Genomic DNA, 133,739 nt, shown 5'->3' with positions numbered 1-133,739 from the left:
ACTTCATAACCCGTTTGGCCCAGCGCATCCACCCATTACGTTTTAACCAAAACTTAAAGCCTCAAAAACTTAAAAGACCAACGCACAGCCGCTTTCTCACCAAGCCGTACCAACTTTCCTCCTCCCGCAGCCCCGGCCCTGCGCGTACCCTCCTCGCTGCCTGCGGCATCCCTCAGCATCCCGCCGGTCTCGCTTCTCGTTCGCCTTTCATTTCTTTTCCCTGTAGGTGGAGAGCCGTGACTCAGTGGTGAATCTTGGTTTCAGGAGATCGCATAATGCTTCCCCGTTCAGTTTCAATGAACTAGAACAAACAGTGGGGAATTTCCCTCCTCCTCCATCATGGAACACCGTGGACGGTGCTGAATCCTGACTTTGGGAAGACTAACCTACCCCCAGAGCTCAGTGCTACATCAAGATTTAGGAATTATATGTGCAGAATGCTGAAAACCTTCATGCGAACAGAAAATGGAACTCTGTATTTTCCTTGGGAAGTGTGCCTTGCAGGATGCCAAGTGAAAGAGAAACCTTTCAGCCTTATTCGTCACTGAAGCATGGCCATTGGAAGTGACATTGAGCAGGAGTTTGTCAGAACAGAGCAAAATGTCTGGCAATGAGAGACAAACATCTAAGGTTGATGTTTTCATTGTAGGACTGTGCTGTGCTGGTGAACTTCAGATTTGGCTGGTTGGTTTTCCCCAACTTTTTTGATATGGAAAGTGAGGGACAGCTGCTCCTTAATAACACCTCCATGTTATTAGTCCTGCCATGTGCAATCATAGAATGGCGTGGATTGAAAAGGACCACAGTGTTCATCTTGTTTCAACCCCTTGCTATGTGCGGGGTCATCAACCAGCAGACCAGGCTGCCCAGAGCCACATCCAGCCTGGCCTTGAATGCCTCCAGGGATGGGGGCAATGCAATGGCCAGTGTGGTGAGCGGGCTGAGCTCCCAGAGTGTGAGAGACCTTTGATCTCCTCCTGAGAAACTCAGCACCAGCACAGGGCACATCCACCCCACATTCCTGTCACCTGCACTGCTGTCTGCTGGCAATGGGAAAAGTCAGAGTGGTTCCAATTGGTGGCCAGATGCTCAGAACACCTCAGAATGTTCCCTGGGCAGAGCTCTGCTCCTCCCGTGCCTGCCCTGGGGATGCTGCAGACTGCCCATCCCAAGGAGTGCTCGTGCTGCTGTGCCTGAAATGATGGAGCAGTACAGAACGAGTGAAGCCCTCACTGCACCTCCAGCCTCACAGCAGCCGATCTCCTTGCACAGCCAGGCCTGCCCTGCAGCCATCCCAGCCTCTGCTCAGCAGGGACAGGGAGGTGATCATCCCTCTCTACTCTGCTCTTGTGAGGATCATCTGCAGTGCTGTGTCCAGGTCTGGAGCCCCCAGCACAAGAAAGACAGAGAGCTGTTGGAGAGGGTCCAGAGGAGCCACAAAGATGATCAGGGGGCTGCAGCACCTCCCTACAAGGACAGGCTGAGGGAGCTGGGCTTGTTCAGCCTGGAGAAAAGAAGGCTGTGGGGTGACCTCATTGCAGCCTGCAGTACCTAAAGGGAGCCTACAAACAGGAGGGGAATCAACTCTTGGAAAGGGGAGATAACAGCAGGACAAGGGGAAATGGTTTGAAGTTGAGGGAGGGAAGATTGAGGTTGGATGTCAGGGGGAAGTTCTTTCCTATGAGAGCAGTGAGGTGCTGGAACAGCTGCCCAGAGAGGCTGTGATGCCCCGTCCATCCCTGGAGGTGTTCAAGGCCAGGTTGGATGGGGCCCTGGGCAGCCTGGGCTGCTATGAAATGTGGAGGTTGGTGGCCCTGCATGGCACAGGGGGGTTGGAGCTTCGTGATCTTTGAGGTCCCTTCCAACCTTGGCCGTTCTGGGATTCTGTGAAGGGCGCTGCAGCTGCCAGGCACATAACACAGAGCTGTGCAGGGCTTTTCCCTGAGTTCCTCCTGGGCACTGCTGCAGCATGTGGCAGCTTGTTGTGCTGGGGAGCTGACAGGAGCCGTCTCTTTTTCCACGCTGTCGGTGGGGAAACTCTGCAGTGTTTCAGTCGTATGGGCGATGCTGTGCGGATGTGTAATCAGATATTCCCCTTTGCAACTCATCACCGAAATTGCTCATTCTGATGTGACATTTCTTAGCAGGTATCACCCTATGAAGCATTGATCGGAACCCTTCAAGGAGCCGAATAGAACCTGGCTCTTTATTACAGTGACCTGCATCTGTTTTTTGAGGCGTGCAGAGAAACTCCTTAGGTTGACAAACTGTCCTTCACAAAGTGATGCCCTGCTGGCCATGGAGCAGCAGCTGTGTCTGTAGTCTGCGGAGTGCATGCTTTGGGCTGCAAGAGTGTCTGCAGGGCAGTGTTCATACCAGGAGCGATGGTATTTCATTTCAATACCAAAATCACATCAGTACTTGTATTAACCTGATTCCATGCCCTGATATGAGCAGCAGCACCAGGCAGACTTTGTAGCTCAGGTCTCTTTCAGTCCTCTGTTCCTGGCTAGAAAAGCTTGTAGTCATCGAAACAACAAGGAGCCATTTTCTGTCCTGGGAACAGATCACTAAGTTCCCATAAGGCAAAACACAATTATGCAATGAGGCAGCATACTGTCCCAGGCATGCACAGTCTTGTTATGCACTCTCAGTGCTCACATTCCAACATGCAGCCGCTCACAGAAGCACTGCACAAAATGGTGCAGAACCCTTCAATGCGCTGCAGAGCCACGCAGAATCCTCCAGTGCAATGCAGGAGCATGCAGAGCCCCCCAGCTCGTTTCCCAGCAGAAGCAGCTATGCTTCTTGCAGGTTCTTTGACCCAGATAGGGCCGTGCCCTCACCAGGTATCAGGTGAAATGAATCAAGGAATGTCAATTGAGGAAAAGGCTTCATGCGGTAAATGGAATGGGGAATAGAACAGATGAAACACCACAGTAACAGTCGGTTGGCAGAGGTGCTTTCCAGCAGCTCTGGCTGAATGGTGAGATCCTATAAGTTCAGGTGTCACACTGCACCATTGCCAATGAGGTGTCTCAGAGGGGTGAAACTTGTCCACAGCATTTGTAAAAGGAAGAATTAATCTTAGTAATCCCATTGCATTCTAGGTGCAGAGAAGGACAAACACGATTCCTCCAAATTAGCAAGCCCAAATAGTTGACTTTAATTGAAGGAGAAGAGCTTTACCCTTCCCAACAATTGCCCTGGTCTTCCCCACCCATTGCTATTACTGCTGAGCAGCTTTTGTCCTCTTCGTGTTTAAGATCCTGAAGTGAATGCATCATTCACTGCCTGGGCATCCTCACACACTGAAAATTACTGACACCCACAGCTGTGCTCTACTTCTGCAGATCTGCATGCACACACACAGGCATCTCCCCATGCACACGTTCTGCTATTGGCAGCTCATTGACAGCTGGAAGCAGATTAAGAGGAAGCCCCACTGCAGACACAAAATACTCCCACAGCAGCAAATTTTAGACTGACTGTTGACCTCTCTTTTTCCATATTAGAAACTCTTCTTCCCAAGCCAATCTGCTTCCAAAAAAGAACAGCTTAAATCCTGGTGGTCTTTAATATTACTGTAATGGGGAGTCTACTGTTTCCTATTAACACTACTCCAATCCTCTTAAAAGGAGAATCCTATCTAGCTATCAGCCTGGCTCAGGCACATTTTTAGCTACAGGTCATTTCTTTCCAGCTGACACAGATAAGTGGTCGGTTTCAAAACACCTGGGATGATGAAGATCAGGGCTGGAAGCCCCAGCAGGAATAGGGAACAGTGGTGGGAAGGGGGCTTTTGGCAGCATTTGGCTGTGACCAGCCCCATACCAGGCTTCTACAGAGCAAGAGGAGGTCAGTATTATAGCTAGACATGGCAAGCAGAAGTACTTCAACTGCAAAACGCACAAAAGAGGAATAAAGAGGCCTCAGGTTTTAAAAATACACATTTCTATATAGAAAGGAAATAGAAGACATGTTGCTGTTCATTGAAAACGTCCATCATGTAGAGCAATAGCAACACTTGCCTCCACGTATTCAATTCTTTTGCACTTTGTGTAGAGTTCAGCTTGTAGTAGGCATTCAATTAATTTTATAAGTCAGTGGTCCCATTAACATTAGCAGCTTCCCTCATGTGAGTGGAGTTGTATGTATTTTATCAGGCTTTGCTCTTAATGTTTCTCATTCACTTGCCTTATTTCACTGAAAAGTTGGAGCACTCCCTGCAAACAGGTGGAGTGCTTCCATTAGAAAAGAAAACTAATGAGGGAGCTTATTATCCTTCTTTTTAATGAAAAGCATAATGAAGTGAACACAGCTTGTGGGCAATGTGCAAAAGGAAGCTCAGTTCCCAAAGGTGTTGATGTGCAGGAGGACCCCGAGCCTCTGCAGTCTGGTTCTAAATAGGGCACAGCCCAGAACATCTGAAGGTCTCTGTGGCTCATGGGTGGGAATCTCCTAATGATCTTAGTTATTTTTATACGTGTCTGCTGCCACATGCTGCTCTGCCCCAGTGCAGAGAACAGCTCTGTGAGCACCCAGTGAGCGCACGGGGAGCTGGGCACAGCCTGGGGAAGGAGAAATTAAAGGCAGCAGCAACACAAAGTCACGATATTCACATCGAATAGAGGCACGGAACAGCCAGGAAAAGAAAAAGCAACTGAAGGCTTTATAAAGGAGCGCACAAGCAAAGGAATTTGGATTTTCTCTTCTCTTACGGAGCAAAATGGGACAGCAGTTTACCAACGCTGAAGGGGAACAGACAGAGATTGACGTTGCTGAGCTGCAGGAATGGTATAAGAAATTTGTGGTTGAATGTCCCAGCGGAACTCTCTTCATGCATGAATTCAAGAGGTTCTTCGGCGTCCAGGATAACCACGAAGCAGCAGAGTACATCGAAAACATGTTCAGAGCTTTTGATAAGAATGGGGTAAGCAGCAAGGAGTTCTTATGCTGGTTTGTCAGTGATCGGCACCTTTCCTTTCCTCCTGCAAGATGCAGGTCTTCTGGTGCAGCTCCCACCCATGTCATGGTGCTCTATTGGGACAGAAGGGGCATGCAAGGTACTGCAGTGTTCTGCATGGGCTGGGATGGCCTCGCAAATCTGCATACTGACTAAAGGCAGAACACCCTGATTGGAGTGTTTGTAGATGGATTGAAAGGTTTAAGTTGTAGGCAGTCGTATTTGTGACAATATTACCGAAAGGACATCCAATTATCAAAGGCTGAGTGGGAAAAAATCTGTTATGCCAGGGGGGTGACAGTGACTTGATATGCAGTAAAAGAAGCTTGTGTACATCTATGCAGGTGGCATGTAACAAAACATTGATTGCAGTTGCTCAGAAGCAAAGGGACGTCGTCCAATTCAGACCTCCTGGTATGGATTCCCTTTGCTGTAGGGAAAACAAGGCACCCTTTCCTGGGGTGCTTTCCCCAGGGCTCCTGGGCAAGCAAGCTTGCTGGTTTAGTTGCATTTTATACATTCTCATATGTTAGTGCAAAAGATAGCTTAATGCCCTCCTGTAATATTCATGGAAGTGTAATATGCTTGCCTTTCTCATCTTGAAATAGGTAAGGGATGCTTGACAATCTTTTTTTTCTGAAGCTCTTGACTGTATTCAAAGCAGCACAGATACTCTCAGCCCATGCAGTATCGTCTGGCAGTTTGGCACTGAGGTTTTGTAAGCGGTTTTCTATCAGTCATGGCCAGTTAAGCATCAGTGAGACTCTCCTCTTTTCCTTCAGGATAACACCATTGATTTTCTGGAATACGTGGCTGCCTTGAATCTTGTTTTACGGGGAAAACTGGAGCACAAGCTGAGGTGGACGTTCAAAGTGTATGACAAGGATGGGAATGGCTGCATAGACAAACCTGAGCTGCTAGAAATTGTTGAGGTAAGTCGGCATTGCCTCATCCCTCATTTCAGCAATCACAGTTCTTTGGCAACATTGTGATGCACTCAGTTTTTGTGATAACTGAGGTTTCAAGGCAGCCGTGGGCAGCAAAGCGACAGTGCCTGACCCTGGTGAAGGGTCAGAGGGTTGGTGGAGCCCAGCAATGAGAACAGCAGTGCTGTGAGCTCTGGGTTTCTGCTCAGACCTTTCCGTCAGATGTTTTACATCAGAACCCGCTGTCCTGGCCAAGGGGAAAATGCTTCAGCCCTGCTCCTCCCAGCAGCCAGGCTTCCTGACTGCACAGCAGCTGAGAATACGCTGGGAGGCACAAACTAGCAGAGAAATCCCATTTGTAATTAGTCCTTTCTGGGTTTCTGTTCCGTGCTTAGTTTTAATTAGTGACTGTGAAGAAGTGCGAGGAGGCATGTGGGTTAGCAGGCAGATACAGGTAACTGGCCTTTAACTTCAGGTGAATCCCTCAGGCAGTGTGCCAGCCACAGCTTCACCCTTTCATGGCCATATTGATGAGGTTCAACTGATGCTTGTATGATATTTTAGGATTTGGGGGTAAATGCAGTACCAAAAGAAATCAGTTGTGGAAATCAAGTCCTTTGGATGGCCAGCAGCTGGGAAATAGCAACCAGTGTGTCACCTGCAGGGCAGGTGGGGAGCATCTGGGAGCCAGACCTGGGCAGGTTCAATTATGGTTTTGAGGTCAGACTGGAATTGGCCAGAACTGTGTTAGGCCCTGGCTAATCCCCTCTATGGGAAGACATCAGACAAAACTCTTCAGCCTAATGAGCAGAGGTAATGATGAGCAGGTGGCTGTCATGTCAGGCGGAGGTGGAAAATGCCATTTTCTAATGGCAAAGTGAAGCAGGAGTTAGGGTACATGATGCTGCAGGTTTGGGGCTTGCAGCTCAGGCAGGAGCTCCAGGGGGGCTGGGAAGTGTAGTTGAGCCTGGATTTGGCTCTGCTGAGGCCTTAGGAAAAAGTCATATTGAAAAGCCAGTTTTTCCTATCTGAAACTCTTGCCTTTTCTTTGCAAGGGGGCTCTGAGGTCTTGACCAGGTTCTGTGAGGGAAGTAAACGGCTTCAAGGCGCAGATAAAGCAGCAATCCCTAGTTGTGAGTGTAAGATCAGAGGTGGATCTTTCTCAAAAGAGGTTAAAGCTGCAGCCTTTCTAAAAGGCCTCTGCACTGCTGGTAAAACAATGAATTTCATCACTGCTCTTCATTTTCTAAGCCCTTTTTCTGACTTGTGATCTTCCTTTCAGTCCATCTACAAGCTGAAGAAAGTGTGTCGGTCAGAGGTGGAGGAGAGGACCCCACTGCTCACACCAGAGGAGGTTGTGGACAGGATATTTCAGCTGGTGGATGAGAATGGGGATGGTAAGGAACTGATGGCTCAGATTGCATTCATGCATAATGAAAAGTTATCTCTGCTGGGCAGGCTGGTTTTAATTATGTTTATCAAGAAATTGCTTAGAATGATTGCATTACTCAGACAAGTTGGGTTTGGTTCTGGTCTGTTCATGGTCAGAGCTGAGAGCATCTTGGTGCAGCAGGAGGAAATCTCTTCTTATTTTAATGTAAAATATCACTGTTCTGTTTGCATGCTGCACCACCATTGTTCTCTAAGAGCCCACAGCAGCCACAGAGTGCATCCCAGCCTGTGAACTGCAGCCCAGTGGTGCCTGCGGGGTGTGCTTGTGATCCTGGCTCAGCCTTGGGAGCTAAGGTGGCACTGCACGCTAGCCAAAGGGATGGGGAGGGGGGCTGGAATGAATGGATGGGGTTGCAACCCCGTTATTGGCCTTTTTTAGCCAGCTGACCTGTAGAGTTTGTATGGGGAAAACATAGGAGGTGGTTTTCACTTCCTGTTGTCCTCCTCTTGTGTCTGATCTGTCCTGTTTTGTCTCCCCGTCCTGTCCTCCTCACCTCCCACACAGGGCAGCTGTCCCTGGATGAGTTCATCGATGGGGCCAGGAAGGACAAGTGGGTGATGAAGATGTTGCAAATGGATGTAAACCCCGGGGGATGGATCTCAGAGCAGAGGCGGAAAAGTGCTTTGTTTTGAGGGAGCCCAGTTTTGATCTGGCTGAAGATGTGATGCAGACTGTGGCTGTGGCTCTCTTACTCCAGGGTGTAGTGGCTTTCCTTGTCAATACAATCTCAGCATCCAGATGAAAACTGCAGTGGCTGAAGATGCTGTATCTCACTCTAAACCCATGTGCTGCGAGGACTCCTGGGACCCAGAGACTATTTTTGGCTGGTGAATAAGTCTCTGTGTGTACACAATGCCACTCTGGGTTTTGGTTACACCCCGAGGAACAAACTTTCCATGGTGAAGTGGAGCAGGATCTGAGCAGCCTCTGGTCCAGGCAACAGAGCAGGGAAGTGAGAAGTCCTGGTGTGGTGGTGCCATCTCTGTTTGCATCGTCGATGTCTGCAGATAGCAGATGCTAACCCAAAAGCAATAGGGGTGCTCTGATGACAGACTGCACCATCTGCAATACTGTTATGGTTCATAAAGCGTTTGCATGTTTAGTGGATTATGCTACCAATAATGTAAAGTGATTGAACACCATTGTATTGTAGATTATAAGGTTTATATTCAGCTTAAGCCAAAGCTGCACACAGCTGAGGAAAAGGCAGGGGGAGCAGTCACTGCGAGTGCCTCCCTCTGCAGAGCAGATTCTGCTCTTTGCACATGGGACAAGGGCTGCAGGAAGAGCAGGGTGAGCTCAGGGTGTCACTGCCATGAGGAGGTGACACTGCTTGGCTGGCAGGGTTGGAGAACAGGAGGGGACAGACAAATCCACTGTATTACTGAAGGGGTACAGTGGTTTTACACTGGACTTTCATTGAGCCACTCTGCAGAGAGAAAATTGGCACAGCTTGGAGGTTGAGCTTTGCTTGTTCTTACAGCTGACCCGTATACCTACGTACCTCTATGAAAGAATTTGAGTTGGCCTCATTCATTGGTTCACTTCCCTTGGATTTATTTTTCAAAGTATTTTTTCCTTACAAGAAAATATTCACCTGCAAAATAACCTGAGCTTTCCTGTTTTACTTTTCCCATGGGATCACTGGGCCAAGCCCCATCCACGAAGATGCTGGCATTCTCTCTTTTGTTTTTGTGGGTTTTTTTGTGGCCTTTAATCATGACAGTAGTACCTTTCACCAGGTGACCGCTTTGCTGGTTTGCAGTTTAGTCCACTTAACCAATGTTTAAGTCCAGGAATAGGAGGAAGTGCTTAGGGTAGGGCACAGTCAGTGCTGGAGACCAAATTTCCACTTTGAAGCAGCCTTTCTGAGAGCTCTCTGTAAATAGGCTCTCGCTCATGGCATGCTGCTTATCAGAGCAGATTGGACTCCTCGCTTATGCTGCTGTAAGGAAGGGTTCAAGGCTCATTCAAGTCAACAGTTGATCCACCTGAAAGAAACATCTCCCTTCCAGTTGTGATATGGGGACCTGGGGGACAAGATTCACTTTGCTGATTTTCAGCCTCTCGGACAAACGTTCTCATGGCAGAATACAAATCAAGCCCTCACATTTCAGCATCTCAGGCAATGTGACACTCCGTTTCTGCTTCTCACAGTTCTTAACTCCAATGGTTCTGCAGTTACTGTAGTTTCACAGCCGTGGTTTAACCAAAATGCTGCGGGTTTTGGTGCCCTGCTCCCCAGTGGGGAGGCAGCTGTGCATCTCTGAGCACGCACTCCTGCACTGGGGTGGTAGAGGGCATCCTAACACCGAGCAGATGGTGCCAGGAGTTTTGTATCTTGCGTTTAATAAAGGTTGGTTTATTAAAAGTTGGTTTGTAGCAATTATTTTTCGCTAGAATGAAGCTGGAGACCAGAGCATCTGACCACCATTCTGGTGTTTAGGGCTGATATAAAGAGTTTAAGGGAAGTAATGGGAGTTAAGAGCAGCAGCTGACCTGGGTGAGGCAGAGGTGGGGACGGTGTTGCAGACACAGAGCAGGAATGGAGTTCTGTATGGCTGCTATGCAACGACACGGGCAAGTGTGTGTGTGATCAATGCTCATTTTCTGAATGCAATTTGACAGAGCTGCTGACAGTGCTGCGAGCTGAGGGTGCAGCAGTGAGATGGCCTCTGGTTCATCCCTGTGAGGGCTCAAGAAGGGACCAAAAAAACGTTTGGGACTCAGCTGCAGGATGCTGGCACTGACGGGGACAACAGAGGTGCTTGAGCTGGAGCAGCTCAGCAGAAAATCTCTTTCCAATCTTGTGATCTTTCATTGAGAAATCACAAGGCGCTTTGGTCTCGGTCCTCCTTTTAAATCCACAGGTATAAAGGCTTTGATCTCCTCCCAAACTCAGCTCACACTTACATCAAGGTACCGAAGTCAGACATTCTGCATAATCCATTTTCCAGACTCGCAGCCCAGCTGGAATTGGATTTGGTTGATCGGATTTCTTGTTGGTATAAATGGGGAAACAGGATGGCTTGGAGGGGGCAAATGCCATCTGATTTTCTGAGCTCCTTACCGTCAGCTCTGAGGTTTGATGCATGCAGGGTTGGGTGGGATTGAAGGTGAAATAAGTGGGCTGGGAAGATGGAGGTGAAGCAGGTGGCTGAGAGTGAGGGGCTGTGAGTGGGGAGCACCGCATCCTCAAATGCTGTGGGAGGGAGTGCAGCTCTGAGCAGCTGAAATCGTGAAGCTGAGAAGGACAGAGGCTGGTTACACTGTGCTTAGCCACACTATTTATCTGTGTTTGTATTCTGGGAGGTGAGGCTCACCTGTGTGTCGCTGGGGCTCTGTGGCTGCCCAGGGGAAAACGTTGTGTGCAGCTCATCCCCAGAGCAGCTGGGATCCCCTTGGGAGTATTGAGAACCAATGGGCAGCTCAGGGCTTCAGCAGCCCCACGGGTTCACCCACTGCTCCCCAAATCCTCCGCTCAGTGCAGGGGTTGTGCTGCGCATCACTTCTTGTTGGCATCCTGACAACATGTCTGTGGCTCCAGCACAGCTGCTGCCATTTGGAAAAGAAAAATTAACCAATTTTGCTTGATTAGGGAGTCACAATATTAGTTTTTCAATGTTTTTACTTTGTTTTCGTCGAGGCTGAGAAAACATCCTCCTGAGAGCAATGCTGAGGGGTGCAAGCTGCCAGCTGGGTTTCTCAGACCTTTTTAGAGGAGCTTTGTCTTTAGGGTTCCTATGGCATTGAAATTGGGTGTGCTGGGGCTTCTTGCAGCAACTTGGGAGCACAGTGCATCCCTCTGCTCCCCAGGGCAGCAGACAGGGGCAGGATGGAGACAGAGGGAAACAGAGGGAAAGCAGCAGGAGCCTGGGAAGGCCAGGAAATAAAGCAGAACTCTCAGAGAAACAGCTCCAGGAGTACCCAGGGGTGAGTTCTGCTTAAAGAAAGCTAAACCTGTTCAATGCAAACGGCACTGAGAGCAGCAGGCAGTGCTCACTGTGAGAAACCAGGGCTCCTTCCTTGCTTGTGCTGTTCTTACAGAAGGACATAACAAAAACAAAGGTTGTGTCAGAGCTTGTGTCAGAGAGTTAACCTGCTCTGCTGGAAGCAGGAGTGATTGATAGAAAGAGAAAAGCACCAGGTGAAATGATTTTGTAAAACACCTTTATTAATTCACTATAAGATCGGAAGTGCAAAAGCTTCCAGGTACAGTTGCCCCCACATGAAAAACGTGCACAGGAAAAAAAAACACAAAGGACCAAAAAATTCGCTTGTGAATTGCAAGCATCCAGAGATACACAACAAAGTCCTTCGGGTGGGCAAGAGCTCCTTCCTGGTGCCCTGCATTGCCTCATCGTGCTGAAATCGGCTCCCAGCAGATGAGGAAACTTCAGGGTGCTGGAGGAAGGGCTGGGTGGGTGTTTGGGGGACGGTGCTCACGCCCGCTGTGCTGGTGGGTGCTGGGGCTGCCTGCTCCCCACAGCTGGGGTGTTCGTGGAGCCCATCTCTGCAGCACACCCAGCTGCATGGAGATCATTGCTGCCTGCAGAAAGCAGCGGATGCTCGAGGTGCCACAGAGCATTGAGAGGGTTTGTTTTGTTGGATGGGTGATGAGACATGCAGGAGAATTCCTGACCTGGTCCCTCTGGGGTTACTGACAGTGTGACCGTTCCAGGTATGAGCATATCCTTCAAGTTCTGACTGTTGATAGAAAAAAGGCACCATTCTGTGTTTTTAATGCTTTAAAACAAAGAAAAGCCACTGATTCACCTCTCTCCTTTTCATAACTCAGAGATGTTTTTGTCTTATGTTATCACTAATGATTGCTAATGTAATAGCAACAAATCAAAGAATTGTGTGACCAAAGCCATTTGCTTTTGGGGAAAACATTGAGAATACTCAGAAAATATATGGAAAGAGACATCTCAGATCTGCTTTTTGGGCACAAGCAAACACCGCTCTGCTCTTCAAAGGGAATTATCCCTGTGCAGAGGACCAGCTGGGGACTCTGCAGGTAAACACAAGCCCTATTCCTGTTTGCAGCAGCTCTGAACCCAACAGAGGTCCCACTGAGGAGCAGAGTCCTCGTGTGAGCTGAGCTCCCATCCAGATCCATGTGCTCTGTGGGTGCTGGCATTGGCCAGTGGCTTGATGAGAGCTCTGACTGCTCTAATGTACCTGAACCCTGCGTGCTGCAGCTCTCTCTGCCCTCAGAGGTGGAGCTCTGCACACTCGTACACAGCAGTGACCTTCAGAGGCACCCGAGTTGAGGTGAGCACTGGCAGCCCTGCAGCAGCATGGCACAGCCGTGTCCCCAGCATGTCATGCTGCATCGACCCCCCCGTGCTCCCTCCACAGTGCTGTGTGTCAGCAGGACCAAGTGTTCGGAGGGGACATCAGTCCCTGTGCTCATAGGGTGCCCAGTGCTCCGTCACAGCATCAGAGTGGCACTGGGACAGTCCCCAGCTCCCGCAGTCACAGCCCGTTTCATGTCAATAACGCAAAGGAAGGGGGAAGAAAAGTTTGAGGGAACGTGTCCTGGAGTTTACTGGGCAGCCTCCTCTGCCTCCTCCGGAGCGTGTGGGTTCTTCCCATCATTCTGGATTAATTTCACGATGTGTGTCAGGTCCAGGCTGCGGGTGAGGATGTCGAGCAGCACCTCGTCCTTTTGGACACCTTCCATGAACTCCTCCAGCGAGAGCTCACCTGTGACACACAGCCAGAAAGGCTTCGTTAGGTCTCATTATATCCTGCAGCCCTCATCCTCCACCCACAGCCCCCACACCAGTCCAGGAGTCGTGGCACGGGCTGAACCATAGCACGCAACCCAGCCCCACGGCAGCGCAGCCCCACACTGCAGTGTCCCCCTGGTGCCCACAGGGACCTATGGAAGGACAGTGGGAGCCAAACCTTTCCCTCACCCACTGCTACAGGGCACCCAACACCCAGAATTGCTCCAGCAAATCGGGCTGCAGGGAAGGAGAAGGAGAGGGCAGAGCTTGACGTTGCATGGGAAACTTCCTTACCGTCCCCATTGATATCAATTTTATCGAACACCATGTTTGTGAACTCCTCAGCTGTCATGGCTTCATTGCAGCGGTTGATGGCTCGGATGGCCTGGAAAGAAAGGACACACAGGATGGTACTGAATGCTGTGCAGGTTTCTGTGTTGCTACAAGGAGCTCAATGATCTGACATGAGACACTTTTTTCCAGACATTTAAGTTCTGGAAGGGACAAGTAAAGTCCTTCCTAAAATAATGGAGATTAAACTCACTTTGAATTGCACTCAATGCATTAAAAGCTTAAGTGGGCATACTGGGATAAGCCAGGAGCCCTTCACCTCTGCAAATCCTTAGATTAAATTCAAGTGCTTATCTCAGCCCAGGCTGCAGTGGCCATGCTCATACATGCCATCACAAGGGGCTCACTGCGGGGCAGCTCAGGGCTGAGGTTAAGGCCAGGGTGAGGGTTAGAGTTGATTTAGGATTAGGGTTGGGTTAGGGTTAGGGTCAGGGTGAGGCAGGTCCCAGTGTGCTCCAAGAAGGCGGGTGGGAGCGCTGGGCAGTGCCTGCTGATTTAGGGAGTTGTCTGTTGGGTTGGGATGTTCCCACTGCAGCTTCTCTCCACCCGTGTCTTAATAACCCTCGTCTGTGGAAGAAGCAGGAAAAGCAGAGCCCACTCACTTTGATGATGTTTAGCAATTCTCCCCGGTCAATGCAGCCATTCCCGTCTACATCATAGAGTTTGAAATACCATCGCAGCTTCTGATCCACTTTGCCTTTCAGGACCAAGCTCAGGGCTGCCACATATTCCATGAAATCTATGTAGCCATCCTAGAAGCAGAAGGATTTAATCTATACAGAGCCTTAATGAGCAAACTTGACATATGTACCTGGCGAGGGATTCATGAGCCTCAAACCTCCCCATGCTAAAGGAATCTTGCTCCGCAAAGCAGCAGTAACTCAGAGGTCAAAGAGGAGCAGGGCTTATGGTGGATCACCCAGCACTTTGCTCTCTGCACACACACATAACAGCTCCTCTCTGCTGTCAAGAGGTTTGTCTGCAAACTTCCAGGAGAGAAGCAAACCCAGGAGGGACCCAGGGCCATGCAGAGTTCTGGGTACCTGAGTCCCTTGGCCTTCCCATCCAAATCGCTTCAATGGAAAATGGTACATGCTACAAAACCATGGAAAATCTTCTGGAGAGAGTAAGGTGGTGCTTTGTCAATGAACAAAGCCCCGGGCTGTCCCATGGAGCAGCTTCCAGAAGGGATCATCTGCTCTGCTCCACTGCTGGATTAGTGCAAATCGCTGCTGAGCCCTTCCCAGCAGGGGTCTCCTGAGCATCAATTCCTTTTCCAGGCACGGAGTCAAATAGCAGGCAGTGAGCAAGGAAAGGGCTCGGGCATAAGCAAAACCACTTTTAGAGGATTCATAGCCTAAATTGTATTATTTCCATGGGATTAAGCCCACTAAGCATGAAGCATCCTCCTCATCTCACTGGTGCTCAGGCCCAGCATGCAAACCTCTGCGGGGAATAGCAGCTCCTTGCCAGTGCAGAGCATGTGCAACAAAATCAATGACATGGCAATCTATTTACAATTCATAACAACAGAAAAACACACCCAAGCTGTGCTGCAAAGCATTGTTTGTGCCATGGTGGGCTTCTGCAGGAAGCAGAAGGTGTCACAACACCAAGGCTTTGAGGGCACTTCATTTTAAAGGGATCGCAGCATGCCCAATAAAACCCTACAATTTTAGTAACTTTAAATTCAAAGGGAAACATCAATCCTTGGAGAGCCTCTTCCAGAGCAATCAGCAGGTGAGGAGGCTCTGCTGGCTGATGCCCTACTGCATTTCTTCACATTGCCTAATTACAATCTATGAGGCTGCAGACAATCAGGCCATGCATTGCAGAAGCACACCTACACTGCCAACGCCCGCCATCGCGCACGGAACAGCACGCAGCCAACCCACAGAGCAGAGTGGGAAGGACAATATTTACCTTATTAAAGTCAAACGTCTCAAACATTTGCTCAACGTATTTGTTTGCTGACGGGCTCAGGTTTTTCAAGCCAAAAAACTGTTTGAATTCATAGAGGGTGAGCTGGCCTGATGGGCACTCCGTCATGAACTTCTTGTACCACTGGTGGCACTCGGTGGCACTCAGCTCCTCCACTGCTTTCCCATCCATGTTCCCCATCTCCACACAGAGCACTGGTCACTTTGCAGCCAAAACTAGAGGTCAGTGGATGAGTTCTGAGGTCAGTGGATGAGTTCTGAGGTCGGTGGATGAGTTCTCAGGTTGGTAGATGAGTTCTGAAGTTTTGGGGCTTTGAAGTTCTCCTTCTCACCTTTAAAGTGCCTCGTGCTGGTCCCAGCCCAGCGGTGGTGGTGATGGGCACGGGTTCCTTTGTCTCTTCAGGCAAATGTGAAAGCAAAACAACCAAAAAGCACAAAGACACAGAGCTGAGGGTGCCATTTAAGTACCAGCAAATCCTCCCTCAGCCAATGAGGAGCAGGATGGACCCCCACCGGGAGCATTAAGCGTTCAGGTTTAAAATAGAAAGGAGGTAAAATGGGAAAGTCTTGCAGATTACAGCCCAGCAGAAGATTAGGAGGGCAGAATTTGCTCCGTGACAGTGTAAGCTCCTAATCTACTTCACTTACAGTTTTCTGTGGGCTCACACGAACAACAGCTTTTGCACTAAAATCAGTGTCAAAGAAAAAGAGAGGAAAGCACTCAGATGTTCTGGTGGTGGTGTCACCCTATTGCTCTTCCTCAGCCTTATTCTACTGGAAGATTCCTGTGTGGGAATCACAGAGTCACAGAATGGCCAGGCTTGGAAGGGACTTCAAGGATCATGAAGCTCCAACCCCCTGCCACATGCAGGGCCACCATTTAATACCATTTAACACCAGCCCAGGCTGCCCAGGGCCCCATCCAACCTGGCCTTGAACATCTCCAGGGATGGACGGGGCATCCACAGCCTCTCTAATTCAAATCAATTTGAAATTCAGAGAGGGAAATTTCCATTTTGGCTCCTATCAGGGATGCTGTTAAGGTATATTGGATGGACACAAGCAACATCATTCCTTTGAATGGCAAAGTGTGTGAATGCAGCTGCCAGATGCTTGTGCATGGAAGTTCCTGCACCACTGTGAGCCCCACATCCACCCTCACAGCATCCAGAGGAGGACTGGGAGATCACAGGGCATATCCTGAGGATGTGGCATGGGCCTTCTGCTAGCGCTGTCATTGTGGAGCTGCTCACAGGGAACCTGTCCCATAGCACCTCTGCTTTTAGATCACAGCCTTAAGACAAAGAGCTCAGTTTTGCCTGCAGAGCCTGGTGTTGAGCCTTCATTGAAGTAAATCAGGAATAAGTCTGCTCTGGTAGGTGGCATTACATAAGCATAAAACAGTTATGAAAAAGGAATTAGATCGAGGAACTGTAATTGGATGTACTAATCCTGCTCCTGCCCGTGGCTGGCTCAGCTCCTGCTGTGCCCAGCGTGGTGCAGAGGGAGCCTCTATGGGGCAGCCTGTCCCAAAGCACAGCCAGGCCTTGCAGTTGTTGGGTGCCCATTAACAGAGGCAGGGTTGCATGCTAGGCGTGGGTGTGAGCTCACCAACAGTTTCCAGAGGCTTTGCTAACACTGCACCTGGAACACAAGGCTGGGATGCTCTGGGAGAGCAGCACGGAGATGTGCCAGCCACCCCACAGCCACTGGGAATAATAATTTCCCTGTGTGTAGGGCAGCTCTGTGAGCAGTGCCATGACTCTGCTGCCCGTCCCCTGGCTCCATGTCACTTCTCATCTATGCCTTCGGGTGGGAAGCAGGAGGAAGACCAACAGCTGCTCTCAGTGCTTGGGTTTATTGCTTGCATTACGGCTTCGAGTTGGGATGGGTCCCCATTTCATGATGTTAGCACTCTGGACGTCCATCACCTTCTTGGTGTGATCGGTGTCGTGGTGAAAGAGGTACCCACAGGTCGGCCTCTGTGAGGTGTAGAAAGGGCTGTATGAGTTGGAGCAGTGCCGTGTGTAGAAGCGGAACTTGAAGGAGTCGGGTTCCTGGCCCCCAGTGTGGGCAACAAAGGGGACGAAGCGGGAGGCCAAGGTCTGCTCTGAGCCCCGGCCCTTGGGGCTGGGTGGAGGGTGGGGAGCATCCTGCTTTGCTTTGTTCTCCCCCATTCCCTTTGCCCTCTTCTGGTCTTTGCTATGTGTGGCCTTCTGGTGTTTCAGTCACCTGAAAAAAAGTTGGACAAATGCATTTTCAATGGACAAATGCACTGCTGTCAGCCAGCAGTGCTCAACATCCTGATGTGATCATTGCGTACCAGTGGCCAAAAATCAGAATGAACATAAACCAAAACACACTGAGGGACTTGGACTCATCTCCCACTGCTTGCAGGACACTGCTTTTCCCTTTGGCGTTGGGCACGGTGGAGCCCTGGTCCCAGATTAGGGTCTCAGTAATAACACCTATAAATAATAGCAATATGAGCTCCTTCCACTGCCGTGTCAAGACTCCCCCAAGCAGCAGCCACAGCTGACAGGCTGTGCAGACAGCTTACCCCAGCCTGATGCATGAGGTGCAATGGGGCGTGAGCAGCAGCAGCATGCAAGCACAGCCTGGAGGCACAGCCCTCAGCAGTGCCAAGGGGAAAACAGAATTATTGAATCTGGTGAGGCCAGCCTGTCCCTGCCCCAAGGTCAGCACACCAGAGACGTGCCCAGCACCGGACCAGGGGCAGCACAAAGCAGCCATCCCACCCATAGGGATGAGAAAACCCTTTGCAGGAGGACACGGTGTGGGTGTGTGCCCAGCACAGCAGCCCTGCCTCGTGCCCCCCGGCTACTCGAGGCTGAGCCTGACTGCAGAATTATTTTGCTATGGTTATTTACCCATGACTCAGTTATCTTGTTTTCATTGATGGCAGCTCTGTGCCGATGGAAACTGGCTCTTCCCCCAGCAATTATCCTATTTACTTCTGGGCGTCCTAAATAAACTCCTCGCTGTCTGAATTTATTTTTAACCACATAAAGAAGTTTCCCAGTTTCCGTGACGCCCTGGCTTACTGGTGCTCTATTTTGGTTCTGCGTATCTGGCTCTGAACAGAGCCTGCTAAACCTATTATAAGGGGAACACCAGTGAATCATTTATAGAAATCTCCCTCAGCCTCATAGGGAAATGATGAGATCCCCCAGGCTTATCGCCTCACTTTGTCACTTATTTCCCAGATGCAGCCATCTGCCCGATGCCTGGAAGTCCCTGTGGCCAGAGCTCAGCACAAGCAGTAGTTCAGCTGTCCCTCCTGCAAGGAAACAACCTGGCTCCCAGCACTTCCCATGGGAGACAAAATACCGGGGCTTTGGGTCTCGAAGATGTAAGAGCGGACCTTGCACTGCGGCTTGTGGATCCCTGCTCCAAACAATCTGAGGTTTGCTCAGTTCCAATCACAGTCACACGTATGCATGATTACAGCTCCTTGCCTTGTGCGCTTTGACAGATAGCAGACAAGTATACACACGACTGAGCTGCTGCAACTGCACCCACCCAGCAGGGAGGCATCAGCGTTATTAAGGCAGCGCATTTGGGGTGTGTGGGTAAGGCCTTGAGTGCTTTGAAAACCTAACTGCTAAGTCATGTAGATGCCTTTGAGATGTGCAAGGCTCGCACGCGCCCTGCGATAGGGCAGCGCTGGGCAGGATTCTGGGCCGGGGAGTGCTGAGCTCTGGGCTTTGCTCATGCCATGGGTTCACCTGCCCTGAGGCTTCCTCCTCACCCTGTGGGGCACTGAAAGATCCCTCGTGCCCGTGTGGGTGCACCTGATTACGTGATCATGGAGGGGAAGCACCAGTTCTACGTCCATGGCACTATTTATGGTACTGGCAGAACTCTAGCAGGGATTAAGTGTCCTGTGCAATCCTATTTTGTTCAGCCATGCATTTAAGGCCTCTAATCCCTCCCACATTGCCTTTTGACTCCCAGAGAAGATCCCTACAGGTGGGGTCACAGGGGCAAGGCTGAGTTACCAGAGTATTCTGCCCTGCTGGCGGCAGCAGCCCTACCCTGGGATGTTGTCACTGTCCCTGCGCAGGGACTGATGCATGTGCACAGGGGCAGGGATGCTGCTGCTCCCTGGCGCCACGAGGTCCTGTTAGCAGAGCTCTCCCTGCACCGGGGCTTCTGGGGCCATTGTGGTGTCACCAGGGTGGTGGCCCCAAGGCAAAGGGGTTCGGCCACGGCTGCCCATGCAGCTGCTCTGCCACCACCACCAGTTCGTGGCCCCGGCAGCACAGACCCAATATTCCTTTTGGCACGAGCTGCTTCGTTGCTTGGCTTTCTCCTTCCAACTTCTATGGGGTCTGGCAGCGGAACCTCACTGCACAAGTATTTCTCACCAGGGAGATCTGCATCTGCAGGGCGCAGCTCCCTGCACTGATGCAAAGGCAGATTGTTCTGGGGTGTTCACCTGTGATCAAAGAGAGCCTCACACAGCAGTGTTCCATCACGGCAATGCTCACAGGGCTATCTCTGTGCCACGAAGTCAGCTGGCAGCCACCCCAGTCCTCCCAGTCCTCCCAGCTCCTCCCTGCCAAGCACCCAGCCCAGCAGCCCACCTGCCCCACCAGCAGCATCAGCCTCCCTTAAAACACAGCTGTCACTAAGTGGGGCATCTTCACTACATCATCCGAGCCTGCCCTGTGCTGAAGCCTGCACCACACCTGGTGTGCTTTTCTTTTGCTCTTTCCATTGAGGTATTCTCGTGACCCCCATCTGTAGGGTGCAGAAACTGCTGGTGCTGGTGGAAGGGGCTGAACCATCCCTCCCTGTCACTGCACAGCAGCACTGCAGCTTCACAGCCCCTCTGACATCTCTGCAGTGCAACAGCATTTTGTGAAGCAGCTCTGTGCAAGCGAGCTTCCTCATCCCATGGAACTTCATCCTCAAAACAGTTCCTCTTCTCCTTCCCCTTTCTTGTGACTTTCTTTGCCTTTCTGCACGCCCCGCTCCATTTGTTCAGTCAAAGACTGTGACTATCAGCCCAGCACTTACACCTGGCATGTCTCGCAGAGATATTGTGTCCTTTCACATAACAATGCTTTTGTTTCACCCATCGGCTGGTGAAATAAAACCGCTCCATTTGGCAGCATGGAGCTCCTTCCTCGCATTTGATTTCTGCTCCCCAGAGGTGCCCCTCTCCCCTGATCCATGGCTGCAGCCCCCAGGCACACCCGGGGCGTGCAGGAGATTCACTCAGACAGATGTTTGTTTGCTTCCGTTCCACCTCTCCATAAGCAGCAGTTAAGCTAACAGTCCCGAGGGCTGAGCCCCACTAATTACAGAGCAGGTCAGGCCTGGAGATTCCCTGGCAGCATCAGCCTGCAGGATGGGTGTGGGGTGTCGGTGGATCCAGCTGCATCCTGGAAAGGCTCTGAAATATTACAGCCTGTAACAGGCCCAGAGCTCACACGGTCAGCCTCTCAGCTCTCCTCCCTTTTGCATTTGCCACTTTTGTTGGCTCTCTTTCTCTTGGTGTTGCCTGGCCTTTCACGACGTGGTTGGAGCCTTTTGCCATGTCACAGCAGTGCTTGTTTTTCACTGTTCCCACACTGTGCTTTGTGTATAAAGAAAACGCTGTGGAAAGAGGGATTTCAAAAAGTGATTAAATATGTGATAGTTACCACTGGGAAAGAAATCAGTATTATTTTGACTGCCAAAACAGCATGGAAGCAGAAATAAATGCAAGACAGGAGGACCTTACACTGTAGCTGTGCTTCAGAGTTAATGTTCTGACAATTATTTGGGGTTTAAAGTTCTCCCGTAAGCCCCATCATTTATTAATAACCAAGTTTACTCATTAACCCTCAGCTCTTATTTGTGTGATGGGACATTGATGGCAGCGTGGGACGCTTCAGAAAAAATGATCTGGGGTCAATTCCCACTGTCTTTCAGCTTCTGTGTCTGAAATAGCCCAGCTGCCAGCAGTGCAGGGTGTGCAGGGAGGGCTGGTGTTTGCAGGGATCTGTAGGGGATCCGTATGTGTGAATGGGGCTTTGCAACTCAGCGAGCCCCGTCCTTGTGGGCACCCGAGGGCAGCGGATGGGGCTCTGAGCACCTGATGGAGCTGTGGGCGTCCCCGTGCACTGCGGGGCAGTGGGACATGATGGCCTTTGCCGGTCTTCTCCATCTCAAGCCGTTCTATGCTCGTGGGACAGCGGGACAGACAGACAACCGTCGGGGAAAAGCTTGGCCACGCTGGGGACGAGTCGGAAAAGTCGCGTGGCTGCACCTGGGGCTGAAGGGGAAGCAGAGGAAGGCGGCGGGAGGAGCGGGGCCGGGCGGGCACCTGGCGGAGGCGGGGCCGGGCGGGGCCAGGTGTTCCGGCCGCTCCGCTCGCTCCCTGCCCGCTGCCTCCCGCTCCCAGCGGCCCGGTGCCGGCGGAGGTTCGGTGCCGGGAGCGGAGCGGAGCGGCGGAGCCCCGCCATGAAGAAGCATCACTCCGTGCAGGGCACTTTCAGCCGCCTCTTCGGCAAGAAGCACGGCACGGCCGCCGCTTCGCTCTTCGCTACCAACCCGCCCTGGATCTTCAGCCAGGAGGTGACCTCCGACAGCGCTGGAGGCACCGGTCAGTGCTCCCCATCCTCTGTGCCGCCGGGGGGGGGGGGGAACATGGGGAGGGGCGACCCGGAGCGCTGCGGGGCGGGGAGAAGGGCTGCCCCGTTCCCGTCTCGTCCCCGCGATGCGGCCGCGCCGCTCTTTGCCCGGCTTTCCTCTCCCCTCCCTAAAGCTGTTTCATGAAACGCCGTGATTGAGGCGGGTGCTGTTTGCGTTTCGTTTGCTTGTAATCGCAACGCTGTGCCCTGGGGGCTCAGGGAGGAGGGGGAAGGGGTGACGGTGGTGCAGCCGGGGTGGCAGCGGCCGCTGCAGGATGGGTTTGGCTGTGAGCTCCCAGCGGAACCTCCAGCGCTGCTCCCCCGCTGTTGGGCGAAGCGGTGCCGTCGCAGCGCGGTTACGCCCCGAAGGCTGCTGGTGAAACTCGGGTAAAACGTGATGGAGTTTCATTGCAGCTCTCGAACGCAGAGGGAAAATCGCTGCTTTCTGCCTGCCGCGAATGTGAGCGGGATTCGGGCCTCTCTCTGATGTGGCTTGAGTTAAAAGTAAACAAACATAAAGCAAGCAACAAACTTGCTGCCTGCTCGCTACCCAATGGGCTCCCATGGCTGCGGCACAGTACAAAGGCATTCCTTGCAGGTGTAGGAGCTGCTGCGCAGAGTGAAAGCCAGAAGTCCTGGAACTTGTGCGTAAATGAAGGTGGTTGAATCACTCCCTGCCATCCTCGTGGTGTTTGTGCTGTTGGTTCATTTCTATGGCTCCAGGTTGCCCAAGGAGGTTGTGGGTGCCCCATCCCTGGAGGTATTCAAAGCCAAGATGTGGCTCTGGGCAGCCTGGTCTGCTTGTTTGCGACCCTGCACGTAGCAGGGGGTTGGAGCGAGATGATCTTTATGGTCCTTTTCAACGCAGGCCATTCTATGATTCTGTGTGGCACATGCATTGAGTGACTGTGCTCTGAGCAGTGTGTGCTCAGTGCACTGAGTGGAGCGCTGCTCCCAGGCCCTCTTGGATCCCAAACAGTTTATTTTCACCCCATGAAGCCCCATGTGCTCCCTGCCTCTCAAAGGTTTGCTGCATCTTTGCATGCCATGGTTGCTGCCCAAAAGAGTCCCCTGCCCGTGCGAATCCCCACCTTGGCTTTTTCATACAAAGTAAACAGAAGTTAAGCAACGTGGGAAGGGTGTAGGTCTGCCTGTCACTGACTCAGAGATTCCTGAACGAAGTGACTGCTGCCGCCTCCTCGCTGCGGTTCCCGGCTGTGCTGCGCCTGCTCCAGATGATGCAACCAACCCTGGAGTAGGAAAGAGTTCCATTGCATGTGTTGTAAATGGCTTATTTTGTTTCCCACAACTGAGGGGACGCAAATGACTTCAAAACAGACCGAATGCCACAGAGTGGCCAACGCTTGGCCAGGGCCAGCTGCTCCCTGTGGCTCCAGAGCTTCCCCAAGCTCTCCTTCCAGGAAACAGCACAGTGACAGACCTGCAGCAGGCAGGTCCTGTTTATCTAGCAAAGAAAGCACAACTACAAGCACTTCATTTTACTTTAATTAAATGCATTCAGGTTAGAGATGCTTAGTAATCTAGGATCAAAGACCTTGTGATCTTTAATACATTTTCTCACTGAGTTTACTTACTCAATGTCTTAATAGGAAATTCTCACATTATTTCAGGTCTCTGAACCGCTCTATCTCCGCTCCACAAAGCTGTCTGAATCAACATTCCCATGTTGTGTTGGCCTTGGCTCTTGCTGCTTGCTTGCTGGATGTGGGGTTACCCGAGGGGCTGTGCAAAATTAACAATAACAGTAATTACGTGCTGGCATCTCAGGGAAGTCCATAGGGACAGAGGATGGTGGATACACTGGGCTGTACGTTAGGGCAGACTGTGGTGGGAGAAAGGAGAAGCTTGTATGCCTGCTGGACCTGGTGTTACAGCTCATGGTTATGCTGAATTCTTTCATCCCTCCTGAGACATTTCCAGCCCCCACCGTGGCCAATTCCTTCACTCCAGGTGAAGAAAATGCTTTAGTTCTGTGGGGATGCATTTAAGCATTTGCCCTCCCCTTATCTCCCTGAACTCAGTGTAAACTTCTCTTTCCTTCTTGGCTGATCTCTGCTGGTCCCCAGAGAGCAGAGCTTCTTGCAGCCAATGAGAGGAAGGCACACCGGCTCTCTGAAGTCCCTTTGAGGTGTTTGAGTTTGTTCAGCAGAGGAAGTTCCTGTTTAATGATTTCTTCTCTGCAGCGTAAGACTGCATTCCATCCATCCCAGCCCCAGTTGGACCTGTTCTGATTCGTTTACTATTTTAGAGAAAATCTGCCCTGCCTCCTGGTCTTGCCCATATGTATGCAATGCCTGGTGTCTCCTTCCCACTCTGTTTATCAAGCCCTAGCAGCAGACATGGCTGTGTGCCATGACAGCCCAGGATTGCCCAGAGACCCCACCAGGGCCTCTACCTGTGTGAGGAGGGGGTGGCAGCGTGGGGGACACGAGCTGTGCCAGGGGACATGGTCAGCCTGCCTGGAGGTGCTGGAGGCATGGAACCGCAGCCCTCAGCTACCACTGAGCTTATGCAACTTTTGCTCTTCTGCTCCTCAACCTTTAATTTCAGTATGGAACTTGACAGAAACTTATTTCTGCACTCCCCGCTTTAGCATGGGAGCTTGAGCACTGTGCTCCCAAACTTCTCAAGGGGAAAATAAGTCTGTTTACTTCTCAGCGTCAGTGTTTTGGAGCGGAACGCTGGTTCTTGGTTCCGCTTTATTGGTTTCTGCTTTATCCTCTTTGCTATCGAAATCTGTTGGTGGGAGCACTGCTGCTGACCTTCTCTGGTCGCAGCTGCTTTGCATGCTTCGCCCCCTCTTCCTTTTCAGACCCCTGTATTTGGTGGTCATCCTGCTTGGCTGGGAATTACTGGTGCATCTCCTTCCAGCCAAGGTGGGGTTTACACGCTTCAGAGCTTCTGCTTGTAAGTTCATGCTGTTAATCAGACACAAAGAATGCAATTAAAGTAATTTTATGAGCTTTATTCTCCGTCAGAAATGAACTGACCCAAGAGGTGTGGCTGAAGGTAGAAGCACAGGGCTGGGAACCAGCAGCACCTGAGAGCTTCTGCTCACAGTGCCAGGGCTCTGTGCTCATCGTAGCATTTCGTGGACAGTTCGGAGCCTCTCTTCATAAGGCTGGCTGGAGGCTCAGTGTTGGGGCGAGCAGTTTGTTCTCCAGTGCCAATTATGAGAGGCCAACTTGCAGCAACGCACAGAAGGATGCTCTAGGGATGCCATGTCAGACTGGATGAGTGGCCCCAGCACCTGTCCTGCTGGGAGTGCACAGAGAGAGGCCAGAAAGCACCTCCTGGGGAAGTTCTGTGTCTGTTGCTGTGCTGTCCCAGTGGGGCATCTTCCTTCCCCAGACCAAATCTGGGTGGGGAGTGAATTGGATACAGTACTGACATTTGGTCCTCAGAGCTAAATTTTGCTTCATTGCTATTAGAAATGAGCCTGACAGAGAGATGCCTGTGCTCTCCCACCTCCACCACCTGGAGCCCAGACCTGCCTCCTCAGCTCCAATCCCCTACACAGTGTGATGCTCCTTGCCCGTTTCTGGGAGCTGATACAACAAACCCTTCCCAGCGCTTTCTGAAGCGAGGTGCTGCCCAGTGCTGTTTCCCTGCTGCCCTGAATGCAGTTCTGCTGCTAACTGTCCTTTCTTCCTCTCAGGGGATGTGATTGAAGTGTATTATGGTGACAATCGCTTTGGGACGATGACAGACTCTGGAACTGCAACGTTGAAGCCTCGTCCCAGAGTGCGGCCGCTGCTGACATTCCTGCCCCTGGTGAGTGTTGGCCAGCAGTGCTGTGGGCTGATACCCAGAACCAGCCAGGCTGGTTGCTTCCCTCATCCTCCTCCTTGGGGAGGGGGGGGAAGAAAAGAAATGAAAAGCCAAACCACTCTGTAATGATGATGAATGCGAGGGATTAGGAGGTGATTCGAGTTCAAGGCTCTTGTTGGGCATAGGCGAGATGCTTGGGTGAGAGATGTGAGCATTATCTGCCTTGTACTTTCATTTTTGTCAAAATTGCTGAGTGTGTAGATGAACAGATCTGGCTGGCGCTGCTCTTTGTGTAACTGCTGGCAGTCTCTGATCTGGCGTCGTGCTGGATAGAGCAGGAGGAAAGCTCTTGTTTCTGGCCCAGGAGCAAGGAGGCGATGCAGCAGGTGCCTGCAGAGCCTGATGGGCTGCACTGACTCCAAATCTCTTTGTTCTGATGTGAAACAAAGGAGTAGCATCTTCCGTGTCCCATAACAAACACCAGACATGAATGTCAAACATCACAAGCTCAGCAAGCAGGGAATGACCAAGCTGCGTTTTTTCTTTTTCTGTAAGGAGTTTGGGGAGTGACAGAACCTTTGCACAAGCCAAAGGCTGACATGGAGGGAAGAGCAGCATGTCCATGTCTGAGCTAATCCCAAAGGTGACATCTTTGTGTTGCTAGCTGAGTTTGTGGTGGTTGAAGTCGCACTCCTGGTCAGAGCTCCTCCACCCAGCATGGCTGGGGATGGGACTGGACAGTGGGTTTTGTTCTCTGCATCTGAGCAGCTGTGGGCAGTTGTCACACCTGTGTTATCAGGACACTGTCACAAAGCTTTGTGGCTGTTGGACAGTTATTTTTCCCATTCTCTGTGTATGGGATAAAGCTCTGAGCAGAGCTACCAGTGTCCAAAGGAGGGAGTGCCAGCACACATGGCCCACAGATGGTTGGACCACAGCTGGGACACCACTGCCTCCAAAAGCCACAAGTGCTCAGTGCTGGCTCTGGTGCTGCACTGCCACTTGTGCTGAGCGAGCTGTCTTCCTGTGTAAGGCACCTTTCCAGTGGTCTTACCTCATGTAGGTACATGAAGTGGGAAGTGTGGAGTTGCTCAGAGGTAGTTTGGGGACAGTGACAGCTAAATCTGAAGTGATACGGGTCACTGAACACATTTAGAAGTCCTTAGTCTTGACAAGCACGTCCTGTCTGAGTAAGGGATGTTTTCCTTGTACGCCTTCATCCTTCAGAGCAGTCATCACCAGCAGCAGAAGAGCTGGTCTGCTGTCACCTGGGTGCAATTCATTCATGGGTTGCACAGGTGTCACTGGGAGGACAACGAGGGGGGAGGCTATAGAGCACTTGAAAGCATAATTAGCAAGCTACAAAGGATTGTGCCTTCCCCAGTGCCCTCCAGAAGACCACAGGAGGTGAAAGAAATCACGTGGGCTGAGTCAGTTAGGAGCAGTGCCTGAAAAACTCCTCTGGTATCACAGAGCTCAGCACATGACCATAGCTGGCACCCCGTAGCACTTGCTGGGTCTTTGCATCTTCTCAGAGCTTCCGAATGTCTTCCTAGTGGGCGTGAAGGTGATACTGGAGTAAATGGCGCAAATGGAATAAATACTTTGGGCTGTCATCCTGGCAGTGCTGTTTTCCTGCTGCCTTTGGGGGCATAGATGGTCTGGGGGGGTTCTCCCAGAGTGATGGATCCTTATCACTGTGCTCCTCTTCTGAGAGTAACGCGTTTAACTGAAGAAATCGGCAGTAGGTGAAAGCCACATATTTTTGAGGACCAGTCTGGGTTGATAATTTGCATTATTTTGATCAGGTTTGATGATGATTTGTCTTGGCACAGACGCTTCTGCTGCCACACGCATATTTGCGCTGGGCTGATCTGCAGCCTTAACCCTTTCTTCCCACCCAACCCCTCTGCATTCCCCAGCCAGCAGCATGCTGGGGAGCAGCTCCTGGGCAGCTGAGTCAGGCAATTGCTCACACCCTGCCCTGCAGTGCCTGCTCCCTGCATGCCAGCATTCTGCAGCCCTCCCTGCACACCAGTGGGCACCGGCAGCCCTGGATGGAGCAGGCAGAGCACGGCCATCTGTCTGTGCAGTGTCCCTTTCTCCTGCAAAGCTTTGGCACGTGGGGGATGAAATTCCTTTGGTTAGCCACCAAATTTCCCAGGCTTTGCTTCAGAATAGAGTTAGGAGGTAGATGTCCTTACATGGGGAAATAGTTGGCTTCTTTAAGACTCTCAAAATGCAAGGTAGCTGTTTTGGTGCTTTATTTAAGGAGTGGCCTTAAACTGAGCTCACTTAATGGGTGGGAAGCACGGGCTTCCGCAGGAAATGCCCAGAGAGGTGGTGCCCTGTCCTTGCAGACACCCAAGCACAGGGCTCTGAGCACCTGTTGGACGTCCCTGCTCAGTGCAGGGCAGTGCAACCAGGTGGCCTTTGGGGGTTCCTTCTGTCTCAAACAATTCTGTGATTCTAAATCCATGGGAAAGATTGGGGGAGCTGAGGACCACGATGACAGGCAAGCTCTTCCACTGGAGACAGAGGATATTTGGTTTTGTCTCAGTGCTGAAAAGGGATTCCTGGTTGTTGCAGTGAAAGCTCACCCTAATAGGATCCTCAGCACACAAATCTGATTTCGAGCACCACAAACTGGAAATGCAGGTTCCTGGTGCACCACCCACGAGCACGGCAGCCTGCTGTGAATCAGCGGGAGCTTCGGGCTGTCACACCCCTAGCAAACACATGGGAGGGAAATAATCTTTCTGGTCATCTCTCAAGGCTGGCAGTGCATTGGAGATGCTTTCCATTTTAGAAGCCAGGTTGTGATGTGAGGATGGGTGGGTTTTCAGATGCTAAGCATTAGTGATTGCCACAGAAATTTTGAGTGTGAAACAGGCTTGCCCAGTTTTTAGGACCTGTTGAAGGAACATGTCCAAAATGGCTCATTTATGATGTGTGGACTTTGTTTCCTCCAGTTTTGCATAGGTCTCTTCTGTCTGCTCTTTCTTTTCTACCTACTGCTATCCAAACACGTGATGCATACTTTGCTTTTAATTCAGGTCAAACGAGCCCCAGACGTTTTTGTTCTCCTGTAAATGAGCAGAAAGCCTCAGTGTGTTCTGGAGATGGGCAGCAAATGAATTTCCATGGAAAATGGGTACCATTGGCTCCTTCCTTTTGGCCTTTGGAATTTGGTTGCATCGGACCATTTTGTTCTCTGGTCTTGAAGTTTCTCTGTTACTCTTCATCTTCTTTCTGGCTTTTAGCTGAAGCTGAGGATCCTTCATCTGCATTGTACCTTTAGGAATGGTATGGAACTCTTAGATGAGGTTGTAAAGCTCACCTGGTGCACTTTGCCACTAACAGAGATCTGTCCTAATGCCTCAGCAGACCTTGGCTTCCCACCAGTGTGAAGTTCCCTGATCAGTTGCTCAATGCCATGAGCTCTGCGTTCCCATTTACTCTCTCTGGGCTTGCCTTTATCTGGCTCACTCACTTGTGGTTATAGAGGGTGTTTGGTCATCTGTAGGGCAATAGACTTTGCAAGGGCAGTAGCATGTGCACGTTTGGGGATGGGAAGGACACAGGGCCCTTCTGAAGGGCTCAGGCTTCTGTTGAAGTCAACTCTGCCCCAGCAGCTCACGTTCCCAATCTCCTTACACCCGGTATGTAATGCTCGCGTGCTGCCTGTGCCCTGCATGGGGCTGTCTGTAGGCACTCAACCTTTGAGCAAACAGACTTTGGAATCCTATAGCAATCTCCTGTGAAAACAGTGGTGGTACCAATGAAAGGCAAAGGGCGCTGGCTCAATCATTACCAAGACACTGCACAGACATGGTGCAAGCTGAAGAGTGTCTCCTTTTGCACACACAGCAGTGTGTCCCCAGCTCCTGCCCGCGGGAGCTCCTGGTACGTCCTTGCTACGGTTTATCTCAACACTGCTATCTGAAAGCCCAGTGCACTGCTGCAGTTGCTTACGTCTGCGTGGCAGCCTGATTCAGCATCAGGTTGTGTTTCAGCCATGGGTGCGTTATTGTACATTTCATGAGCAACTGCAACCCCAACCTTACAGTGAGTCACTGCAGGAAGGAGGAGAGCCTTTCTGCTTTTGGCAGGCGTGAGGTAGGAGCCCTGGTCAGCACTCTGGGTGAGTCACCGTGCTGTGAATACCTGACAGTGGGTGGCTGTAATTATCACAGCTGCCCTGGCTGTGGGCATCCTCACAGATGTGTAGGCTGCTAAATTGCATGGTCTTGCAAGAGCTAAATGTGCTGCTGAGTCTTCAGCATGAATGCTAAGGGAGTGATTGAGAGTGAAGCAAACCACACAGGCAGCAGTTTTCCCCAGCCTGTTCAGATATGCTGGTGCCAGAGTTTCCCAAAAACCTGGAAGCCTTTCTGCAGCTTCAGTGGCTGTGGCAGAGGCTGTCAGGGCTTGCTGCAGAGCAATGCCCACAAAACCAGAGAGAGCGATTAAATTGACTTGATAGGTGAATGGTGAGAAACTAATGCTGCTGATGTCAAGTTGTGGAGCCCTAAGCTTGGGTGTGAAACAACCATGCTCCTTTCAGCCTGTCTGCACCTGACTAGCAAGGAAAGTTTTGTCCTGTGGCTTGTGCAACCTCGACCGCTTCCAGTCCACTTAAACAGCATCAGCAGCAGCTGCTGCAGTACCTCCATTGCTGTGAAACGGCATTGGATCCCATCAGGTTTCTGTTTGCTTAGATTACCAGCTATACAGCCTACTGCCTGCTTGACAACCTTTTATTCTAAATCCCTGAGCATTAAACAGCTCTGTTTTCTCAACAGAACGCCCAGGAATCCCACGGGGTGGCTGTGCCAACACCATCAGTGCCGGATGACTTTGAGGAAAAGGCAGCTCCTGGTAAGGGTTCTTTCCAAAGTCCTTCAGTGCAACGAGTTCAGCAAGTCCTTGGACTTGGGGAATCCTTTGAAGAAAGTGTGCACGTGCCATGCTCTGGAGCAGACAGTCTGATCCTGAGATTTTAATGCTAAAACCAGACCTGCTGTTAATAACTTTGTGGGGTCGTTGAAAATGAATTTGTTTTTAAAAGTTGAGGTGTAGTGGCTGTTAGAGTTAAGCGAGCTTTCGACAGCTGCTCAGCAAAATAAACCAGCTTCCTAGGAGGATGGCTGACCAGAGGAAATTCTGGTCTTTGCAATGCTGGTGGAGGTGCTCATGCCACCCTGCTCTCGCTATTCCTTGCAGACCCCGGCTCCCAGATGAATGGGAACTACCGGATGTACAGCTCGGTGGGGGACCTGCGCCCACAGGCTCTCGAGAGGGAAGATGAGGATGAGGACATCCCTCCGCCACCATCAGTGCCCCCACCACCCCCTCCAACAGCGCAGGTGCTCACACCACCACCTCCAGCCCCACCTGCTCCTCCACCACCCGAAGCACTGCCACCATCGCCGCCGCTGCCACCACCTGAGGCAGTGCCACCACCCCCTGCCGTGGCACCTCCACCACCCCCAGAGCCCGCTCTGCCCTCCCCCATCACGCCAGCACCTCCAGACTTCATCCCGCCGGCTCCACCGCTCAGCAAGGCTCCTGTACCCTTCAGCAATGGCATCTCCAAGTGGAAGTCTGAGACGGTGCTGAACACGAGGCAGGTGGATGATGAGGGGCCACTCTGTCCTGCTGAGACCAAGGTGCCGGCTGCCCCTAATGCAGAGGAGAACCCACAGGCCCCTAAGCAGTGCCCTGAGCCCCACCTCACCTTTCCCAGGTCCTTCAAGGTGCCCCCGCCTGCCCCGGCCCGGTCCTCCTCCATCCCCATGCAGGAGAGCCAGCCTTCCCGCATCGAGCCCTTCACCCGGCAGCCCCATGCACGGCCTCCCCTCCCACCCTGCTTCACCATTAGACCCGCAGCCAAAGTTCATGCAGGAGAAGCCAAGGAAAGAAATCCGCCTTTGAGACAGCCTGTCACCAAGGCAGCCCCTCCTCCGTTGAGCCCCAAGCCGGGCGCTGTGCTCAGCAGCCGGACCTCAGTGCCCAGCTCAGAGCCGAAGAACCTCCAGCCAAAAACAGACATCAGAGACTCTCCTCCAAAATCTGAAGTTATCACTGCAAACGACCTGGAGCTGCCCCCTCCGGACTATCCTCTCTGTGAGGACAGTTGGAAGGATCCCAGCAGTCTGAGCCAGCTGCAGCATGAGCTGTCGGCCCTGCTGCGCTCTCCCAGGAGGGATGAGAGGCAGCCGGAAGGGCCAGCAGCCCCCCAGCCCATAAATGGCAGCACTAACCATGCTGGTAACCATGGATCTGATGGAGCCAGGCTTGTTGGAAAAGCTTTGTCATCACCTACAGGAGAGGAGAGAGAGAGGAGAGAGGGGCCTGGGAGCAGCCCCAGTACCATGGGGGGACACCCTGGTGCAGCACAACCAGCTGTGGAGAGCAGCCCCACTGCGCAGCCCCACAGCGTGAAGAAGATCAGGAGTGAGCTGGAGGCTGTGTTCTCCCTGAAGAAAGAAAGGAAGCCAGCCCTGGGGCTCGGTGGTGAGAAGCAGAGCCCTGAGGATGGTGGCAGTGCCTCGCATTCAGGGTTGAGCCCTCCTGAGCCGGGTGACGCTGTGCTGCCAAAACCGGCCCTGAGCTCACTGCCAGCCCCAGCAGATGCTGCGATTGTGGAGAAGAAAACAGAACAAGAGAAGCATCCTGCTCCCGTCATCCCTGCCGCTAACAAGGCCATGGAGAGCTCAACCCCTGCTCCCTGCTCCCCTGACAGCAGTGTGAGCCCCCCAGGCCCACCTCAGAGAGCAGTGGAGGAGCCGCCGGTTCCCCCCATCCCATCACCCCCCATTTCCCCAGCGCCGCAGCCCAACACCAACATCTTCCAGTACAAAGTGCACCGGGCTGGGGCTGGTGAAGCTGAGCCTGCCTGCCCCCCGAGTTCGGCCAGCAGCCCCCCAGGAGTCCTGGGCACAGGGCAGGAGGAGGTGCTGATCCACCCGGTGACAGGAGAGCGGGTAGAGCGGGGCTCTCCCATGGCACTGCTGCTGGCAGCCCGGCAGCGGGCACAGCGGGGCCGCCAGGGCAGCGATGCGGGGGGACCGCCGAGAGCCAGGCCACACACCAAATTCGGCAGCAGCGCATCAGAAACCACCTCCAGCACCAGCTTCTACCGCCACGAATCCAAGCCTTACTCCTTCACCGTGGTGCCCCGGCCCTCGGCAGCACAGAGCAAGCCGCCGTCCTTCTCCAGTTCCTCAGAGCAGGGCCAGGCGGCGGGCAATGGGCAGCACCCAGGGCAGCAGCGGGCTGCAGCCTCCAGCCTGCTGCGGGGTCTGCTGGAGCAGCCAAAGAACCCCAACCCTCCCCGCCACACCACGTCTGGAGAGGAGGAGGAGAACGGGGAGGCAGCGCTGGACTACGCCATCATCCCCCCGCCCCCCGAGTTCAGCAATGAGGCGGATGAGGTTGGTGGGATCCCGCAGAGCCGTGAAGAGAACCACAAGTGCCCCAGCTTCCCTGACTGCAGCCGAGGCTCCGACGCACCGCGGTACTTCAGGTGGCCTGGCTACGGCCGTAGTTACGGCTATGGGAGCAGCCAGGAGCCCTCGGAGCACAGCAGGAGGAATGGTGACCTGGCACCCCCGTGCCCAGATTACAGCAGCGCCGCCGGTTACCTCAGCCGAGGGCCGAGCAGCCGCCCGCTGATCAAAAAGCGGCTCTACGTCTCCGAGCCTGAACACTCCTACCCCAGAGCAGCTACCCGGGGCACGGGGCTCCCATCCTATGGCTCTGGGGCGTACAGCTCCTCAGCTGGGGATGGGACCCGCCGCCTCAGCTCTGCCCACTGGAACGGCCCTGGTAGCGCACAGGGCAGGCGTACCTCCATCGATTCAGCTGGGAAAGCTGGGCCGTACGGCGGGGCTGACGCCAAGTACAAGGGGCAGAATGGGGACTTCTTAGTAGCTGGCAGGTACGTGGCTCCATGAACTGACCTCTGGTCGTTAGTAGAGTCCTGGGCTGAGAAACTGGTGGGAAAGCGACACCTTGGGTCATCTGCCACAAATGGCAGAGATAAGGGCTTTGCAGTGGCTCTCGTTCCACCAGCTCTGTGGTGAGGATGCAAGGGCAGCCCAGAGGCCGTACTGATGACCACGCTTACTTCTGCAGCTGTGGGTGGAGGGCTGCTGGGTGGAGGGGCTTCTTGTGGGGAAAAGAGGAAAGCATCTCTTGTAACTATCTTCAATAGAAAAGCACGGCCATTTTGAATACAGACAAATAGTTTCTTTGGCTTTGGGTGACTTTCCCCACTGTTTTCCTTCCAGACCTGCCCACGGCAGCTCGCAGTATGGTGGACCCACCAATACCTTCATGGTCAGACCCGGGGCACGGCAGCCCATCTCCTACACGTACCAGAGTGGGCACCGATAGGCTCATCCTTAGGGCTGCTCCACTGCCTTCGTCCTTCTGCTGGGAAGAGACAACGAGGTGCGTGGTTGTTGCAGGTTTTCTCCACCTGGCCAGCAAACACTGCTCGACACTGCTGAGGATGAATGTGGAGAGCAAACCTGGGACTTGGACTCTTCAAAAAGACTGTCATGGAGCATAGTTACTGCAGACCAGCTACTGTTGTGTGAGCAAAGATGTTTTTCTTTCTCTTCTTCCCTCTTCCCCAGTATTGGTTTCAAATTTGCAGCCTGATAGGTCTTCTAAAATGCAAAAGACCCTTAGTTTAAAGATCGTTACTGGAGAGTTTGGGGGTTTTTTTGTTTGTTTAATCGTGCTTGGGAGTGGGGAGAAGCCAAAGCTGGAGATGTGTGTAATGGAAGCAAGCCAGTATGTATCTGAATTTAGGGGGAATTAAGAACGTGAGGTCAATTGGATAGAAATAGTTTAGGATGCCTGCATCACCGCCCCCTCCGCCTTGAGTGAACACATTACGCTGATGCCTTAAGCCAGCTCGTGCTCTCAGTGCCCATCTCCAGGGCTGGGAGCAGCTGCTCTGCGAGCACAGCTCTTGCTTTCCCACTGCTTTTGGTGCCTGCACGTTTGCGTTGCCGGTTCTTTGTCATGGGAGACTGCAAGGCCTGGCTGGGTGGCAGTGAAGCATGTTGGCAACGTGAGATCTCTGATCTAGGGAACGAATAAGCTAAGCTTTGGTGTAACTGTAAAGTTTTTGACACTCCGGGGTGTGGTGTACCTGAGGGACCTTTCTCCAGCTGTTTCCATCAGCGTTGTGGATACTTCAGTGCAGATCTGCCTGAAGGAGCCAGTGCTGTGTGATGGGAGAGGAGAGTGGTCTGAAAGAGGGTATTTCACACTGCGGTCAGCTGTAGTGAGAATGTATTATTCTGAGGTTTTGAATAGTTCCAGAAGTTAGAAGCAAATCTTCCTCCCAGGCAAACTTGCTGCAAATCACTGTAAGATAGGTGTAAAAACTTGTAGAGAGTATTTTCTAATCGCTGACAAACTAAAAGCACTTTGAGACACGAGTCTACCTTTATTGAAAGCACTTTCTGTTCTCAATGTCATACAGTATCATTAGTTCCATTCAAGCTTATTCTGCTTTGTGTTGCGAGTAGATTTTGCTCTACAATTAGACTCAAAACTCGGTGATAAGTTTTCCCCTCACAGTGCAGGTTTCAGAAGTGATCTTTATTAATGTCACGCCGTTGACATTCTGTTTTACATTGTTTCCAGCTCTACCTAATAATTTAACAGCTGTTTCGAATGCTGCAGAGGCTTCAAAGTATTCTGAACTTTACTTTGCTGTGAATGAAATGAGAACGCAAATACCATAATCAGCCTAACAGCTAATTCATAGGATGTTTTTATGCCAGTAACTCGCAGTGACTTGGAAGGCTTCCAGCTGCGCTCCCTCCAGCTGGTATTGAAACAGCGCCTTTTAAATGGCTGGATGTTGGTTTATGGAGGAGAGTAGCTATGGAGGAACTAGGCAGTAACTCCCTGGGCTCATACAGTGCGTGTACCACAGCCATTTCCCAATCTCCACCCCCAGTCAGGAAGTTCCCCGTGTGAGGAGCGCCCTGAGAACGTTTATTGATCTTTGGGAGTGAGGCTGGGATGCTGTCTGCATAGCTCCAGGCTTGTGTTTCACACATTCAGGGTGGAATTTCACCACTTTCCACCACTTTCCCCTAAAACAAAGAAGCTTCACTGATAATGTTGCAACCTGATCTTTTTGTTTCCTGGTGTAGATTTTTGCATAATGAGTTAAACTTCAAATGAATTCCTAGAATTACTTTAAAAGACTTGCTGGGAGACTTCAGACTTGGAGATGAGTCCTTTAACATATATGCAATTTCTGGATTGCCTTCCTCTTTCAAATTCTGCTCAACCTCAACAAATACCCCCAACAAAAGTTTCATTTTTTTTTCTCAGAGCAAATCTGAAATCCAACGTTGGCACTTGCTTTGAATTCTGTGTTTACTGTTTCAATCAGACATGCAATTCCCAAGTTACTACAATACAGTGCTTCGTGGAGCATCTTGTTTCTAGCAGATGGACACTGCTTTAAATTAAATGGCATGAGAATGTAAGTCAGGTTAGTGTAACAGCTGTTTATTTACTCAAAGAACGCCCATGCTGGGAATGCATATGGACTAAGCTGTAATGAAACTGAGTAGGGCTTCCCAGTAAAACTGGTTAACGTGAACGTTTGAAGCATTGAAACGATTCTGCTCTTCAGACACTGCGGGCTGTGCTGCCGCTGTAGGAAAATAGTAGGATTTCAATACAACGAAACAGGCCAAGGCCATGGGGAACTGTTTGCATTCCAAAGAAATGGCTGTCAGAGCTGTTCCAGGGCAGTTCAGTGCAATGAGCAGTGAGGGCTCAGCTGCTGGGAGCTCCCTCTCGGCCGGGTGATCTTGTCAGCACAGCACACACACTGCTTCGCTCCCATTCCTGTTTCTCTTCCTTCTCCCCCACCTGCTTTACTACATAAACTTAGCGATAGAGGAGGGAAACTGAGGGGTGGTAACAGAGCCAAGTGACCTTACAGTGCTGGCAGCCATCCTGAAAGCTGACAGTGGAATTCTTAATGCCTCGACCCTCTCTTGCCAGTGTGGTCATTCAAGTCTTTGATTCGACTTAAAGGAGCCCCTGCAACCTCCTCTAAAGCACCTGCTGATGTAGTAGAACTGAGAGCTCTACTTGTAAAGTGTTTGAACAAAGTCTCTTATTTATGAGTGCCACTGAACACCAACCTTCTTGCATTAAATGTGTCTGGATGTATTGTTTGATGATGTGTGGTGTGACTTTTTTTTTTTAGTGTTATCTAACCTTATCTACTGAACTTCACCTTTCCCAGCTTCTGCTTAGGGCTCAGTATCAACATCTGCTGTGACAGTGTCAGTGATAACAGAAGCACGAGCAGGCAGCTCTCCTCACTGCCCATTGCTGCAGAACCACCCAGTGCCCTGCAGGGCAAGCAGCCTGATGGAGCAGCTTTACAGTTCAGCCTGGGTTTCTATAAATAGTGCTCTTGGTTTGGAGCTTTTCATTAGGAATGAAACTTGCAGAGTGATTTGCAAGTCCTGACTGGAATGCTGTGCTTAAAATTGAAAATGCAGGATGAGCAATGCAAGCACTAACTTAAAAGGCAGCTTGTTTCCAGAGTGGCTAACTCTCTCCATGCCTCCAAATTATACTTATTTGCGTTCTCATCTCTTTAATCCTGGCTACAAAACAAGGTTCTTCATTAGGGAAGCGTGCAATGTAGCTTGAAGCGTTTTCTCTAGCCACAACATATTACAGCAGTGTCCCCAAGCCTGAGCAGGGTGTGAAGCAGCTTGGGCAGCATCAGCACACCACAAAACCCAGAGGATCCTTCAGTTCCTTTGCAGATAGCTTGTAAGTCAGTGGGCAGTGTGCTGGTGTGATGCTGCTTGTTATGGCCTTGGTAAGCTAACAAACTAGCAACTGCTAAATAAACTGATGCTCTTTTGTGCTTATTTTATGATGGTAGGGGGGGAAAAAAAACAAGTGGTAAAAAGGGTAAATGATCTTCAATGTGCAAACCTCTGGCTGTTGTCATGCTGCTGCCCTCCTGCGGCAGAACACAGAGCTGTACCCGAAGGTTTGCAGGACGAAGCCCAGAATGTGCTGCCATGCTTTCTTTAATCGACTGTACGAGAAGAGGAATAATGTATCAACCATGACCTTTTCTCCACACGGTCGTCGTCTTCCACCACTGTGCTGCTTTTTGCCCTGGACCACAGAACTCTGCAGCACGGTGATCTGAGGAACTCACATGGTTTAAAACTTCCCATTTGAAACTTGTCCCTGCTTGCACGGCATCAGCAAATGTTTATTTAAGCCCAGTTGTAACTCCAGGGACTGAAATCACAACCTCAGCACTCCGTGACCTCAGCTGGCTCTTAATATTGCAGAGGTTGCCCAGTGAAACTTAAGAGCCAGTTGTAAATGAAAATGATGATTTATTTAAAAACTGCCTTCCACCGTTTCCAAAGACACCTTTCTCCACAAGCACCAGTTTGTAACACACAACCTTTGGCCTTAACTCTTTGAAGGGACAGTTTTGAGGAAACTTCTTGTTCTTTGTAATTGTTTACCTTTCCAATACAGTGCTCTAGCTGGGGAATTTTGCTCTGAAAACAATTATGACATTGTAGTTGCTTACAGCGTAGTGTTGCTATCATGGTAAAGAAAATGTAGCATTCATTTCTAACACAAGTTTTTGTTTCATTGGCAAAAACCCACTGTTGTCTCTAGGAAAGCCAAACCTGGAGCAGCGGCCATGGGTGCAGAGCAATGCCATTTATTGTCAGTTCAATATACTCAAAGGAAACAGTTTAGTTTGAGAAGTTGTATGTTATATTACCAAAAAAAAAAACCAAACCCAACCTCTAAGGATTACGTGAAGTCTTTGAGGGGATTATGGGAATGCTTGATCTTCTCAGTCTCCAGCACAAAAAGTCACTCACTGAAAGTCTATCAGGAGCCTTAATTATCTCTATTAACACTACTTGTGTTAATAACACTATAAGCAGTCTGATAACAGGAGCAACAAAATGAAGACTCAAGTCCTTAGTCCAGTTTTTCTCTTATATAAACTTGTGTTCACAAACCTCATTCTGGAGTATGTTGTATTCAGCACAGAGAAGCTGAAATGTGCCAAGCAAACTTCTGTCAGCATTCAGCATGCTGCAGAAAAGCCCCTGATCTGCTCTCAGCTCCAAGCAATGGTGAGCATTGCAAGTCCTGGTATTTCAGCATGTCATGCACCATCACAAAGATGTTTAATGACTGCAGCTGGGATCCTTATCGTACAGCTTATGTGACGTATCACACCAAGCACTGGTACTCTGACACCCACCAGTGGAGCAGAAGTGGACATACAGTTCTCACCACGGGATTATTTGCCATAGAAGATAGCAAAAACCAACCTTCTATACTGAATGTGGCATTAAGGACAAGGAAACTCTTCTACCATTAAAATTCCAACTCATCTTCCTGCCCAGTTGGAAGGAAGTATTTAAAGAGCAAACACTTCGCTCAGGCTTTTGCATCTACCTCAGTAAAGGTACCTCCCAATTATTTTTATTCATATTCAACCTCCCCAAATAATTTGTTCCTATTCGTTCTGTGAGTGGTTTGAAGAAACAAGTCTTTTCCATTTCATTATACCTAATTCCCTCTTCCAAGGCTCCTCTGTGGCTGAAGTCACTATTTTTTTTTCCAGGTAAAAAACTGCAGTCTTTGCACAGGTGAATCCAACTCCTGAGGAGATGGCACAGACTAGTTTGCAACTAATTTATGCTTAACTCAAAACTACTACAGGAACCTTCTTAGCCACAAGGTTCAAGGCAGACAACAATCCATAACTACTCCAGTTCACAAACATCTTCGATTTCAGGAGAACCAAAGTAATGCCAGGAAGAAACTTGGACCAACGAGTTTATAAAACTATTCTTTTACACAGTTGATTCCGGAAGCTTCACCAGCTGGTATGGGGACAGTGTGATGTAAAACCTGATGATCCCATCCAACTGTAGTGAGCAAGGCATTGTCTGAAGGAGACCACGATAAACCTTTTACAAAGTCTCGATGAGAACGGCTTCTGAACCTGGAAAACAGAGCACTGTTAGCCATGGAGCACTGCTGCTAACAATTTTTGGCTTGTGCACGTTCTAATTGCTAGTTTGCTAGGACAGCGTTCCCCACTTTAAGGAGTATTTTCACCTTCCCTTTAGTACATAAACAATTAATGAGGAGACATCAAGACAAACAGCCCCAGTGAATACACTGCCTGGTACTTACACCTCTGAAAGGTCTGAGTTGAGAACAGCTACTGTACAATCTTCACTGATGGAAGCCAGCAAAGGTGAACTAGAGGGCAGAGAAGAAACCACGGTTAGAACGATTAAATACACAATTAAATTTACAAAAAATGCTTTACTCTGGCATTCAAGTGCATCTATAGCTGCATATTCTACGCCCCTATTGTAGACAGTACCTATGTGCAGAAAATGCAAAGCCCGTAACACGTCGGGCATGCACAATGGAGCTGAGGGCAGAATCAGGATTCTTTGTGTCTACTAGTGCAACTGTTCCACTTTCATCACCTTTTGGAGAAGAGAGAATGAGGTTATCAGCAAAGCTGTCACGTGAATAGAAAGACCTCAATTTGTCTCGTGAAAACTGAACAGGAAGAGCACTTCTTACCTAAAGCAAAGATGTCACTTTCCTGTGGATGCCACAGGACTGAGGTAGGGAGGTAATTACAGGCACTGCAAACTGTAAATAAATAAATTGGGGTAAGAGTGAAGAGAGCAGTCCTTACAAAGACATTCCCTACCCTAGCCCATTTAACGCTGCTACAGCACTACGATCATTATTGAAACGTTGATTTTACTTCTGTGATAGAGCTAGACTTCTTAAGATTTAATGGGCTTCTGTGACCAAGTGGCCAGGCCACTAGACTGAGGTTAGACATAGAGAACTCAGGCATGAAATAGTCTATTTCCTCACACAGCTTCATACGTCAGCAGTGACTGCATTCAGAAACATACCAATTCGAGTAGCTGGTTTGGGGCATCTGGTGTCCCACAGTAATATTCTTTCATCCTATAAATTCAAAGCAAAAAAGATGTTTACAATTTCTTTCTGAAGCAGAGGCAGGCGTAAACTCAGATTCACTGCAGTACTGTTACCAATCCACATTCAAACCCACATCAGCTCCTCCTGTGTTTAAAGTGATGCTGGCATTAACACCCAGCTCCTTCAGTAACGCCAGGACAGAGCTGGGAATTCCCATGTTTTAACACAAACCTGCACCAACAGCTGGGTGAGCCCACCAGCAACTTATCAGACTGCAACATTGGAACAAAGCATACGTGCAGACATTTTATATGACAGGTAGTTTCTCAATAAATGTGTTTAAGTGCAAATAATTAAGTTAAATCTCATCTTTATCAGGCAGATTCAGATAGAATTAGCTTTACCTCAGCACAGGACAGGAAGATGGTGTCCTTACCAGGACAGGCAGCCACACATGTCACTGCATCGGAGTGAGCTACCAAAAGCACAAAAGGATAAAGAGCATCAAAGGCTGTATCTGACATTCCCCTGTGTGCCCAGTGCCTAACTGCACAACACTGAGAAGGGAGCGAGGATCTCTGGAGGCACAGCAGACCAAGAGTAACTTCTATTAAAGGCTATCAAAGCATTTCCTAAACACACTGAGAGCTGCCAAACCCAAAGAGAGCCACTGCAGCCACATCCTCACAATGTGCACCAGCTTGAAGAATCCTCTGCAGACCAGAGGTTGGTTACAGAGGGGCAGGAGGAGATGACCAAGCAAGCAAAGCATGGCTTCTGTGACAGCCCAGTGTGAGCTCCCCAGAGCTCTAGTGAGCATCATTCAAAGCTTACTTTACGCATGCAGGTGCAGGGAAGAAAAGAAAGCAGAGAAATTCAAGAATATACTTGGAAATGAGAAGAAACGGGTCCTGTAACACAGGTTGTGTAGGGAAAATTGGACAGAGAGGTACACTTGTGCTAGGAACTGAAGCACCCACGTGTGGGGGCCACAACCTGCAATGCAGTGGGCACTCACCTCTGTAGGAGTGCAGCACGGCCTGCTGCGGGAGGTCCCACACCTTCACACTGCAGACGAGAGGCAGCAGTCAGAGCCTGGCATCACATCCCGGGGGTGGGGGGAGAAGCGGGGCCAGGAGAGCTCACCTGAAGTCTCTTCCGCCGCTGACCGCCCGCGTGCTGCCTGCCAGGACGTCCACCGCCTCCACCATGTCGTCGTGTTCATATTTGCAGAACTTATTGACGATGAGGGTCTCCTTCTCGTCCAGCTCCCACAGCTCCACGGCGCCTGAGGGGCACAGCGGGGGCCCCGCCTCACCGCGGGCACCGGGACGGGGAGAAGGGAACGGGGGTGCAGCCAAGGGGAGCCCGGCGGGAGCGGGCGGGGGGCGACGCCTCACGCTTACCGGAGTCGGAACCAACCAGGATGCCTCTGTCCGCCACCCAGCGCAGGTCGGCCACGCCCGCCTCGGTCTGAACGCCGGCGGTGCAGAAGCCCTCGCTGGGGGCGCGCCGGGGGTCGGCGAATACCCAGATGGAGCCGGCCCAGCAGCGGCCGCTCAGCCCCGAGGCGCCCAGCAGCAGCGCTCCGTCTGCGGGACGTTCAGCCGTTCAGCGCCCGCGGTGCCGCTCCCCGCCGCCCCTCCCGCCCCGCTCCCCGCCGCCCCTCCCGCCCCGCTCCCCGCCGCCCCGTGTCCACGGGCCGCTAACCTGCGCGGTAATGAGCGCGTTCCAGGTGCCGCTCCATGCAGGCGGGCGCGTTAGGCGGGATGTTCCATTCGGGGCCGCCGGCCGCCGCGGCCTCATCCTCCTCCCCGCCTGCTGAGGGCGTCGGAGTCGCGGGGGGCGGCGGCTGCTCGGGCGGCGGCTCCTCCATGGCGGCGGTGGCGCAGCGGGACCGGGACCGGCGGCGTCCCCACGTGCTCCCGCGCCGCGCGCGCGCCGTCTCCTCTCGCGAGAGCGGCCTCCGCGAGAGTCTCGCGAGAGTCTCGCGAGATCCGCCCAGCCGCCATCTCGGTGCGGAGGCGGCCGGCGGTCACCGGGACGAAGGGTCGCTGTGCCGCCATGCTGTCCCGTCTGGTCCTCCGCGCCGGTGAGCGGGCACGGCTCCGTACGGGGAAACGGCGGGCGGGAGCTGGGGGGGAGGGGAGGGTGTGTGAGCTCCGTCCTGACGTGCCCTCTGCCCCTCTCCTCCCGCAGCCCCGGCTGTGCTGAAGGGCCTCCAGGGCCTCCCGCCTCCCGTCTGTGCAGGGTGAGTTCCGCGCTGTCAGGCGGGTTTCCCTCGGCGGTTCTTTCTGCACGCCGTGGAGCTGAACGGAAGCTTTCTCATTGCAGCGTCTTGCACGTCGCGAGGCCGCTTCACACCGCTCAGCACCGCTTGGCTCCTGTGCCTCCGCTGCCGGAGAAAGGAGGAGAGGTCCGGCACGGCCTGATCCCTGAGGAGTTCTTCCAGTTTCTCTATCCTAAAACCGGGGTCACAGGTTAATATTTGTGTTTTGAGATGGCAGCAAATCATCGGTCTTGGAGGGAGGGTTCAGACAGGGTTCAGATAAAAATGTCACTTTGTTTTGGCCTCTTCTTTTGCTTTCCTGAATTCCTAACCTGACTCACGTTTTGATGTGCAGAGAAGCGAAGGACTTTTGTAAGAGTCGAAATTGAACGTTCTCGATTGCTTTTTTCTCTGAAAAAGTTCCCCATGAATCAAGCATTTGGGGAGCACTTTGTTTCAAGGAATCAGTCATCAAAATCAGTCCCTATTTAATAGGGAGCCTATTTAAGGAGCAAAAAAGTGTTCTGCAAAGCCTCACCTAATTTGTAGTTTATTTCTCATTTAGAAATAGGAGGACTTTGGCCCCCTGATGCCCGGCTCTGGTAGTGCAGCAGCCCCTCCTGGGGGAAGGGGAATTCCAGAAGGGAATTCTGCTCCCTCTGCAGTGAATGTTCCCACAGAACATGTTGTGCCAAAAATGCTGACTGAGCAGTTTCATTTTATTCATGTTGATTGAATGCAGATGCTGTGTTCCTCCCTGTCCAAGAAACAGATTTCACATCTGCCTGGGAGATGGACTGGATGATCTCTAGAGGCCCCTTCCAGACCCTGCAATTCTGTGATTCTGTGATGTGTTTTTAATTTGCATTTAGTTAGGCTTGTTTAGATGGGTCTGTAATTTGTAGCATAAAAAAAGGTAAAGTATTTGGGAAAACACAGCATTGGTCAGCATCCTGCATGTGTTTAACACGTGATATTTAAGGAGAAGAGGAAGAATTTTTACACTTTAGGTATAATGAGAGGGTGGTTTTGAAGCCTGTGTGGTATTCCTTATGCTAAGTGCATTTGAACAACTTTACAATAGTCAAGTCAAGGCCTGCAGCAGGCAGTTCTGTGTGAATATGGCTTGAATTTGGGCAGTTCTGTATGGAGCCAGGAGCTGGATGCTGCTGGTGGTGTCCTTCCCACTGTGCTGTTCTGAAGCTGTCTGATTCTGCCTTTGGTTATGGTAGAAAGGAGTCATAGAATCATAGAATCACTCAGGATGGAAAAGTCCTCAAGGACCTTAGAGTCCAACCATGAACCCAGCTGTACTGCCCCAGCTCTAACAGCAGCTCAATCACGTCCCTGAGCACCGCATCCAGATTTCAAACACATCCAGGGCTGGTGACTCCACCACCTCCCTGTGCAGCCCATTCCAGTGCTTAACAACCCTTTCTCTAAAGAAGTTTTTCCTGATATCCAACCTAAACCTCCCCTGGTGCAACTTGAGGCCATTTCCCCTCGTCCTGTCACCAGTGAGAAGAGACCAGCCCCGCTCTGCTGCAATCAGGTATTGGAAGAGAGCAGTAATGTCTCCCCTCAGCCTCCTCTTCCCCAGACCAAACAGCCCCAGCTCCTTCAGTCTCTCCTCACAGGCCACATTCTCCAAGCCCTTCCCCAGCCTTGCTGCTCTTCTTTGGTCCTGCTGCAGCACCTCAGTGTCCTTTCTGAATGTTTCCTGGAGTTAATCTATTTGCTTTTAGGTGTTTCACGTCAATGCAAGCAATGCGGATTTATTTTATCTTTTTTAGGGCCTTACATGTTGGGAACTGGACTCCTGCTTTACTTACTCTCTAAGGAAATCTATGTCATTAACCATGAGACAGTTGCAGCTGCCTGCATATTGACAGTCATCATTTATGCTGTTAAGAAGTACGGTGCTGATGTAGCAGCTTTTGCTGACAAACTTAATGAGGTAAAAATAATAACATTTAATCCAACTTTGCAAAAAAAGCTAAAAATTAGTTGGTCTGCTTAAGCAGACCTGGGCTGTAATAGAATCTGAGCCTACTATTATTGTATTAATGCTAATATGAGGTATGTTTTAGATCTTAGGTTGGTGTTGCTGTGTGGGTTTGAGGGAAAAAAAGTGAAGGAAAAGCAATTGACACCAAAACAAATATTTTATGGCTTTTGATTTTTTTGTACAGTTGGTTGTGAGCAGTAATTGTTGTCATGTCCCAAACCTGGTGCAATCTAGCTGGTGTAGGCATTTCTCAAATTGTAGTGCAGAATTTCAGGAATAAGTTGCAGATCTCTTGTTTTCTTTGCAGCTTGCTTTAATTCTGAATTGTTTTTTGTTTCTGCTTTCAGGAGAAAGTTGCTAAAGCTTTAGAGGTGAAAAATGAATCAATTAAAGCACTGGAAACTGCCATCGAGGAGGAGAAAAAGGAGCAGTGGAGAGTTGAAGGCCGCAGTTACCTCTTTGATGCTAAGAGGGTATGCAGCTCTAGCCCTGCTGCTCACTGTTACTGCTGTTGGCATCACATCCTGTGGGTGCCTCTCAGGTTACTAACAAGTAACAAACCACTGAGGAGACATTTGTTGCAGCCGGGGCCAGTTCCACTACCTGATCTGTTGACTCTGTGTGGGGCTGTGTTCTGACTCTGTGTGGGGCTGTGTTCTGACTCTGTGTGGGGCTGTGTTCTGACTCTGTGTGGGGCTGTGTTCTGCTCTGTTGTCTCGTTGTCAAACGTTAATCTGCTGATTTCATTTTTGTGTCTAGAATAATATTGCAATGCTGCTGGAAGCCAATTACCGAGAAAGATTACTGACAGTATACAACGAAGTGAAGAAAAGGCTGGACTATCAGGTGGCTCTGCAGAACTTAAAGCGTCAGAAAGAGCAAGATCACATGGTTCAGTGGGTGGAGAAGAGCGTTATTCAGAGCATCACACCTCAGCAGGTATTGGTGTTTGCTGTTGGCTTTCATCTGTGTTATGTTTTAGCTTGTGAACATTTTGCTGTCCAGTCCTTCTGAGTCAAAAAATGCCAGATCATCTGGGTGGCTTGTGGGCACAGCAGTGATGCGTTCTGCTGCTGTGTGGGAGCTAACAGCTCTCCCACACGTAGATACAAGGTGTCTGTGCTGCTGGTGAAGTGAGCAAGTTGTTGGTTTTGTTTGCTCTTGCAGCACAGAGCTAACCCTGCAGTAAGGGCACACCAGGGAACTGTCTTCTAAAAATCCCTCTCTAAGAGCAGGATGGCTGAAGATCCCCAGATGGACTCTGGATGCCCTTTCTTTTAAGGAATGAACCTGATAACAATGAAATATGTACAAGCAGAGCTAGAAATATGGCAGATCACTGCTTGGATATGAATCTCACCTTATAAGCTACACAGCGTCATACCTTTCAGTCTGTAACTCATTTTGAGTGTCTAAAGGGAAAATAAAAAGTGCACTAAGTACGTGCTTTGCTTGTTTAGCTTCTCTTCATAGAGGCTTTCTACTGAAAATGTTTTGTTTTTCTTTTGCAGCAAAAGGAGAGCATTGCAAAGTGCATTTTGGACCTGAAGGCACTTTCAAAGAGCGCCCAGGTGGCGGCGTAGCCACGTAGCACCTGATTGCTCTGAGGTGTCCCATTACTTGTTGGAAACTCTGATTGTAAAATGTCATTAAAACCAACCAACAAAAATACTCGCTGTCTTTGACTGTGATTTCTGTATGTGTGTGTTTGCAGTAGATGATAGTGGGGCATTACTTCCAACCACAGCTTTGTTTGGTTCCTGGTTCAGTTGTGAACCTTTCTGGAGATGAGATGCTGACTCTCACTGTGGTGCTGACACACTGGTGAATTTTGTTTTAATTCAGAACTACCTGTACAAATGCCCTATGGTTATTTTTGTTAACGTGTTTTAAAATCAAAATGACTGCTGGTCTTCCCACTCTCCCAGTGAGATGCTTGGAGCTGGTGTCCTCAGTTCATAGGCAAACAAACAAACAAGTAACAAAGCTTTAAATAATTACAAAAGCTTCTTATTCTGCAGAGAAGAGAATATGACTGGCAGGAAATATCAGAAGATGATAAAGCTCAGCTTCTGCTGAATTTGCCAGCATACAGATTAGAACAGTAGGATTGATAAGTGTGCCCTGGAGGGACTGATGCACCTTTTGTACGTGGACTTTTACATCCTTTTTCACTACAACAGCTCAGAGAAAAAGGTGTTCTTTGGAGGTGAGGCACTCCTAAAGGCAGAAGTCACCCACCTTCAGGTAAAGGTGACTTCTTTTTTTCTCCCCCTGGCATTTCCTGGCAGTAAAGGTTCCTCATCATTTCCTGTTTTACAAAAAAAAAAGTGAAGTTACTCAACTTCCACATTGATGTCTCATTCGACTTTAAGCTTACTGGTGCTCTCACAAGCTGGACACGTTCTTTTCACAAAGGCAGCACGTAGTGCAGTGCAAGCAGTGCCAACTCTACTGGAGTTTTCCACAGGCAGCTGTTGCACGGTGTGAGGTAAGGCGAAGCTGTACCTCAACATTGCTTCTGCTATTGCAAATGCAATGGACTTTGAGATCTGACATGGGGAACTTGGAGCTGTTGGGGTATGCAGGAGAAAAAGGTGACAGTAACTGAGAACAGTTTATTTTGTGTTGTGAGCAATAGCTGGATGTTTGCAGTGTGTAGTTTGAAAACCATATAATGAGAGAGACCAGGCTGGGAGTAGCCCAGTAAAACTGTATTTCCCCATCTTCACGCTTGCACCTCCTGAATTTGAGAATAATGTTTTAATTCTGAAGTTCCTGTGAGTGTAACTTGAGAAAAAATTGTCCCTTCAGGTTTTTCCTATTTGTGCTTCTGATACAGAAGTTCAGAAGCTTCTTTCATGAAGTTCACTCTATTTTAGCTATATGATGCTGGGGATATTTTTTAGTCCAATATGAAATCATTTCAAGAGGAGACACTGTGCTTAACAAGGGTACTGGGTGTGTGTGCACTTGGATGCAGGAGTGAGATGTTGAGAAGCCAGGCTCGTGCTCTGTTTATTGCCTGATTTCCTGCTGTGGTTTCATGCAAGTTTGTGTAAGAAGCCCAAAACACTGACACAAGTGAAATCGAGCCTGAGGTGTGAATGAGAATGCTGGGTTTGTGTTGTGAACGTGTGTGTAAATGCAGCTGTCCTCTCATCTTTAGGTTCTTTTGCTGTTCACTGGTGTTTGGAGAGAATGGGAGGTTCCTCCTCAAAATCAAAACCAGGTATTTCATTTGATTATTGCTATTATTTTTTAAGGAGTTCTGTCAGATCCAGTGCTCTTGGCTACATCACCACTTTCCTGGCTCAGAAAGGGTTGTTGGGGGGCAGCTTTGTGGATAAATGTATTTGGGGAAGTACTGCACAGCTTCCAAGGGCTGCTGGGGAGCAGTGGTGGTGTGGATCACTGCTGTTTTTCTGCCTGGTGTTTCTACTTTCAGCCCTCTGGAACAGAAATGTTACACTTACAACATTTCTTGCAGTCATTCTTGAATAGGTTCACACTTCCAGGAGGTGGTTTGCTTGTTACTTGTAATAGTACTTGTAATAGAAATATTAACACATTTAAACTCTTTTTCTAATTATTTTCAGTTGCACCAGTGCCCATTTCCACCACTGTCACAGTACATACCACTGTACAGACCTCTACTGCTGCCTTACCAGACTCAGAAGGCGAATCCTTGTTTGACAAGTAAATGCTACACCTTTATTTCTGAACTTTGAACACCAAGTTCCTTGAAACGACAAGCCCTTTCTATAGGGAAGAAGTTACCCATAATGTCCCATGTTTTCACAAGTTGGCTTAGAATTTCCTAGCCTGTGCTCAAGGTACTCAGTAATTCTTACTGCAGATATCCTGTAATCTCCTGGGGCTTGGCAATAGGATGTTTGATAACCTTGGTTGAATTTGAAAGCTACTAATTCTTTGATATTTCTGTAAGAATGTGATTCTGACTCTGTTTCCTGTGCATCAACAGCCCTGACATATTCTACTTAGCACTGGCCTTTATCTCTGGCATCCTGTCAACTCTTCTGGTGGTTGCAGTCGTCTGCCTCATCAGGAAAAGTAAGTGGCACAGTCAAGGAAATGCCAGCAGCATGGTTCTTGGGTTTCCAAATTGCTTGGTTTGCAGTGAAGATTGCAACAGATTTCAGGTCGGATTGCCCAGCTGTCAGCTGAGAGGGAACTGTACAATTGGCTGGTGGAATATCACAGCCAATTCCTCTTTCTGTGGTACAAATGACAAGAAAGCATAACTCAGTGCCTTGCAGTGAAGGGGGAGGGGAGGAATAGATTGTCTTGCATGCAGGGCAGTCTAACCCACTGGGTCCTAATTGCTCCCTAGTTCTGTAATTAAAACATCCTTGTGAGTTTTGGCAAAGAGCAGGAGTTCTGTTCTGTTACCTTTAAACGACCATCAGGGAGAGCAGTGTGGACTAAGAACTTGTTCCAAAGATAACAACTGCCACCTGGCTAATCCCACTCTGCTCTCCTCCTTTCTAGGGTATAAGAGATCCCAAGAAAACCTACAAGAACAAATTCCCTCCAAGGCACAACGTGAGGAATCTGCTGAAAACATCCAGGTAAAGATCAAAACTACAATTCCTGGGGCTGCTCAGTTTCCGTAGCGTTGAGGTCAAAATCGAAGCAGGGCATTTGTCCTGAGATGTTTCATTTGCACTTTCTCTGATATTTATAACCTCTCATATCCCAGAATGAGGTTTTTTATGCCTCTGTGGTCATCAAGCCCCAACCGAAAGCAGCGCCTGTGTGACAGTGGAATTTGACACATGAACACCTGCACCTTGTGCATGCTGGATGCCATTGCTGGATTGTTGCACGGAGGATGGCGGTGCTCTGCGAGGTATCCAGGCTGCAGTACATAACATCAGCTGAATTCATAGCTAGGAGGGGAAAACAGCATCTCCATCTCTACAACTCTCGCCAACACTGGGGACAAACTGCTTTCAACACCACCTTCCCTCATCTGGAGCAATCCTGGTGACCGCTTGTTGCACAGTTTCCGTGTGGGTTTCCGCTTTTGCTTGGAACTGCTGAGGAGAACTGAAAAACAGAAGTGTTTCTCTGCACCTGTCCACATCTGTGTCCTTATTTCCCTGTTCAGTCACTGGCTGCAGCATTTTTTGATAAGAGCGCCCAACGCTTTGATTGAAGCGCTGAATTACATCATGATGCACCGCTGTGGGGCAGCACCGAGCAGCCGCCGGAAACACCCGAGCAAAGTTTGATCCGCGTTATTCTAAGGTGTAACGTTCTGTGCTTTCTGTTTGTTTGTTTGTTTTTGCCTGCTGAAAGCAATCGGTTCCATCTACTGACAGCGGTCACGTCGCCAAGCTGTGATGCACTCGTGCAGTGACTTCCTTTGCCAGCTGCTTTGTGAAGGGTGGGACCCTGTAACGGGGTGGGTTTGGGCAGCAGCAAGGATTACATCAGATGTTGAACTAAGATCTCTGATCTTTGTTAAAGGAGCAGGCACTGCGTTTATGTAGCTTACTGAGCTACAGAACAGAATGATGCACTCCCCTTTGTTTTTTTTTCCTAGACCACTTTTACCGTGCAAAGATGGAGAAAAAAGAGACTTGCCTTTAATTGCCTGTGTTCAGTTTAACTCCCTGAAACTAAGCTGTGCTATAGCATCTACTGCAGTTTTGGAGCTGTAGGGACACCTGCTAAAACAGAGCAGGGATTTCATGCAGCACGTTGACTTTGCATAAAATCCACTTAATATTTATTATCCTTAATGGAAGCGTGGCAGCACTGACTGCAGCACAAGCTGACCAGACTTCATCTGATCATCGAAATGGACAGGAGATGATGGGTGTAAGAGGAGGCAGTGAGGACATCCTGCACTGCAAGCATTTATCCTGTTTCTCAGTGCACCCAGACAATCATTATGGGAGGGGGGGGGGGGGGGAAATGACAAAATTAATCTTAACCCTTTTCTGTATTTTGAAATGACATGATACAGACATACAGACATAGGACATGTAAGTAGTGACCCAGGGGGTGGGGACAGGTCCTGGTGAAGTCTTTCATTTGCAGATGGAGGTCTCATGTGATGCTGTGACTGCACTTGTGCTGCTGAGCGAAACGTCGGTGCAGGTGTGGTTATGTGCAAGTAAAGAGAAAGCAAAATGCTGACCAAAAGACTTGTTGTGCTTGAGTTAAAGCTAGAAACTAGCAAGAACTGTTGCATTATTTCTTACTGCCTGTGGATTGGAGCTGGAAGTAAAAAGTCCATCTTGGTAACTGTTCTTTGGGTCATAGTCTGCCAAGCAACACTCAAGTCAGTAAACATGAACCAGAAGGTGCTCTTAAAGGCAGGTGCTTACCTGAGAAGGTCTGGGCTTGGTACAGCAACAACCAGGCCAGATTTACTGGGTTATAATAATATAAAAGTTTGCAAATTAACTTTGGAGCTTAATGTCATATGGGAATCAGTGTGTGAGGAGCTTGCTCTTATCGCCGGCTTGTGTCAGGCAGCAGATGAACAGGACGTGTTTTTCCCGTGAGTTCCTGAAAGCGTTTTATCAGTGGTCTGGTGTGTGCTGGTGGGTCAACGTTCATTCTGTGTCTATGACAGCTGCTGTGTTTAATCTGTTGCAGCTGAGTCTGGCTTCGGGCTTTTTTCTGCATAGGATGTAGGTCCTTAAAATTAAAAGGTAAGTGGTTTTGAACTTCTTTATCTTGCAAGCATAGACAATGGGGTTTATGGCAGAATTGGCATGAGACAACAAGATTCCCAAGAAGATCCAAGGCTTAGGAATCTTATATTCAGGGTGAAAGTAGAAAACGCAGTTCATGATGCACAGAGGCAACCAGGACACAGCAAACAGGAACAGAACGAGTGCCAGAGATTTGGCTTTCCTGAACTCCTTCCCATAGAACACTCCCACCCCCCTCCCGTTGGTTGCTCCTTGACTTAGCTTTGTCCTGATGATGTAAAATACTGCCACGTAGAGAGCACACATGGTGCTCAGAGGGATAAGAGTCCACGTGAAGAACGAAAAATACACCATGTAATCCATCCTCATCACAGAGATAAATTCACACGTGTGATAGCGGGCGCTTCTTCGTTTGTTCCATCCAAACATTGGGGTTAATCCCACCAGCAGGGACACAGACCAGCACAGCCCCAGCGCCCACCAAATCCTTCTCTCTGTAGACATTATTTTATATCTGTTGAAGAAGAAAACCGAGACCACATTGAACAGCAGTGTTTTAAAATACTTATGGATGATTTCAGTAACTCATGTTCAAAAACTCGAGGTTTATTATGACCAACCAGCTTGCTTTTTTTTCTTTTTTTTTTTGGAAGGAAAACCTTATTTTGTTATGAGCCATAACTCATCACTGTAACAGTCATGAAAGACGAACTATGTTTAACTTCCCTTCTTTGTGGCTGGCTGCTGTTTTATTTCTTGTTTCATTAAGATCTCAGTGCTCCTTGACACACTGGCACAGGTTGCCCAAGGAGGCTGTGGATGCCCCATCCCTGCAGGCATTCAAGGCCAGGCTGGATGTGGCTCTGGGCAGCCTGGGCTGCTGGTTGGTGACCTGCACACAGCAGGGGGTTGGAACTGGATGAGCACTGTGCTCCTTTGCAACCCAGGTCATTCTGTGATACTACTTGTATTTCCACTGCTAGTGATCCTATTCTATTTCTCAGCTTTCTTGCATGCACCTTTATGTATCTTTATGCTGGTTCATTCTGTTTGTAAGGCAAAAGTGCTTTTTCACTTTTCAACATACAGGTCTTCTCCCCACAAAAACATGTTTCTTTTATGCCTGCAGTTATGCTTTCTGTACGTCTTTCCATTCAGACCTAGAAAAGGAAAGCCTTCATAAATCTTCATAATTTTCAGGCAACAGTAAAAGCGAACATATTTAAAAGATTATCCTCAGAAACCCAAAGAAATCTGTAGTGCATTTGGCATCTGCATAACAACCCATTGAACCATGAGCTCACCTGATGGGCAGCTTCACGCGCAGGTAGCGGTCGATGGCGATGGCCAGCAAGGAAAGGATGGAGGCTTGGGTGAAGACCACCATGAGGCAGCAGAGGAAGAGGCAGAAATGGAACGGGATGCTGACGTGCAGACTGACCAACACGGCCAGCGGGATGACGACCAACCCCACTGCAATGTCAGCCAGCGCCAGGGAGGCAATGAAGTACATGGTGGTGTTGTGGAAGGCTGCGTTCAGCTTCACCGCCCAGACCACCGGGATGTTCCCCAGGGCAGCAAGCAGAGCCACCAGGCACTCAGTGCCAATGTAGATCACATCCGTGCTGCCCATCACCTGGCTGGTGTTGAGGGTTCCATTGGTGGGGCTGCTGCTGGCTGGGCAGTCAGGTGGGCACATGGGTGCCGGCGGTCTCTGTGGCGCCCGCAGTGCTGCTGTGGCTGTGTCTGCTTCCCCGGTGTGTGAATGTCCTCCAGAATTTCACATCCTCAGCGCTCAGCAGTAAATCAGCTGTTGCCCGTCCCAGAGTTCAGGAAACATTCTTCGTTTTGGACACCGCAGCTCACCGCAGCCTTTCCGAAACTCCGTAGCTTTCTCGTTCTTTAGAAAGGTGTTTGGAAATGGAAAAAAGAAAAGGAAAAAAAAGGGAAAGCTCTCCTAGGGCTGCTCACCAGCAACCCAAAACCAAATGTGACCAGTAGAAGGAAGCAGATAAGGCAGTTTTAGAAGTGAGAGACCTGTACTTGGAACTGTGCAGTGCTGCCTCTATCAATGCGGGTAATCGCTCTGTGGTCGCTTTAGGAAATGATGCAGCTTATAGGGTGCTTTGCTGCATTCCAGACCTTCCTCGGTGTGGCATTACTATAGTGAGTGATGTTTTCAAGCAGAAGCCCTCAGTTCCAGCAGAAGCCCATGGGACCACCAACCCAACCTTGTTGTTGGCCTGCCCCCATATGGTGGGTGCCAAAAGGCCTCCTTGTACAATCAAAAGGGACAGCAAGGCCAGGGTTAGGTCATGGAACACAGAACAGACAGCGGGCAGCACAGGGCTGTGTATGTGGAAAGTACTGCCTCCAGCCACAGCAACCTTATCTCTGCCATCTCTGGCACAGCCGGGGAAGTGAAGTTGGCAAGAGGCAGAGTCAGAAATGAAGAAGACTTCTTCAATTCTCTTCTGTGAAATGGGCTGGCTTCCTTGAAACATGTGTAAGTACTCCGTGCTCCCCAAATGGAAGGTGTGTTGTTGCCATTACTGCTGGGGAAAATGCAAAGAAGAACCTCTCTGGAGTGGTCCCAGTCTGCACATGGGCTTGGGACTGGTTTTCTAACAGGAGCTGACAGCCGTGGGCACAGCAGATGAATGCCAGCAGTGGCGTGTGCTGGGTTTGCAGCCTGAATTGCTTCTCCAACCAGCTGGTGCTGTGCAGCTGTGAGCAGGGGACAAACACATCCTGGCGGTTGGGTATGAGCTGTTGCGTCACCTCTGTGGCTGACCTCCTCCTCATGTCTCCTGTTGCCCAGGCTGTCGGGGCCTTAGCAGGGCCACCCTCCTCTGGTGTCGGCTGCAAACAGACAAAAAAACACTCAGTGCTGCATGGGAATGAAGCAAAAGATTTGTTTTAAGCCATCCATTCTGCCTCGTGGCTGTGAGAAATGATCCTCACTTCACATGGGTACCCAGGGCATGCTGCACAGGAGGCTCCTTTCGGATGCTGTGGAGAAAGAGCGAGGCTTTGTGCTTTCTAAAGGCACACCATAGCACATCACCTTTCAGTGATGGTGCTGCGTAACACCGTTTGGGGTTTTCCATCCCCAATGGCAGCCAAGGGCAGCTCTGTCAAACCCATCTGAACTGCACCTGCCCCAGCTGAGGCCAAACCGGGCCGCTTCCACCCCCACACATCCCTGTTTCTGTAGGGAAGGTGAAGGGCGCGTTCATTTCCAGATGCTTCCTGCAGCAGCAGCATCTGTTTCCTGCCCTGAGCTCTACACCCTGCCAGGGAGACGAGTGGTGCTCCTGCCCAGGGCCAGGCTGTATGGGGGCACACAGTGTGTATGTACTGCTGTGGCACATCATCCTTCTGCTAGTTGATGCGGTTGGAGTGTTTGGACCCCTTTGCTGCCAAATATGGTGTATTGTGTTTCATAAAAGTAGCTGGGATCTGAAGCGGCCTTCCTGCACTGATGAAACTGGCAGCATGAGAAGCTCTGTGCAAGAAACATTGGGGTCGTCTACATTGGATCCCCTTCTTGTTCCCCCACCACCCTGCAGCCCCATGCAGGATAAGCTCATGCTGAGCCCTGCAGAAACTCAGCCCTGGCTTTGCTGCTGCACAGAAAGCAGCTGGAGTAGGTTTGTGAGCCAGCAATCTAAGGCTTTGTTTGAGATTAGGATTCAGACGTGTATTTTTAGATCCTGCTATTTAGCTGGAGCCTGCAGAGCTCTGAGCATTGCCCAGGGCCCATGCTGGGTGCTGGGACGGCTCCGGTGCAGCAGAGCTCAGGGATGTTGCAGTGCAATGGGGTTAAACTGCACCTCGGAGCCCGGTCCCAGAACTGAATGGATTTGCCATTTAAAGGCTGCAGTCAGAGCTTGTTTCTTGGATGGCTCCGGCGAAAGGCTTCCAGCTATTCCCCGAGGACCCTCCTACATCCTGGTGAGATAAGGATCAGGAAGGGAATGGTCTAACTGCAACTCAGCAGCGGCTCTGAGCACAGATTTGCTTTTCACATTGGGGGTGGAGGAGGGAAGAGACTTTACAGAAAAACAAGTATTTCTAAGTGACAATCACATCCAGAAAAAAAAACAACAACAACAAAACAAGACAACCAACGACAATGATCTTAGCATGTGACAACAACACCAACAGCCTCTTTGTCCTGGCAGGGCGGTGCAATGCTGCAGGGCAGCCAGCAGCACTGCCCAGGGCTGGGCTCTGTCCTGCTGTGCCCCTGAGCCCCTTGTGCTGCTCATGGTTCTCTTTCTCTTCTCCTTGACTGCATTCCCTTTTCATTAAATGCCACGTTAAACTGCCCGCCCTGTTTCTTCCTGTCTCTGTTTTGCCTCCAGTTTGTTTCTTTCCAATGTCCCGTTCGAAGCGTGGAGCCAATTAAGATGGAGCCCTGCAGTGGGTCTGATGGTTGGAACAAGGATTGCGTGCCACGGGGAGCATGGCTGTGACACAACCTTGCCCGTGTCCCCTGCTTGCAGCTGTCCTCTGCTGGGGATGTGGAGAACCCAAGGGCTGCTGTCCCTCCTGGTTTCCCTGCCCTTAGAAAAAGGGAAGGCAAAGCAGCGAGAGGATGTGAATGTGAAGCGGGGTCACATCTGGCTTAACAGAGAGCGATTGTGGTCTGGAGAATAACGAGCAGAATGAGATTCTGGCATTGGTGACTGAGAACAAATCACATCACTGCTCCGTGCTTCAGCATCCCTGCCCTTCAGAAGAGGATGGAGATTTGACTTACCTGGGCTCTCTGGGAGCTGGGCAGGGCTGGGCACCTTGCTCCCTGGGCACAGCTGGAACATCCCAGCCAGGAGCGTGCAGTTCCACCTGTGCCCTTGGAGGCAGATGCAGTTACAAATACTGTCAGTATTTCTCACTTATGGGAAAACCTGAAGGAAATGCTAAGCTGACCCTGCCTGCAATGTGCAGCCCAACCTCAGTAACAAACTGTGCTGAAGACAGAGTCCCTGAATGCTTCTTAGTTTTGACTGCAGCTCCATCTGCAGCTGTCCTGGGTGAGCATGGGTGTTATCAAGGTGCACATCAATGCTGCAGGCACACTGTAGGAGGCCCTCCAGCAACGCAGTGTAAGCATGGATCAGACAGGCATTGCTCACTGTTGAATAGTACAAGCTGCCTTCCTGCTCCCCGAGCGAAATCCTGAAATTCAGACAAATGACTGAAGGCAGAGTTTCTTCAATCCAACGTGAAGCTCAGGGCAGGGCCATTTGCTATCATTTTAAACTCTATTATTGCTCTCTGAGCAGCTGCACTTGCTCCATCACTCTGGCTGCAGTTCAGTTGCTCTCTGCTCTTCCAGCTCCCTGTGATTGACCAAATTTCATCCTCCTCTCCAGCCCCACCTGACAGGTTTGGGCCTCACTGTTTTACAGCATGGTTTGTGCCCCTCTGTGCAGGTGAGTGCTCTGCAATGGGGAATGCCTCTGTGCAAATTATTTATAAAACATGACTCAGCTCTGAGTGCCACTCACAGGTCAATGCAGCAGTGGCATGACTACGTAAGTTATTAAGGGGGGAGGTTACATTTCCCCTGCATGGTTTCTAAGTGCTGTTTTCCTGCCTTTAGCTCTCTAATCAAAGCAAGGCGTTATTTATAGCACAGCCACTTCTTTCTGGGTAAGCCCAGAGTGGCCCTGATGGCTTAAAGGGATTGACTTGAGACTGACGTGGGTGCAGCAAACAGCAGGGTTGGGTCCTGCAGTTGCAGTGCTGCACAGGTGGAGTTCAGAACCCATGCTGTGATGGGGCAAGGTTTGCCCCACGCTGTGGCACAGCTGCAGGGCTGCAGGTGGAGCTGTGCCCTGCAGGAAGGAAGCGCTGCTTGCACCTCGTTATTTTTAATTCGCTTCTGTTTGGACCCAGCCCTTTCCATGATGCGTGGCAGGAATTGAGGCCTCCTTTGTTTTTGTGATTAACTCAGGAAAAAAAAATGGGTTTCATTTTTCTTTACTGCCTATTTGCAGCGGAACACGCAAGCGGATCTCTTGATGGAGTGGAAAGCTCAGCTGTCCCCTTCCCACCCATTGCCACCACTACAGCCCTGATCTGTAGGTGCATCATTCTTCAGCACTGCCCTCAGTGCTCAGCATCTGAGTCCCATAACCATACATCAGGATTTGCCCACGAATTAGGCTGGCGCCAGAGGAATGGCGGCGCACTCATTCTCCAGCAGAAGGGAATATAAACTGAGAAGCACTGAACATGCTGCTGGCTGGATAACAGCAGAACATTTGTTACTGGAGAACGAGATGTAGGGCCCATCTGGTGCAGCTGTGCAGCACCTCGGTGAGGCAAGGAGCTGCAGTGTGCTGGGATGGTGCTCTCAGCGGGCACCCATGGCACAGCCGCTGTGTTTTGTGCTGAAGCAGATGGGGGACAGTGAGATGCAGCCATGGTGCTCCCATCCCCTCAGCTCCTCACTGCTTCTGCTGTGCTCTGTGGGTGTGGGGTGGGTGGGATGGAGGTGCTGAGCTCAGCTCTGTTCGCTCTGTAGGCAGGAAACGAGCTCAAGCCATGCTCACAGAGCTCCATGTGCTTGCTGCAGCCCAGCCAATGCTTGGTGTCCTCATCCCCTGCGAGTTTCATTTGCAGAACAAACCCTGTGCCAGGGCAGCCAGAGGCCACCAAATATGCAGACAGCACATGTGAGGGCAAACCACAGTGGTGCAGGCTTCTTGGTTAATCGAGGCAAAGATTTTAATAGGTTCTCAGAATAGGGAGGCCTCTCTGACACATGGCCCACCTCAGTGGTAGGCGCAGGGGGCTGCAGGAGCCCCCCAGTGCTGCTGGTGACCCTGCGCCTACTGGCACCTGCAGCATCTTGGAGCCTGAATCTGCAGCACCCTGCAGCCAGCATCTGTGCTGCTGGGCATGGAGGGTTCACTCCAATTCGGTGCTTCGCAGTGTGCGCAGCTGCAGCTGTCATCAGTGAGCACCTCAAGCTCCCCCTCCCTGCTGCGCCTCGATCCTGGCCCTCAAGCTGCCGGCTCTGCTCTCTGCCTTCACACTCAATGCAAGGTGTGGACCAGGGCTGCTATGACTAGGGCTGAGCTTGAGAGGCCCTTACAGAGAGAGGAGATCCCAGAGCAGCTGCCACCTGTGGGATCTGGATGAGGTGAACCCAAGGAGCGGCACTGCCTTGCTGCAGAGCCACGCAGATCACTGCTGGCACCGCTCGCCTGTGCACGCTCCAAGGAAACATCCCTGCAGCCCTCCTGGCACCGCACAGCCCCGCTGCTGCTTGTTCCCACATGAAGCCGTGGGCTCCAGAACTCCTGCTGCCACCAGCACTGCAACACTGATATTGTGCAGGTGCCAGCAGCAGGAGGCTGGTGCTGCGTTGACACACGGGGTCACAGTGCAGGTCAGCATGCTTGGAGCAGTCATGGTGACACCTGAAGAACTGCACGGAGGACATTTCTGAGCAATGAGAGGAGCGATATTAGTCACTCTCTTTCTGAATCAAGCCTCAGTGGAAGAAACCAGTAGGCAAGCCAGGTCATCTGCTTGTGATGAGGCCTCCTGGTAGAGCAGCACGACGTGACCAAGTGCCAGCATGACAACGCCCCCATGCTGCTCTGTATGACTGGGTCCCAGGGGCTGTATTGTGTGCAGTGGCAGCAGGACACGTCCCTGCTTCCATGGCACAGAGCCCTGCCTGAACCCCACAGCGCCCGCAGAAGCAGCACTGCCTGCAGCCGTCAGCAAGAACCGACCCGCCTGGTGTGCAGCACTGCACCACAAACACATGCGACAGCTGATGGAACAGGCTGATATCTCTGTGGTTTCTGTAACTCTAGCAGTGCAGGTGAAGTTTTCTGATATTATGGGAGCTCCAAGAATTGGCCCCAGTTACCCCACAGGATTGGCAAGTGTTCTGGCATCACTGAGTGCACAAGCCCCAATGCATGTCCTGTGCTGCTCGGGTCACTGCAGAGTGCTGTGCCTGTCAATGCTGAGCAGAGAAGAGCCCTGCAGCCCCACCAGCACTTCCCAGCAGCACGGCCACAGTTTGCAGCAGCACAGAGCAGCACCATCCATGAGCACTGACACGGCACAGGCTGCCTGCAGCTCCGTGCCGCCCATCTGCTGAGCTTCCCGCATCGTCTGCAACTGTTTTATCGCTGCTCCTCTCTATTACCGAACACTGGATGGGAGATGGGCTATTTTAAAAAGCATCTGCTGTTATTTATGCAAACACTTTTCCTTCCAAAGGCCGAGCAGAGGAAAGTGCTGAAAGCCAAAACCCCCCCAGATGTTTCTAGGATGCAGCTAGGCTGCTCTTCAGCTGACACGTGGGTGTGAGTGCCGCTTGCCACCAACAGACACAGCAGACGAACTTTCGACGTTTGCCACTCTCTGCGCTCCTTGGCTGTGGTACAGCTGTTGCCAGAGGTGAGGTGTGAGGGTCCCATCACGCCCAGCACCCTCACCTGCCATACAGAAGGGCAAAGCCCCAGCACAGAACCTCACAGAACACCCAGCCCTGCTTGGGCAGTTTTCAGCCCTGGGTCAGTACAGAAATCTGGTGAGGTGACAACAGCTGATGTTGTCATGGATCCCTTTTTGCTGCCAGTTTGGTGGTGGCTGTGATGTGCTGCTCCTCTCCACAATGACACAGTGCTCTTTATTTTGGGGTGCAACGTTTTTTCTCAGCCTGGGCTGTGAGCAGGCACAGCTGCTCCGTGCTCCCTCTCGCTCAGCATTTCCTTTACCACTAATGCAAAGCGATGGCCTTTCTGGAGGAAAATACCTCCTCTTTAAGAAGAAGCATAAAGCTGCCACTGAGCCTGTGGCCAGGAAACAAGCAGGATATGGAGAGAACAGGCGAGGGGAGCTCTGCTACCCCACGTGGGCTCCGGGCAGCAAGGATCCTGCAGCCCTGCTCAGCTCCCTCTGAGCTGTGTGGGATACATGAGGCAATGCTGTGATTCTATCAGCCAGGAATCCAGGCTCGTTACATGATTGCAAATTGTTTCTGGATTTCATTAAATCAGCAAACGGGCATTAGTTGGATATTTACATCAGCTCAACTTGCGATAATTCACCCAATTGGACAATTGTAGGTTTATTTTATTTTACTTTTTTTTTGGGGGGGGGGGATTAAAAAAAATCCTGAGGGATTATGATTCATTTCCATGGGCCTGGATGGGCTCAGAGCAGCCGTGTGGTTGCATCCTCCACAGGTGCTGGTTGTCACCTTTCCTTCTACTGACACCATCGAGAGCAGGGGGGGATTCTGTTGCTATGGGATGCTGGCGCCCAGGGAAGGGGATGCCTTCCCACTGACTGCAGCAAGGTGTGGAAAAAGAGGAATTGTTGTGAGCTGGAAATGGGAGGGAGAAATGAGCTGTGTAGGTGCAGACATGAGATGCAATGAAGTGTACTGACAGCTTGGATCTGCTGACACCATAGGAGATAAGGCACAGCAGCACGGGGTGAAGCCGCTCTGCCCCACGAAGGGCACTGGCGGCTGTAGGGAGCAGCAGGTGGGTGCAGCCCCTGCTGGAGCTGTAGAGTTCCTTCTGACTGCAGCTGAGCTGCGAACGCTCTTTCCTTCTCCTGTTCTAATCCTCGTAACCAGGTCTGCATTCAACCAAACTTTCATTTCAACCCATTGCAAAGTCTGACTCAGCAACAAATATTATCAGCTTCCATCCAAACCTGCAGAAAACTTGGAAGAAAATCAGGCTTTCCCAGAACAGACCTCAAACAAGCACTCTGTTCTGCTGAATCAGGCCCTGGGTGTGCCGGGACCCCCATTGTTTTGCAGCTTCAGATGACCCACAACCTATGAAACAGATAAAATTGCCCAAGTACAGGATAGAATGAAATTCCTCAGGCAGCAGCACTGAATGGCACTGGGGATAAAGTTTACAGAGTGGTGCTAAAGGAGATCTGTGAGTGAAACGCATTGCTCTGGTGCCCACGCAGCTCCGAGCACCGCCCTGCAGGACATTTGCTGTGCCATTTCTCTGCCTGTCTTCTAGACAAGCTGAACAGCAGGCCCTGTCCAGGACAGTGGCAGTGCTCAGAGGAGGAGCTGAGCCATAAAGAACAGGGACATCAGAGCAGTGTCACTGCCATCAATAATACCTGCGAGCAAAATTGCACTGCTCCTACTCCGTGCACAGAGCAGTGCTGAAGCACTGTTTACTTTTGATTAGAGCAGATCCGAGTGGGACTTTGAGCTGCGTCCAGCTCCGGGCCGCTGACTGCCTGGAGATTTTGCGATCCTTTCTGCGTAGGATTATAGAATAGAATGGTAGAATTGTTTGGGCTCTTCAAAGGCCACCTGGTCCTCTGTCCTGCCCTGAGGGACACACACGGCTCCAGCAGAGCTCAGGTCTGCACCCCCTGACCTGGGGCAGGGAGCAACCTGAGCAGCGCTGCCTCACAAACCCAAAGTCACTCCGTACTACGCGTGCTTTTCTCTCCTTGCATTTCGCTGCCTCCTTCGTTACAGCTACGTTTCGCGCATAGTTCAATCTCACATTTCTTAATTCCTCACTGTCCTGTTATAAAAAAAAAAAAAGCAACGGCATCGCTACGAAGTGCTGCCTTCCAGAAAAAAACGCACCCATGGCGGCTCTCCCACCCCCAATGTGCCGCTCACGTCCCACCCCAGCACCGCACCCAGCGCTGCCGCTGCGCCCCCCGATAGCGCAACGCTCCGCGCTCTTATCGACCCTCCGCGCCGCCTCTCCGGGACGCCCCGCAGCCCGGAACTCCGCCGTGCCGCCCCTCGCGTCCCCGCCCGCCCCTCTGGCCCCTCCCCGGCCGAGGCCGGCGCTGAGGGCGGAGCGGAGCGGAGCTGCCGCCGCCACCGCCGCGCACAGCGGCCGAACCGCGAGCGGAGCGGAGGGTGAGCGGGGGAAGGGAGCGCGCGGGGTCGGGTGGGGCGACTGCGGGGGTTGCGCTGCACCGGGACGGCGGTGGGGCCGCGACCCGGGGTTGGGACGGAAAGAAGCGGAGCGAGGGGAGCCCGGGCCGCGGGGAGGGCCGAGGCCGAGGCGGTGTCACGGCGGCGCTCCGGGGGCGGCCCGGCCCTCGTCCCGCCGGGCGGCTGTCCGCGCTGCGCTCGGTGCTGCCGGCCCTGCCCCGGACATCCATCTTGGGAGCGGCGCGGCGGCCGAGCGGCCGTACCGGGGTCGGGGGTGAGGCTGAGGCCGCCGGCGGAGCGTCCCGGCCCCGGACCGGAGGAACGGAACGAGCGGAGTTGGCGGTGCCCGCTGCGGGCAGGTGCGCGTGGCGGCGGAGCGGCGCTCCCCGGGCGCGGCGCGGGGCTCCGGGCGGAGCGGCCCGGCGGTCAGCGCTTCCTCCCCGCTCCGCAGCCGGGGGGAATTCCTGCCTCGGCCCCGCGCCCGTTCCGCTGTTGTGCCGGGCCGCGTTCCGACCGGAGCACGGAGGGCTCCTCTCGGCTTTACAGCACTGACGGCGTTTCCTGAAGCGGTTGTTTCGTTTGAAAGCGCTTTCGGATTGTCCCTTGGATCTGTTGGTTCTGTAGTTTTGCGTGAGCGGTGGCGTTGGGTTATCTGAGCTGTGCCAGGAGATGCGCTGCTCTCTGCGAGCTGCGGCCCTGGTTGGGTTTGAGCTGTGCTTTTTCTGACCCCCGTGTGCTATAGGATCCCCCCTGTGCTGGCGGGGTCCTCAGAGGCAGGGAAATATTTTGTGTTGAGGTCACTTAGGCCATTAGTGTGGATGGAGATGGGGAGGAGCAGAACGCACTGCACTGAGTCCCAGGGGCTGTCAGCACTGGACACTGTGAGGTTGGTTCTGAGCACATCTCATATCCGTGACATGGACCACTGTGTCCGGACTACGAACGGAGCTCTGACATCACACCACATTGCTATGGCTGCTACCCTACGCCACAGTGCTCACGTCCTGCTGCTATGGAAAAGATCAACGTTAAAAACACGAATACTGAAGTATCCATTCATTCTCCTGGCCAAAGAAACGCTATCGGCCTTTTGATGCCCAAAAGCCCAACCTTGTGTTCCTATGGAGGTTACAGTGCTGGCGTGGGGCTGGCGTTCGCTGACAGCGACGGGTTCCTTGTGTGGAGTTTTCACCCCATCAGCCCTCGTGTTCCACGGCCCCAGGAACGGGCTGAGCCCTGGGAGGGCTGCAGGATAAGGAGCTTTGTGAAGATTTTGAGCTTTGCCAAACAGGGACTGAACTGTGCCGCGTAATGCCCTGCCACACTAATGCTTTTATTTGGAGACTCGTGTTTACGGTGTGTATCAGAAGAGTTTATATTTGAAACCGTAAGCTGAGGTCCATTTCTCATCTATCCCATCTGTACTTTGAGAAACTGAGCTTAACTGCACGGCAGCAGTGCAATGTGTGGACCTGCTCTAATGTGTAAGTTTTATTCTGAGTCCTACCATTGAGCATAAACAGCTCTCAGTGTGTGTTTGCACTGATGTGCTGCTGCCTGCGTGTGAGCACAGCGTGTTGGTGGCACGTGGGGACTTTTCAGGAGCTTAACATGGAGATTTCCCACCTTCCAGTTCTGGTTTTGCCTCAGTTGCCCCAGCAGAGCATTAACACCGTGCTCTGCCTGCAGGTGGCTGCATTCATTTCAGTAGGATCTGACTGAAAGGAGCCCTGAGTTTAAAACTAGGTTGGGTTTGGGTTGCGTTTCTGCCCTGATTGGGTTTGGTTTTTTTTGTTTTTTTTTTTTTTTTTTTTTTCTTTTTTTGAAGAGAAGTTGGTGGGTGTGGGGTCAGAGCACAGCTGGGATCACTGTGTGCTGAGCTCTGCAGCGCTTATTGATTCCCCTTTTGCACAGATTAAAGGTTGCCGTGTTTGCACTGTAGCAGCATTTAACGATTCAGCTGCGGTTGTGTGCTCAGCTCACTCTTATTTTCTTTTTCTTTCATTAGTGGAAACGTTTTGTGTCTTTATGAGGTGAGGGGTTGTTTAGCAGGGCTGTAACGAAAGCAGGGCACTCATATATCCCAGGCTCAGATTTTACTCATGCAGTTGTGTCACGTTTTGCAAAACTTGAGGTCCTGTGCACCTCATGGCCGTGACAGGCGAGGATGGTAGGAAGTCAGAAAGCAAAGCTGGTGTCCTTTGGGTGCTGGGATGTGTGGCTGTCAGGGTTTGCTGCTGCAGTTCTGAAGCGTGGTGGCAGCCAGGGCCAGGTATTCTGCTCCTGCATTGCCTTCTGCTTGTAGGTTAATGTCCTGCAAAGCCCTCAAACAGGTTTCTCCTCGGGATGTGTGTGGCAGCACGAGGGCAGGGAGGTTACAGGAGGACGGAGCTCTTTGCAGAGGTGCAGATTGGAGTGGGAATACAGCAGGTGAGCTCTGGTGTCACTCTCTGGCCTGGGGGTACGGCACGCTGCCCGCTGCTCCTGTTGCAAACATCAGCAAGTTCAGTATCTTTTACTTTGTGAAAATGGGCAGGAATTTGCAAGGATGGCTTCATTTCAGTCCAGTGTGTGCAAATGATAAATTTAATTGCTTAGTCCAATAGGAGGGGGATTGTTTATGAGTAAAACACTTCCTAGAATGCTGAACTTCTTTCTTAATTTCTTGTTTTTAAAGCTTTAGAGCTGGAAGTGGCAATAAATGATATTTTCACCTTCTGCAGCCTTACAGTGAGGTTAGAGCTCTTAAGCAAGTTGTAGATTCAAATCCTTTCCTTTCCCATCATTGAATTTCTGGCATGGAGCTGTCAGCAGCACTGGAAGCAAGGAGCAGCCAGGAGCCTGGCCGGTACCATCCGTGTCTCCAGCACTCACTGAGGTTTCAGTGGGCAAAGTAAGTCCCCATCTGTTAAATGAAGAGCTGTAGAATGCCTTAGCCATGTTTCATAAAGGCCACGTGGCCGCCCACCGCGGTGCTGCCGATGCTCTGTGCTGCAGTGCTGGATCTGCTGGTGCTGCTGCTGCTCCTCTGGGCTCTGTGCAGAACAGCTTTGTCTCTGGAGCTCTGCACTGGACAGAAACTGATTGCTGGGAGATTTCATCTCCCCTTGCAAACAGTGCAGTAATTGAAGTGGGCTCAGGTAGTCCGTGTGATGGTGCTGCAGTGGAGGAGGCTGTGGGAAGATGGGTGATGCTCGGGGAGGAGGCAGCAACTGAGTGCTGCATTCCTGATCAGAAATGGTGCTTAATCTTACAGTGTGCTCATCTGCTATGAAAAGGTTTGGTGGGGGGGGCGGGGGGAACAACAGGGTGCCAGAGATGGCCCTTGGTTTTGATCAGCAGTACTTGCAGATTTCAGAACTTTCATATTTGCATTCTGTGTTTGATGATGCTCAGAGCAGCGCAGCAGGCAGCTCACCTGATTGCAGGTGAGACTGAAAGCATCAGTGTTATTTCTGCCCGCACTGCAATAGTCACAGGGCTCCACCACGACACTGTGCTGCTGTTCAGTGTGGAGCAGCAAGAGAGTTTCCCAAGGAGGCTGTGGATGCCCCATCCCTGCAGGCATTCAAGGCCAGGCTGGATGTGGCTCTGGGCAGCCTGGCCTGCTGGTTGGCAACCTGCACATAGCAGGGGGTTGAAACTGGATGAGCATTGAGGTCCTTTTCAACCCAGGCCATTCTGTGATCCTATGAGATGTGTGTGGATGGGAGCGCAGCCACGTGCAGACAGTGTTTTGATCTCTGCTCTGCTGCAGGTGGCCCAGCAGGTCCTGGGCGTTGGGAAATACCGGCTGTACCTGAACAGGCGCTGCCTCGCAGCTGGGGTGGCCTCACCTGAGCCTGGCCGAGAGTGCGAGCGGAGCTGTTTGGATTGAGAAACGCCGAGCGAAGCAGAGCTCAGTGTCTTTCGGAAGTGCTGTTTGTTTGCCTCTCATGAGCAAAGCCCTTTGTGTGGGGGGAGGTCGGATCCTGTGCAGGGTTGGTGACGATGCTGGGCATGCTGAGGATGGGGCTGCTGGTGGGGCTTGGCCTTCCTCACCCCTTTCCTTTTGTTTAGCTGAAAATACGGGCACCAGGCAGCGGCTGTGTGCTGGGCAGGTGCTCTGAGTCACTGCAGGCTGTTATTTATTTTCAGTATTGATAAGATGGAAAAGGTTTAAGTCCACCTGGGTGCTGAAATGGGAGGTCTGAGTGTGTCTGCAGCCGTGTTGTGGCTGAAGGAGATTCGGAGCTCTCTGGAACATCTGGATATTTTCTCGGATCCAGAGTTGTCTTTGGGAGTGTTTTAATGCTGGGAACACACTTGGGTTAGCAGTGCAGTCTGCCCCAGGAGGTGTGCATGCTGTGCTCACAGCACCAATGGCTTCAATCCCAGGGCTGAGCAGTATGGAATTGGGCATCACCCCAACGCATCCATTGGAAATAGACCCTTAACCTGCAACATGCCAGGCATGTGGGAAGAGCAGTCAGGCTGGATGTATTGGTTGCACTGCCTTTTATGTTGCTTTTCATGTCATATCCTTTCCTCCAATGCAAATAAACATTAAGTTGTAGGGAGGGGCTGCTGGGAAGTGAAAAACTTTCATTACAGACAGCTGACATGCAGGATAATATCTTTTTACGTGCCACCTACTGCATGATAGCTTGGAGTAAATCATAGTTCACTGGGTAAGGTTATTTCTGGTGCAGCTGTTTTATGCAAGCTGTCCCATTCCAGCACACCCTTCCCATGCTGGCACTGGGCTGAAGAGCAGAGATCCAAAAGGGTTTATGGGATAAAAACAGGTGAAGAGGAAACAAACGTGGCCAGATGCTGGCTTTGGTTTGTAACACTAATTGTAGATGAGAAGAACATTAAGATTAAAGTTAGAGAGTGAAGCTGTTCCCAGCAGCCTCTCTCATGAAATATTCATGTATTTAGGGCTTTTAACTCATCCAATTACTTATAATAATACTGTAATCAGTGCGACTTTCTGGCTTTGGATCTGTTGATGAATGTGTTCATGGGCAGATCGATCGCTAGAAGGTGCATAGATCAGAACACAGCTTTCTCAGGCATCTCCTTTACAATGATCAAACAGATGTTTGAATGCCCTGGGGTCCTTTCCTCAGTGCTTTGTCCTTCATTCTGCAATCTCAGCGCCCTGCAGGCAGTGGAGCACACAGTGCAACGCAGTGCAGTGCTGGGGACCATGCACTGCAGCTCAGCAAAACCCGGTCTGCAGAACAGGGAGGCTGAAACTTTATTTTTTTTTATTGTCATTTTCATGCTGAATTCGTACAGACTGCATCTGTTCAGGGAAAAGGCTTAAAAAGCCCAACAAGCATTGCTGCGTAGCTTTTGAAATCAGCAGCATCCCTGCTTTTGTAATGGTTGATTTTTGCATGAGTTTCTCAGGAAAGAAGCTGCATGTGGGGGTCAGCTTTGCTGAGAAGGTGTCCTGAGCAAAATGGAAAGTACAGAAATCACAGATAATGGCAATTAAACCCCAAATGAAGTGCGGGACGTTCTAAGGTCTGGATCACGGAACGGAACTGACTGTCTCCATAATGCTTCATAAATTTACGCGTTAACGTAGGAGATAATTTTTTCCTATTGCTTTATGTCTTATCATTGCACAGAGGAGTGGCAATGGGGCAGAGGGAGGAGCTGCCCAAGGCCCTCCTGCTGCTGCCCAGCACTGCAGCACAGCTCCTCTCCACCACTCAAACCCAGAGAACAGCATCCCTGCTTTTTGGGCAGGAGTCCAACTGCCCGGACTGTTGGTTTTCATTTTATTGTACAATAATCTGTTTTGGTTGCCGTCAAGCTTTACCCATACACACTGAAGCTGCTCATATAGAAGTGCTTTAGCCCAGCAGAGCAATCTCCTTTAGGGAGGAGTGTCACTCTTATTTTCCATGCAGGAAATTCCGGGAGGAACTGCTGCAGTTGTTTTGCCCTTTCAAGCCTTGCAGACTCGGGAGGATTTAACACCATGAGCAGTGCTGTGCAGCTCTCAGCTCCGGGCCCTGATGCCTTCAGGTGCCAGCACTGAGCTGCTGACAGCATTCTGCATCTTCCTTCTCCTAAAAGCTTTGCCACAGAAGAGAATTTCTCCCTGTTCTGCCCCCCCACGCTCCAGGATGCAGCATTACAGGACCGAGCAAACACTGAAGGATTCAGTGCTGTGTTGGATAGCCTCACTTTATTACAAAAAAAAAAATAATAATGGCACCTTTTTCTGTATTCAAGTTAATTCAGTCCATCCAACGCTGCTCTCCGCGTTCCCACTGAGCCAGGAAATTTGCCGTGAAACATTTCAAGAGGTGCTCTCCTGCATGGTGCTGATAAAACACATTAACACCAATTGGGTGCTCATTACCGGGCTGCTGTCGGCTGGTGTGGGCCATCAGCTGCCAAACAGTGCAGCACTAATTGGCCGTGTGCTCGGTGGGCACCACCAAAGCCATGGCTGCAATACCCCTCAAACACACTGCTGCATTTTGGACAGGAAGAAGGCAGTGGTTTTCCTCTCTCTGCCCAACGTCGCTGCTCAGAGGAAATAATTCCTTAAAACAGAGGCTAAAGTGGCAGTGACAGTCAGCCTACCTCGTGGCTCTTAGTTACTCTAATTGCATAAACCAGGAAGAACACAGTTAAGGACGTTGCCAGGCTACTATCAGCACAACAAATTATTCTTCCTGAGCAGAGTATGGTTGGAGTTCTGCGACGATGGAGCCTCCCAGCTTCGGGCTGGAATTTAATCGGTGTTAAAAAGGTCAGAGTGTTGGTTGTTTTTTTTTCTGTGTGATTTTTTTTTTCTTCTGCTGGAGAAAATGGAAGAAAAGAAATTCACTAAGGGAGTGGTGGATGCAGGGGACAGCGGATGGAAGTCCTGTGAGCTGATTCTGTATGCGGTGCCCTTTCGTGTCGATGTGTTTTACTGGTGGGGAAGAGGCAAATCAACAGATTTTTTCATAGAATCACAGAATGGCCTGGGTTGCAAAGGAACACAACGCTCATCCAATTCCAACCCCCTGCTGTGTGCAGGTCCCAACCAGCAGCCCAGGCTGCCCAGAGCCACATCCAGCCTGGCCTTGAATGCCTGCAGGGATGGGGCATCCACAGCCTCCTTGGGCAACCTGTGCCAGTGCCTCACCACCCTCTGGCTGAAAAACATCCTCCTAATTTTACTTCTGGAGCAGTAGCAGTGTGTCGGCCTCTGAGCTGCACTGCTGCTTTCCCTTCCATGCCCTTTTTCTGCTTGGCATCATCCCCAGCAACTTTGTGCACACGCAGACCAACAGGACAAAAAACAAATTAGCCGCCTGAGTACGGCAAGCCTTGGCCCCACAGAGCGCTTCAATGGCAAAGCAATTTAGAGTGAGTAAGCGGGCAGTTGCTGCCATGGGAGTAAACACCGTGATATTTAAAAGTGTGAGTTCAGCACGAAGCCGGCTGCAGGAAGGGGTACGGTTCGAGGAAGCTCCGTCTCGAGGTGTTTGTGCACAGAAGGGCTTTCTCATGCTGCAGCCCGGGGGTTGTGCTGCTGGAGGAGCTGACTCAGCCCCAGCTTTGGCAGCGCCGGCTCCAACTCGGTGATGTTGTGCAGCGATGTGGCTCAGGAGCAGCACAAGCTGAGGACTTTGGTTTTTAAGAGAGTGCAAGGCAGGGAGGGCGCTCCTCCACCCCCAGCTGCGCGCTGCCAGGAGCTCTCTGGACAGCGGGATTTTCTTGTGCTTTCTTCAAAGGCTGCTTGGTTCGCCGGTAGCTTTGCTCCTCCTGCCCATGGTTGTGGGCTGTTGCCTTTCTTTTGCCTCATTCTCCAAAGCCCAGGTGTGTCTGCTCAGCCTTGAAGTGCTGAATGGTGATGTGCTCTCATGGTGTGCCTTCAGGGAGCTGCTGTGAGGTTGTGAATTCTTGATGGAAGTTCCCTTTCAGAAATAGCAGGATGTTGAAACGTTTCTTTGCTCTCTGCTCCTTGGTGCTTCACTGAACTGCTTTTCAGCACAGGACTGGCTCAGTTCCCAGCTGTTGTTGCACAGATCCACGTGTCATTTTGGTGGCTGGTTTTGGTCCCTGGATGTGTGTGGACCTCCATGTTGTGCTGACCGTGCCCTGTGCTCTGCCAGCAACACTAGCAAAGCACAGAGAGGTTAATTTGGCAAGTTCCTGCCTGGAATGGAAACAAGTCGCTTGTTTTTAATAGAAATAATCTCAGTCTCAGCCCATGGTACATTTAGGAGGATAAAAGCTGCTGAGGGAACTAACATGGTGCAGCTGGCTGCGTGCTGCTCACACTGCTGGTTTGATGCTGAAGGCAGTCGGTGGAAGTGCAAATGTTCTTCCTGTTAAATTCATGAAGAAGGGAGTCAGGTTCTTACCATCTGAAATACCCACCTGTTATGATGTTACCTGGGCTGTGTAACATCAGTCTGTCAGATACGTTCAGCACAGTGTTGGATCCTGCACTGGTAACGAGCAATAGAGTGAAGTCATATCCTGAAGATGGCATGAACTTCCATGCAGGTGGAAGTCTTGTGGAGCCTGCCTGCTGCCAGCACTGCCTTCCCCTGCTTTCCTGATGCTGACAGCCTCAGCACTGCTGGAGGAGCTGCTCTGCACCCGGGGCAGGGAGGTGAGCAGAGCTGCTGGTGGTAACGCCTTCAAGTCCAGGCTGGTGTCGAGCTCACTTCTTTTTGAGAGAACCATTTGCTAATTAATTAGGTGATTTTTTTAGGCAAGCACCCTCTGCTCGCCACCCACCATCCCTCTTCCCATCGCTTTCACCTGGCCGACATGTCATGAGGACTTAATTGTTGACAGCTCTGATTAATATTGAGGAAGTATTTAAAGTCCTTTCGTTTTCATTGAGTAATTTAATTTCTCGTGGTGTGCAGCAGAGCCCTGTTGGGAGTGAAGCTGCATATCATGTCCTGCCCCTGAAGCTGGCTTTGCCCTGGGTCTGGTCCTTGCTGTGATGGGTTAGAGTTTGTTTTGCAAATGTAGCTGTGAGTAAAGAAGGAGTTTTGGTGGAGTATTGAGCAATCTCCAGTAGACATTAAGAATAAAAAACCCACAAAAAACAACGAGCTTTTCATGGCCTAGTTTGTAGTAATTGAAAAAGCTGGCACGAGGAGCACTTAGAAGCTCAAAATTAAACAGGTTTGTTTATAGTAGCCGTGATTCAATGCTGAGCTGCCAGGGTAAAAATAACCCCATGCATGGCTGTCGTGTGGGGCAGGGTGCTGGCAGTGGCATTGCAGATGGCAAATGTTGGTGTCTGTGGGTGCAAACCAGGCTGGGAGCTGGGGGTGAGGGTAGGAGTGCTGGGCTTCTCTGCTCCTTCTCTCTCCTCTCTGTGTTGTTGTTGTTGTGCACATGGGGCTGTGCACTGCAGCACAAATGCAGTCTGCATGCCCGCGTTGTCACCTGCCCTTGCTCCTACAGCTGAGCACTGGAATTCCCTGTTCTCAGGTGTGTTCAAGTTGGATCCGTACAAATGCTGTCAGCAAGAATCCCTTTGCTGTAGGCTCACTTCCTATTGCATTTGGAAGGATATTTAGCAGAAATCTCAACATTTCCCTTACCTGTTTCTGCAGCGTTTTGATTTCTGGGGCTTCAAGGTGGCTCTGCAGCGTTGGTGCAGAGCTGCTGCAAAAGCATCTTACAAAAGCAGTTGCTTGGCTTCCTGTGCCATGCAGCACTGGAGCCTCACCACCTCCGTGCCCAGCATTTCCACACTCTGAAGAGTGGATTTTGTGCTTACAAACATTACTGGCTGAAAAGTATATTCTGAAGAATTGATTTTTGTTTATTTTTCTTTCAGCGCCCTCTTAAGGAGCCTGGGAAACCCTTCAATAGTGCTGTTAACACTGATGAGAGATCTTTTATGCCAAGGTATGAGTTCTTAATATTTAATTTGACAACTGGTTAAGTTAAAAGCTGCCTGAGCCTTGCTTCTGCAGCGGGGGGAAAACAGCCCTGAAGTTTTGTGCTCCTTCCTGATGTCACCTACCGTTGTACAAAGCGTGAACCTGTGGAGGCAGTCTGGTTTCTTTCTTCTGGTTGTGAAAGAGGCAGAACCGACCGCGCGGCCCTAACGGTTCTCCTGCGATGGTATCACCTCAGTGCTGCTCAAAGCATCCAACCAGCTGCAGATACATGGCACTCAAGAGCTGGTGAACAGCCTTCGTGTGATGTGCAGACGGTTACATTTGCATGTGGGTAGCAGTTCTCGTGGCGAGCACCACGTGAGGGTTGCTTGGAACAGGAAACTTTTACGCTTCGTTCTGATCACAGTCTTCTCTTGTATCGAAAGAAGCACTGAACGCCCATCATTTCATGCTGCTTTGCAATGCAGCTGCTGCTTCAGAGCACATTCCTGCACTGCGCGGTGCTCTGGGGGGCAGTGAATGCCACGTGTCTCCTGTGTGGAGGTGGGCACGTGCAGTTTGCCAAAGGAAAAGTTGGTTAGGATGGGACGTGGTGATTTTTGGAGCGCTCCATCTGTGCTGTATGAACAGGTAACATTAACAAACTTGTGAAAGAGCTGCGAGATAATTAGAGCATGTGGGATCTACAGTAACAAGGCTTATGCGGTTCAGGATCTTGGTTTCCTGTTGCACTTGAAAAAAAAAATATCAGCAAATACTGCAGAGAAGAAATGAGAAGTCAGTCTTGTATTACTGCTGGCTGGAACTTTCCCACAAGTATTTTTACTATAAATAAGAAGTGAAAGAGTTCACAGCTATATTTAACCCGTAGCGTGATTTACTTTCAGGGCTTTCTTGGGTGGAGCATCCCGTGGAGCCTTGAGAGATGCACAGATCAATGGCTTGCATTGATGGTTTATTATAAAATAGTCACCCCCGTGGAATTTCCAAGGATTATCAAGAGGAAAAGTGTTGCTGATTGGAATTCCCCTCTCCTTCTTAACAAAACCCATGGTTTTAGAAATAAAGGGAAGTGAATGTGACTTCTCCGGGAAGTTTTCAGCAGAAGAGCTTAGAGCTGCCAGGATCTTATCCAAAAATGTTGTCAGTGTACTCAGTGCACAGACATTGCTTGCACTATTTTGAGATATTTGAAGCTACCATTCTGGAAAACCCCTTTCACTTTGACTCCGTTTCACAATTTTTATGCAATTAAGCAACAACAGTTTCAAGAGGTGAAGAAAAACAGCCCTGAGGTGAACTTCAAGGTCTGGGTGCTGCTGCTGGCTTAAGCTCAGCTCTCTGTGTAAGGCTGGGGGCAGCTGGAGGGGTGAGAATCTCAGTGTGGATGGGATGCAGTGTCTGCTCTGCTGCAGCTTGGGCTCATGTCAGCCTGGATAAGGTTTCCCCCAGCTGCAGGGAGGCATCAGCAAGGCTGAAGCCACGACCCTGGTTCTTTGCAGGAAGCTGTTGGTGGTAGTGGCCGAGGCGATGTGTGTTGTACTGGGCAGGGTGATGCATTTCTGCATCGAACTCCAAGAAACTCCTTTTCATTTGTAGCCAGTCTGGTGCAGCCATAAATCCCATGGCAACGTTGGTTTGCAGTGCCTTTGAGAAATGAAACTTCCCTGGGCTCATAGCATTCGTGTTTCTGAACCCTTACTTGGGAAGGAAGAGAGGATAACTGGCAGCTGAGGTCATTGTTTGCCCAACGCCCCGACCGGGACAGCCCAGCCTGGCTCAAAATGTAAACAGAGCGTAAAATGTTTATGGCCAGCTTTGTCACTTGCCTTATTTGTCAGGGAATCTCGAGGAGAATGAGAGGTTTTCTCGTGCAGCACAGCGAGCTCGGGGAGCTGGAAGATTTCCTTAAAAAGGCACAGCCCTGGCTGGGTGAGCAGCGAGCGCTTGGCAGCTGTGGGGTCGGGCTGACCTTCCTGGGGAGAACTGCTGTCCTGCATCCTTCCCTGCAGGCTGAGCCCCTGCTCACAACTCACCAGCCTTGTTATCTTGTGCTCATGGCTGTCAAACATTGAGGACACGGAGGGAAGATGGTGCAGTGGGGAGGGGTCTTGTGACTCCATGCAAAGTGTTTCCCAACAGCAGAAAGCCAGCAGGTCCGGCCTGGGCATCCCAAAGCCAGGAGGCAGTGAGTTCAGGGCAAAGCTTACTGTAATTAAAATGCTCTGTGACGAAGGGAAAGGAAGCACTGAGTTGTCAGGTTTGCTATGGGAGTGTGGGATTGCGTGTGGTTGATGCATGTGGACACTGGGACGTGTTGGAGGGTGGATCTGTGCTTTGATGGTTATTGCTTGCGTGGCACAAGCCAGAGCTTTTGTCAGAGGCCATCTAAACTTGAGCATCCAGGTAGACAAGGGAAGTCTTCACTGTTCCTGCAGAGATTCCTCTTCTCAGCACATCTGCAGAGCAGCAGTGCATTGCTCCTTTAAGAAGGCAGCGTCCTGAAGGTGTGCAGGCAGTGCTCTGGTAACGTTGCTCTCCTCTTGCCTTGCAGGTTGCTGGTACCTGAGCAGCCCGCGCCATGCGTGAGTACAAGCTAGTGGTCCTTGGCTCAGGAGGTGTGGGCAAATCTGCCTTGGTGAGTGGCTGGGAATGGTGCTGGCACTGCTGCATGCTCACTGAGTGTGCTGGGATGTTTGTGCTGGGATGTTTGTGCTGCTGCTCAGATGCACTTAGTGACACTCAGGTTGCCTTTGGTATGCTGCTGGAGGATCTGTGAATTTGTCCATATGTATAGATAGATAGATATTTTTTTTTTCTGAGAAGAAAGAAGTAATGAATCACTGCTGGAACAGTCAGCATTTGGTGCTTGCTTCCTGCAGATGTGTAATGCTGTGGATACACACTGATGGCACTTTGCACTCCTTTAGTGCTCGTGTTGTTCCTCCTAAGAGGTTTACATAGCAGAGTTGATAGTAAAGCTTTGTAAGACAGATTTCTGTCACTTGTTTATCACAGATCAGACAAGCAGCTCACCCCAGCCAGGATGGTGAAGAAGTGGTCAAGTGTGAGGTTATCTGGGAGGGAAACACGCCCTGCTCCTTGTCACAGAGGGTGACAGCAGCTGACTCACAGCAGAGAGCCCTGCTCCTTTCCAGACTGCTGCTGGAATGGGCTGCTGTGGGCTGTCAGATCACCTGCAGAATCCAGAAGGATAGAGGGGAAGGTTATTCATTTATGACTCAAATTTGATGCGTTCTTTCAGAGATCCCATCCTAATCCTTGCAAGACGGAGGAGTAAAAGCTTTTGATACACTTTGTTCTTCCACAGCACCTTAAGCAAACTGGAATGTCTACAAAAACTCCAGTGCCTTCCAGGGGACCAGGAAAACTGGGGAGCAATGGGAGTCAGAGTGCAGCACATGCAGAGCCTGAGTGTCCAGGGATGGGTCACATCCAAGTGGCAGCATGAGGGGAAATATTTAGGGCAGATTTGCTCTGAGTAATCACGTGGGGAAGAAATACTTCCCCTTCTACATGAGTGATGTCTCCTTCTGTTGTGATTTAACACAAACTGAGTGTCTGGAGTGTCATTGGATTGAACTGTGTGCTCTGTGTGGAATCCAGAGCACCTTCACTGTCACGCTGACTTAATTGAGATCTGGGATTTCCACAGCAAATACATTCCCAGCTCCTCTGATCAGATTTCACATTTCCCATACTTGGTGCTTTTTACTCTTCTGAAGTCACAGGCAGTAAAATGAAGGCATTTGGGGGATCTCATCTTCTATAAAAAAAAAAAAAAAAAAAGGGCCAGCAGTCCCCAAGTGGCTCAAGGAATGACAGATTGTGCAGATTTTACTTAAATTTGTTGATAATTTATGTCTTTTCTCCCCACCTGAATTTTCTCAGCAGCATGGAGCAATTTGCTGCTGCTTCTTGTTGGCGAAGTGTTTTTTGGTAACACATCACAGTCCGTTTGCTTACCTGATTTATTTCCCTTTTCCTTTCTCCCCAGACTGTACAGTTTGTTCAGGGAATTTTTGTTGAAAAATATGACCCAACAATAGAAGATTCATACAGAAAGGTAAAGTAGTGGCGTTTTTGTTCCTTTCACATCTCACAGTGCTTGCTGCTTTTTGATAATGCTACGAAAGCCCATCAGGCCAACAAGAGCCAGTTGTGTATCTGAGAGCATCATGGATCCATAAAACTACAGATGGTTTCCTTTGGCTTTGCAGAGCACTTCACAAACTTGGGGCTTCTGGCCAACCCAATGCCATGAGCCACTGTAAAGCTGAATGGTCAATGGTGCTGTTAATTTGGCTGTTCTTAATTCTGTTTAATAGGGGGACTTACCTTCTGTTGCTCACACAACTTGCAGGCTCTTCCTTTAGATCTCTGATGGCTTTGTTGCTTTCTCTTAGAAATGGTGATGTTCTGCTTAGTTTGAAGGCACACACAGAGTCTCTGCAGCTGCTTTGCACACAGGGCTGAGCAGAAGTCCTTGTCAGGATCCCTGACCCTGGTGTTATGCAGCTCTATCAACAGTGCTGCTTTCTTCTCTGGGGTTGATGTCAAGGAACCCATTGTTTTGCAGATTAGCATAATTGTTGCCATAATTAAAGACACCGAAACAGAAAACAAAACTTGCAGCCTTTGTGCCTGTGATAATTAAGCATAAATGCTGAGTTCTGCTGTTAGATTTATTCCACTTTCATAGAATTACCTGTGGGGAATCGGAGACGTTTCTTAATGGTGAAAGCTTTGTTAGGCCTGAGTGTGAGCAGAGCCCTGTGGCACAAGGTTGCTGCCCCATGTGCCAGCTGAGGTGTCACTGAGCTGTGATAGCAGAGCCTCTCGTGGTGCTGGGGAGGTGCTCTCTTACAGAGCTCTTTGCTGCAGAAGTAAAAAAAATGAAGCTGAGATTCTTCTCCCCTGCCTCATTTCAGAGTCTTCAGTTTTAACTGTTTTTGTCTCTTCCCTTTTTCCCCAGCAAGTGGAAGTAGATTGTCAACAGTGTATGCTTGAAATCCTGGATACAGCAGGGACAGTAAGTATAACCCCTCTTTCTAAATGGCACTGAGTTGGTTTCTTGAGAGTGGAGTGAGGTATAGAACTTAATGATCCTGTCAAAGCAATAGGGCAAATCAAGCAGCTCTGTTAAATAACCCAGCAGTGGGTCACTGTATCGACATACTGATGTCTGATAATTTTGTTTAACTTTGCAAGTTGCCAGAACACAAAGATTTTGTCTTTTGGGATGAGGTCTTTGGGAACAGGAGAATCATAGAATCCTAGAATGGCCTGGGTTGCAAAGGACCACAATGCTCATCTCATTTCAACCCCCTGCTGCGTGCAGGTCACCAACCAGCAGCCCAGGCTGCCCAGAGCCACATCCAGCCTGGCCTCGAATGCCTGCAGGGATGGGGCATCCACAGCCTCCTTGGGCAACCTGTGCCAGTGCCTCACCACCCTCTGGCTGAAAAACTTCCTCCTAATATCCAACCTAAACCTCCCCTGTCTCAGCTTAAGGCCATTCCCCCAAACAAGTGCCTGTGCCCCGCGCTGTGCCACCTCCTCACCTCCAGATAGCAAAGGTATCATAAACACCCATCAGCTGCATTAACTGCATTCCTCTTCCCTTGATTCCAGGAGCAATTTACAGCAATGAGGGATCTCTATATGAAGAACGGCCAGGGGTTTGCACTAGTATATTCAATAACAGCACAGTCCACATTTAACGACCTACAGGACCTTCGGGAACAGATCTTACGGGTGAAGGACACTGAAGATGTGAGTAAAATGTTGTCTGGTTTTGCAGATGAACAGAATAGCTTCTGAATGAGGCATGTGGAAATTTGTACATGAGCAAAATGTCTTTCTAGGAATACTCACTGCTGCACAGCCAAGTTTTGTGTTGGAGTTCCTCTGCAGTATTTGTTGTTTTTAGTGTTACATCTCGAGTTTGCTGAAAAGCTGATGGTCTGGATGGCAGTGACAGCAAAATGGTGGGAGTCAATTGAAGAAACAACTTGTTTTTTTTTTTTCTTTCATTTTAGCTCTGTTAAATTTGCCAGTAGTGTTTCAGTTGCTAAAATGCATTTGTGGTGTTGTGCCAGGGGGTGGCACTTAGAATCACAGAATGGCCTGGGTTGAAAAGGACCACAGTGATCATCTCCCTTCAACCCCTCTGCTGTGTGCAGGGTTGCCAACCACCAGACCAGGCTGCCCAGAGCCACATCCAGCCTCCTTGTTGAACCCAAGGCTCAGGACCTTTTCAACTTTCATGCAACCTTCCGCTCAGTTTTGGGCTTCCTGTTTTAAGTTTCAGAACACATCTTTGAACATCCCAGCACTCAAACCATTAAACCTGAGTCTGAATTTAAAATCCAGTCTTTACATGACATAGGAAGTGATAGATCAAGCTGCTGTACTTCCGTTTTCTGCTCTGTGATGATTACTGCTTCTTGAAATAACCTGACAGAAAGTTTCATGTCTTTCAAATCAGTTCCATTAAGTAGCACTTTTTTCCTATTGTTTCTCATTTTCATTTCCTTATTCTATTTGCTGGATGTGTTCAGAACACATCTTAAAGTTTTGGAGATCTCTGAAGTGTCTGGAAGGCTGTAAGGGAGGGAATTGGGCTGATATGGTTGTAAATCATAGAACCACAGAATGGTTTGGGTTGGAAGGGACCTGTGAGATCATCTGTTCCCAACCTCCTGCTACAGGCAGGGACACTTCCACTAGCCCAGGTTGCTCACAGCCCCTTCCAGCCTGGCCTTAATGTGAAATGAGCTTTTGAGGGGGTTTTGTGCCTTCAGCTTTGTGATGGAAGGAGTAAAATTTACCTCTTGAAAATAAAGCTGCCGTCACTTTCTGATCAGTACTGCTGTTTTAAATACAAAAATTAATCTTGAGTGCAGCTGAATGAGAGGGAGAATACAAATACTAACTTTCAAGTGGATTAGAAAACGTAAAGGAAATTATCAGAGGAAGTGGATGATGATTTATTTCCCAGCTGGAGAGTACTCATTTTCTGCTCAAAGAATGAAATGCTTCAGGAAATGGAACGAGGCACACACCCACCAGCAGCAGTTCTTGGGGTGGTTTTATTTTCTACATGTGCACAGCAAAGGGAAGCAGGACTCAGAGGTGCTGAAGGAGAGGGGCTGATGGCCATCACTGTGCTGTAGAGCAAAGACTTCTTGTGTCTGCATGGATGTAGGCTGGATGTGTTGAAAACGCACCAGATGTTTGTTCTAACGTGGCACGAGATTATTGATTGGAAGAGAAGTCCTTTGGAAGCTGAACTGCTGGTGCTCATTAGCTGGGAACTTCAGTTATCATCAGCGAGTCGACAGTAATGATGGTTTCAGTAATGATGGTTCAGTAATGATGGTTTATATCTCGTCTAAACCTCTCCTCTTTTACTTTGAAACCATTTCCTCTTGTCCTGCCAAATTCCATACCTGTACTTCTCCATGCTCCATCCTGTGTTTCCTGGTATGGGAACACTCAGGTATGAGCTTTGGACTGTCATACTGCTATACTGTGCCATTATATTAAGGCTGTAAGTCCTCATCCTAGAATAACCACTTCTTACTGTTACCTATGTGAAACTATGATCATACTGTGCAGGCTCACTGCAGATGTTGGGTTTTGTAGTGCAGCCAGAGCTCTAGCCATTGACTGGGAGAGGATAAACAATGATCAGCTGAAAAACTGGGTGCTGTTTGTAGTGAACATCCTTTTATCTGTGTGTAAAATGCATCAGTGATGCACCATGCGTTGTGATGCGATGGGCAGATGGCCGTGTGCTGGGGCTGTGGGAGCACACAGCTGCACTTCAGTGGCAGCATTGCTTGGGCAGCCCATGTGGTGTGTGATGTTGCTGCCACATCTTGTCCTTGTCTCTTCTCCAGGTTCCAATGATTCTGGTTGGCAATAAATGTGACCTGGAGGAAGAACGCGTAGTTGGCAAAGAGCAGGGTCAAAACTTAGCAAGACAGTGGTGTAACTGTGCCTTTCTAGAATCGTCTGCAAAGTCTAAAATCAACGTTAATGAGGTAAGTATTACAGCTGCTCTCTGTTACTTCTATGTGAATGCCATGTAGAGTCATAGAATCATAGAATTGTTCAGCATGGAAAAGACCTTAAAGATCATCAAGTGCAACCATGACCTGCCCGTACTGCCCCAGCTCTAACAGCAGCTCAATCACATCCCTGAGCACCACATCCAGATTTCAAACACATCCAGGGCTGGTGACTCCACCACCTCCCTGTGCAGCCCATTCCAGTGCTTAACAACCCTTTCTCTAAAGAAGTTTTTCCTGATATCCAACCTAAACCTCCCCTGGTGCAACTTGAGGCCATTTCCCCTCGTCCTGTCACCAGTGAGAAGAGACCAGCCCCGCTCTGCTGCAATCAGGTATTGGAAGAGAGCAGTAATGTCTCCCCTCAGCCTCCTCTTCCCCAGACCAAACAGCCCCAGCTCCTTCAGTCTCTCCTCACAGGCCATATTGTCCAAGCCCTTCACAGCCTTGCTGCCCTTCTCTGGACCTGCTCCAGCACCTTTCTGTACTGAGGTGCCCAAAACTGAACACAGAAGCATGCAGTGCTGCTTATATTTCCCTATCAGAAAGATAGGGTGCTTCTGCAATCTCAGCCTGGGAAGAACTTGGACAAGCCTGCCACAGGAGATGCCTCTTCAGCTACTCTTTCCTATCTGTTTTAAAGAAATCTGCTCCTTTTTGTTTGTAAAGAATGGGTGACACCTCCACATAATTGCTTTCTGTGGCCTGTGTCAGAGGGCATGGATGGCAGAGGGTCCTGAGTGAGCTGGATGGCTCTTAGATGCACTTCTGTACATTTTTAAGAGAACTGCTGCTATTCTGAATGTGGATATGCCCCATTGTATCACTTGTTGTGTTGCACAGTGTTGGCTGTTGGTTTTGAAAGTATTTGCTTTTCACATTCCTGCTACATCTGGCTGCTCAAGCAGACATCCCATCAGAGTCCTCCTCTGGTAAGCCACTAATTTACTGAGACCATTTCCAAACATAAATGTCTGCACAATTCCCCATGTTTAAATGAGAAACACCTCTGCACGTCGGTGCGCCCGCCGTTGTGTGGCTCTTGCCATCCAGCACTGAGGCTTTGTTCTCTCCTGTGAGCTCTGTGACAGGGCCAAGGGCCAGCTTTCCACTCACAAACACTAAGGTGACCCCATTGAGTAGAGCAGCTTTGGTGCCAGGAGATAACTGGGGCCGTTTAGGAGCCTGAGATAAGGAGAAGCAGTGGGTTTTGGCCCAAACCCAGCATCCTTCTGGCAGCCAGTGTGCCATGCCCAGTGCTGCAGGGAGGGCCAGGAGCTCCTGCTGTTGGGATGGGGCTGCAGGAACCTCATCCAGCACAGAGATGTCGGGTCCTTCGCCATGTGTTGCTCCAGTTCCCTTTGTACAGCCTTAGCTCTTGTTTGTAAAGGTTTAAAGATGGAAAGCTGTTCTGCATCAGAATGGAAAATGCCTCTTACTGGTTGGTTTCTCCTACAGAAACCTTTCCTTTATATGTCACCTGTACACTTCTTAGCATCTGGATGTGAACTGCTCCTATTACCCAGAGCTGGCAGTAGGAAGCTTAGCAGAGGAGGTGCAGGAGCAGCTCAGGTGCTCTTCAAATACTTGACAGCAGAGCCCAATGAAGGCAGCATGGGTTCGTTTTGTTTGGGGCTGTCAAACTGGGCACTTGTGCTTCATGCACAAACAGGGCAGAAAATCTGAAATATCCAAGCTTTGAAATCTGTCACAACCTGTGTCTTTGCCTTCTGGATTTCTTTGGAATCAACCACGATTTGTGAGCAATCAGCAGCTCCAGGAAGGAAGGAAGTAAATGAGGAGAAGGGTGGGGCTTTCTGGAGGTCAAAGCAGTTCTGCTCAGTACCACGACCCAACTCCAAGCAAGTTTGCAGAGCCCATTTTGCTGGGAGTGGGTTATTACTGAGAAAACAAATGACAGCAGAAAGTGTTCACAAGAAAGGAGTTGCTGAAGCAAAAAGAGATCTCTGTGATCATCCCCCTCTAGAAGAGTCTCCTTCAGAGCAGATGATCAGTTCTTCCTTGCTGATATGATTAATAAATTCGGATAGATCAGCACCAAAGGCACATGAGATCAGCAGTAAGTGACTGACAGCTCCAGTCTGAATGGCTGTGATGGAAACCATCCTACACAGCGGGGAGTGAAGCCAGGGCCCAGGAGGTGCTCCCTTATTTTCTGCACATGGCTGGGAGTTCTGTGCAGCCTTGTGTAATCAGCAGTTGCTTGAGGAGTAAGTGCAGCTAAATGGAAGCAGCTTGATTGAATTTATAAGACTGCAGACACCAGGAAGGAGTTTCAACCTGCCTGATTTTTTGACACTTGAGTGGTGTTCGTTATTTTGGTTCTCAGTTTGTGTTTTTCCTTTTCAGATCTTTTATGACCTGGTCAGACAGATAAATAGAAAAACACCAGTGGAAAAGAAGAAGCCTAAAAAGAAATCATGCCTGCTGCTTTAGACTCCCGTGGCGCAGCAGCTCTGAGCCAGGTAAGCCATGTCTCCTATGCAGCCTGGGTGTAACGCACACCTGAGCTGCTCCTCATAGGGCTCATTCCCCCTCCCTCTGCTCCTCTGCCTTCTGTCTGCTCCAAAACACACAGTTCTTGCTGGTCTGCTGCCCCCGTTGGCCTTTTCTGACTGAAAGCCATTTCCACTGCCGGACCCGGCAGAGAAATACCGGCCTTCCTCCTTTTGCTTGGGCTGTGGTTTGTGACACAGCAGGAACTGGTGGCGATGGGTGCAGTGTTCCTCCTTGCTCTCTTAGGCTCTCCCCTGTGACTCTGTGCTTGCAGCCATCCTGGGTCAGCTGTGCTTCCTCCCAAAGTGGCAGCTGGGTGAGTGGCCGTGCTGTCACAGCCCTGGCTGGTAAGAGGACAATTGCAAACGGGTTTGGGTGGGACATGGATTTCAATGGCTGCCCACCAGGAACGCAGCCCAAAACAAAACACCACCAAAGGTTGGACGTATGCTATAAATAATCTTCCTGTGTATCTTGGCAGGGCTTTCAGTGCTGGAAGACAGCAGGCTCTCTGCAGCTGCAGCTTCTGGCCGTGAGCAGCACGATGCCCTTAGAAACCCGTTCTTTTTCTCTTCCTAGATTGCAGGAATGAAGAACTGTTGCCTAAATGGAAAGTGCCAGCGTTCCCAACGTCACCACCTTACAGACATTAGTGACATATCTGAAGGAGCTTCTCCTGTTTTTGTATACGACGAGAAGAATTTAGATCTTAAAATGGTTTGCACACAGTCCCTGGAAAAAGAAATTGCTCTGTGTATATCTCTTGGAAATTGAAGACAGTAGCATTTCTCCTTTGCAATAGCAGTTAACAGATGTGAAAAATAAATATAATTGACTCTAGCGTATGATTATACAAAGGAGCATGGATGCATTTCAAATGTTAGACATTGCTACTATAATTAAAATTTCATATTGACCCTTATATCATAATTTCTCCCCGTCCAGCACTAAAAATGTTCCACCATTATATTTTATATATCTGTAACTATAGATATATATTATCTGAGATTTCCCTTTGAACTCACTGCAGCAAATAACTTTTTGAGTCATTGACTTCATTTTATATTTAAAAGTTACAGAATATCATTATTTTCATTCTGCCATTATATTCTAATTAAAAATGTTTGTGCATAATGCTTTGGAAAAATGGGTCTTTTATAGGAAAAAAAAAAAACCTGGGATAACTGATTTCTATGGCTTTAAAAGCAAATATATATAATATACTAAACCGACTCTAATATTGCTTCTTGTGTTTTACTGTCACAGATTAAATTACAGCTTTTATGAATGATTAAATTTTAGTACATTTTCATTTTGGTTCTGTGTTTTTGTTACGGTTTCCTGGGTTCGTGGGGTGCTTTTATTGGGACCAACGCTGAGGAATCCCCAAAAACGAGCTGTTTTTCTCAACCTGACCCTGATGCAGCTGTGGAGTTCAGCAGAGATCCCACTTTCTCCACGCAGCCCAAGCAGACTGAATGGAAACACAAGGTGACAATGTCAGTCCATCTGCCTGCATTACAGCTACTGGGGCAAATTGGGCACCAAGCTGTATCCCCCAGCTCTTCCTTTTTCAGGAGGAGCCGAAGCGTGGCGTTTGCAGGTCGGTTATCTTTACTAAACGTACAATTATTGTAGTAATAAAGTGATTTTAATATTGCTCCGCGCGGCTGCGGAATGGAGGCCCGCCCTCCGCTCGCCGCTACCGCGCACTGCCGCCAGGGGGCGCTGTCCGCCCGCAGCCGCCGCTTCCTTTGGGCTCTCCCCGTTCCTTTGGGATCCTCCTGGGTTCCCTCGGGGTCTCTGAATCGTGGTGATTCCCCCTCCCCCCCCGGTTCCTTTGGGGTCTCGGGGTTCCTGATGCTCCCCCCGGGCTCCTTTGGGGGTACCTGAATTGTGGTGGCTTTTCTAGTTCCTTTAGCATCCCCAGTTTCTTTTGGGTTCCCCCAGTTCCTTTTGGTCCCCCTGATTCCTTTGGGATCTCCCAGTTCCTTTGAGGTTTCTGGTGCATCCCCCGGTTCCTTTGGAGTCTCTGAACTGTGATGGGGTCCCCTGGTTACCAGTGGATTCCCCCTGTTCCTTTGGGATCTTAGATTCCTTTGGGGTCACCCAGGTTCCTTTGGGGACCCTGAATTGTGGTGGGTTCCCTGGTTTCTTTGGGGTACTCTCTGGTCCCTTGGGAGTCTGTGGCTCCCTGTGGGTCCCTGGTTCCTTTTGGGTTCCCAGATTCCTTTGGGGTCCCCCTGGTTCCTTTAGAGTCCCCGTTTCCTGGTGGGTCCCTACAATTCCTTTGGGGTTCCCTGATCAGTTCCTCTTGCAGACCCCACACCCGGAGCTGTTGGTGCACGTGTTGGCTCTCCTGTGTGCAGCACAACAACCCCGTTTCTGCTCTCTGGTGAATGCTGCATAGTTTTCATTTACAAATCAGATGTGCCCCAAAGCATTCGGTGTTTAATGCTTCGTGGGTTTAAAGATGTATTTACTGAAGAGTGTCCTAAAGAGAAGTGGAAAAGAAAATCTTCCTGGAGTGCTTCTGCTTCACCCAACAAAGCAAAGTAACTCAAAGCTCTGCTCCAAGGAGAGCATTTACAATTGCAGTTGAGCCACGCAGCCCCAAAGTCATTGTGCCTGTGCTGCTGCTGCTTTGCACTGAGCACAGATTCAGCCAAAGTGAATCACTGCTGTCTGTACCAATCCACTGCTTTTTAAACTCCCATCCACATGTATTTATCTCATTCTCTGTTCTCTAAAGGTTATTTTGGATGGCGTTTCCCACTGTGGGTTGGTCAGAGTGGCTGCAGGGGCACCACATGGATGCACACAAGCTCCTATAGCCAGCAGCAGGATGAGAAACTTAATTAATGTGAAGTTCGGAGCTGACCTTTGCAAAAATCATTAAAACTAATGAGTGTTTTTATCTGTTTTGCCAGGACTTGACTCCAAGGAAATGAAATTAATTCCTACTGTGGAATATTCGGTGAAGAGCTGGGCTTTCATTTTGTATTTTGTGTGAGAGTACAGGCTGTTCTGTGCAGATCAGAGCCCCGCATTGCTGCACCTCATTGCAGTGACTTCAGCCCCATCCATCCAATCCCAATGCTGTCCCCGTGGCCCCCTCCGCACCCCCAGCCCCTGTGCATGGGGCAGGACCCCCACACAGCTGTGGAAGCAGCTGTGCCATCTCACGGGGCTTTGTGCACGCTCACAGCGACTCGTGGGAACGTGTGCTTCAGGCAAGGGCTGTGAGCAGAGCTTAGGGGGTGCAGGGGGGGGGGGCTGCGTGGGGTCCCTGGGGCCCACACTGCCCCCTTCCCAGTGCTTTTCCCACGCTGCTTCCCCCGCAATGAGGCAGCTGTGTGCGGGAGGATGAGGCTGTGCCTGGCCCTGTCCCAGCAGCTGAGATGCAGGGATGGGAGCTCCACGTCCTTCGCTGGCTCTGTGCAGGGCTGTGCTCAGCAGAGCGTCCCCTGAATTCAGCCCCAGGGCAGATGGAGCTGCTGGCTGCCCCCCACCCCGAGCTCACGTGGAGCAGCTCTACTTCTTCCCATGTTATCCAGAAGAGCCTGAGACCGCTCACAGTGACCCCATGGGTGTGATGGATGCTGAAACAGACTGAGGGCGAGCGCTGGGACCTGGTGCATGAAAATGCCCAGCAGTAAAAGCAGCACTCATCCGAGCTCGGTGCCTCTGGGGTTTCTGGGAATTGGGTTTGAGTCAGTTCCCAGTGCAGGCCGCCAGCAGAGTTTTATAGTAGCTCAGCAGTGATCACCTGCAACCCATCTCCCTGCCAGTGCATGGGGCAGCAACAGGAACAGCCTAATTAGCGTCCAGGCCAGGCCTAATGAGCCATGCTGAGAGCTGTGCTGCTGTGGCTGCTCCTGGCTGGGTTGCCTTCGGCTCAGCTCAGTGCTGCGCAGGGAGCAGCATTTGTGTATCAGCAGGCACAGAGCATGGAACGACGCCCCCCTGTCTGCAGGGTCCCACAGGGTCCCTGACCCAAAGGGCTGTGTTTCCAGGAGGGCAGCAGCCAAGGAAGAGGCAATGATTTGTCAGAGGTTTGGAGCTGCAGTTACAGCCCTGTGCCCCTCAGCCACAGCAGCTCCCAGCACAGTGCTGTGTTTGCACACCAATGACATTTTCTTTGGGTGGTGCCAACATTCAAGGCCAAAAGCCGCTCCTTTAATCATGGGGTGAACAAGGAGCCCGTTGTGCTGGGGGTGCTCTGGCCCCATGCAGTGGGACAGCAGCAGCTGTGGGCTGCGGATGGAGGCACAAAGGAGAAATTCACGGAGCCAAGCACACTGCACGCGTTATGGGGCAGCTCTGGGCTGCTCCCCAACAAAGCGCTGCCTTCAGCCCCTTCAAGAGGGGAGGAGGACACACAGGGGAGCGTTCCTGGATCTCCTGGCAGGAGGAGCAGCTGGGAGAGCTGTGCAGCACAGGGCTGAGCTCAGCCCTTCCCAAGGAGCATCCAGAAGGATGTGAGCTCCGGATCAGGATGGCCACGTGAAGCACTGGGAGCCTCAGCCATGCTCCTCTCAGCAGTGTTGGAAGTCAGCAATCGTTCTGCTCTTTGCTCTGAGTGCCTTCCAGAGAAATCAGGTTCCCTGTAACCTGCCTGGAGTGACGATGGCACGGCTGAGTGACGGCTGAGCTGAGTGACAGCAGCCCCGCTGCCCTTCCTGCCCATGTGGGAACAAATTGTCACACAAATCAGCTCCAGCTGTGCACCTTTATGCAGCCTTTCCTATGCCCAGTGTGTGTGAATGTAACATTTGGAGGGCCACAGACACCCCACTTCACTCTGCATTTCTTCATTTCTCTTTGGGAATGGGCAGTGCCACTGCTGTGTCGGTGCAGCTTCAATTCAGGGCAGAGCTCACCGGGTCTGAAGCACAGTAAGCTGAGAGCTGCAGCTGTGTAGGAGCCCCTGTGGGCCACTCCTGTGTGCTAGATGAGGTTGGAAATGAGGGAGACCCAACGTTGGTCATCTCACATGCAGTCACCATTGATCTGCAGGACACCAGAAGGCTCAGCATAACGACGGGTGCGCAGAGAAGAGGGCAGAGATGAGGCAGAGCTGCTGCACTGCTGGGTGCAGGGAGGGCCCTCTGGGAGGGCTGGAACTGCAACATGTGGGGCCAAGAAGACACCCTGGCCACCACCCACATCCCCACACCGCTGGCAACAGCCCTGCAGCTCCCAGCCCCACTCAGTGCCATACAGGGGTTGCAGTTGGGTTTTCTCCCCTGGACAACTCCCACTGCTGCTGTGCTGAGCTGAGCTGCATCCATCCCTGATGGGATGCAGGGCTGCTGCTTCCTCACCTCCCTGCTGCTCCGCTTCCTCTTCCTTCGCGTCCCTCCCAGTGTTTATTCACTGCTCTCAGACGCTCTGTGAAAAGCAGAAGAAATGGGGGGTGGGGGTTATTTTTAGAAGCTGCAAAAGGAATTCAACCCAAGGCAAATGCAATTACTTCAGGTTGCAAGCAGGCTTCTGAGCAGCGAGAATGATCTTTTAGATAGCAACTGGCCTAAAATCAGTGCCACGAAGCCATCATGCACTGAGAGCATCGTTCAACCATTTGAGAACATTTACAGGGGCCAAATGAGGTGGGAGAGGATGGACAGTGCTGGCTGCTGCAGACACCCGGATGGCAGCCCATGGTGTGCTGCGTCCCACCCCAGGAGCTGTGCATCCACTGCTGCTCTGGGCAGAACCCCATGCTGCTCTCAGCCTGCGTGCTGTGCTGCCTCCAGAGCACATTTCTGCTGCAGGCTCTCCTTGATGCTATTCCTGGACCACTTTTAGGGCCCTCGTGGCCCAGAGCTGCTGCTGGGCTGTTCCAGAGTGGGGATGGAGGAGGGGTGGGAGGGCTCCTTGTTCAGAGCTTTCACTCTGCAGTTGCAGAAGAGACTGAGCTCCATCTCTGCTCCTCTTCTCTGCCCCGGTGAGCACAAAGAGGAGAGAAGGACTGGAGCAGATGATTAAAACAGTGAATAAAATGGCACAGAGGTCCGTAGGATGATGTTCCCCGACAGATTCACCCCCAAGTGCCACGTGCCCCACGCATGGCAGCCGCCCAGACTTGCTTAATCATCCCATTGTTTCTTTATAACATTAATTAAACATTCCTCTGGGATTGTTGGAACCTGATTAAATCGGGGTCTTACAAAAGCGGGTGAAGAATCCAAACAAGTGTGGGCTGGGGCTGCACGGCCTGATTTTACTCAACTGCACGCAGTCATCATCAACCAAAGCACACACGGATGGAGGAGTGGGGTGGCCTGAAGTTATTTCCATGGCACAGAGCTGGGGCCTCTGATGAATGGTGCCCTGGGCTTGGGGCTGCTGTGTGCCATGAAGCCCTGGGCTGGGGGATGGCTGGAGGGATGCAGAGCTTCCATCCATCACAGGAAGAGTTGGGCACATTGTTCCCAGCCGAGATCCGCGCATCCTGCAGCGATGGACTGCGAATTGCTTCCCAAATTATATGAGTAATTACAATCAGTGAGAGGGTATCCTGTCAAATAACGTAATTAGGTGAGCGCAGTGGTGTTGGTGTTCTCCTGCCTGCAGACAGCTTTAATCCTCTCCTCACTGTCTGTGCACAAGGAGGGGTGGGGGCACCGTGTGGGGCCGTGCCCAGCTCTGCTGCAATGGTGTGGGATTCCATGGGGTCAGCACTGGGGATCCCATAGGGGAGCGCGGTTTGGCCACTGGCTGCCTGCACTGTGCTGACATGGGGATTTACCCATCGTGTCCACATCTCATAGCACTGCAGAGAGGGCAAAGCCCAGCAGTGCTGGAAACTCTTCACTGCTTCCCTGCCCACAGCTGCAGCCCCTTCTTCCCATCCCCATCCCCAGGACTGGGGCTGTCCCAGTGCAGAGCTCCTCACCTCTACCTTAGGAACCACTGGGACAGCCAATTAGTGGGTATGCCAGGATTAATTAGTGTCAGCATAATGGTTTGGAACCAGAGGGCTCAGTAAATGGACATCTTCAATTCCAAAGCCACTGTAGGTTTACTTTGCTCTCTTTCAGCTCGATGGCATAGGATGCTGAGTGCTACGAGTCTGTTTTGTCCTAATCCTGCTCGTTTCAGGGCAGGGACTGAAGCCTCAGCCCATTAGGAGATACACAAAGATCTCTGCTCCTACACGGCAGTTCTGAACTCCAACAGGCTCTGGGAAGGTGCAGGCATCTGGCCAGACAGCTCTCACTGCAGGGCTGGGATCCACATTATTATTTTACAGCATCGTGTCCATGACTTCGCTCTCTCCCAAAGGAAGCACAGAGAAGTCCTCAAGCCGGTGCTTATTTTTCCAGCTGCAGCACACAGGGAGATGAGAGTCCACGCATTCTGCTCTTATTTTAAGCTTGTTTGTGATTTTCCGAGGTAGCGAATTGTTGCGAAGACGCGTCACATCAAATTACAGTTGTCACATTAAATCACACGATGGCAAAAAAGAAAGAACCCGAGCCCCCGCTGGGAACATAATCCTCTCTGGTAGAGATATGGGGAAGCATACCTTTGACATGCTGCAGCAATGACAGGTTGGTCCCAGGAGACCAAAGCATGGACAGCAGGGGCAGAGCAGCTGCTCAGCAGCAGTGCGTGGCACAGGAGCAGCAGTCGCAGGCAGGGCCTGGCAGCAGTTGGCTTCTGCACCGCTCTGAGCTGCATGCTGGCTGCTCATCTGGGTGGCAGTGGTCACTCGGGCTGCAGGGTTGGGGGGTGATGGCCTTCCCCACAAGCTTGAGGAGTCATGGAGCAGCAGCAGCTGAGCAAAGGGAAATAGAGGGACGTGCACAACAAAGCAAGGCGCTGCTTTTGTGAGAAGCTCTGCTATCTGCCCAACAGCAGCACTGGTATGTGGGCAATGTTAAGAGACAGGGTGAGCAGCAAGCGCAGAGGTCCTCTCCTGAATTCTTTTTGGCCCAGAAGACCTGGTGGGCTCGATCCAGGGAGCAGAAAACTTGGTACAAAAGTGGCCCCGACTCATTTCCACACATTAACATGCGTGCATTCAGCTCAGGCAGCTGCATGCATAAACGCCTGGTGAGCTGCCTCCGGGTGCAAGCTCTCTGTAATCGGGCTGGAACGGAATGAAAAGAGGAGGATGGGGAGGGCTGGTGCAGGCAGCGGGGAGAGCTGCAGCTGCACAGCACCACTGCCATCACGGCAGCCAACGCTCTGTCATTGAGCTGGGAGTGACCTGGGACCTCGATTCTGCCTTCAGACGGGGCTGCTGCAACGTCCTCTGTCTGGAGCAGATGTGAAAGCATTCTGCAGTGCTCCTCCTGAGGCACACAGTGCTCTGTGCCTTCAGACCCTGCAGGTTGCTATAGACTGGAGGGGACAGAAATAGTGCTGTGGGATGGAGCGGCCCTTTGGAGAAGGAAGGCACTGCTCTGCTGTGCACAGTTGAGTCCCCTCCTTGCACTCCCCTCTCCACGCATCCTCCAGGGCTCCGGCTCCAGCTTTCACCTGTCACAAGCAGAGCAAAGGGACTAATTAAAAGTGACAGCACGTCACGTTCGTTAGCTCAGGGTTCCAAATGTCACCCGCCAGCACCAACCCGGTGGTGTGAGCACAGGGAGGCCCCTGGCAGGACCCATCTCACATGGCTGCTAATGGGAGCGGTGCCCACGCTGGGGTCCGGCACACACAGCACTGGGAGTTGTGGTTCCGAGCTGCCCTTCAGCCTCTGCTTTTCTGCTTGGGGATTGATTTCTCCTTTCTGCTCTCCAGCTCGGTGAAGGCCGAGAAACCTGAGCAGGTGTTTCTCACAGCAGGGCAGAGAACCACAAAAGCTGCAGGAAGGGACAGGAGTGGGCAAAAGGGCCATTCCCAGGTTAAATCCAAGGGCAAAACCCCATCCCCTGCAGCTGAGCAGGGATGGCACAGCTCCCAGCTGAGGGAAATCGGTGCCAGAAAGTGGTTTGTATGTGTTCTGTGAGAGCAGCCCAGGCTGCCCGCCAGCTGGAGAGGGCTCAGTACTTGATTAGAAATGCCACGTGGGTACAATAAACAAAAGGGAAGATAAACATATCCTCATCTGCAGAGACACGGGTGTTAAAGCGTGGTTCAGTTCTTGGGAGCTTAGAGGGGGAGAAGGGATTCTGCTGATGGTCAACAACTCAATGAAGGTGGTGGGGAACGTGTTGGAGTGAACAGAGCAGCACTGGGCTGTGAAGGATACGGATGTGACAGTTGGTTTCTTTCCTCATACCAGACTCAATATGAGGGGAACTGAGGGGAAATTGTTAAGTTTATCTGCACACAGGAGCCCTTCTGGTTAGTGGGACACAGCAGTGCAGCAGTGGGACCACCAGGAGCAATGGGGGGAGCAAGAAGGCAATGCCTGTGTTTGCCTTCCTCTTGCCCAGCGTCAGCCCACCCTCTTGTCAGACAACAAGCTGTGAAATGCTCTTGAAAACAGAGGCTTTTTAATTACAGGCACATTTGTGAGCCTTCTGGAGGCCATCTGACTGAGGGAAGCACGCTGCGAGCATCCGTGCTGCCTGGGATGGGAGAGCATGGAGGCAGAGTGAGGAGCAGCCCTGGGAATCAGGGCACCAGATGGGAGAACCCAGAGCTCTGCACACAGTGCTATGGGACAGACACAGCACTGCCCTGGGCCCATGGCACAGGCAGCAATGGGCAATGATGGGAGTTGCTGAGCAGCAATGGGCATTAATGAGCAGTGATGGGCAGCAATGGGCAGAAATGGGCAGAACAGGTTGCCCAAGGAGGCTGTGGATGCTCCATCCCTGCAGGCATTCAAGGCCAGGCTGGATGTGGCTCTGGGCAGCCTGGGCTGCTGGTTGGCGACCTGCACACAGCAGGGGGTTGAAATGAGATGATGATTGTGGTCCTTTTCAACCCAGGCTGTTCTATGATTCTATGACTCTACAAAATGGGCAGTGCTGGGCAGCAATGGGCATCAGTGGGCATCAGTGGGCAGTGCTGAGCAGTGCTGCTGCTGCCACCAGCGAGCACAGGACCATCTTTCACACTGCCTCATTAACCCCTCCGTGTCTGAATGAATGTTATTGGTGTCAAATTAACTTCAGCACATCTGATTCTCTCTGGGCTTCGCACGCCCCAAGAATTGAGATTTCTAATAAATCCAAACTCCTGAGGTTCATTTTCAAGTGCTGCCTTCCACAGGGCAGGTTCATGGGGGAAGGTGGTTCTGTAATTATTGCACAGGGTTTGGTATTAATCGCACCTATCAAAGATGCAGAACATGGCCAGGACCTCATTAAAGACTGTCATCGTACTAATTAGGTAGGTCTCATACTTAATAACGGGGAACTATTTCATGGCAGTTTCATGAAAAAAGAGGAGAAAAAGCCATTATCATTTCAGGAAAAGTCCCTGGAGAAGTGAAATGGTAATTCACAAATCCTCCCCACATCTATTAGCAAATCCTGCTCTGGAGACAAAAAGGGGTCGGGCGTCTGGCTCTGCTGATAGTCCTTATTGTCTGAATGCCTCTTAAGGAATATTAATTAAATACATATTTTTTTTCTCCCAAGAATGTGGAGATGCAACTACATTGTCTCACGATTTTCAAGCAGCTGTTTGAAGCCTGGATCACGCTCAGCTTGTCACTGTAAACACCCCAGAAAATCCTACAATGCAAAATACCCTTTGGAGGTACACTCAGGGGTCAGAGAGGGCACACGGGCAGCAGGAGCAGTGCTGGGCATGGGGTCAGCTGCCTGCACAGCCAGGGAAAGGGGGGAATTTGGTTCTTGGTTCTGGAAAGAGCTGTTGTGCTGCATTCTGCTGTTTGGTGTTGCTGCTGCTTATAGAAAGCTCCTTCTCTTTGCTGGTGGGAAAGGACCGGTGGGGACTGGGGGGAGCATATGTAATAAACAGGATGGATTGCTGATAAATAAAACACTGCAAAAACAGCTTTTCAGCATTCAGAGAAATGTGAGACAAAACAATCAGACCTAAAGCCCGTGAGGAAGGAAAACAAAAGCTGCTTGCAACTCAGGTTCCTGAAAAAGCGCTGAGCAGCGCTGGCAGATGCTGACCCGCTCTTCTCTCCTTGTATGGGCAGAAGCAGGGCTTGCCTTGTGCCTATATTTAATTGCTGAGGGGAGAAAATATTTCTCTCTCCATGCCTCTCCTCCACCGGCCTGTGTGTCCAGGGAGGCTGGAAGAGTTGCACGTTTGAAAAACCAAACACTGCTGCTCCCATTCTTAAATTGGAATGAGCAGAACAGGTTTTTGCAACCCAACACCACAGAACTCAGCTGTGTGCTGAGCCCTCAGGACGTGTCTCCAGTGGGATGGGGCCTGCAGACACACGCCTGACCTCAGCCTCCATGCTGGGGTTTGGGTCTGGGGGCTGAGGCTGACATGCACGGTTTGGACACTGAAACCACGACACGGAGCGCTCCGTGTAGGGATGATGCTGCTTTATTGGTTGCTCTTGGAGAGCGGGACGCTGAAGAACTTGGTTCTTTCAGGACAGGGTTTGTACACCACAGCATAAGAAACAAAAGGATAACAAAGGTCTCTTGCAAAACTGTGTCACAGTGCAATGATAACAAGCAACATCCGTGGCAACGTTGTGTTGTGTCTCCATGTGACCCCTGGGAGAAGAGTGTGGGGAAAGAGGCAAAGCTGCTGAAATGGGCCAATGTCACAGCTCTCTGAGCACGGATCTCATCCTGCTGCTCTGTCTGCAGGGGAAGGAGAGTGCTGCAGGTACAGCAGAGATGCAGCCTGGGTGGAAAAACCAGCTGAAACGCAGCAGAGCTGGGATCCAACACCTGCAGTGGGCGACTGTCTGAGCACGGCTGTCTTCTGAATTCAGAATTTTCCTTCCTTTCAAAGAAGTCCTTTGGGGTCATCACTGTTGAAATTGTCAGGCTCAGAACCCAGTTTTAAGTGCATGCAAGCAGGAGAAGATTTTTCTTAAAAAATTATATGTATATTTGCACACTCATACACACACACACGCACACAGTGAACTTTGTCCTGCCGCTGTTTCAACCAGAGGTGACCTGAATCTGCTGTCAGTGAGGCAGGCTCTGGGAGCTGGCTCACCCCAAAAGCTGCCAAAGAAGCTGATGGTTTTCACAAACAGCTCCTGAGGGCTTTCAAGGGGCTGAGCCAGCAGAGATGCCATGTGCTGATGGCCAAAGCCACAGCTCACTCCATGGGGAGCTCTGCCTGCTCGGTCCTGGCAGGGCACAGCGCATGGCCTCAGTCTCTGGTTTGGAAGATGCTTGGGGAAGCCATCGACCAACTCAGACCCAAACAGCTGTATTGATATCAAACCCGGACTGGGTGTAGTCTACAGTATCACGGACTTTCTTGGTGCCCATTTTAGGTTTCTCCATATGGCTTTCCACTTTCGGGCACCTCTCCGCTTTGCTGTGATGGTTCTGGATGTTCCCATGAAGAGGGAAGTAAAATGTCCCCTTGAGTTTGTTTGTCTTTTTGGGTCTCTTAGAAATCTCGGGCTGCTTGTCTTCAGGCGGCAGCCAGCAAGGCTTCTCCTTGAGAAGCCGATCCCGGTCTGGCCGAACGCTCCTCAGGAACTTCTTGAAGATGTTGGCTGTGAGGGAGAACTTCCTGCAGAGCTCCTGGGACCTGCCAGCAGACAGCGATGCTTCGCCCTTCTCCCCTTTCTTGTCCAGCTCTGGCAGGTCCAACCAGTTCCCAACCAGGTCGGCGAAGATGTTATCTCCCAGGACCAGGGGCTGCCTGTTTCTGCTCTGGGACATGAGGGAGGATGTCCAGTCACGGCTTTCATCACACACAGTCCATCCCCCAGCCATGCCTTGGCTGCTGCACTCAGACGTCCTGGGATGTGCGCGCTCTGTTCTGGCTGGAGCTGGGGAAGGTCCCTTGGAGCGGGAGCTGTCCTGGCCGCAGGAGGAGGAAGAGGAGGAAGAAGAGGGGATGGCGTCTCCGAGGCGGCCGCTCTCTGGGAGTGAGGTGGGACGGGGCAATGCTGGCTGTGGCACAGAGCAGGTGAGGGATGAAGGGCTGCAGCCCCCAGCTCCTGCTCGGCTCCGTGGCCGCTCCTCCGGCCCCTCTGTGCCACCCTGACAGTGCGGGTGCTGCTCAGGGACGGGGCCTCGGCCCCCCGAGATCTCCAACTGCTCCAAAGCTGCCTGGACCTGGAGCAGCTTTAGCTCCTGCAGTGCGCCCATCATGCAGTTCATCTGCTGGTGCAGCCCGTCGCCCACCTCCTTCATGGACAGCTGTGGGAAGAAGCAGGCACTTGTCAGTGTCTGGGAGCCCCAAAAAGCAGCAGAGCTCCCTCCCCTCCCCTCATCCAAACACCGCACGGAACGGCCATCGGATACGTCTCAAATTCTCCAGGGATTTGAAACAGTTTAAAAATAAGTCAGACCCTCTGGAAACAAGAGAAGCTGACAGAAGAAGGGGGGTGTTGTGACCTGACAACAAAAACAAATAGTTGGAGATGGCAGGAATCGCCTGGCAGAGCCCCAAGGCGCAGGGCTGGGAGCAGCCGGGCTGCCTGCAGCTGGAGCCTTCACTGCTGCTTTTGTTTGCTCTGCGCTGTGCAGCGAACAAACGGAAATCAGGAGTGGGAATAATGAGACTGCGCCTTCCCCTGAGAACTGTTTCTATACCCAAAGTGCTACAGTAAACGGAATCCTAGTGAGGATCACACATCACTACACAATGCCTATTCGGAGCTGAACTCTCTCGTTACAGGCACTTCTCAGTGGAGGACAAAGAAATGTCGACGGACTTGAAATTTTGGAGGTAACATCGAACAAAATCCAAACTTATTTCCAGGAAGGCAGCAACCTCCTTGATTCCCACGCTAGGAACATTAGCAGCATTGCTGCTTTATCCCTGAAATTTGCCATACAGAATTAACTTCCCATGCTTGCAAAACTCCAGTCTTTTTTTTCCAGAGCTTCTACATTCCCATCTTCTTTTGCTCCGCTGCTTTCTCTTTAGGTGGGATCTGGATCACATTCCCAAAGCTGTGCCATAAAACAAATGGGCGATACTTTCCAACAGCTGCCACTTTGGGGAGGGGATGGGAAGGAGAGGGAGAGCAGCAGGGGCTGGGGCTGGAGGTGCAGACGTCGCATCCATGCAAGGTGGTTTGCAGAGCAGATTAGCGCTGTCTAGGAAAAGCTTTAGCCTACGCTGCCAGAAACAAGCCCTTTAAAAGGCTCACTGCATTTTTTTTCTGTGTAGCCATAGATCTTTTAAGTTTAAGGTGAAGGACAGCTGCGCCTTTTGTTCAGCTTCACCATCTCCAGCTTTAGCTTTTTACCTCTCCTTCGCTTTTGCTTAAATGAATTCAATTATTTGCTCCATTTCCATTTCCCAGACCTGAGCTTTATGCCAGAGCAGCCAACAAAAGCTTTGCCCTCCTGCAACAACCCGAGTCCAAAAGCAGCAATCTCCACACCAGTTTCTGAGCACCAACCTCTGCCTGCACTTCACCACCCAGAGCCAAAACCAAGCCAGCAGACTGCACTGATTCTTCAAAGCCTCCCTCCCAAGAAACAGTCATCACTCAGAACAAATGCGCTGCCCATGAAGACACAGAGAACCTCTCGCCCTCCCAATTACTGCCCAGATTCCCCAACTATCTCATTTTTTAACACCAGCAAATAAACCTCTACTTCTGCAGATATGCAAATAGTGCCCCACTTCCAGACTTACAGCTCTCGGGTTACCAGCACAAAAGCTGAGGCCATATGTTCTACAAGCCTCAGACGAAACTATCACCTTACCTCTCCAGATTTGCTGTAATGCTTCTCGTCCTAACCTTTCTCGCCTTATTAATGGAAGTCTGTTTTATCTGGGGCTTTGCAAAAAGCTGGATTTGGAGCTGGCCCGGCCCCCCATTGGCTGCCTCTCATCAAATCCCCTGCAGGCACCGCGGCGCTGAGTGACAAGGGTCCTTGGTAATGACTGGGCTGATCAAACCCCAGCATATGCTGGCCGGCTCCACTGCTCACCTCATTGATTCAATTAACTCCCCCATGATGGGTGGCATCATTACAATGCATGCCTTATCCGGCGAGGCTTTATTAAGCATTAATATTTCATGGGCAGCATTTGTCATCCGTGTGATCGTCTCTCACAGATGGACTCATCCTCCCCCCAGGATGGGGTCTGAGCCCCAGAGCACCGTTCCAGCACTTCCCTCATGCTGGGAAGTGAACCTGAGCAAAGGAGCCAATGCCAGCCTGAGGAGTGTGAGCCCCTGGAGAAGCAGCACAGCTCTTTTCCTCTGCAGAGATGCTCTCCCCTGAAGGATGCTGAGGTTTGGATGCTGATTTTGGGGATGGCTGCAGTGTCCCCCCTGGGAAAAGGAACTGATCCCACTTTCACCAAAAGGATTGCAAAGGCTTTTAACTCTGCTTGCAAACACTGCTGAAGATTCAGGTTGTGGAAGTTGGAAAGACAACAAACCCCAATCCGACAGAAGCCTGCACTGTCTTCTGCTGTTCACAGTGTAGGATCAGTACTGAACGAAACCCAGCCCAAGTGAAGTCACCGACTGGAGATCATTGTGCAGGGCCTTGGATCCCATCCACTTGTAATTACTCTGCGGTAATTAAGAGTACGCACCCTGGAGAGAGAACTCTGGGGAGGAAAGTTTCTTCCCTCGTGCCTAACAGCCATTCCTTCCCCTCTGCCAAGAAGATCTCACCTCCCCAAGTTCCCACTCTGCGGGTCTTTGGGCTTCAAGCAGTGGAAACAGAAATACCTCCCCCAGAACACAGAGCTGGCCAGGGGGTGAGGTTAAGCAACCTGGGCTGTTGGATGAGCCAGGCTGTGCAGTGACACAGTGGAAAGGATGCTGGCTGTGAGGTGCTGGGAACACAGGGCTGAGCACAGAGCCCGAATGTGGCGTGAAAGGAATTTAAGTGCAACTTGAGACAGAGCGTGAGTGTGGCACAAACCCCATAGAACCCTCATCTGGCACAGAGCCCCTGCCTGCACTCACAGAGGTTATGCAAGTGGCTTTATGTAACCCGGGCACTGTGGGCAGCAGGAGATGCTCTGCCTCGTGCTCCTATGAGCTGCAAATCCCAGCCAGAGCACAGGGGAAGGGGCTTCAAAGCTTCGCCTCTGCTTCCAACAAAAGACAGATGGGAACTGCGACAGCTCATGGGCGTTCAAATGTGTCAGTTAAAGCTGGATTGCCTCAAACTGCATCTCAAAATCCATTATTTCAGAACATTTCCCTAAAAAAAAAAAAAAATGGCAAGGAAGAGTTTTACTCCTAGAGCAGCCACAACTGGTTTACACAATTTATAAATCAATGAACCTCCCCCGGCTAATTAACACTGCAGGATGACAACTCGCCCCAAGGAGCCCTTTCACAGGTGCTGGCATTTTAACAAATTCAAACCCAAATACCTCAGATGTGTGAAGAAGGGAGATTCCTGCAGCTGTTTCCCACCCCACAGATCAATTAAGTTTTTAAACTCATCCAGGGAAAGAAGTTTTTCCTAGTGGCATCTAATAGACTGTGGATGCCCCCTCCCTGCAGGCATTTGAGGCCAGGCTGGATGTGGCTCTGGGCAGCCTGGGCTGCTGGTTGGCGACCTGCACACAGCAGGGGGTTGAAAAGAGATGAGCGTTGTGGTCTTTTTCAACCCAGGCCATTCTAGGATCCCAGTGAGTGCCTGCTCAGTCCCTCTGTGCACTGCCTGCTCAGGGCTACAGCTGAGGCGGAACCGGGAAGAGCTCTGAGCATGGCTGTGTAATGAGGAGGAAGACAGATGTCCGGCTCTGAGGTAAAAGCAGTGCAACAGGAGGAAGCTATTCCTGAGAGGAACAGGAAAGAGCAAACGGCAAATAGCAGCTTGTCATAATAGGGCTGATAGGCAACAGAACCAGACAGAAACAATTGGTATTTAGAGGGGGTGACCTAATGGAGACCAAAATTATTTTAGAAGTGCTGAGCTGATCACATTGTTTCCGTTTCTGTTCGGGTCACTGTGATTAATCTTCTGCAAGCTGGAACTGTCCCAGCTCAGGTCTGCACTGTGCAGGGAGCTTCCCTCCAGCTGTGCTCTCTGGATGCTATGGCTTGCAGTGTTCTGCCTGTCCTTGAATTTCTTCACATGGATTTCAAGTCATCTTAACCTCTTTTCCTTCCAGAGTAAATTAGGGTGTAAACCGTGAGCGTGCATCTGAAAGAGGAAGGAAGGATGCTGAAACTTTCCCAAAGGTTTTCCCAGGAGGTTAAGCAGATCTCAAGCAGATGTTACCCGTGGAAGACACGGTTCACAGCACTTAGTTAGCTGTCCTCCTTACCCTGCTTCTTTCCGTTCAATTGCAACTGCCATTTGTAATGGCAGTTTGCAGCCCAGCAGCCTGCCTGCACTGGGGTATCATAAACATTCCTGAACACATGCAGATGTGGTTTCAAAACTACAAGAATCCAATGCAGTCATCTTCAGGAGTCCTCCCTGGAAATAAGAGGATCAGGCTCAGGGTTACACATGATGGGAAATCTGCTCCTGAGCTTTCTGCCCTCCTCCAAAGCAACACCAAGGAGGGATTCTGCCATAACCTCCCAGGTGCCACCCCCAGGGGCGATGGAACCTGCAAGAACTGAGCTCTTGATCAGCACAAATATGCTGTGATTCTACCTGCTGACATCCCTGCACAAGCCCAGGCCTTGGTGCCCATCACTGACACCTGGTCTGCTGGACCTTGGGTGAGGACAGCACTAACGAAGGCACAGAGGATCCTTTCTGAGTGTGACAGTTACCAGAACAGGACCCAGTGTGAGACAGTACAAAATAATTGGCTGTAATTTTCATACAGAACAAATGTTCTATTCCTGTAAGATATTCATAGCAAGAAACTCTGTCTCCCAAGATGTACATTAATACAAGGAGGGACTTGGACCCTCCATCAATCTCAATAATTTGATGCATTTATAAAGCAAGCGCAATGAGGACATTCAGAAGTTCAAGTCAGAAGGTTTTTTTTGTTGTTGTTTGTTTTAAATATCTACCAAAACCACAAAAAAAACCCCAAAAACTCAAAAACAAACAAACAAACAAAAAAAAACCACAACAGAAAGCCAAGAAAGATGAAGGTGCTCAGATCCAAGCTGCAGCTCTGGCCAACTTGACTGTGAGCCCTCACTCAACAGCCACACAAACCCCAAAGGCAAGACAAATCTGCCCCATGGACATAGCAGCCCCTAGCCAGAAATAACAAGTGATTTATTCTTCTGATTGTGGAGGAGCCTAGAAATCCCAACCCCATTGTACTACGCTGATGTTACTATGTATAAATGCAGACAATCTCTGTGTCATTAAGTTTACAGAGGTAAGGCCATCTGCAGCATGAGACGTGCAGATGAAATTCTGGAAGGGCTGCAAGCACACACTGCTGGCTCCAGTTCAGTTTTCCATCTACCAGGATCCCTCAGCAGAGCTGCTCTCAAGGAATTCTTCCAGTCTGTACCCACACCTGATGGTCCTGGCCCAAGTGCAACTCCACACTTGGCTCTGTTGAACCTCATTAAGTTCACATGGACTCACCTTCCGAGTTCATCCAGGTCCCACTGATGGCATCTCTTCCTTGCGTGCCATATCAACTGCGGCACTCAGCTTGAAACACGGGACCTCAGAAAGCCTGATGCCCACAGCCTTCTGTGTAGAGAATTTATTTGCTGGGAGAGGAAATACTAAGAAGAACAGTTGGAAAGCCCAACCAGCTGCAGCACTGAGATCAGTTTAGAAGCAAGCTGAACTGGAGGAACTGACAGAGCACCTGGTGCCACAGGAAGAGGTGAACACTTGCAGACAGAACACATGAGCAGCCCTGCAGAGCCTCACCCAAGCACTGCAGACACAGGTGGGGCACCTTTAGACATGTGAAGGTTGGAAAGAGCACTAAAAACCATTGAGTGCAACCACCAGACCATGCCTGTGACTGCTGTAGACCATGCTGGTGTGACACCCAGCCTTTTCTTGGTGACTCCACCTCCCAGGGCAGCCTGTTCCAATGCATCACCACTCTTTCTAAGAAGAAATGTTTCCTAATGACCAATCTGAACCTCTCCTGGCACAACTTGAGGCCATCACCTCCCATCCTATTGCTGCTAAGTAGGACATCCAGACTCCGGCGTCCTTCCCTGTGCTCAGCTGGTTGGTGATGCCCAGCTAAATGCTCATACATTACTAGTGAGATAACACTCAGCAGCTCAAAAAGCTGAGATACTTCTGTGCCTCAGGAGGATCTTTGCAGACTCAGAGTCTGGCTGCTAGTCTTTTGGTATTTAGTTTAATTGCATTAATGGAAGTTGCATAAGTGCTGTGGCAGGTTTCATGACTGCCATACGAAGGACAGATGCCAGAAGGAGTGGCAGAGCATGACGTACTCCATGCCAGCCTTACAAACTAGAGAGGTGAACAAAGTCTCTGTATCTTATGTGCAGAGGCTGAGGGGCAGTGAGCTGACCCAGCGGGTTCTGAGCTGCTCCTGAGGTTGGTGCCAGCACTGGGATGAGGCCACAGTGTCAAGAATGGATGCAGCTCCACGCTAGGCTCACGTGTGGCTGTGATGAATGGCTGTGTCAGCTGAGCTGTGCCTGGCTTCACAGTGCCTGTGAGTGGAAGCTTCTGAATGAATTCCAATCAAAGGGACACCACACATGCCAGAAACTATCGGCTTACAATGGAAAACATGCAATAGGAATATGAGCGTTCTCATTAACTGAAAAGGGCCAAATTTATCTTCAGGAGCTGCTGGGAGAGGCCTGGGGGGCATTCCCAGAGCCTGACACTGAGGCTGGGTGTGCATGCCTGGACCCATGCTGCTCTGTGCCCTGTCTGGCAAAGGGCTGGGTGAGCTCAGCACACAGCTGTGCTGGGATATCCAGGCACAGCAGCCTCAGCCAGGCACACAAGCACTTCAGTACGGTCTTAATATACAAAACAGGGACAAAAAATAATTATCAGAGCTGGAATCTTCAAATCCCACATTGATGGGGGATAGAGTTGCACTGGAAGATAACCTTTCCTTGTGAACTGGGAGATGTGCCAACATAAAAAAAACACAAAAACAAAAACAAAAAAAACCCTTCTCAAAACCAGCAAACAGCTGTGATGGTTGAAACTGGAGCAAACTTGTGCAGGTCAGGAAGCCTCACACCTCTGCCTTGTGCTGCCCAGCTCCTCAGGTGCACAGCTGCCCCCATGCCCCACTCCTCCCTGACCATATCTGCTCCTGCACACACTGCAGATCCCTGCTTCTGAACTGGATGCTCTCTGACCAGGCTCCCATTTAGCCGCACAGGGGGCAGCTGTTGTCTCTATCTGGCAGCTCAAACAAACTGAGTCCTTCCCACATGAATCTTGGTTCTGGTGCATTTAATGGCTGGAGGCACGACCTGCCATGTAATGAAGAAAGTGGCAGGAAGGCAGGGTCAGGAGGCTCCGTTCCCACTTGCCATTGAGCGCAGATGGCCCCAGCTGTCTCTTGCCCTGCTTGCCGGTCTTTAAAGAAACATTAATCTATTTTAATTCCAGGCTATCTTGACAGTATTGATTTTTAAAAGCTATTATTGCTGAGGATATCACTTACAGTTATTTTAATTAATACAGACCTCCCACCTCCAGTAAATCACTGCTTGCTGGCATCGCTGATGACAGCAGTGCTTTTGGAGCACCCTGACATGGCTGTGCTGGGCAGCACCAAGATAGGAATTTCTGGCTGAAATAAGTTTTTAAAGTGACAATACTCTGGCTAATAAAATGCTGCTCAGGGAATGAGATGTACGTATTGCTAAGACAAAATGCAGGGTTAGTGACGTTATTCTAGGCATGCTCTTTTGGATGCTACTCATTTAATCCACCTTGCTCAGATTTTAAAGACCTTCCAGGTTACACTGTGCTGAGGCTCCAGTGGACCTCAGCATGTCTCTCTATTGACTCAGCACTGTTGCTTATACATGAAACACTTCCTGTAATTCATGAAGGATAGGAAAACCGTGGGTAAGCCTCTGTCACAGAACTCTATCCGAAATCACCATTCTGTTAAGCCCTACACCAGAAACTTCACCTACCCGTTCTGCTTTGCCTCGTCTTCCCCTTTTGTTCTCGTTATCTATTTATCGGATCGCTGCACTGCTCCCCAGACAAACCTCCGAAGACGATCCATAACGCAGCAGTTCATCCCGCTGCTCCATCCCCAGCAAAGCCCCGAGCACCAACAATGCCCGGCTCGCAGACAAGCCCCAGCAAGTTCTAGCAGCGAGGTTACAATCCGAATCCGAGCGAGAAAACAGCGCTGATTTACGACAAAGGCTTTCCTATTGAAGAAGAGGTATTTTTCCAAACGTCTGACGGCTGACAACCGCACGCTTTCTTCGCATCATTTTGATTCCTGCCAACTTACTCTTCTCGCACGCTCCCACAAACGCTTCTTTGATTCCCGATCTTCGCTGACAGCCGCTTCTTTTTCCTTTTTCCTTTTTAAAGCGCCCGCTCGCCCCGCCGGACGCGGACGGCCCCGCCGCTCCCCCGGCCCCGCGCGTCCCCGCTTCGCCCCCCGCCCGCCGCCCCCTACCAGCTCCTGCTTCAGCCGCCGCAGGTGCTGCTCCATGGCCGGGCTCAGCGCTGCCCCTCCATGCGCCGCTCCGCGCTCCGCCTGCACACGGCGGGGAGGGGAGGAGAAGGGAGAGAAAAGGAGGGGGGTCCCGGCGCTGCCCGCCCCGCGGGGCGGCCCCAACCCGAGGCCGATGCGTGCGGGCACGGCGCGGCGGGGCGGCCCCGCAAACCCTCCGGTCCGCTGGCGTTGGGTCCGGGCGGTGCGGGGAAGGGCGACCCGCAGCTCGTGGGAGGGGGATGCCCTGCCCTGCCCTGCCCTGCCCGCAGCGGGCGGTGAGGGGCTGCACAGGGACCCATCCCACCGCCAGTGCGGGAGACGGTGCGCAGAACCGCTCCTTGTCACAGAATCACAGAATGGCCAAGGTTGGAAGGGAGCTCGAGGATCGCGAAGCTACAACCCCCTGCCACACGCAGGGCCACCAACCTCCACATTTCATAGTAGCTCAGGCTGCCCACAGCCCCATCCAACCTGGCCTTGAACACCTCCAGGGATGGATGGGGCATCCACAGCCTCTCTGGGCAGCTGTTCCAGCACCTCACCGCTCTCATAGCAAAGAACTTCCCCCTGACATCCAACCTCAATCTGCCGTCCCTTAACTTCAAACCATTTCCCCTTGTCCTGCTGTTATCTCCCCTTTCCAAGAGTTGATTCCCCTCCTGTTTGTAGGCTCCCTTTAGGTACTGCAGGCTGCAATGAGGTCACCCCGCAGCCTTCTTTTCTCCAGGCTGGACAAGCCCAGCTCCCTCAGCCTGTCTTTGTAGGGAGGTGCTGCAGCCCCCTGATCATCTTTGCGGCTCCTCTGGATGCTCTCACTGTCCTGGGAAAGGATGCATTTCACTCACAGGGTGGTGAGGCACTGGCACAGGTTGCCCAAGGAGGCTGTGGATGCCTCATCCCTGCAGGCATTCAAGGCCAGGCTGGATGTGGCTCTGGGCAGCCTGGGCTGCTGGTTGGTGACCTGCACACAGCAGGGGGCTGAAATGAGATGAGCATTGTGGTCCTTTTCAACCCCAGCCATTCTGTGATTCTATGATTCTATGACTCTGCTTTGCTGTGCACAGTGTTGCTGGCCACCTCCCTGCACAGACACACAGACACAGGAGCCAGGAAACACCTCCAGAGCTCCATACTGGGCTTGGCGACTGCACTCCATTTGGAAGGCTTTGAATTTTATTTTTTTTTTCTTCCCCAACGTTTCTCACGTAATTTTATGTAGGTATTGTTTGTTCTCTGCTCCTGTGCACAATGTATTGTTGGAGTAATAAACGCTGAGTTCCCTGTGCTGGCTTAACAAGGCTTGTGTGAATCATTCTGCAGTGGGAAAGAACTTGATGGAATGAGCGATACTGCTCTCTGCTCTCACGTCTGGGGTGGGAGACAATTGCTTGCTTTCTGCTGTAAATGTCAGCACTGTCAAAGACCGACTGCAGCCTTTGCTCTTCAGGTCTTTAATTCTTTTGAAGGAAAGCATTTTTTATTGTTAGTGACATTTTTGTTTGTAGAAGTCAGCCTTGGTGCTTCTGAAAGCTGACCTTTGTGTCAAAACCCAACTTAAATAGCAAGTTGGTGTTCTGGGCTTCCATGTATGTTCAGGAAATGCTCAGAAATTCACATTTGCTGGTCCTTCCAGCATCTCTCACGTTACCGTTCAAGATTCCCAGCCTTTTTCTGCAGGATTTCCATGTCCTGCCTACAAAGGGAGGCAACAAACTCACGCCTGTTTCCAAGGTTTTGTAGGATGTGTGGCAGCAAAGATATTAACGCATTAAAGAAATGGCCTTATCAAAAAGTTAATTGCTTCTAACAGCACGCTGGGAGGTGAGCAGGACACCTGCCAGGCCTGATCTTCCCTAAGGTCTCAGCCAACTGGCCCAGCCATCACCTTCTCTTGCAGTCTGGCTGGGTTCGTTGGCCAGCTGGATGCTCCCCAAGGCCCAGGGCTGGGGGATGTTGCTCCCCTGCCTATCCAAGCATGTCAAGTGTCATATGGCAGCTCTGAACAGCCAGTCAGTGGTACAAAATCAGAAAGATGGCATTGTGTGGAGAACACGGGCTGGAAAGCCTGCCTTCACCAATTATTCATGCTACACCGAAAGATCCTCCCTCCTCTTTCTGTGCTTTCCTGAAGGGTCTGTTTGCAGGAGGACTCAGCCTCAGATCTGAGGGTTCTGCCTTGCTCGGGTGGCTCAAGATCTTTCTCAAAACAGGGAGCAAAGTTCCATAATTTACTGAATTACCTCTGAGCTGTAAAGTAATATTTAGATATTACACTTTCCCTGTGGTTTGGCACCAAAACTTGTGCCTGTAATACATAAGTAGGCCTAGGTTCAGCAGTTTTGAGCTGAAAAGTGATCAAGTGCTTAATTTATCCAAGTCAGCTTTGAAACAATGGTATTTGTAGGTGCCCTTTTACATTTGGTGGGGAATGGACTGAAGCAGCCAGAAAGAGGGAACGGCTGTTTACGAGGGTGGATAGTGACAGGACAAGGGGGAATGGTCTTAAATTGAGACAGGGGAGGTTTAGGTTGAATATTAGGAGGAAGTTTTTCAGCCAGAGGGTGGTGAGGCACTGGAACAGGTTGCCCAAGGAGGCTGTGGATGCCCCATCCCTGCAGGCATTCGAGGCCAGGCTGGATGTGGCTCTGGGCAGCCTGGGCTGCTGGTTGGTGACCTGCACACAGCAGGGGGTTGAAATGAGATGATCATTGTGGTCCTTTGCAACCCAGGTCATTCTGTGATTCTATGATTCTAAGATTCTATGTCTTCTGTTCTCCAGGTTTGCTGTGTCTACACAAAGGAGGCTGCTGCTGAGCACTGCAGTTTTGGCATCTTAAAAAATGGCATGAAATCAGATCAGGGATTATCCCAGGCATGGCACTCTCTCCCCATGGTTTCCTTTACAGCAGTTGTTTGTTTATCATTATTTTAAATGGTGCTTCTCCCAGTGCTTGGAATATTCCAATATAAAACAAACAAAAACCAGCATACCTCTAATTATTGGAAGCATTGAATCTAAGTTGAGCAATACTGCATTTTCCAGCATGCCCAGCATCCAGGACCTATTGCACATGTCCATGGCAATGTGCTCCAGAAAGCTCTGTCACAGTTGCAGGACTGAGCTTTGTGATCTGCCAGCAGATGAAGAGCAAAGAGGTTTTAGCTTCTGCTTGGCTCCTGTTTAAGGTCAGTGTTCTGGTCAGTTTTTTAGCCTCCAGGATTGCATATGTCCAGCGAGGCTGATGTAGAAAGGAGCAGAATATCTGTTTGCTCCAAACTAAGGGGAACCTGGAAGAGAACAGGAAAACGAAGAGCATTTCCTCAGTGGGATTTCCCCACAGCCCAACATTTGGGTTCTCAGTGGGGACAACACTGCAGGCTCTGCTCCCTTCCGCTCCGCAGCAGTGTGAGCAATGAGCAGATGGTGCAGCGTGGTGGAAAATCAGGACTCCAAGAAAGCACAGAGTTGAAAGCAAAACCCCCTTCAGCAGAAAGCAACGTGGCTTATTTCAGCATAAAATGAAAAATTGAGATCCTTGGGCAAAAAATAGAATATGCCTTCAGAGCTGTACCCACTTACGTGAACTGCCTCGTTCCTTCTCGTTGGAGAACACATCTATCCCTTCACAGCTGAGGGCTTCCTCATCTCATTTGTTGTCTTTCAGTTCATTGATCTTGTTCCTCAGTGCTTTCACGAGGCTGTTCTTTGTTGAACGAACAACCGTGCTCATCTCTGAATTTTCTTCTTTTTACTTTATTGCACACCGAAGGCGAATCTTTCAGAATTTCTTCTCGCTGAGGCTTCAGCATGACCTAAATTGCATCCATCGCCTTTAAAATCCACTGGGCCATAAGCAGCCAGCCAAGGTGGGTAAGAATATCAGATCAAAAACTTGGATTCTGCTTCTATATTTGTGCATTAAGTGGCGACTTACCCCTGAAAACAGAACCACTTCTTCCACGGGATTGTTTGTTGTATGCAGTCTCTGCACTTGTGGCTCTTGAATTCCTCTCAGGCCCATACCCTGCTATGCCTGCAGCCCTGAAGTAAAGGCTCCCACAGCCCCAGTTGGGCTCCGGCCCCCAGAACTCCCCGGCCAGCACTGAAGTGTGGGTTAAGTGCCAGGGCAGCAGAACTGCTGCTCTCACTGTGCTATCTGGAGCTCCAGAACGATTGGATTACAGCTCGGCTGGCTGCATTTCTGTGACCTACATCATCTTCATACTAGCTGAAAAATAATTTAGCAAACCTTCATATAAAAGCTTATCCAAGATTAAAATGAGATGAAATTTATTTATTGCAAACTCTGGGCAGTCGCGGTAAGCCCCTCATCACTGCCATAGCTGAAATAGTTCTTCCGAGCTGATATTCTGATGCTTCTTTTTGTGACTCCGTAATGTTATCATACCTAAAATGAAATCCTGTGTTATCCTGCCGTTCTCTAACATAAAAACCAACATTATTTTTTTAAGACATGGGAGGCTTAGTAGTTCTCATTTAATTGCAAGCCTTGAGTAATAACAAAAAGGTAACGTGTATCTGAAAACCAAGAGCTTGCTCTGACTTTATTAACTTTCTCCTCAGAAATATTCAGCTGTGGGAAAGGATAACACGTGTGTTTGTGTATCTGTGTGTGAGCGTGACCTCTGCTCCTCACCTCGTTCAGCACCCACCGCGTTAGGCTCCAAACAGCACAGATAAATAATGCAGGGCCCTTGCCTGGGACAGCTTGCTATTTAATTCATGCTTGCTGCAGAGAAGGGTCAGAAAAAGACTGGAAGTGGAATGTGGGAAGAATAAAACAGTAACGTTCTGTCTTTCTAAGTCATGGTCATTAAAGATGGAATGGGGGAATTTGGTGGAGTGACAAGCTGCTTGCTTACTGCCCCTCTGGCACTATGCATGTTTTTGGGCATTCCCTTCCAGATCATTATTAATTGTGCATGTGAGGTCTTTCAGTCTGGAAGTAGCTGCATCAGTGCCTGCTTCTGCAGCGGTGGTGAATATGAATCCACTATCTGTGTTAATATCAATGGTACTTTCACTGTATGGAGAACACACACAGTTACTATGGCAGTGTAAACACAAACACATGCTGCGCTCCTCAGAGTGATTTCTATGTGCTGCAAAGCACAGAGAATGTCTTCATCCGAACTCGTTTGCGAAAGGAGGATGAGATTATCTCACTTTCAAACTATTTTATAAATATTATGGAAACCAAGACTTGTTCTGAGTAACTCCACGTCTTAGCAGATATAAAAGACAAATCCTTTGAAGCTAAAGGAATCAGACAAGGCAGGTGCTTGTTTACAGTAACTATGTTCAAACCCATAATGAATGTATTTTAAAAAGATATACACAACTTGACAGCTCTGGAAGCCAGTAGAGATTCTCTTGGAGTGCTTTATTCCACTCTTTCAAAGTGTTAATACAGGATTAGCTGTAGTGGATGGAGAATAAGCTCCAGAGAAAGAGATGGATGAATCTGCAGTGAGTACTTAGCGCTGGTACTCGAGATGCCTGGATGTTTCCTTGCACTCCACGTGTCAGTCTTAGGAGGACTTGGAACAGAGCAAGCTGGAAGCTGAACACGTGATACAGGCCCTGCCTTGCTGCTGGAAGATAAGTGCTCTGTGATCTGAAGCAGTGAGAAGCTGACCTTGGTATCAGCATGCACATCCCGGATGCTTTACACAGCTGATATTTATACATGTGGGTTCATAAAGGAAGGAATCTTGGGTGGAATTAAATGGAATATGTACTCTGCACCTCACAGAACCATAGAACAGTATGGGTTGGAAGGGACCTTAAAAACCACTCAGCACCAATCCCCGGCTGTGGGTAGGGATGCCTATCTCTGCATTAGGTAGGAGCAACCGGACGTGAGGTGGGATCATAAGAGGGACAAAACAGTGGTGACTGCTGTTCTGGGGAAATAAAGTACGCACTGAGCAGTTAGGGGATGACTTATCCCTAGGAGAGTTTTCTTCCAAGCCTTTCTTTCTGCTAATGATTCCTCTGGCAGTCGCTTGGGCATTTGCAGTGCAGACAAGGTGGCACTGCTGATGAAATCTGCTACGTGAAGACTTCAGCTTGCAGCAACACAGCACTGTTTCAGCATCGGTGAGAAATACTCAGGCTGACATTCACAGGTAACTGACTGTAGAAAGCCCACCAGTTTTTCAGATCCATGCTTTATTTTTCTTTTTTTCCTTGTTCAACTGCTCTAAATGCAGTGTGCACTTCTACGTAGTGGGGTAGCATCACTCTGCACCACTGGGACAGCAATAGAGGGAAAGTTTTGAGGATCTGAGCATCTCCTCCATCAGACACAGCCTTATCTCAGCCTGAATCGTGCCTCTACCACCAGCAGCTCCTGCTATGTGTGTTGGAAGAGCTAAGCTCTTGATACATCTAACTTATGGAGCTGGAGTTTATTAAAGCACCAGGTACTGTGGTTGTCACAGTGAACTACTAGAAATGATGGGGTGGCTGACTAGTGTGAACAAGCAAATGTGCACATGCTTTGGAAGTCATGCAAAAGTAAAGAGACAGAGTCTGTGCCACAGCTTTCACTACTGTGTGTGTACTGCAGGGAGGCTGCAGGAGCTGATCTGATGCAGCCCAGTCAGCGAGGGACAAAAACAAAGGAAGATGAGCAATGAATCTGCCCGTGGTCGTGTCCTGTGCTGCATTCAGACATCGAGATGGTTTGGAATCCCTCCCTCCAAACTCCAATGGAGGCTGAGAAAATTGATTAAGCCTCCACAGACAGCAGTGTCTTTCTGAATTAGAGCGATGTGTCTGAATGTCTCATCAACACTGCATGGCAGAGGACAATGATATCTGCATCCAAACCACTGAGCTGTACTACCACAACATGCCCACTATCTCAGGGAGGGGTGAGGGAAGCAGAAAGGAGGAGCAGCTCATTGCGTGGGGATGTTTTATCACCTCTTCTCTACCCTTCCCCACTGAGCACAGATACTCCTGACCGCTCTTCGTTGTCTGTTTAAATCACATCAATTTAAAAGGGTTATAAGAGGCTGCATTTAATCAAAGCATTTGTTACATCCAGGTCTCCTTGTCCGTCTCCTTTCCCAGATGTATCCAAAGAATTATCTCACTGGAGACCCGTTTCCCCTTGAGGACCCAAGGGGAATATCCACTTAACAATTAAAGAAGAATTGGAGCTAAGAGGATGCTGGATGTCACCTCCTCAGAGCAGCCCAGCCCTGCCATCACCATCTGCCCGCCCTGCAGGGCTGAGCTCCCACAGCAGAGGTGGGTGTTGTGCTCAGACATTCACAGGAAGATCTCAGCTAATGATACAAAGCAGCAGAGCAGACTCGGCCACTTTTTCTTTCGTGTCTTTCTCCCTGTAAGGAATGCAAACAGGAGGAATTTCAGAGGCGCCACAGAGACCTTGGCACACCCAAAGCCATTGCAGCACACTGGGGCTTCCTGGAGATGTCAGGATAACAGCATTGTGTGTTGGTACCGTGTGAACCACGGCTGAGGCCTCTCAGATCCCACTGCCATCAATGGAAGCTGCACGTCCAGAGCCTCCGAACCACGGCGACAATAAAACTGATGTGCACGAAACCACCCACAATTCAAAGCAAGTGCTCTACAGAGGGCAGTAAGTAATGCACATACAGTGTATTCACACATTTGGATCCGGCTGAAGTGCAAAGATGCACCGCGGTTTTATTTTGTTTTGCTCGTAGGCAGGGCAGGGAAGGCGCACAGGTAAACGCAGCCCGCCAAGAAACAGCGCGCCAACCCAGCGCGACCCCGCGGCCGTTGCGCCCCCTGGCGGTGTGGCGGGCGGAGGGGGCGGACAGAGCGCATGCGCGGCGCGGGCCGAAGGTACTTCTCGCGAGATGCGGCGCGACATCGCTTCCCGCTCGTAAGATGGCGGCGCCCGCTGAGGGCCGGTTCCGCACCCGCGACGTGCTGCTGCCCGGCGGCCCGCCTGATTTCTGCTCGCTGCTGCTGTCGCCGCCTGTGCTGGCGGGACTGGAGGCGGCTGGGTTCCACAGGCCGTCGCCCGTCCAGCTGAAGGCCATCCCGCTGGGGCGCTGCGGGCTGGGTGAGTGGGGGGCCGCGCGGGGCCGGGAGCGGGGCGGGAGGAGCGGTGCTCCCTAACGTGTGTGGGCTCCTTCCAGATCTCATCGTGCAGGCAAAGTCCGGAACCGGTAAAACGTGCGTTTTCTCCACCATCGCCTTGGACGCACTGTTGCTTGACAGCACGGTCACTCAGGTGAGCCCCGGTGACAGAATCACAGAATGGCCCGGTTTGGAAGGGACCTCGAGGATCACAAGCTCCAACCCCCTGCCACATGCAGGGCCACCAACCTCCCCATTTAATACCAGATCAGGCTGCCCACGGCCCCATCCAACCTGGCCTTGAACACCTCCAGGGATGCACGGGGCATCCACAGCCTCTCTGGGCAGCTGTTCCAGCACCTCACCGCTCTCATAGTAAAGAACTTCCCCCTGACATCCAACCTCAATCTGCCGTCCCTTAACTTCAAACCATTTCCCCTTGTCCTGCTGTTATCTCCCCTTTCCAAGAGTTGATTCCCCTCTTGTTTGTAGGCTCCCTTTAGGTACTGAGGGCTGCAACCTTCTTTTCTCCAGGCTGAATGAGCTTAGCTCCCTCAGCCTGTCTGTGTAGGAAGTGCTCCCATCTCCTGATAATCTTTGTGGCTTCTCTGGACCCTCTCCAGCAGCTCTCTGTCTTTCTTGAACTGGGATAAGTGTCTGGTCGCTTATTTGCATATAACCAGCAGTGTTTGAAATTTAAGCACCTCCCTGATGAGGACAGGCTGTGAGAGTGGGGGATTTTCAGCCTGGAGAAGAAATGGCTCCAAAAGGACCATGTAGCAGCCTTCCAGAGCTTGGAGGCTTCATGCAGGAAAGCTGGGGAGGGAATTTTTATAAGGGCAGACGGGAAATGGCTTTAAACTGGAATAGAGAAGATTTAGATCAGATATTAGGAAGAAACGTTTTGCTGTGAGGGTGGTGAGAATGCTGGGACAGGTTGCTTAGTGAGACTGTGGATGTTCCCTCCCTGGAAGGCCAGGCTGGATGGGGCTGTAAGCAACCTGGGCTAGTGGAAATGTCCCTGCAGGGGGTTGATAAGATGATCTTAAAGGTCCCTTCCAACCCAAACCATCCTATGATTCTAAATCATCACAACTTGATGTGCTTCAATCTTGCAAACTGTTATGTGGCTTTCAAATACAGCTGTTTGTTACTCACAGGTTCTTATCTTGGCTCCCACACGAGAGATCGCTGTGCAGATTCATGCTGTTATCACAACAATTGGGATAAAGATGGAAGGTTTGGAATGCCATGTCTTCATTGGAGGGACTCCTTTGAGCCAGGACAAAGTCAGACTGAAGAAATGCCACATAGCAGTTGGCTCTCCAGGTATGGGCATGTTGCACTTTGCTTCACTGGATGCTGTCTGATACCTGATGGTACAATAGTTGGTACTTCTGAAATCTGGATTTCTTTGGAACTCTCTTTTATTGCTAAAAAAGGGGGAGTGCCAAATACGTTCAGACTAAGATGGTGTTTTCAGTGAGAGATTATTCTAAACATGGATTTTTTTTTTAAAAGGATGCTAAAATTAATTTTAAAAGGTGACTGTTGAGAACCAGTCCTTAGTTAATAGCAAGTTAGATTCTCTTTAGCTTAAACTTGGAGTTAATATTTGAGAAGCTCACTTTGCTTTTTTCTTTATGTCTAGGTCGAATAAAACAGCTCATAGAGTTGGACTACTTGAACACGGCCAGTATTCGGCTCTTCATTCTTGATGAAGCAGACAAGCTTCTGGAAGAAGGCAGCTTTCAGGAGCAAATCAAGTAAGAAAAGTGCTTACCCATTGTATTGATTTGCAGATTAGATCAATTTTTGTTAGTCATTCCCATTTTTGTCTCTCACAGTTGGATTTACTCTTCGCTGCCAGCCAATAAACAGATGCTTGCTGTTTCAGCTACTTACCCTGAGTCATTAGCTAATGCATTGACAATGTACATGAGAGAGCCAACGTTTGTGAGGCTGAATCCCACTGACCCAAGTCTCATTGGTGAGTTGTTCATTGATTGTGTTGTCAATAGATTGTGAACGGTGTACTGAGACCAAAGCATGCCTTCACAATTTTCAGATTCTTTGTGTTTCTTTCATTTAAGAAAAAACCTGCTGTGTAACATTTTATTTGGTGGATGTGTTTGCATTTAAAAGTCTTTGTCAGCATGTCACAGCAGCTGAAACAGCAGCCTAGCCTTTTTTTTTCTTCTTATGGAAATCCTTAATTTGATGTCTTGGTTTCATGCTCAGGGTTGAAGCAGTATTACAAAATTGTGAATTCCCATCCACTTCCACATAAAACATTTGAGGAAAAAACCCAGCACCTGCAAGAGTTGTTCAGCAAGATTCCATTTAATCAAGCGTTAGTCTTCTCAAATTTGCATAGCAGGTAATAAATCCATTCAAGGATAAATTTCTGTATGTCTTTTTTTTTAACACTTCTTATAAAGGTCTCAAAGCAATATGCAAATTTCTGAAATACAGAGCTGGAATGTTGAAATAGCCTGAAATATTCACAGTAGAACTTCAGCACAGAAGTACCTTGTACATTAGATGATAGTGAGTCCTATTATCTGTTACTCATGTCCATTTATAAATATGGCCATAAAATGGTAGTGAAATCTTTGCCTATAAAGAACAGTGTTGTATTAAATGCATGTGGGCTGTCATATGTGCACTCTTAATTACTGTTTTTATTGTGTATATTCTATTAGGGCTCAACATCTAGCTGAAATACTAACATCCAGAGGCTTTCCTGCTGAGTGTATTTCAGGTAAGCCTGCCCAGAGCTCTGTTGGTTGAAACTGTGTGTAAAAATGACCTAACATAAGAAAATACCTCTTGATCTTAAAAGCTTGATTTGCATGGCCTCTGCTGAAATAGTAAGAATAGCATTAGAGTCTCTAAGGATTCCGTGTTAAATTTCTGCATTGATGAAGCTTGCAGCCTTCTAGTTTGTTTGAAAATCACATAATGAATACTTGGGCAAGTGTTGCCCTGTGTGTTAAGGGTGAAGCTGTATTTGCAGCTCGAAGCTGTATTTTTTGGGAATGCAGATATTGAACTTAAATCTATTTCTGTTTTCTCTGTAAAAAGCTAGCAGCTAGCTTTTAGTGTTCATTAGAAATCTTCCTTTCAATTTTTAGTTCAACAGCTTTTCATGCCTTATGGGGTGGTGATGTAAAAATTGGTCTGAAGTCTGTGTTATTCAGATGGTTTAAGTATCTGTAATGGTTTCTTTTTTAAAATGAGCAAAATGGGTAATTTTAATGTATTTTCAAACTTGTCCTGCTTATTACATTTACTCATTTAGCATTGATGTTTGAGGAAGTTTCTCTCAAGCTTGCCTTTCATGTCTGTACTTTATAAAGTAGAGTATTCCAGGAGTTTTAGAGGCATAAAACTGTTGAACATTGAAGTTGTTTCTGTTTTTTTTCCCTAGGCAGCATGAATCAAAGCCAGCGGCTCGATGCTATGGCTAAACTAAAGCAATTCCATTGTCGAGTTCTGATTTCCACAGACTTGGTGAGTTACTATCTCACTGTACCTGACTGTTGCAAATACACCCGTTTCAGAGTATTAATTTGACTAGAACATAAACGTGCTATTGAAGCATTTGATTTGAGCGCTGCTCAAGTTTGAAACCTAGTTGTCATCTGCTATCTTTCTGTTTCAAAAACCAGTTGTAATTTTGCTGTAGAATGGCAGAAGTTTGCAGAGATTTCAGAGGAGTAGAGGTGTGTTTACTTCGGGTGGGAGCTGTGGGGAAAAAATCAGGCTTTCCTTAATGCAGTGTACTCACAGTACAGCTTCAAACAGAGCAGTGGTTATGTTTGAAGTACTTGGGTTTTTTTTGGCTGTTGGTGTATTTCAGTTGGTTGCTGGTGGTTCTACCATGAAAAAAGTTACAGCTTGCTGGCAGGTGTTTTGATGCTTGCAAGAAATGCGCTTGTTTGTACTGCAGTACAAAAAGAGGTGATCCATAATTTGTACATTCCAATGCAGGATGTCTGTTCTCCATGTAAGCTCACTGGAAAATTGTAGATGCTCTGTAGTGTGTTGCAACCATCTGAGTTGCTACGTGAGCGGTTGTTCGAGAATGTGTCGCCATACATAAACATCTTTTCAAGCCCCTGCAGTTATGAATCCCCTTTTGTCTTTGTTTTCTCAAGACATCTCGTGGAATCGATGCTGAAAAAGTGAACCTGGTCATCAATCTGGATGTCCCAGTAGATTGGGAAACCTACATGCATCGGATCGGCAGAGCCGGGCGCTTTGGTAAAAACAATCATGTGGATTTCTCGAGGTTGCACCAGCTCTTCTGGGTCTAGTTAGGTGATTATACTTCGTTTTCTACCACAGGAACTTTAGGTTTATCTGTGACGTACTGCTGCCGTGGAGAAGAGGAAAACATGATGATGAAAATTGCTCAGAAATGTAACCTACGGCTTCTTCCTTTACCTGGTACGTTCTGTCCTGTGAATGCAGCTGTGTATTTTTTTTCCCCTGTTGATTTCTTTCTGCTGTTCATTCAAGACTTCAGGTGGCAGCTGTTTGATGTGAATATTTGCTGAAATTGAAATAACTTCGGTACAGTCAGAATTCTTATCCTCTGTGCTTGTGACTGCTTGTGTAACTGCTGTATAAGCGAAGGAATAGGAAATGTTTGTAGTGCACGTCTGTAGATGAAGGCAGGAACTTGAAATCCAACTGTTTGTTATGCAACTACAGAACACCTGGAACTTGAGAAAGTTGGTATTAAGCCTTTCAGCAAGGCTTACAAGGCTGTGAGATAGAATAGAAGGAAACAATAATAGAAACAGCCAAAGATTCACTGCTCTGCTCTGCTAGAAGCTATTCTGCTGGAATTGTAGCACTTCTCCTTCTTAAAATTTTTAAACTTTTTACCTGATTAATAAAAATGGAAATGAAGAATAGTTCACTAATGCAGTACGTACTGTATTAATTAGCTTCCTGATGCCTCCCGTGAAGAAAGCATTCTGTATGTTTGAGCTTTTTCAAGAAGTGAAGGCATTGGTTTGCACTTCTAATTTGGCATATCTTAACATCTTATCTGCGTGTTGCTTCAGTACTCATTTGAATTCTGGAAGGAAAGATGCACTTAATTGAGTGCTACTTGTTTCCCTTTTGTGCAGAGCCTATTCCTCCTGGAATGATGGATCAGTTTGAAGATGGGGAGGTTGAAGTCAAACCTGTTGTATACACAGGTGCTTCAGTAAATTCTGACACTGTGTGTCTTAAACCAGAAGAACCAGTACTTCAGCCTGTCCAAAATAATTCTGCGGAGGTACCTCAGCCTCATTCTAATCTTCAGGTTGGTAATTCTTCTGTAGAGAAGCCAAAAAATGCTTTGGAACAAAAGCAGGTGAGAAAGTACACAAATTCTGCCAAGGTGGAAAAAAGCAGCAGAAACTCCAAAACCTCCAGCTGCAATAGAAAGCAAAAGAATCAAGTAGAAACTGTCTCCAGAACGGCTGAGCCGAATAGCACAGAGGTTCCGGATGAGGAAGCCTTGAAAAGAAATCTGCCCAAAATCCCATGCTTATCATCTTTCAAAAACCAACAGAACAATCCTTGGAGCTTTTCAGAGCTTGTTGAAGACTATGAATACTTCATTAAAGAAGGGTTGGAGAGAGATGTTGAAATTTTAAGAAGCTATTCAGGCCCAGGAGATCAATGTGAACTCCCCAGAAATGGCGGTATAGAGTGGAAAGAGGTGGAACATAAAAGGGACACGGTAGCAAACGATGTTCTGTCTGATGACAGTGATGCTTCATGCAGTTCAAGGGCTTCCTCTCACAGCAGTGGAAGTAACTCATGCTTCGAAGCATTTTCAGACAGGCAGGCAAAAAATGCTGTCCCCACCACCCGTCAGGGTCTTACAGGCTTTTGTCCCGCACCAGGGAAGCTGAAGGAGCAATCGCAAGTCCCAAAGCAAAATCAGATGAAAAAGAAAGCTCTGAAACAAAATGCCAAAGAAAAGAAAAAGCATTCCCATCAGTACCCTAAGCCTGCCCCAAGAAAGACTGGAGATGGGTCCTCCTGTGGCTCGTGGGATGATGGTGTTCCTGGCTTTCCTCACGAGGCGTGGAGTTACGAAGACTACTGGAAATCTTACTATCAAGCATGGCAGAACTACTATGCTGCAGTTTCTCACTTTCACTACAGGAAAAGTTACAGACACTTGATGTGGATGAATGCTTATGTCAACTCGGTCTACTTTCAGGAACTGCTGGAAAGTGGTGATTAATGTACTGACATTGTTTGAGTGAAGTAAACTGCTGTCTTTTTTATGAGCAGGATGTGTCTAGGTAAATGTTTTATATGCATTCCAGCAGTGGTGTTACAAGTTGTTAATAAAATGAAATGGCAGACAACTAAATGTTCAGTTGCAGTCTTTAAAATAGTAAGGAAACAAAAGGCAAGTCAGTTGCTTCCATGTAGGAAACCTCAGTAAGGAGAAAATGTGAAACAAGCCCAGCTTTCTCTACTTGATTTTCTTCCCTGTGACTTTTGGCTGAAGATGAATTCACAGTGAAGCTACCGAAGCTGCTTATTATCAGAGATCATCCTCTTCTCTGTAATTCTTAACCAGAGGGCACTGGTAATGTACCAGTTGATATTGGCAGACCAAAACTTGCATCTCAATACCTGTATTGCTAATTTAAGTGCAGTTAATTGGCACTGCTTAAATAACATTTCTAGAGCTAGTTAAATGGCAAGCTGTGCAGTCTGGGATGGTTTAATTATGTATGAGGTGTGCAGCTCCTAGAACTGGCTTTTCCTCAGGGTGCAGCAGTATCAGACTTGCCATGCTTGCAGAAAAGCTTTAATTAGAAAGGAAATTACTCATTAGTTCTAAATCTAATTTGTATTTCCTGTTTTGGTTGCCGTTTTTTTTAATGTAGCTGTCTGGAAGCAGGACAAGATGAAAGTAGTGGCTGGCTTAGGCTACTGACAGGTCTGACTTCACACTCATTTTGGAACTTCGTTTTTAGTACGTGTGAGATCACAGAGCCAGATCTCTAGCTAGTTCTATTGATTTTTGCTATGTTCATCAGAGCAGGTGTGTGATTTGTTGCTTTTTTCTTTTCGTGGTCAGAGTAGCATTGATTGGAATTCCTTCAGTGAAAGCTCTATTTCCTACCTGCTATGACTTGCACTTCCAAGGAGGACTTTTTCTTGTATCTGGTGAAATGAATGTCTTCAAGGATACTTGGTTGCTCACTTCTGGCTACTTCCAAATCAATTTTGGGAAATGCAATACACCTCTGTGAATAAATTTTGTTGCTTGTCAGAGTTCTTAATGTTGCTGCAAATCCTGTGGTGTCCCTGGCAGCACTTTGAACCCTTTTGTGTAGTTGTGGATATCTACACTCCAAGCTGTGTCTTATGGACTGTCAGAAGATCCTCAGGAGTGCTTTAGCTCATGAGTGCCGTAGAAGTCAGAGGGTCAATTAAGAAAGATTCACCTGTTGTTTCTTTTTTCAGTTGGGGAAATGATTCCCCCTTGTGGTGTCTTGCTTTACTACAGAAGGAAGAATGTAAATGCAGCAGCTGCTTGGGTGCTAGTTTACATAGTAATCATTTTAAATATTATTTTTTAAAAATGCCTCTAAGCGATTCTTCCTAAGATACTCAAGATGAGAGCAATGCTGCTTTTTTTTTTCCAGCTGAAACAAACTGACCCATCTGAAATACAGCTTGTTAGCCTTGGCCTAACAGGAGCTCCCAAGACCCGAGTGCCTTTGAAAGGAAAGGCATAATGTGTGCTTTTAACTGTTAGCTCAGGACTATTTTTGTTCTTTTCCTTCTTCTGCCATACTCGACTGTACCACAACAAACTACCACAGCAAGAGGGCTCTCCTGCATTACATCTGCATGATCTGAGTGTTTTGTTTTCGTTTCCGACATAAAGATTGCTGCATGCCTTAGCAATCAAAAGGAGGCAGCTGGTAAGGGTTTCCCTTAGGTTTGTGCTTTAATGCTGTCCTACAGCATCTCTTATCTCGCTGCTCTTGTCAACTCTTGCTGAAATAAGAGCTATTAGTGTTTCATTGCAGCTCACGTTGCTGAGGTCATCACCCAGCACTCTCCAAAGAACCTCCCAACATTCTTTAGAAGAAATCTACGGCATCGTCTTGGTATTTGTGGCACATACTCTGTTTAATCCAGATTGGATACATCAGGTACAGCAGTGGCACAAGACTCAATACTGTAAATGATATACAAGTTTCAACATATGCACTACAATTCCAAAAGAAGACAACAGGAAACTTGGTTCTTCTAGAAAGTTGTTCTCAAATGAAGCTACCTGCAGTTGTATACGGTACATTTTGTATCTGTCCTCTGATGTTTGTAAGCAAAGCCCACTTATAGTACGAAAATAGAAAATAATAAGGTTGAGAGCTTCTCATAACATAAAACTCCTAAAGAAATACTATTGGAATGCCTTATTAATTTATCAAAAATATACCATCACCCGCGTTTTGTCAGATAGCTCATTGGTCCGAGGAGCCTTTGGGAGCTCCCAGTCATGGCTGTGACAGAACTGAGAAGGACATGGGATGAGGTGGTGAACTCCTCACCCATGCAGCTGTGTAACCTCCTGTGACTAGCACTAGTTCAAATTGAAGCCAAAAAGAAACACGTGCACACATGTACATATGAAGGTAACAGACTATTGGCTGAGATCAAAACTGAGGAAGGAATTTTCACAAGGTCTTTGTCACCTGTCTGTTGAATGATCCACCCATGATTTTTGCTGGCACAGTTTTTTTTTCCTGCATTCTGGCAATAGTAGCAGTAGTTTTCTGTGTGCTTTCTCCAGGTTTCTCTCTGGTGTTTTGGAGGCTTTGTGAACTGAGCTTCATCTATTTATTGTCAAATTGGCAAAGAGAGGTGAGATGACTTCTTCGAGATCGCTTAGTGGTTCATCAAGACAATGAAGAGTAGAACATAGGTTCCTGAGGCTAACTCTCCTGGCTGCAATCAGTATGCACACTGCATTGTGTTTGCTTTTAAAGTTTTCAAAGTATAAAACCTTTGTAAGAGCATTTATAGCATCCATAAACATGAAGGCTACAAACTCAAGTTAGCTACTGCAGTTGCTTAATGTCTTGAAGAAAGTCTTTCAAATGGTTATAATCTTTAATTAGGATAGATTGGTAAGTTATGTGGAAGAGGCATGTTATTTATCTAACATTAAAAGCAGAATAAAGTCTTGAGTTCAAAGCTGTTGCTGTTTGTAAGCCATCCATGACTGCTGACTTTGTAGCTCTGCAGTCATTTGACATAAATAACATTAAAACAAGGGAGGTTGTAACCCAGAAATTAAAGCTGATTTTGAATGTACCAAGTTCAAATTGTAACATAGGTAAGATACAGCACATCTATGACCTCTGCACTAAAAAAAGCCAAATACTGGGAGAAACTTTGCTTCCCTTAGCTGGTACTGATACGCATCTGTCTGATCTGGGATGATTGGTGCTGGTTTGCAGCATCTTATCAACTATTTCAGGTTAAGCAAATAGCTTTGATTCAAATTTACTGTTTCTGGAAACTGCAAAGAAGGATGTAATTCTCTGAGGTTTCTGTTTGAATTACATATTACTTTGTCCCACACTAAAGCCCTGGATGTTACTTAGTTTACCTTTTTCCCATTCTGTTTGTACAATGGTAATTACCGACATAAAAAAGGCAGCTTTCTCACCCTCTGGAAAGGAGAATAATTTTAGAAGATAGGAAAGAGTATAATGGTAATAAAGGAAGGGAGAATAAGAACTATGGCTGAACAGCAAGGGAAAAAACTTTGCCATTGAAATGCATTAGTCTGGAATAAGCTTTGCAGGAAAGCAGTGGGAGCCCTTTTCATGGAGAATTTGAAATGTGCAGAAAGCAGGGTGATGTATTGCAGGGAAGGATCTTCTGCTAGTGGGGGTTTTAAAGGAGAAATTGGATTTTGGAATGAATAGATGGAAGTTAAAGCCCAGATGGGGAAGGTGCTGCTCATCATTCTTTGCCAGTTGGGTGTATTTCCTCCTGTCAGCAGTGCAGTGCCAGGTGGGGTGAGGGTGAACCTATAGAATATGCTGAAAATCTGTGGAAATACTTTTCCCTCAAAAGATGGTTTCGGAAAGAAGCTAAATGCTTGGACAAAGGTGTTGCTTCTTTAATATTTTTAGTATTGTTTTACAAAAGACTGGAAAAACAATCCCCTTCCACTTGCTTTATGTGCAAATGATTTGTTTTTATCTCTTTTTTTCATGAAGAAAGAAAACCTATAAAGATTTGCAAGAAATTAGAGGGGGAGGGGTAAGGTTTTCCCAATGAACTGCTAATATTCTGTTGCCTTTTTGCTGAGCAACTGATCAGGCTGTGTTGTACCTTTCAGAAAGGTATCAGGGCTGGAACCTCTCTGTGTTTCTGGATACTTCTCCCGGAGGCAGCCCACAGCTGAAGACCCCCCCTTTCCATAAGCATCAGGAATGATAAGGATTGCAGGGGTATGTGCTTCTTTTTTTGGTATCCATAGCAGTGTATGTGTTTGGCCCTGGGCATGCATGGTAGTGGGGAGAGCGATGCAGGTAAGGCAGGGCAATAATGGGAACCACTGGAGAGAATGGCCTGAGTCCTGCTAAAGTTCTGGTCTAGGAATGCACAGGATTGACTTGGCTTTGTCACAGCAATGCTTTATATGTTGCTATTTAAAGCCTACGAAGAGCCCTGCAGTTCAGTGAAGCTAATTGCTTCCTTTCACTGTAGGAAAAAGTAGGTGTTGTACAGTTCCCCTGCTCTCGTGTGCAAATGCCTCTTCCCTGCGTTTCATTTGAGGGATGTTATGCCATGCCCTACCAACCACTGATATGCTGGCGATAGATTCATGTCTTTGCTGTTTCAATGAATGCACAGTGCTCCCATAATGAGGATATAGCTGCGCTGGGCAATCCAGGGAGGTTTTGTACAAGCATGTTTTTAAGTGCTTTTGGAAGCATTACTCATTCTACTTCAAATCAGTCTATAAAGGGAGCTAATGTCTCAATTAAAAAATATTTTTAGTCCTATTCCTCTAGGCTCAGACTTCATTCTGTCTGTCTTTGTCCTCTGAAAGTCTGTGCTGAGTACTGTCTGTGTTGGGCAGCACGTGCTGAGTTAATGGTAGAAGAGGCAAGACAAATCTTTTTGAGCAAGGATGGTGCTGCCTTCAACTGGGACCTAGCAGCCAGCCAGAAACCCAAGGGCTGGCTTTCCTCCTTCTGATTTTGCCTCTTAAAAATGTTGGGTTTTTTTTGGAAAGCATTTGATTGATAACCATGAAATCCACCAATTGTGCTTTAGGCAGGGGTTGCTGTGATTGCTATTTACAGATCAAGAAATGGGTCAACAGAGTGTCCCATTTACCACCCCGTGGTAAACCAAGAAAAAGAAAGGCAGCACTGAGAATCCTTGCTGAGCTCCTGTCTCTTTGCAATTGTTTACTCCTGTGCATTGGAAGGAACACTGTGCCCTGTCAGCATGGTGGCATTGAGTGCTCATTCTGTGCCAGTGTAAATGAGATTGGAAAGTGGTGGAGAGCGAGGCTTCTGATCTACAAGGCTGAGGGTGTTCAGATGGGGAGCAGATATGATGACAAATAATGAAATTTGATAAAGCAAAGGAAGATTAAATTAAAACATCAAGAAAAATTCAATAACGGTAAGATTAACTGCAGTATAACCTCCTACAGGAAGCAGCGAAGGCAGAGCACTTTAATCATTTAAAACAGGACTAAAGGTAGTTTTGGGTAACATATTACAGCACTGGGGTCAATGGCTATAAGCTGATGCTATAAGCTGATGCAGCTACTGAAGGCTTTGCCACAGCCCTAATATTCCTAGAATGTTGTAGGTTCCTAAGGAGGGTATTGAGTTAATGCACGAGCCCTCTACTCCATAGACTAACAGGTTAGGAGTGCTAACAAAGCAGACTGCTAGCTTGTCTGTTTAAGTCAGCATGTAGGTCTATTTATCTATACATGTATGTGTCTGCACTTATTTATATGTGTATGTGTGTATATGTGTATATAAATATTACGTCAGGATAGATTATGAGAGATGTTAAAAACCAAAAAAGGCATCCCTTTGCTGAAACAGCCTCAAAGGTGCTCGGAGCAGTGAGCTCTGTAGTGCTGGTAAAATCACCGCTCAGAAACAAGATAGTTGAAATCTACTCTATTGCAGGCTGCTGGGGACTGGGTCGGTTGCCATCTGTGGATGTGTGGATAGGGCCTTGAAGGACGTTTGTGCATAACAATAATTAGCCAGGCAGTGGATGACAGGTGGGAGGGAATCGGGGGTGCTTCATGCTTTGTGTGGAAAAGGGACTTGGGAAAGGCAGAATGGAAGAAAAGAACTGTTGTTATTCTTAGAGGGGAAAATGAGTTATGATTTGGGACCAGGTATTTCCTGATAACAAAACATTCCTAGAAAGAGCTTAGAAAGAGGGGCTAGGACTGACTGCACCTTAGCTAACTGTATTAGCTTCCTATTAGGGGGCAGTACCACACCGTGTTACAGGGTTTGATTGCCTAGAAGTACATGAATTTTCTCAAACCAACTGTAGAATTGCAAAAAGAAAATGCTGTCTGTAACGCTTCTTATCAAATACTTTTCCAAAATCCAGTGCTGCTCCCACTCCTGTGCTGGGAATGGGTAACTAAAATTGCTAACCTAGTCTACCCCCAAAATCAGTGCAACCCAGCAGACATTGATGACAACTGGAGCACCTAGACTGTGAAAAAGCCAAATACCTCTCCATCCATGCAAGATATTTGGCTTTGGGGTTAATTGTTATCAAGTTTAGATCCAGACGTTATTTGGCTACTATTTACAATGGGTTGTATGTTCAGTGCTAGCAAAGAAATTCAGTATACAGAAAACAAAAATGCATGGGCATACATTACAAGAAACCTCTGTCAGACTTAATAAATGCTTGATGCAGCTGAGTTCAGTGTTTTCCCATTCTTTGCCATTTGTGTGTACAGTATTAAAAAAAAAAAACTATCTTTTTTTTTTCCTTTTTAAAAATACAGAACTGGCAGTCTAGTCACATCTTACAAGTAAGTGATAACAAAAATAGAAAGCAGATACCCAGGTGGGACTAAAACTCTACTGCAGCCTGTCCTTGTTGTTGTCGTTGATTCTTTTCACAAATATGTTTTCACAGACAATAATTAGCAGACAAACACACTGGTTGCAATTGCACTGTATTGACTTAAAAGGCGGATACAAAAGTGTCTAAGTAAAGAATGCCATCCAGGGTGAAATAGTTGTGTGTGTGTGTGCACACGTATGTGCTGGCACATGCTTGTGTTTTCCTACTGTGCACCCAGTGATGACAACATGCTCTGCCCTTTGAAATGCAGTGTTGCTCTGACGTGGCTCTGCTGCACACTCACACACACACACACGCACAGGGATGGGAATAGGTTTCTGTGACAGGTGGCTTCTTTGTCTAAATCTTTTCCTATAAAAGAAAAAAAAAAAAGTGAAGTTTTGGTTGGCTTAAAGGTTCTGCTCCATGAAGAAAAAAAAAAAATCACAAAATCCATTGTTTTTTCACCTTTTTCAGTCATTTCCTCATGAATAAATATTATCCATTAAAAACCTTTAAAAAGGTGCTGCGATACACAGTGTTATATTTCTATTTTCTTTATTACTCTCTTGTTGCCACGACGGTTCTTTCCCTTCAGCCTCCCCAGGTGCTTTCTGCCCTGTCCCACAGCACAGCGCGCTCTCCACGTGGGTTTTACTGTTAACAAGGCTCTTCCTCCCTCTCCTTATCCTTCCTCAGTCCCACAGCACGTCCTTGAGTCTGAAGAAAGCTGCCTCGTTGGGTCTCTGTCGTTAACCCAATGACCAGCCAGCAGGTTCATCCATCCAGGCACAATTTGCAGCAAGAAAGGAACATGGAGGTGTGGAGGGAGAGAGGGGCACCGGTCTTTCAGCCGCCTTCCGTGCATGAGACATCTTACAAGGCAGAGACCTTGACTATGTTGCTTGTGGTGGTGGTAGAAATGTTCGTGGAGTGGCCAGGGCTGCTGGGTGGAGGTCTGCTCTCACCTTCTGGTGTGAGCGCCGGCGGCGTGGGGATGCTGATGATGGCTGTGGTTATCTGGGAGGCTTTGCAGTTCGGTCGCAGCCCATCATCTGATTTCATGTTGAGACTGGAACGACTGGAAAACAGATGTAGTGGTTTGGCCCTTTTAAAAAGCAGGCAGTAGAGAGGAGAGGAATGGTGTTTATTCTCAAGCAATGTCTTATTCCTCTGAAAGAAGGGCACCGGAATACTCACAAGAATCCACTTAAATGCTCCCCCAGGTCCCTGCCAGGTGCTGTTCATTTCTACCTACTTTACACTAAGCTTATTTAATACTCCTCATGGTTAGATACAGCTTTTCACAGGGCAGATTGTTTCACGTTTCCATTTCATTCCTTGTATAATTAAGAGGATATCTAAACACACCACACAGTGCACTCCATCTTTTTGGAGCACAGGTAGTACTTTCTGAGAGAGATGTTGCCTTCCTTGCATGCTGAATGCCTCTTGTAAAATTGCTGTCCCTTGATCTTTCCTGTTTTTTTTTCATATCTGTGGTAGTTTCAAGGATCTGGCAGCTGGGAGCATTCTTATTAAATCTGCATCAATTGCATCCTATAATTAATTACGGAGTGAAAATGATAGGTTGATTTCTGTGCATCTGCACAGCTACTGGAGTCTGCTATTACCAGCCCAACATGTTCATTTGAAACACAAGGCCTGTCCTTTCAAAATACAAAGCTCCCAGTTGGAAAGCTATTGCTGTTGTTATCTCACCCAGTGAGTCACCAAGAGGATGTTTTTTGATCTCTCAAGCATCCCAAGAACACCACAGAACCCATTCTGCTCCCTGGCTGCCTCCGTCATAAGCAGAGAGTGGCACAGCATTAAGGACTGGGAGGTTCTGTCAGTGGTAAGCACACACCCAGTGCATTGCATTCCACTAAAGCTCACCCAGTGAGTTGCATCCCACGTGAAAAACAACTCAGAGGCTTTTTTTATTATTTTTCCTGCCTATTCTTTCACAGTTTGGTAAGCAAGTGAAACAGCAGTGTTGACATTTAAAATATAATCACTGGCATCACATAGCACCCACATGGGATAAGTTCTCATTCCCCTGAATTACTGTTTCAGGTGCTGGTTTAAATTGCTGTCATTTTTAAACTGCAGCAGCCGAAGACTTGTTCTGTGCTTATTCATTCATAATTCATTCTCTGAAATACCTTTCTTACTTCTACCTGGTGTGAAGTATCTGCTTTTTGCCCTTAAGGCATTTTTGTTTCAACTTCCAGATCCCTGTGATATGAGTGGGGAGGAGAAAAATGGTAGGTTTGGAAACAGCCCAGTGCTCAAGAACCCTCATGGGCTGAGGGAATTTAGTAAGTGTAGTGGAGATGCTAATCATGGCCTGAAGCAGTGATGGAGCACCTGGTGGGAAGGCAGGGCCAACCCACGGGGGCTCAGGTGCACGCAATGCAATGCACCTGGGTGACCAGAAGGGATGGAGCTGGGATCCACCCCCTTCCCAGACCTCATGTAAGGGTTGGCAGTGGAGGCGAGGGGATCTTGTTGGAGATCTGTGTGTATCTGAGGCTTTCTGAAGGTAAGCAGTTTCTTTCCTTTGTTTCTGTACTAACGGCTGTTGTATTTGAGCAAGCCATTGAGCAAAGGACTTTGCTGGGCTTTCCATTGCGTTACAGCAAGTCATTTCATAATTGTGAGAAATATATAGTGAGGGAATGGTTTTTCAGCAGGTTCTGTGTAAAATGATGCTATTTCGAAGTTTTCTATCAATCATAAGTTTCTGCACCTAATGCCTCTTTAGGTGAAAGCCATGAAGACATTGCTGCAGAGTTTCTCCTTATTTGTTTCTCGGTTGTGATTCAGACCTGGGTAATGAAAATGAGTGAATTGAGTGTCCCTGGTGGGCTGAGTCAGTGTGTTCAGCTGGTTGTCCTTGCCTGCTCCAGCAGTGGGCTGGCTGGGAGCCGGGCTGCAGGGTGGTCCTCTACCACTGGTGTCTAGCTCAGAGCTGGCAACTGCTGGCTCCTGCCTGTGCAATTAGAGTATGGTAGACTGAAATTTATCCTTCTATGTTTAGTCTGGTCAGAGAAGAGCTCTATAGAGTCTAACTTTCACCTGGTTCCTCCTAGAGCAGTTACAGAGAAAAGTTGTGAGCCACTTTCCTCGGGCTATCATTAGGGGCAGGAAACCAAAGACGTTTCTAGCTTACACCCTTCTCCTTGGCTGGGAAATAGCTCTGTACAACTTGCTCAAACATACTTTTGGGTAACGTACCCGAGGAGGTTGCAGGCAGTAGCACTGAGAGCCTACAGGCCATACCTGGTTGTAAGCGAGGGCTGCTCACTGCATTGGATGTGGATGGTGCTGAGCTCCTGCATGCTGCGGAGGCGGGTGGCTGGCACACTGGAGTTGGGGAGGTGCGTGGTCTTCTTGTTACGGCGAGAACAGCAAGAGGTGGTCAGGCCATGGTGACTTGACAAGGAGGGGCTCCGAGAAGATGGGTAGTTCTGCATTGAGCTCTCCATGCAGTTCTGCTCGAACAGTTGCTCATCTATGAACTCGTGGTTCTGGCAGGGAAAAGAACAGTGCTGTTACTCTCTGGTAGCAGTTCACAGCTGTGACCCAGCAGCACCTTTTGCTAGGTCGGTGGGATGTGTCAGACCCTTGTCTTTGTGAGATGCTCTCGGCCTGTGCCTGAAACTATTTGCACTAGGCAGATCTGAAAGTGAATAACTCTGCTCACTGCAGCCGAGAGAAGATTTTGCTGTCCTGCATCAGTAGGGGATTAAGAGAAACTGCTCCAGCGACAGAAGCATGATAGTCTGTCAGTGCTGCCTCACTTACGCAGCCTGAGCTGGTTAACATGTTGTCTGATTTTCCTGTTATTTTTGTGTCTGGATTCTGGAAGCGGTGGTATGCAGTGTTGTGTGATTATTAAACCCCAGAGGAGAGGAGATTCAGGATCCTTTTTTTTTCTTTTCTTGTGCATGGGGACTGGATCACATTGGGTTGGGAGGGCCATCTTACCTACATATTATTTACAGGATGCGGCTTGTATTGATGCAAAGCATACCTGCAGTTCGTTAGGAGCTGCTATTAACTGAGTGGAAATGAGCACGGCAGCTGAGAGCAGGAAGCGTGTAGAGGAGGGAAGGGAATTCATAAAGCTGCATCTGTAAGGAGTTTTTGTGCTAGGGGACAATACAGCCTGCAAGAAAGAACTCTCACGCACATACATGAACACTCAGGTTGTTCTAGTGTACATACTTTATCCAGCCCCTGTCAGCATCAGGAAAGATGGGGAAACAACAGCAACCATGGTGAAAGCAGCCACCCGTTTTCACTGGAGCAACTAACAACTCTCAAAGGAAACGAGCACTGGGAAGCAGGAAGAGCCACGTGCACAAACTCCCCAAGACAAGACCAGGAACGAGAAAGGAAGCCAACGCTCTCGAGACACATCACACAGATCATAGAGAAAACAAATTGAATTAAAAAGGAAATACCTTGATGGTGGAAGTTCGTACAGATAACAGGGGATCATCCACAAGATAGGACAATCCCTACGGGACAACATGCCAACAAAAGATAAAAACACATTTGATTGTCCATTCCGGCATTCAGAAATTTAGTGTCAGCACTGCAAATGTTGTCTCAGCGTTCCAGCCGGCTTGTTCAAGTTTGAATGGGCAACTAGACCTTCTCTTTGCCAGACCTTGCTTGAATCAGACCCCTTTGTTCCTTCCTTCTCATGTTTCTGATAACAAATTTCTTATTTTGAGGTTTAAAGGAGAACAAAGTTTCAGCTTCTGATTCTCAGGTAACCAATTGGAATTGCATTGCCATTGGATCTCCAATGGATTTGGGTTTTGGTTGTGCTCTTTGGAAACACAGATGAAAGGTTTGAGTTGAAAGACTGCATTCAGTGCATTCAGCATTTGGAGAAAATATGGCCTGGGAATATCCATATTCCATCCAGGGATCAGAAGGAAAGGAAAAATTCCTTGAGCAAACTCCATCTGTTGCACTAATATGACAAAGTAGCCTTTATGAAGGCAGCTGCAAGTAATTTAGAGTCACTTTGTCATCATATACACCGGATTTGAGCCATGCAGTTCTAAGACTGTATGCTCACGAGACTGGAGATGCCACGACAGTAAATAATGAACCTGTGGGCTCTTTCTGCCCACTCTGGGGAGAGGTGAATTGCCCATTGAAACAAGTTTGCAACCATTCCTCATTCCATTCCTGCGACTTCGTCACAAAATGACTCTTCAGTGTTTAAAAATTCTTTTCCTACAGTTTCAGGGGGAGAAGCGTGGCGTGGTTTCTCATCAGGCTGTGTGAATTCTAGAATTTCAGAAGCTGATTTGCAGCGTTTGGATTGGGAACTTTAGAATCCAAACCTGCCGTGGGATTTCTTATCGCCACTCTTTGCAGAAAATGATAATTAAAAAAAAAAAAAAGAGCAATGTCTGAAACATTTTGGACCACTGAGACTCACTGTCTGAGCAGGGCTGTGTGCTGGAGGCTTTGTTACTATGGCAGACTGACACATCCACAAATGAGGATATGCTTTGGCTGCGTTACTTCCAGCAGCCTAGCTGGCTTGTTAGCAGCAGAGTGACTCATGCAGCTCTGTGAGATGCTCTCCACACCACGCAGAGGTCAGAATGTCTGCAAGGCTTTGCAAGGTCAGTGCCTCACAAGGGCAGACCCTGGGGCAGGGATGGCTGCCAGCTCCTGTTTGCCTCAGGCTGTTTGTTAAAGCTCTCAAATGGAGGTGTTCATGTGAAATATGGGTCACAGCAGCAGAGCCTTTAAGCACGAAGCTCTAAACTGAAGAGTCAGATTGTGAAATATCTGCTTGTTCTATAGAACATCCAGAATTGCTAGAAACAGAGGCAAGATGAGTCTTATCAAATGAATCCAACAGTCACTGATACAGGAAGAATCAGTTCTCAGTCCTTAGAATGGTGACCTTCAGAGCTCGGTGTGATAACCCAGCAGGTCACTGCAATTAACCAGACATCTTCCAGTGTATCGCTGAAGCCTAAGTGATATTCCAGCATAAGCCAAACTATGGAAGTGGAGGTGATTTCTCTAAAAGAAAGCTCTTGCAAGTCAGAAATCAAAAGTACGTTTGATGATGGATGCAGATAGAAAAAGTCATGAATATTTCAAATGTTGACCTCTTTTCATTCTTTCTAGAATGAATCACGGTGTATATTATGTGTGCCTTTACTGCATAACCTTTTATATAAACCTGGAAGTAAAACACATGTACCAGATAAACATCTGAAATGTTCCAAGAGACTTCTGCATACAGAATAACCTCGTGAGAAACGAAGTTCTCTCTCTGGCAGCACATTGCATGGCACAAACAGAAAATCATTGTCAGAGAAGCTGCTCGACTGGCTTTGAGATAAATTAGCTTCTCTTGTAACCAGAACTTGTAGTGAGAAAAAACACTTGCAACCTTTAAACCCTTCTGCTCTGCTCCATATAAAGGGCTAAAGGTTATTTTTTCCAACTCAGTCTTCTGTTGGCACTGAAGACCACATGTAGCTTGCTTTCAGCGACAGCAGCTTCCTCCAATTAAGACAGCAGAACTGTCCAGAGTTACTAATTAGCACAAGCAACAAATATATATGATGTGTGACCGACAGCACGAGACAAACACAGTATTTTTCTTTTTAGAAAGCACTGAAAAAATGAAACTTAGTGTGCACCTCGTTTGCAGGATCTTCCTAACTAATTGCTGCAAGGTGATTTGCATTCAGGTGAACTGAGCGACCTGCTATTAACTTTGTACTGGTGTGGGTGCCTGGGGAGCAGCAGACATCATGTCCTTCTCCCTGTGTACAGTGATTTATTAACTTAAAGATAATGAAATCTAAATGCGTTTAATCCATGGCAGAGTGTTCTTGGGAACCTGAGCATCAATCTGCTCTGGCACGGTTTGTAGGTCCATATTTTATGTCTTATGGAGGGCCAGTTCAGAACATATTGCGTGCACATCTTTTCTGCATGGAGCCTGGGCCGGGCACAGGGGCTGTACGATGTACAAAGGGTTGTGTTGCTACTTACAGTTGTTTTTTCCAGGCAGTGCAGCAGGTGGTGATGTTGGCTTTCAATTAAGGAGGTGCCTTTAGTCGTATGCTGTTCATCTTCAGTGGATCCCTAAAAAGCCAGAAAAAGAGGGGGGAACAAAAAACCCAAACCAGGTGTAAAATCACAAAAAGAACCACCAGCATCAGCTTTCACGGGGATAAAGATAACAATTTCCATGTTGGCTTCTCTCGGGTTTTTTTCATGAATCCCATGAGATTACCTCTTTTTTCCTTCTTTTTCCCCCCTTAGTGATCTGGCTTGTAAGCTCAGGTGAGCAAACGAGCTCTGATTCCAAACCAGTGTGTTTCTAGTCATTCTGTAGCTGCAGAGGAAGCCTAGGAAGTGCTGCAGGTAGGTGATGTGGAGGCTCTGGAAACAAAAGCTAAAGAGAAAAAGAAGCAATGCCTTGGTGTGTTGGGGGAAGCTGGTAGCAGGTCCTGATGGCTCAGCTTTGGCATCAGGGCTGTGTGCTTGCAGGAATTTGGGGTAGGGACAGCTCAGCTGTGG

The 133,739-nt window shown here is 49.3% G+C and overlaps 12 protein-coding genes across 19 annotated transcripts in view; 6 read left to right on the top strand and 6 right to left on the bottom strand.

The window, feature by feature from the left end:
- Nucleotides 1-4,219: 4,219 nt before the first annotated feature.
- On the top strand, nt 4,220-8,289 carry GUCA1B (guanylate cyclase activator 1B). The gene is made up of 4 exons (XM_042833656.1): nt 4,220-4,933; nt 5,749-5,898; nt 7,175-7,289; nt 7,850-8,289. The coding sequence occupies exons 1-4, from the start codon at nt 4,730-4,732 to the stop codon at nt 7,975-7,977; spliced, it is 597 nt and encodes a 198-aa protein (XP_042689590.1). The 5' UTR covers nt 4,220-4,729; the 3' UTR covers nt 7,978-8,289.
- A 4,607-nt stretch (nt 8,290-12,896) lies between these two features.
- Nucleotides 12,897-15,555, bottom strand: LOC122168421 (guanylyl cyclase-activating protein 1). Its single transcript, XM_042833759.1, has 4 exons — nt 15,358-15,555; nt 14,037-14,186; nt 13,378-13,468; nt 12,897-13,057 (listed from the first exon to the last, which is right to left on the bottom strand). Exons 1-4 carry the CDS (start codon nt 15,553-15,555, stop codon nt 12,897-12,899), a joined length of 600 nt encoding a protein of 199 aa, XP_042689693.1.
- A 1,663-nt stretch (nt 15,556-17,218) lies between these two features.
- On the bottom strand, nt 17,219-17,981 carry GUCA1ANB (GUCA1A neighbor). The gene is given in 4 exon segments (XM_042833484.1): nt 17,219-17,584; nt 17,586-17,606; nt 17,752-17,842; nt 17,935-17,981. Coding segments are annotated over 4 exon segments (525 nt in total).
- A 3,798-nt stretch (nt 17,982-21,779) lies between these two features.
- CUNH6orf132 (chromosome unknown C6orf132 homolog) lies at nt 21,780-37,050 on the top strand. Its single transcript, XM_042833610.1, has 5 exons — nt 21,780-21,993; nt 25,701-25,816; nt 30,619-30,694; nt 31,040-33,758; nt 34,111-37,050. The coding sequence occupies exons 1-5, from the start codon at nt 21,852-21,854 to the stop codon at nt 34,214-34,216; spliced, it is 3,159 nt and encodes a 1,052-aa protein (XP_042689544.1). The 5' UTR covers nt 21,780-21,851; the 3' UTR covers nt 34,217-37,050.
- Nucleotides 37,051-38,230: 1,180 nt separating this feature from the next.
- WDR77 (WD repeat domain 77) lies at nt 38,231-42,746 on the bottom strand. The gene is made up of 10 exons (XM_042833611.1): nt 42,581-42,746; nt 42,277-42,462; nt 42,017-42,158; nt 41,889-41,938; nt 41,275-41,345; nt 40,843-40,897; nt 40,496-40,567; nt 40,287-40,395; nt 40,091-40,159; nt 38,231-39,896 (listed from the first exon to the last, which is right to left on the bottom strand). The coding sequence occupies exons 1-10, from the start codon at nt 42,744-42,746 to the stop codon at nt 39,737-39,739; spliced, it is 1,080 nt and encodes a 359-aa protein (XP_042689545.1). The 3' UTR covers nt 38,231-39,736.
- Nucleotides 42,747-42,891: 145 nt separating this feature from the next.
- Nucleotides 42,892-46,818, top strand: ATP5PB (ATP synthase peripheral stalk-membrane subunit b). The gene is made up of 7 exons (XM_042833835.1): nt 42,892-42,962; nt 43,070-43,121; nt 43,205-43,350; nt 44,933-45,096; nt 45,495-45,620; nt 45,907-46,086; nt 46,659-46,818. The coding sequence occupies exons 1-7, from the start codon at nt 42,935-42,937 to the stop codon at nt 46,728-46,730; spliced, it is 768 nt and encodes a 255-aa protein (XP_042689769.1). The 5' UTR covers nt 42,892-42,934; the 3' UTR covers nt 46,731-46,818.
- A 588-nt stretch (nt 46,819-47,406) lies between these two features.
- On the top strand, nt 47,407-51,057 carry LOC122168469 (transmembrane protein C1orf162 homolog). Its single transcript, XM_042833837.1, has 6 exons — nt 47,407-47,638; nt 48,317-48,379; nt 48,747-48,846; nt 49,133-49,221; nt 49,660-49,739; nt 49,871-51,057. The coding sequence occupies exons 2-6, from the start codon at nt 48,349-48,351 to the stop codon at nt 49,928-49,930; spliced, it is 360 nt and encodes a 119-aa protein (XP_042689771.1). The 5' UTR covers nt 47,407-47,638; nt 48,317-48,348; the 3' UTR covers nt 49,931-51,057.
- On the bottom strand, nt 48,074-53,929 carry ADORA3 (adenosine A3 receptor). Of its 2 annotated transcripts, none has more exons than XM_042833833.1 (2): nt 53,147-53,929; nt 48,074-52,356 (listed from the first exon to the last, which is right to left on the bottom strand). In XM_042833833.1, exons 1-2 carry the CDS (start codon nt 53,539-53,541, stop codon nt 51,741-51,743), a joined length of 1,011 nt encoding a protein of 336 aa, XP_042689767.1. In that variant the 5' UTR covers nt 53,542-53,929; the 3' UTR covers nt 48,074-51,740. The 2 variants fall into 2 exon arrangements, with proteins under 2 accessions (XP_042689767.1, XP_042689768.1); XM_042833834.1 differs by lacking the exon at nt 48,074-52,356 and adding an exon at nt 52,965-53,002.
- Nucleotides 53,930-62,679: 8,750 nt separating this feature from the next.
- RAP1A (RAP1A, member of RAS oncogene family) lies at nt 62,680-84,400 on the top strand. Its single transcript, XM_042833836.1, has 9 exons — nt 62,680-62,754; nt 72,587-72,657; nt 75,208-75,291; nt 76,672-76,740; nt 77,650-77,706; nt 78,309-78,449; nt 80,582-80,725; nt 83,123-83,238; nt 83,849-84,400. Exons 3-8 carry the CDS (start codon nt 75,235-75,237, stop codon nt 83,207-83,209), a joined length of 555 nt encoding a protein of 184 aa, XP_042689770.1. The 5' UTR covers nt 62,680-62,754; nt 72,587-72,657; nt 75,208-75,234; the 3' UTR covers nt 83,210-83,238; nt 83,849-84,400.
- A 10,298-nt stretch (nt 84,401-94,698) lies between these two features.
- INKA2 (inka box actin regulator 2) lies at nt 94,699-104,933 on the bottom strand. Of its 6 annotated transcripts, XM_042833776.1 has the most exons (3): nt 104,352-104,759; nt 100,580-100,734; nt 94,699-96,513 (listed from the first exon to the last, which is right to left on the bottom strand). In XM_042833776.1, exon 3 carries the CDS (start codon nt 96,505-96,507, stop codon nt 95,551-95,553), a length of 957 nt encoding a protein of 318 aa, XP_042689710.1. In that variant the 5' UTR covers nt 96,508-96,513; nt 100,580-100,734; nt 104,352-104,759; the 3' UTR covers nt 94,699-95,550. The 6 variants fall into 6 exon arrangements, 5 of the variants coding, with proteins under 5 accessions (XP_042689710.1, XP_042689707.1, XP_042689708.1 ...); XM_042833773.1 differs by lacking the exons at nt 100,580-100,734; nt 104,352-104,759 and adding an exon at nt 104,855-104,933; XM_042833774.1 differs by having other exon boundaries at nt 100,580-104,759.
- Nucleotides 104,934-112,808: 7,875 nt separating this feature from the next.
- DDX20 (DEAD-box helicase 20) lies at nt 112,809-119,395 on the top strand. Its single transcript, XM_042833760.1, has 11 exons — nt 112,809-112,989; nt 113,066-113,160; nt 114,167-114,335; nt 114,658-114,772; nt 114,854-114,996; nt 115,248-115,386; nt 115,712-115,770; nt 116,440-116,522; nt 117,170-117,275; nt 117,360-117,461; nt 118,154-119,395. The coding sequence occupies exons 1-11, from the start codon at nt 112,812-112,814 to the stop codon at nt 119,266-119,268; spliced, it is 2,304 nt and encodes a 767-aa protein (XP_042689694.1). The 5' UTR covers nt 112,809-112,811; the 3' UTR covers nt 119,269-119,395.
- Nucleotides 119,396-127,025: 7,630 nt separating this feature from the next.
- The window catches only part of KCND3 (potassium voltage-gated channel subfamily D member 3), an 86,547-nt gene continuing 79,833 nt past the window's right edge, over nt 127,026-133,739 (bottom strand). The window contains exons 4-7 of one of the 2 annotated variants that reach the window (XM_042833720.1): nt 133,209-133,301; nt 130,625-130,681; nt 129,438-129,685; nt 127,026-127,230 (exon numbers count right to left, since the gene is read on the bottom strand). In XM_042833720.1, the coding sequence (XP_042689654.1) occupies nt 127,026-127,230; nt 129,438-129,685; nt 130,625-130,681; nt 133,209-133,301 (603 nt within the window). The remainder of the gene's footprint in view (nt 127,231-129,437; nt 129,686-130,624; nt 130,682-133,208; nt 133,302-133,739) is intronic. The other variant, XM_042833721.1, reaches the window with a different exon arrangement.

Source organism: Centrocercus urophasianus, unplaced genomic scaffold (assembly GCF_019232065.1).
Source record: "Centrocercus urophasianus isolate 14NV4802_14NV808 unplaced genomic scaffold, USGS_Curo_1.0 seq_42, whole genome shotgun sequence".
Lineage (NCBI taxonomy): Eukaryota > Metazoa > Chordata > Aves > Galliformes > Phasianidae > Centrocercus > Centrocercus urophasianus.
This window is presented reverse-complemented; position numbering and strand designations above follow the sequence as displayed.

What these genes read in the sequence shown, in the direction of transcription:
- ATP5PB (XM_042833835.1), top strand. Translation starts at nt 42,935, where the DNA reads ATGCTGTCCCGTCTGGTCCTCCGCGCCG. An exon ending in ACCTCTTTGATGCTAAGAGG is followed by an intron (nt 45,621 to 45,906) that starts GTATGCAGCTCT and finishes TTTTGTGTCTAG; the next exon opens with AATAATATTGCAATGCTGCT. An exon ending in AGAGCATCACACCTCAGCAG is followed by an intron (nt 46,087 to 46,658) that starts GTATTGGTGTTT and finishes TTTCTTTTGCAG; the next exon opens with CAAAAGGAGAGCATTGCAAA.
- RAP1A (XM_042833836.1), top strand. Translation starts at nt 75,235, where the DNA reads ATGCGTGAGTACAAGCTAGTGGTCCTTGGCTCAGGAGGTGTGGGCAAA. An exon ending in GTGTGGGCAAATCTGCCTTG is followed by an intron (nt 75,292 to 76,671) that starts GTGAGTGGCTGG and finishes CTTTCTCCCCAG; the next exon opens with ACTGTACAGTTTGTTCAGGG. An exon ending in TAGAAGATTCATACAGAAAG is followed by an intron (nt 76,741 to 77,649) that starts GTAAAGTAGTGG and finishes CTTTTTCCCCAG; the next exon opens with CAAGTGGAAGTAGATTGTCA.
- WDR77 (XM_042833611.1), bottom strand. Translation starts at nt 42,746, where the DNA reads ATGGAGGAGCCGCCGCCCGAGCAGCCGCCGCCCCCCGCGACTCCGACG. An exon ending in CCTGGTTGGTTCCGACTCCG is followed by an intron (nt 42,159 to 42,276) that starts GTAAGCGTGAGG and finishes TGTGCCCCTCAG; the next exon opens with GCGCCGTGGAGCTGTGGGAG. An exon ending in TTTGCATTTTCTGCACATAG is followed by an intron (nt 40,160 to 40,286) that starts GTACTGTCTACA and finishes TCTGCCCTCTAG; the next exon opens with TTCACCTTTGCTGGCTTCCA.
- CUNH6orf132 (XM_042833610.1), top strand. Translation starts at nt 21,852, where the DNA reads ATGAAGAAGCATCACTCCGTGCAGGGCACTTTCAGCCGCCTCTTCGGC. An exon ending in TGCTGACATTCCTGCCCCTG is followed by an intron (nt 25,817 to 30,618) that starts GTGAGTGTTGGC and finishes TTTTCTCAACAG; the next exon opens with AACGCCCAGGAATCCCACGG. An exon ending in GACTTCTTAGTAGCTGGCAG is followed by an intron (nt 33,759 to 34,110) that starts GTACGTGGCTCC and finishes TTTTCCTTCCAG; the next exon opens with ACCTGCCCACGGCAGCTCGC.
- GUCA1B (XM_042833656.1), top strand. Translation starts at nt 4,730, where the DNA reads ATGGGACAGCAGTTTACCAACGCTGAAGGGGAACAGACAGAGATTGAC. An exon ending in GAGCTTTTGATAAGAATGGG is followed by an intron (nt 4,934 to 5,748) that starts GTAAGCAGCAAG and finishes CTTTTCCTTCAG; the next exon opens with GATAACACCATTGATTTTCT. An exon ending in AGCTGCTAGAAATTGTTGAG is followed by an intron (nt 5,899 to 7,174) that starts GTAAGTCGGCAT and finishes TCTTCCTTTCAG; the next exon opens with TCCATCTACAAGCTGAAGAA.
- DDX20 (XM_042833760.1), top strand. Translation starts at nt 112,812, where the DNA reads ATGGCGGCGCCCGCTGAGGGCCGGTTCCGCACCCGCGACGTGCTGCTG. An exon ending in TTCTCAAATTTGCATAGCAG is followed by an intron (nt 115,387 to 115,711) that starts GTAATAAATCCA and finishes ATATTCTATTAG; the next exon opens with GGCTCAACATCTAGCTGAAA. An exon ending in ACGGCTTCTTCCTTTACCTG is followed by an intron (nt 117,462 to 118,153) that starts GTACGTTCTGTC and finishes CCTTTTGTGCAG; the next exon opens with AGCCTATTCCTCCTGGAATG.
- LOC122168469 (XM_042833837.1), top strand. Translation starts at nt 48,349, where the DNA reads ATGGGAGGTTCCTCCTCAAAATCAAAACCAG. An exon ending in GGCGAATCCTTGTTTGACAA is followed by an intron (nt 48,847 to 49,132) that starts GTAAATGCTACA and finishes GTGCATCAACAG; the next exon opens with CCCTGACATATTCTACTTAG. An exon ending in CGTCTGCCTCATCAGGAAAA is followed by an intron (nt 49,222 to 49,659) that starts GTAAGTGGCACA and finishes CCTCCTTTCTAG; the next exon opens with GGTATAAGAGATCCCAAGAA.
- ADORA3 (XM_042833833.1), bottom strand. Translation starts at nt 53,541, where the DNA reads ATGTGCCCACCTGACTGCCCAGCCAGCAGCAGCCCCACCAATGGAACC. An exon ending in CGCGTGAAGCTGCCCATCAG is followed by an intron (nt 52,357 to 53,146) that starts GTGAGCTCATGG and finishes CTTCTTCAACAG; the next exon opens with ATATAAAATAATGTCTACAG.
- INKA2 (XM_042833773.1), bottom strand. Translation starts at nt 104,890, where the DNA reads ATGGAGCAGCACCTGCGGCGGCTGAAGCAGGAGCTG. An exon ending in GGCGGCTGAAGCAGGAGCTG is followed by an intron (nt 96,514 to 104,854) that starts GTAGGGGGCGGC and finishes TTCTTCCCACAG; the next exon opens with CTGTCCATGAAGGAGGTGGG.
- LOC122168421 (XM_042833759.1), bottom strand. Translation starts at nt 15,555, where the DNA reads ATGGGGAACATGGATGGGAAAGCAGTGGAGGAGCTGAGTGCCACCGAG. An exon ending in AGACGTTTGACTTTAATAAG is followed by an intron (nt 14,187 to 15,357) that starts GTAAATATTGTC and finishes TTCTGCTTCTAG; the next exon opens with GATGGCTACATAGATTTCAT. An exon ending in AATTGCTAAACATCATCAAA is followed by an intron (nt 13,469 to 14,036) that starts GTGAGTGGGCTC and finishes CTTTCTTTCCAG; the next exon opens with GCCATCCGAGCCATCAACCG.